At 42.6% G+C, this 121,755-nt stretch overlaps 5 protein-coding genes across 7 annotated transcripts; 3 read left to right on the forward strand and 2 right to left on the reverse strand.

The window, feature by feature from the left end:
- Nucleotides 1-870: 870 nt before the first annotated feature.
- Nucleotides 871-19,685, reverse strand: hmgcs1 (3-hydroxy-3-methylglutaryl-CoA synthase 1 (soluble)). 2 transcript variants are annotated; one of them, XM_083793431.1, is made up of 10 exons: nucleotides 19,581-19,685; nucleotides 16,246-16,698; nucleotides 15,602-15,727; nucleotides 13,207-13,371; nucleotides 12,933-13,101; nucleotides 11,077-11,247; nucleotides 10,300-10,406; nucleotides 9,546-9,671; nucleotides 8,896-9,059; nucleotides 871-3,683 (listed from the first exon to the last, which is right to left on the reverse strand). In XM_083793431.1, exons 2-10 carry the CDS (start codon nucleotides 16,691-16,693, stop codon nucleotides 3,609-3,611), a joined length of 1,551 nt encoding a protein of 516 aa, XP_083649557.1. In that variant the 5' UTR covers nucleotides 16,694-16,698; nucleotides 19,581-19,685; the 3' UTR covers nucleotides 871-3,608. The 2 variants fall into 2 exon arrangements, with proteins under 2 accessions (XP_083649557.1, XP_083649556.1); XM_083793430.1 differs by lacking the exon at nucleotides 19,581-19,685 and adding an exon at nucleotides 18,708-18,820.
- A 3,693-nt stretch (nucleotides 19,686-23,378) lies between these two features.
- On the forward strand, nucleotides 23,379-26,528 carry LOC310879099 (ubiquitin-protein ligase E3C-like; the record flags this gene model as incomplete). The annotated part of the gene is made up of 1 exon (XM_083793528.1): nucleotides 23,379-26,528. The coding sequence occupies one exon, from the start codon at nucleotides 23,379-23,381 to the stop codon at nucleotides 26,526-26,528; it is 3,150 nt and encodes a 1,049-aa protein (XP_083649654.1).
- Nucleotides 26,529-34,745: 8,217 nt separating this feature from the next.
- On the forward strand, nucleotides 34,746-84,026 carry map3k1 (mitogen-activated protein kinase kinase kinase 1, E3 ubiquitin protein ligase). The gene is made up of 24 exons (XM_083794251.1): nucleotides 34,746-35,312; nucleotides 55,871-56,003; nucleotides 57,893-58,096; nucleotides 60,256-60,456; nucleotides 61,523-61,639; nucleotides 62,431-62,582; nucleotides 63,025-63,146; nucleotides 64,047-64,128; nucleotides 64,783-64,984; nucleotides 66,441-66,743; nucleotides 67,381-67,502; nucleotides 68,450-68,541; nucleotides 69,939-70,134; nucleotides 70,786-71,042; nucleotides 71,464-71,738; nucleotides 72,203-72,521; nucleotides 72,989-73,143; nucleotides 73,892-74,116; nucleotides 75,294-75,446; nucleotides 75,852-76,014; nucleotides 76,239-76,370; nucleotides 78,011-78,153; nucleotides 78,290-78,421; nucleotides 79,113-84,026. The coding sequence occupies exons 1-24, from the start codon at nucleotides 34,759-34,761 to the stop codon at nucleotides 79,260-79,262; spliced, it is 4,584 nt and encodes a 1,527-aa protein (XP_083650377.1). The 5' UTR covers nucleotides 34,746-34,758; the 3' UTR covers nucleotides 79,263-84,026.
- Nucleotides 84,027-85,551: 1,525 nt separating this feature from the next.
- On the forward strand, nucleotides 85,552-107,030 carry il6st (interleukin 6 cytokine family signal transduce). 2 transcript variants are annotated; one of them, XM_083793924.1, is made up of 16 exons: nucleotides 85,552-85,699; nucleotides 86,006-86,089; nucleotides 87,341-87,628; nucleotides 88,294-88,444; nucleotides 90,962-91,122; nucleotides 92,012-92,166; nucleotides 92,306-92,471; nucleotides 92,773-92,855; nucleotides 93,380-93,617; nucleotides 94,761-94,966; nucleotides 95,920-96,013; nucleotides 96,898-97,047; nucleotides 97,914-98,054; nucleotides 99,328-99,424; nucleotides 100,244-100,325; nucleotides 101,758-107,030. In XM_083793924.1, the coding sequence occupies exons 2-16, from the start codon at nucleotides 86,017-86,019 to the stop codon at nucleotides 102,421-102,423; spliced, it is 2,751 nt and encodes a 916-aa protein (XP_083650050.1). In that variant the 5' UTR covers nucleotides 85,552-85,699; nucleotides 86,006-86,016; the 3' UTR covers nucleotides 102,424-107,030. The 2 variants fall into 2 exon arrangements, with proteins under 2 accessions (XP_083650050.1, XP_083650051.1); XM_083793925.1 differs by having other exon boundaries at nucleotides 90,965-91,122; nucleotides 94,761-94,955; nucleotides 95,906-96,013.
- A 10,646-nt stretch (nucleotides 107,031-117,676) lies between these two features.
- Nucleotides 117,677-120,062, reverse strand: purg (purine-rich element binding protein G). Its single transcript, XM_083794295.1, has 3 exons — nucleotides 119,837-120,062; nucleotides 119,031-119,316; nucleotides 117,677-118,617 (listed from the first exon to the last, which is right to left on the reverse strand). Exons 1-3 carry the CDS (start codon nucleotides 120,033-120,035, stop codon nucleotides 117,858-117,860), a joined length of 1,245 nt encoding a protein of 414 aa, XP_083650421.1. The 5' UTR covers nucleotides 120,036-120,062; the 3' UTR covers nucleotides 117,677-117,857.
- Nucleotides 120,063-121,755: the final 1,693 nt, after the last annotated feature.

Below are 121,755 nucleotides of genomic sequence, written 5' to 3' on the forward strand. Positions count from 1 at the left end.
AAAGTGGTACAGTCGGCTGGGGCATAAAGGCAACGACGGCCATGGCCTAAATTGATTTAAAATTAATAATTATAATAAGACAATTGCATGCAGTCCCCTGCCCACCCGAAATAGCATTTCCAAATTTCAATACTTTTAAATGTACTCCACACGCAAATATTGTACTTTTACTCCACTACAACTTTTATTTACTAGTTAGGCTACTTTGAGGCCTACACTCTCAGCTCACAATTTGAGCTTGTAGATCTGCTGTTTCCAAAAGATTTTGACAGATTTTTAAACTTGAAATGGGACCTCCTGTATAATAAGTATTTACTTTTGGTACTTTAGTTAAAGTAGCCATACATTCTGAATGATCCCAATACTTTTGTACTTTTACTCAAGTAGGCTACATTTAGAATTCTGGAATTTTACTTGCAACACTGAGTATTTACTTTCACTTAGTCTTAGAATTTACTTTTTCCACCACTGCTAAATGACCTGGTGACCTAAGCTCATAAGGTGACGAGTCATAAGGCTGTTGTCAGGTAATTACTGGGAAGTAGGAGGTTGTAGGAGAAAATGCTGATTTAAGAAAGCAGCTTTGTTGTGCACAAGGACACTTCGACACTAACCTAGGGGGAGCAAGGACACTTCGACACTAACCTAGGGGGAGCAAGGACACTTCGACACTAACCTAGGGGGAGCAAGGATACTTCGACACTAACCTAGGGAGCAAGGATCACAAGGACACTTTGACACTAACCTAAGGGGAGCAAGGATCGATCCGGGAACCTTCCGATTCCCAAGCCACCACTCTACCTCCTGAGCCACACAGATATATATAAACATGTTTTCACCATACCAAAGATTAACAACGCACCAGCCATAAACCATTGAAATGAAGATATTTATTTTGTAGTTCACCTCTCCATTACACCATCTACAGTATATACAGAATGTTTCTATAAGAGACACGTCATCATTCACCTACTGATTTATTGCTACAAAGTATAAATGTCCTTTGGGGGTTAGTTGTACTGTACAATATACCATCAAAAGCTGGTAAAAAATATCTGTTGAAATAAAGCCATCACATGTGGGTGTGACCTTATCATTAAAAGGCATAGCATGAATAAACTTGCCCTGTGTTTACAGCACAGTGTACACACACACACACACCATTTCCAGTGGTGTAAAGTAACTAAGTAGACATTACTTAAATACTGAATTATTTGTAGTTTACTTTACTTACACAGATCGAAATATTGTACTTTAATTCCACTGAATGTATTTGGAAACTTTAGTTACTTTATAGATTTGGATTAGAACTACAAAATATATACTAAACACTTCAGTACTATATATCTCGGCCATTTGCAACACATTGAGAGCTTGTAGTTCTGCTATTTTCAAAAGATTTTCATACATTTGAAAACTTTAAATGGGACATTCTGCACAATGAGTACTTTTACTTTTGGTACTTTAAGTACATTTTGAAGTCTATACTTTTGTACTTTTACTCAAGCAAATGATGAATCCCAGACATTTACTTGTAACAGAGCATGTCTATATTGCAGTATTGATACTTTGATACTTATGTAAATTTAGTACTTCTTCCACCACTGGTCATTTCCTCCTGCACCAGCAGTTCAACAGCCACTAGAGCAGTGTAGTGGTGTTTACCTGCAGTACACACATCGCCCTCTCGCTAGATTTTGGTGTTTTCGCTGGTTGTTTGGTGGCCCCAAAAATGTAGCCAAACCTACCAAAACATACAGTGAAAATGCCCCCAAAACAGTGGTGTGTTTCTGCCGGTCAACACCACCACACTACTCCAGTCCAGTGGTTGATAATGTCTGGCGTAGAGGGAAATTATTGGTTAAAAAAAAAAGAAATGTATGTACCATGTATGGTTAGGTAAACACAGGGCAAAGTCACACATACTATGTCATTGAACAGAAACACGTCTGTATGAATAACTGCTTTATATTCTGTACATGTCTGCACATGAATAAAAGCTATATATATTCTGTACATGTCCGCACATGAATAAATGCTATATATTCTGTACATCACAGCTACCATACACGTAAAACCCACTACTCCCTCCAAGCCCTTTAAACAGTAATAAGGCCCTGATGAACTCCTTAAATCACTATGCTTTTTTTTTGCACCTTTGCAAGCAACATGACATAATTTACGATGAAGCAGGATTGCATACAGGTACATTAGGCAATGGTGGACGATTACAAAGTACATTTAACTTTCAAATAGGGATGTCCCGATACACTTTTTTCGTTCCCGATAATATATATATATATTGTTGATTATCTTGTGTTGACTCCTCACTAATATGGTGCACTTGCAGTTTTCAAAAGCAAACTCCACATGCCCCAACATGTTATTTATCTGCCATATTAGTACCTTGTCCACCACTGACGTTAAGTAACATTCAATAGCCGTTTAGCTTGAACTAAACTAAAAAAAACAGAAGCTATTCTTGTTAATGTTTGTTCAGAGGAGAATTCTAGCCTGGTATATGCATTTATATGGATATAGACATCATTCCAGAATCATGGTATTAGTTTTAATTGTCTTAAATTAAAACTGAGGTATTGTGCACACGGATGGCTTTTACAGTGACGAGGCTAGCTGCTAGCATGTGTACATGATCATTTTGATCATTTAAAACATTACCATACCTGATACACTTTTTTCCCCCACAACTTGAAAGTACATTTCCCATTACGAGAGGGAGGGGAAATGTAATGTTGGGAAAAAAGAGTGCCAAGACATAAAAAAAAAAAAAAAGATTAAGTTTTGAGTCGATAAAGAAAAAGCAATATCGTTGCTTATTAAAGAAAAGAAAACACATTCCTCTCCAAAGCGGGATCAACGTTTTTTTTCTTCTTTTACTTTCAATTGTTTTTATCCCACGATTTTGCAACCCATTTTCTTCACCCAGTGTCAATTATCTAATGTAATCCTGGGTGTTACACTTCCTCTGCCAACCTGGGGGGCAGCGGACTGACCTCATGCTTCCTTTTTCTTCTTTTAACAGTGTAGAAATGTCTACACTAATCTAGTTCAATTGACGCTCTGGGTTTTTGCCACGTAAATATATTACCAAATGATACAAATGATAAGAATAAAACTGTAAAGCGCTGGTTCTCAACCTTTAGTCTTGATCAGGGCCCAAATAGAACATCTGGAAAGTTCCCATGGCACACAGGCATTTTCAGAGCATGTCCGTTTTTTACATTATTTTATATAAGTATTATATTATCAATAAAATCATAGCGTTTTGGGGGGGGGCTCCAATTGCAATATCTTCACGGCCCATCGTGCCACGGCCAACAGGTTGAGAACCACGGCTCTGAATACAGTTTCCAAAATAAAATGACGAGCGGATGAACGGTGCCATTTATGCAGATTGATCAAAGCGGACAGACAGACATTCTGCAGCCATGGAGTTGTAAACATAATCTGAGGGGGAGGTAGGGGCTCCCCCTGGTGGTAGCCTTGAGGAACAGCCAACGCTAAATGTCCCGTTTGTTAATTTTCCCCCAGACAGACAGACACTCTCGCTAACCTCACGGAGGTTTTTCTTTTTAAGCGTTTGTTTTTTAGTGGTCGCCGTTGGTGATGGCATCCGTGGAGCCAGGCATGCGGGGCATCTTCTTAGCGGGACTGGGCATGTGCTGGAGAGGAAAGGAGAGAGAAGACATTAGCAACTCGGGCTGTCACCATTACACATTTAAGTTGTCGATTAACCATCACACAAATTAACGATTTAACTGGTGGCGTTGAACATATGAATGAAGAATTTGTTTGACTGATATATATAGATAGATAGATAGATAGATAGATAGATAGATAAAATCACAGGGCAGATATGACAGACTGAAATCTACAAAGAAATGACTGACATTCATTATTTTTACTTACAAAACATTGAGGAAATTGGAAGATCTACAAGCTTACAGCGTTGTAGATCTGCAATTTCAGCTTTTTTTAATGTATGAAAAGTTTTCAACATGGTAAACTCTGTGCCCATAGTCAAATTGTTTCTATGTATTTTTGTTTGCAAAGATGTACTTTATTATTTTCTACCAATCCACTGGTCTATGAGATTTTGCTATTTATCCTCTGAACTATATGCTACAAGAAGCCAGTGAGATGCATGTGTTGCTATGGCAACAATCAATGATTGGGAAGCCCCACCCAAGGCTCACCTAGCCTGATTGAGTGATGGGCATTGGGCAATCAGAATGTTTGGGCCACCTGGAGAGTTTGACTCAGTCCGGTGAAAAGAGTGAGACAGACAGTCTACTGAGGTCACATTCCCACCTAATACTTCGGTAGACTCATGCGTATGGGTGGAGAATTTGGGATTCTTGCATATTTAATTTGCTGCGGTTTGCCTTCACACTGTTATCCGCAGCAATTGGAAACGCAGCAGGGGGGACCTTTATCAATGTGTTCCATTCATAAACTAGCCTACACAGTGAAATCTACGGTGATAAAATTATACTCATAACGTGCATGTGTCGTGCCGTCTGGGACTGGACCCCCCCCCCCCCCCCCCTCTCTCGCTCTCTCTCTCACTATACCAGCCTCACACTGTTCTTTTGGGCATGGAGGCACAGCGCTGAGCACACTGATATAACAGAGTAAACAGACAGCAGCGCAAAATGTTTACACGTTTATTGAGATTTAAGTTCCTACTCCCCACTAGTCCCCACACAGTGACAGCACAGTGACGCACAGACAGACAGAATATTCTGTAGGCTATAATTGTGAACGCAGTGATTGCGAACGCAGTGATTGCGAACGCAATAAGCACTAACTATGAGACCCTGCAGATCATGTCTGTGTGTGTGTCTGTCCCGCTGTTACACCACCCGCCCGCCACCAGAGGGCGCAGCTGTATCACACAAAACACACACACGCACGCACGCACGCACTCACACACACACACACACACAACTTAACTTAAAAAACGTAACTTAAAAAAAAACTTTAAAAACACTTAACTTCAAAAAACTTAACTTAAAAATAAAATCTTAAAAAAACACAAAAAGAGAACTTTAAAAAGAAAACCTTAAAAAAGTATGTAATTTATTCTAATTGTTGTTATTGCCATTTACGAGCTGCGTTCGCTTCCCGCGTTTGCGCGTCTTACTTGTACTATTACACTGCACTGCAGTGTTTATGTGTTTTCTTAAGCAATTGATTAATGTACTTGTAACCCAGGTGAAAATAGCCAAGTCAATAAAATAAGGATTGCAAATGGACTTATAAATGGACTTAGGATATAAACCAGGTTAACATAAAGTAACCAAACTTCTACTGAAGAGCTTTAAATAATGAAAACTAAATAGGATTTGTCTAAAACTATTTTACTATACAGAGTACAATGTAGGGGTTTATATTTATTCTGTATTCACATTAATCTACTTGTGTAGTTTGAGAGCCCTGTAAGGTGCTCTGAACAAGCCAATGAACCAATTGACCAATCAGGTCTCTCAATTAATAGACTGCACTTTGGATAATCACCAGCCCAGGTGATGTGGCTCAGCTAATTACATGCTGCAGAGCACAGAATGTTCTGGAGAGAACAGGAGAGAGAAGCCTGTTGAGCAGACAGTTTGACAAACAGAGGAAAGACAAGATTTGATTAATGTGAACAGATTGTTTTCATTTAAAGAGAGTTTTGATTGATCCAGTCTCTTTTTGAGAGAAGAGTGCTGATCCTTTTTAGAAGTTTGATCCTGGAACCTGTTAATTGTGTGAACTTTGTGAACACTGACTTGGTGAGTTGAACTGTAGCCTACTGTGTTTGTGACTGCAGCAGCAGCAGCCATGTTACACTCTGCCTAACTTTCATGGTAACAGTTTTGATTTAATTGTATATCCAGCTAATTGTAAATGTACTGTTAGTAGTTGAACTAAGATGAAGACAATGTTTTATTTTTGTTTTCTAAACTGTGATCCTAATTTGTGATTATATGACCTGTTTTATAAACAGGTCAGGTCTTTTGCTTTGATTGGATTGATTCGAGTGATATTGGCATATCACTCTGGCGAGCTACCCAAGATTCCCCGGATCAAGATCCTCAACACAGCTGTCCCCTTAAACAGATAAGAGATTGAGTTTTTGGTAGTGTGGGGTTCTACTCGAGTCAAAATAAAAACCAACAGAGAAGGGGGGAAGTCCCGCCTCGTTGTCTGGGCAGCCAATGGCCAGCTGGGCCCAAACGGATCTAGAAAGATGGCGACTTACAGTGCAGGAATAACAGGCTTCATTTTATGTCCATGCTAGACCCCGGGAACTCTTTGTCCATATCTTTTACAGCAGGCGCGTCACGTTCCTATAACGGCGGTGGGTGCCAAAAAAATAATAATAAAAAAAAGCCCAAACTGGTACACCCGATAGGCTACTATTTAATATTTCCCTTATTTTTTATACATTTTCTTATCACGTCTATGGTATGAAAACAATGCTAAGGAGTTGCTTCAATGAAATATAATTGCTTTAAGCTGAAAACGATATGTTTAATGATGTTTTTTAGCGTTGTTACATTTATCATGCATGCCAATTAATCCGACATGCGCAGCAATTGTAACACTGGAACAGCGTCCACGTTCGGTTTAATAACTCCCGACCTGTTTTATAAAAAAAATAACTTGAAGTGGTTTATGGTAGCTGACATGTGTAGGTCCGTTGCCTGAAAATATTACATGTGTAGATAAACGGATCTCTGAGTAAAAAAATGAAACGTGCAAAGTGTTACATCGTTGGCGGCTCTCCCCTACTTTATTTACAATTTGCTAATGAACACAGTGTTTCAGTTCACAACGAACACATTAAATTGTTTCAGTATTTTGTTTCAACATTTCAGCATGATCAATGATAAACAGCTAGCAGTCGCTTTCTGGCGGTCGCTTATTGACGTACCATTTAATGTACGTGATCCAGGTAAATGTCTCTTTCCAGTAGGGTTGATATTTTCGGGCATATTTTGCGGCTTTTGCTCGGCGGCTGGCTATTAGCTGCTCTTAAAAGAGCCGTTGTGTTGGCGCTGAAGATAGTGCTGTCAGCCTCGGCAGCTACTTGTAGAGTCGGTGTTCATCATCGTAGATTCGTAGTCAAATGGAAATGCATCCTGTACTGTAATGTATGTATGCGACATACTCTCTACCTGGCAGCAGAACAAAAGCCACCTTATTAGCATTTGAATGCCCATGGGCGGCGACCCAACACCTCTCTGGCCCACGCCCGACGCTGCACAAGCTGGTATGTGACTACGTGACATTTTCATTCAGGACAGTCACTATACAGTGGGTGCATATTCTGCTATTAAAACAGAATGCCAGTGGGTGCAGCTGCGCTTCTGCACCCCCGGAGTTGACGCGGCTGTTTTACAGTCTATGGGTAGAACTCAACACCATTACCACTGCAGCACACAGTGAAACCCTCAGTGTGCTAGCCATTTGTAGTGTACTTCCACTGCATACACATTGCACACACCTACCATACCTGGATGGACATACAGTGAACTTTACAGTCACAATACACTGAACATATTTACACTCAGACGGACTCTCAGTGAACTCTTCAGAACTCTCACACATTTCTACTCATTATCACTGCCCCTCACAGTAGGAAGTGCATTGGACTATATTACCTTAAAGGAGATTTATGGCTATTATTACTTTTATGTGAATTGGAATGTGAATGTGATTATTTGATGTTGTATGTGTTCCAGTGATTAAGTGAAATTGATTATGCTTTTACTTTGAATACTTTAAAGGTGAAACAAGAAGGTAATTTGATAAATAACAAAGTATTTTGATTTCATAAAAATACATTTAATTGGTTAAAAACTAATACTTACCGTGAACCTAAAAGAGGAATAATACCTTAAAAACAACTTAACTTAGTTAATACCTTAAATAGATCTAAACCCTGAAAATAGAGACTAAAATAGCATAAAATGTATTTACCTGCTTTTTCCTGTGGTATCATAGGATTAATATAGGAGGTACTTATCTGGTCTCTCACAACTGTCTAAGTACAGTTGTTTTGTTTTGTTTATTTTGTATGAGAATTATCATTGTTGTGTATCTGCCATTCTATTTTTATTTTGTGTCAATACAAGCCATCGGGCTATTACTAAACTTTATCCATTGTCTGTGGTCTAAAGTATTCTCCTTGCTTACTGCTCTTCCGAACCTAGTAACTAGTCCTATACCCTGATAATAACTAAGGGGTTACATACTCGTCCTCATTTCGATCAGGGCTTCAGTCTCCTCATTCGACCACGTCTATCCACGGTAACGGGACATCTTTGCGCTGCGTAAAATATGCCTTCTCCAACTGTGTTCAGCTCCTCACCCGCCACATTGTTTGCTTCATTTCCTTTATTTACTGCAGATTGCATTCACACCTGCACCGAATCGTAATCAAGTGCGATTGGAAGCGAAGCGAAACCCCCATTTTTGCTCGGAGTATAATGCGGTTCTTTGATACGCATTACGATTCGAATGAGCCTTCACACCTGCCAAACGAAGTGCACTTTCTGAAAATGCGCAGCAGGATTTGTTTTAATCGCAGCAAAGCTCTCTGGTATGAATGTGACCTGAGAAGCAAGAGGATTTATCCCAAGTTATTAAATTTGGATCTTTTTGGATATCTACCTTTGGATAAGAACAACCTTATTTCCATTGTGGCGTACCTTTCCTGGATATTGGATTTCTAAAGGACCAGACTTTGCTGAGGAGTTTAAGGGAGGTCAGAGGAGACTGGCCACACTCGGTGCATACTGTACATATGCATTATAGCACTGTTGCGCCATAGACCTGTCCTAGAGGATGGTAACAATCTTAGAGAAAAACGTGTGACCGTACCTCGGTGGTCGTGTTAGAGTTGAGCAGCGCTGCTTCTTCGGGGTGTCCGTTCTCCTTGTCGTGAGAGCGCCGGGCGTACGTCCTGCGGTGCTGCTCGTCGATGCGCGTCAGGTACCATGTCCCTGGGAAGAGCTCGTCCACTGGGCTCTGTGGTACGTAGCTGGCTGCAGACAGGAGAGAACATAAAACCTTTAAAACCTGTGCTGTACCTGTCCTGCAGACAGGAGAGAACATAGAACCTTTAACTCGACAAGACCAAAGAGCTCGAAACCAAAGGTTTCGAGCTCCATCCCTATACCGTACCCAGGTGGTAGGTCACTTCTAACTAGTGGTGTGAGTATCAGAACCATACCTAAACAGGTGGTGGGTCTCCTAACTAGTGCAATGGTTCTCAGGTTTTTTAGTTTTATAGTTTTTATACTATAAAACTGGTCATACATTGGCCAAATTGTCAATAAGAAATAGGCAATAATGAGTACCTAGGACCCCCAGTTGGGGAGTACTCAGAACCCCAGTTCAAATATGATTATGTTGGGGAGTACTCAGAACCCCAGTTCAAATATGATTATGTTGGGGGGCCACGGCCTGAAAGTGCTGAGAACCACGGAACTAGTGGTGTGAGTGTGAGCGTCATGGCAACAGCACCGTACCCAGGTGATGGGTCTCCTCTCGTAACTTCATGTTCTCAGCGAACATGGCCGGAGACACCTTCCTCCGTGAGTCCAGGCGATCTTTCAGGTCGCTGAGGCTGGCCACCAGCTTGTCCAACTCAGAGCCTGCACATGAAAATACATGCAATAAGCCATCACATTTTACAGAAAGCTTTACACATTAAGACCTGAGGCCGATTTTACAAATGTCTCCTAAATCCTAACAGATTTCTGAAAAACGTTATGTAGCTATATCAAAATGATGTATTTGGCCGCAGACCTCCCATCTCAAAATATTTTGTTCCAATATTTTTGCACCCAGAAGCAAAGGTTTGAGTTAAAAATGTTAAAGAGATAGCTCAATTACAGAGCCTAAATGACCTGCTCTGTAACAGAGTTTACAAATGGAATCAAATGAGTGAGGGTCCATTTGTATACTCAAGGAGTTATGGGGGTCCTTGAAAACCACTAGTACGAGGTGGACTTGTGCCATAATAAATCAGTCATACTGTACATATTCTGAAGAAAACCTGAAGACTGACATTCAGTTATACAGTAATTGTGTCTTATGATCAAAATATGATCATAATGGTGTCTTCTAAAAACCAAATCTAAAATGAGTCCACGGAAGAGGCCAAGTCTTGCCACAGACACATATTGTCCGTGTATGGAATGGACATATTGATGACCCCTACACCGGGGTTGAGTTGGGTCGTTTTGGGTACAAGAATGTCATTTGTGGTGGTGAACTCACCAGGCGTGCAGTCCTGCGTCACGGTGACAGAGTAGAGCGTAGCGGCGAAACCAGAACCATAGGAGAACAGACCGATTCTCTGACCCGACAACTGCTGCAGGGTGTGTCTGGTGGGAACAACGCAAGACAGGATATAGTCACGCTTCAACAACTCTATTGTCTATCTATTTTTAAACTGTGTTGTTTTAAACAGAACCAATTGCAACATCGTTTTGTATCGGTGATGCAACTGTGAATGACACATTTGAACTTGAAAGGGTTCTGTAAGTGTAAGGGTCCATTTGGTTATATTTGTGTAATGTAAACAACAGAGCCTATTAATGGACAAATGGTTGTGATTTATTGTTTGCCATTTGATTGATTGATTAACATGACTTGTCTTCCCAGACATATCACAACCATTCGCCAATTTCCAAGTTAAGCCTCAGTTGTCCAACGTGCCACAAGTTAAACCTAGGTCACATTCACACCTGTAGTTCATTGTTCGGTCTGTACTGCAAGCTCAAACTCCTTACTTTAATGCGATATTTTGCAAATGTACGATGGAATCCAATCGCCTCCACTCTCTCGCTAGATACCATGTACACTGCAGTGCTTTTGGAGGTAGTAGTACCTCATCTTAAGATAACTAATGACCGAAAATAGCCGATCTACAAGCTCACAACACGATGCGCTGCAATTTTCTGTGCGCAGCATGCTTTCGCAAAAGACATTCTGGCTTCTATGGAATCCAAATGACTGAAATCAGTCTAGTACAGAGGAGGTAGTAGTACGTACTGTGCTAGTACAGAGGCGAGGCATCCGTACACAGATGGTGTGTACATGTTTCCGTTCTGATTGGAGACCAGCAGGGAGAGTTTGGTCTTCTGCTCAAACAGCTCAGCGCTGGCCTTCATGAACGCCTTCTCCACTTCACGGTCGAAGTACGTCTCCTCGGGCTTCACCTCCCTGAGGGACGAACACACACACACACACACATTATTTTTAACAGCTTACATACACTGTTCATAAGTAGTATATCATGCACAGCATACATCCTCTGCTATGCTCATGCACCTTTTAATATATCTTCTCAGGCACCATGTAAACTACATATGCTATCTGTATGCATTTTTTTGGTTAACCTGTTGGTATACTGTGTATTTTCTCCTGCTCTTATTCCACTTCCATCTTCTAACAAAAACTACAAAAAAGAGTGTATGAAAAAAAAAAATCACTTTGTTACCCCTGTAAATCTGTGATGTGACAATAAAAGCTTATTCTGATTCTGCAGTACCCTCATCTCACCACAGGGTGTCTCCTTTGTCCTATTTATGTAGTCAATGATGCATAATTGTCTCCACCAGGCCAAAGGCAAGGGAAGAGAGTATGTTTTGCACTCCGTCCGTTTGTCCGTCCGTTACCAGCTAATCTCCGGCATCGTTGGTCCGATAATAATATCTGGGACATATGCTTTTCATAACACTCAAAGACGCTTTACATGTGTGGGGGCCAGGGGGGGGGGAACAATTAAAGGATAACTTTATTAGAAAAAACAATTAAGAGTAAAACCAATAAAAAACATGGCAGGTAACAAGTTATGACTTGGTTCCATACAGAGTATCACATAGTAGTTTGTTCTGTGGCTGTCAAAATGCCAGTGAGTGTGACTAATGTTGAACGCCCATAGGACAAGCCAGGAAAGTGCTTGGCGGCTTAAAGGGCCTTTCAAACGTGAAGCGATATAACGCGCCTATAGTTGATTTCCAATGAGACCTGCGTTTTTGCGAGAAGTCGCGGTGCGACAACGCAAGCGTATTTATGCGAGCGCGGTCCCGTGAAGTTGTTGCACGCATGCTCGTTTCTTGCACACGCCCGCGACTCACCAGACCTGGATTCTGTTTATCTATCGGTTGCGTTGTCACGCCCCTCTTGAGCAGACCTGTCTTGATCCAGGCAACGTGTGCGTTCCTCGCTTCCCATTTGAAAGGCCCTAAATGCATCTTGGGCAGCGTCCGTGGCATAATGCATATCAAATGAGGAGTCGTTGACATTACAAAACTACATCGTTTGTTTTTTCTCATATTGTCAAATCATAGTGTCTGTACAAAACACATGTATTGCAAAATAAGTTTATTCTAAATGCCTATTCATACTCAATTTTTAGGTGACCACCAACATGACGTCACTCCGCGGTGGTAAGAAAGTCACCTTAAAGTCACCTTAAAATCAGATATTGTCCGTTACTCCAAGGTTATCTGTACTTACTTGTATATTACATAATGGAGAGAATACAATATGACATGGACAAATCAAGCAAGGTTTATGATATCTGGCAGCCAACTTTAGATCATCTTGCTCAAATGTAATTTGGTAGTTAGTTGTACATGCCTTACACTTTCCACATACTCTTTATCTAGCAGTGTAACTCATTGTAATGGCCATTGTTTTGACAGTGTGGGGTCCGTACGCTTTTCTGACCCGCCAATAGTCCGACATGCGGGAAACGACCGGATTAAGGTTGGCGAACATGTGCTGCTCCGTGCTTGTGGTTATGGTTTGAGCACCCAGCAGTGTAACTCATTGTAATGGCCATAATTGTTTTGAAACAATGCCCCGTTTCACGACACTATATACAGTATACTGTACAGTACCTGAAGGCCTCCAGGCCAGCGAAGGGGCCCGTCTGAGTGTCGGGGTCGGGGTGTCCCAGGAAGTCGTTGAGCATGAGGCGGGCCAGAGACTTCTGCACCAGCTTACAGTATGGAGAGTGGAACACCACGAAGCCAAAGTCCTCCAGGCTGAAGCGTCTGTCTAGGCCCTCTGAAAACAAACCAACATTAAACTCACTTTGCCAATCGATTTGCCACTCAACTTCACGCATGCGCATAACCTATACTATGCTATGTAGTGGGTGTTGTGTTTCACCTTGTTGCCACTGCGCGTGGATCTTCTTGCGGTACACAGAGTAGCAGCGGTCCAAGGCACTGAGGTAGCATTCGATGGACAGCTTTCCGTCCACCACCGGGTACTCTGACAGCATGTCTGGTTTGTAGAAGTCGTAGGCGTGCTTCATGTGTGTCGCCCGTAGGCCTGCGGAAAAAACGGGGTGCATACTTAGTTTAGACTAGTCATTGGTTAGACATGGGTTAAGGTTAGGTTTAGGTGTGCTGCCCCGGGGGAGGTTAGGTTTAGGGTGAGGGTTTGAGATAGGTTGTAGTTGTAGGACTAATGACTGGTCTAACCAATGACTAGTCTAAACTAGGGTTTAATGCCGGGATCCCGGGATTACGGGCCTCCCGGTTATAGGGCACGCAAATTCCCGACCGGAAATTTCTTCGGGACCCGTCATCCCGGAGGTTGTTGTTTTTTCTTGTTAGAAATTACACTAAAGGAGTTTTCACACAGTGCGCGTTCTTTCCCCTGATCTATGAGTGCTCAAATGTCCAATCTGAACCCTCCCATCATTTTCAAACATGTTTGATGATATTTATATATGGAATTATGGATCACATTCAACTTGGGCTGTAACGGGGGAGCCAGCAGGACCCAACGTAGGTCTAAATGTTGGCGGCACGGGCGGTATTTAAATACCTTGGGGGCGGGCACGGGCGGTCAAGATAAAATCAGCAGGACTCCGCGAATCCTGCATCCTCCCGCAATTAACCAGATACAGAGCTTACACTTTAGCAAAATATGAATGTCTGAGGAGAACGTATAATTTCCTGTCTGCGCTGGACAAGCACCGAGTCACTCTCTCCAGAACTGTGTTGGACATCATCAGGCACACTCACAAAGCTGCTGCACCTGTCAATCATTAGTAGCCTAATCAGTCTCTGTGAGAAGTGTGTTTTACCGACGGAGCGAGGAGTTTCCTTTCCCCGTGATAGACAATGTCACTTCTTAACCCCTTTTTGCTTTTGCCTGCATGTGTGCGTCACTCAGCAATAATGTGAAACGGAACACAAACAAAGATGAGTATAGGCTACAATTTGTTTTATAGTAACCACCAGCATGCAGCACGTCTCTCTCTCTCACACTCATAATAATCAGTGTGCTGTGCTGCGCACTGGCCGTGCTGGCTATTTTAACACCCAATCAGACTTTTCATAAAGTACAAAACGGGATGATCACATTCTCTGCAGCGGAGAAGGGGACCCTGCACCACTGCTCAAAGGTTGAAAGACCTATAGCTAATGTGAAAGAAAGACATGAGGTCGTTTATTTCCCCCCCCCGTGCTTCGACAGTCACATTAGTGCAAACTCCTTAAGTGTCACATTTTCTGAATAGCTACAGTAAACAACAGTAGTGTGGTCTGTGGTGCATGGACAAGGGCTGCATCTATCGCGTTCTTAGCGATAATTCAGTTACTCTAATAATCAAAACGCACATTTTTTATTATATATAAAAAACTCAAGCTTTATTTTATGCTTCGTCGCACAGCAGTGTCGTGCGACGAGTTAAGATAGATGATCTACAAGCTCAACACCATTTAGCTTTTGGCTGGGTTTCCCAAACGCATATGGTGTAAGACTTGTAGTATGTATGTATGTATATATATATATATATATATATATATATATATATATATAATCATTTTTTTTAAGAGTAAAGAGAGCCTACTGTCAGCTGTCCAAATATTAGTAAATTATATTTCAGAATGGTAGACCTGAGGCCTACCATACCAGACCTGAGGCCTACCATTGCGTGGCACATCTATGCACAAAATGTCTATGTTCACAGGCTTCTGTGTGCGGCCTATGAGGGCATCTGAGCATGTGTGACACTACAAGTCTTACACCATATGCGTTTGGGAAACCCAGCCATTGTAATTGCTATTGCTATGTTGAAAGCTTTTTGCCTATTAGATTATCAATCGATTGTTATACAATTATCAATAATATTTTGATAAATTGCTTAAATCAATTAGTTTGATTAACTTATTGAATACAATGGACCACAAGCTTTGGACTGTACTACTATCCTTGTCTGGAACAACACATCCTGAAATCAGAGTAAGGAAGCTGCATTTCCGTTCACAAAAATATTTTAAAATATCTTTATTTATTTATTTTTTCTGCTAAGCATCAAGCTATCTATATATGCTTAGATGATTTCGATTTACATTAGGATAAATTTGAGCGACTGTAAAGACAAAACGGAAGTGGCGAGGAGGGTGCACTTCCGCTTTATATTTTACTCATGATAGAGCTTCCGTTCTCCAGACTGAAAAATTGCGAGGCAACAGTCTGGCCACGCAAGACTAATAAAGTATTAAATCAATCAATTTGTTGCACCCCTAGTGTGGAGTCGTGGACTGACCTCGGTCGAAGATGAGAGGAGCGTCGGGTCCCACCAGCATGGCCACCGCTCCGGCGCCCCCTGTAGGCCGGGCGCCTCCTGTGGCGTAGACGGCGATGTCCCCTGCTACCACCAGAGCATAGCGGCCTAGACCCGCACAACATGGAGAGGACACAATATCTTTAGTTCTACCACCAGAGCATAGCGGCCTAGACCCGCACAACATAGAGAGGACACAATATCTTTAGTTCTACCACCAGAGCATAGCGGCCTAGACCCGCACAACATAGAGAGGACACAATATCTTTAGTTCTACCACCAGAGCATAGCGGCCTAGACCCGCACAACATAGAGAGGACACAATATCTTTAGTTCTACCACCAGAGCATAGCGGCCTAGACCCGCACAACATAGAGAGGACACAATATCTTTAGTTCTACCACCAGAGCATAGCGGCCTAGACCCGCACAACATAGAGAGGACACAATATCTTTCTTTTAGCATTTACATAACACCTTGCAAATTCCCTCTTTTCTCACTGACAATGTTCTGACAATTTACTGACAATCCACTGTCTTGCCAACGGCATGACGTGTGAAGTTCTCAAATGGCACATCTGTACTTTGTAAAAAAAATAGCAAGAAGCATCCGTCTTTAATTCTCACCGTCCCAGGAGCTGGACTCCACCCAGTTAACGGCGTTGAAGAGCGCGGCGGTGCCGCCATAGCAGGCGTTGGTGGTGTCGATGCCCTCCACGTCCGTGTTGCCACACTCCTCGAACAGCTGCATGAGCACCGTCTTCACTGACTTGGACTTGTCCACGATGGTCTCCGTCCCCACCTCCAGGCGGCCCACGCTGTCATACGGCAGCCGCCGGCGCTCCATCAGCCGCTGTACCGCCGTGAGGCAGAGCGAGTTGATGTCCTCGCGGTCGCCGCAGAAGCCCATGCGTGCCTGGCCAAGGCCCACCGTGTACTTTCCCGCCGAGGCGCCGTCGAACGTCTCCAGCTCCGCCTGGTCCACGTACTGCGAGGGGAAGTACAACTCCATGGCCAGGATGCCCACATCCTTGGGCCACGTGTTCGCCAGGCTGGCAGGCAGCGATCCAGGCATTCTGTCTGTAGTGCAGGGGGGAGAAAGAACAGGAATTCAAAATGTACAAAGGTATTGATATAAAAATGTACTCATTATGCAGAATGTCCCATTTCACATGTATAAAATGAATATAATAGCAGATCTACAAGCTCACAATGTGTTGTATTACGACACATTGTGAGCTTGTAGCTCGGCTATTTTCAAATGGCCAAAATGATATAGGGCTGAAATTGTTACTGTATGTTTCGTAATAATAATCAAAATCTAACCAAAAGCCGTCAAATAATTGTAGTGGAGTATAAGATGTAATATTCGCCTCTAAGATGTAAATCAAAATACCTCAAAAGTATACTCAAGTACAAGTTTACTTGAGTAATTGTACTTAGTTCACTTTACACCGCTAGTGGGGAAAAAGAAGTGGGGTTTAAATATGGCCCTGGGTCGATGAGTTCAAATCAATATCACTGAAATCAATATCTCTGCTGTAAATATTCCTAGAACCTGCATGTGCCTCTAGAACCTTGATATACATATCCCAAGTGTCACAGAGCTCAAACTACTACTAAATGTGTTAAACGCGAGGCCTCATGTATGCATTTATTTAGCCATATGTCATATGTACGTCTGATCGGGTCATCCTGACGAAGCCATGACGTATCGACCATATCCTTATCTGGAGATACGCATCATCTACACCTAAATATGGTGTATGTATGATGACCAATCTGTCTGAGTCTGTTCATCATGACGCCGTCTAGAATGCGTCGGACCGTGACGCCTGTCCCTAAGGCGTCAGCATACAAATTATACCTTTACAGTGTTTATTTAGGCATATACTGTAAGCATTGATTGAGTTGCACTTTGCACTACTAGACACTCTAGTCCTAGGAGACATTGGCTTATTGGCCTGTATTTATAATCGTCTAACTTGTAGATTTGGACAGTTTTTTTTATTGTACGTATATGTAATTGTGTTGTTTTTTTCCTATGGACCCATTTTCAAATATTCTATGTGGTAAACTAAACACTGGTTGGTCGATTAATTTGACCTTGTTTTCGTAGACCTGGCCGATTGTTTCTCTCGCGAAATCTGGCAACACTTCATCACATACACACCCTGTTAGTGTGCAGTGCACTCAGACTGAGGCAAAGCACAGTTTTGGTTGTAAGAACAACAATACAACAACATTGTAATGATTTAGACTTTTAGAGCAGTGATTGTGGTTCCCAAACCTTTCAGCTCAAGACACTTTGTTGTCTCCCCATTTGTGAGGACTCAGAGGTAGAGGAAAAATTATTTTGAATACATTTAAAACCAACACACCAATCTCTGGTCCAGCTAATGCTCTGGACCAGAGCTATATGGGGCCCCTGGCACAAATGTTCAGATAGGGGTGGTCCACGGGGGAGAGGGGGTCCTACTCACTGTGGCGTTTTAGACAGTGGGTTGGACTCAGGACAGGCCAGGGTGACACCACCATCAGAGCTAGTGAGATAACAGCTGAGCGAGTAGGTCAAAGGTCACCCTGATCCTGTGGCTCAAGGCTACGAACCTTTCACCTAGTTCCTGTTACGCGAGTCTGACAGACAGTCAGACAGACACCACACCGAGGCTTCTAATCATTAACATCCATTCAGTATCACAACAAGACATTGTCCAAAAACAGTGATTAATCAATGACATAACAAAATAACTCATGATCATCATGACACACATGCAAGTGGATTAGCTTCCACTCCAGGCTAGCGTTAGCCTGTTTGTAAACATCGCGGGTAAGTAGGCTAAACAACAAACGTTCAGATTCATTGATCAAGCCAGCGAGCCTGATCAACAACAGTATTTCAATATTGATCACCGGAACCTTTCTACTGGACCCGTTCCTGCGGTTCGATCGTCCAAATAATACGACTGTGCGGACAGTGCGACGACTCACATTATCCAAGTATAACACCGCAGGAACGGGCACCCGGCGACCTAGCGACCTGACGGCTCTAAACGGCCACATGTGGATCGGGCCCGGGGGACACAGACCTGGCCGATGAGACTCTGATCGGAACCGGTTATTGGTTAATCGATGTTATTGATGATGATCGACGCTCTCCTCCAGTCCATTCAGCAACCTTACTTCACTGACTCAGCCTGCCGGTGTCACATAAAAATGCGTCCCCCCAACAACACTAGCGAACTACTTTTGCTATTATGTAGTATGTGATATTATCTGCTTGAATTGGCTTCTACTCGAGCAAATAAAAACAGCATAATAACAGTAGTGGAGCACTAAAAGCTCACGAATGTTATATTTTATAAAAAATAAGTAATAAAATATTGTATTAAAGCATATCATAATAAAATAATATGCTGCGACAACAAGGTTTTTTTGTTATTTCTCTGACCACAAACACAACGTGGTTCCGCTCGGACAAAACACCGGCCGATCGACTAGCTTCCGCCTTGACATCCTATTCAAGTCAACACAACTTTTGAAGCATCCTCATCATCATTATTGACTCGACAAACTCTTCAGATGGTGAACTGTAACTAGAAATAAAAATAGAAAATGTATAGAAACGATCATACTCCGTAAAACGTACGAGATCATCGCTTTTTATTATTATTAATAATACTCATATTCGCTGCAGATCCCATTCGAATCAGCATGATTAACTTAAGGAATAATAGCCCAGTTTTTAAATGTTTCTATAATTATAAGCTATAACTGTACTACTGTAGCCCAAGTAAATTATTTCATCTCTGAAGGGGTACAAACGGAAGGGAACCAATGGACTCGCAAGCAATAAGGGTCCATTTGGTTCACACATTGAAGGATTTCACAAGTTGCAACTGCCTACAAATAAATAAACAGATAAATAAGTAAATAAATAACATGTAAATGAATTCACTCACCTTAAAAAGTTGAATGGTATCCTAATAATAATAAAATAAAACAAACGTGTATGTTGTGTAGTGTTGTGATGATCCAGTTAAAACCTTTTAACGGGTATAATCTGTCGCTCAGTCTAAATCTATTTATAAGGACCTTAGTGGCCCGTGGTTCGGCCCCGCCCCGTCCCGCTCCTCCGTCCAATCAGCGTATCCCGTCGCCAGTGGCGTAAAGTAACTTAGTACATTTACTCAAGTACTTAATATAGAGAAAAAAGTTTTAACTTTTATACTAGACTAACTATAAGGATTTCCACATTTCGGTACTTTTACTTCTACACAGAGACAAATATTGTACATTTACTCCACTACAATTATTTGAAAACTTTAGCTAGCCTACTTTTATTTGTAGATTTGGATTATTATTATTATAAAACATTACCCACTTCAGCCCAGCCATTTGAAATTGAAATAACTACAAGCACACAATGCTTTGTGATGAACACATTGAGCTTAATTGTATCTGCCATTTTCAAAAGACATACATCAAAGATATACATTTTGAACTTGTGAAACGGGACATACCGGCGGTATCTGCACAATGACTCAATGAGTTGGGTACTTTCTACGTTTGTAGAACATTTTGATAACACGTTTGTACTTTTAGTTAAGTACATTTTGAATTCCAGAATATTTTTAGTTTACATTGCGGTATTGATAATTTTACTTAAGTATAACATGATGTGAGTACTTTTTTCACCACTGTCCACTCGTCGCCACCTCCTTCAAGATCAAAACACCCATGACCCGCCCCCCGCCCCTTCTCTTCTCGCTCGCTCTCTCTCTTTCGTCCAATCGGCGTCGCGGACAGAAGAGGCCATGCGCCGTGGAGCGGCCCGGCCCGGCCAATGGGGAGAGGCCGACGGCATATGGTGAGAGAAGCTCCGCCAATCGGAACGCCGCTGTGATTTCCTGTCCTGGCGAGGTGTGGGCCGAGCGGCTCACAATGAGGAAGATGATGATGGACCTGAGGCGTCGCCATGGCGACCGAGGGGGGATGTGGAGGGGGCTCCTGTTGCTTCAAGGTTGCACTCAGTCTCACTGTCGACTCATACAATTACAGACTGTATGAGACATGTCAGGTTATGGTATAAGTTACTATACACATTGTGTATGCATATCTTCTTTTTGTTTTACACTAAAATAAAAGGCCTTTATATAACATTTTATTTGATTCAAAGTACATGTTTCCCGACGTAATTCTAACCGCCACCCCTCACCCTTTGTCTTTGAATTTGAACATTTGTTTGCAATCTTCAAGATTGTGTGTGTGTGTGTGTGTGTGTGTGTGTGTGTGTGTGTGTGTGTGTGTGTGTGTGTGTGTGTGTGTGTGTGTGTGTGTGTGTGTGTGTGTGTGTGTGTGTGTGTGTGTGTGTGTAGATCCGTTTACAACCTTGTTCAATTCATCATAACATGTATATATACACTTCAATATAGCGAAAAACAGGAAATCATCATCATAAAGGAGGTAAAAAGGGAAAAGAATACATACAGTGAGGGGAAAAGGGGTTGGGGTGGAAAAAGGGGTACTCTAATAGAAAATAATTAGAGTTACTAATCCAATTAACTTTGAGTTATTAAATAACATATAGGACTGAAGTGGTATGTGAAATGTTTTGTACAACTAAAGTTTTCAAATAATTGCAGTGGAGTCAGAAAGTACAATATTTGCATCCGAGGCGTGGTGGTTTAATCAAATATTCAAAAATATTCTCTTTTTTCCCTCCAAGAGTTCTGGAAAATAGCCGCCGGTGTGTATAGTGTTTAAAGTGGTTTAGCTGAAAGACTAGTAATGATGCAATCTATATGAACACATTTGGCTGGAGACCCCTGGCCAAATGTACACTTGTTCTGAGGCACTATGTATCACTAACAGCTGGTTTGCACAAACAAAACATAAAATTAACCAAACAAACCTAAACAAATAACCAAATAATAGACAAAAACAAAGAGGCAAAGAGCTCCTCCCAATAAGGACAATATTAATAAACAATACTTATTACAATTCTGGGTTTATTACAATTGATGGTGGGATTCCCACCATCAATGCCTGCAAGATTACGGAACAGTCAGATTTTGCTCAGAACTTTACATTTACCAAAATATATGAAACTGTGGATATTGCATACCGTCAATGAGTCTCTTGCACCTAAGACCCAACACACCAGGCAACCACAAGTTCCACAACAAGCCAGCCCTGCAGCTACATTACTCTGATGGCTGCGTGGCTCCCTTTTATTCAGTCAGCAGGCAGGTGTCTCAGCAGTTCTGAATATGGGTGATGGGGTGTCACATGACTATGAAAGCTAAACTCACTACACCATGCAGCTAAGTCCTGCCCCATGCAGTAGATAACTATTTCCATAGACAACGTATTGTTAACTTCGGTTCCAACAGCCAAAAACCTTCATGTTGACAGTCACTCAGTCAGCTTTCATTCAACACACAGCGGTCACTCGATCCTGTATAGTTTATACTCTATAACATTTGACAAATTAGACCCTTCCTCACCCAGGAGTCAGCTCAGCTCCTTATCCAGACATCAGTCATATCAAAACTTCTATTGTAAATCTCCTTACTGGCCTACCAGCATGCACACTTAGCCTCTCCAATTAATCAAGAATGCTGCAGCTCGCTTGGTCTTCAACCAGCCAAAATTCTCACATGTCTCCCCCCTTCCCGACTCCCTACACAGAGTACAAAACTCTGATGCTGGCCTTCAAAGCAACCAAAGGTATGACACCCCCATATCCACACCCATATATGTCTGATCGGACCCTACAAACCCTCCTGCTCGCTCACATCAGCCAACGCAGGGGAGCTGGAAGAACATTCACTAAATCGGGGGGAGGGGCAGAACACCACCAGCAATCAGTAATCAAACACAAATGTTTGGTCAAACCACATGACTCCCATTAGAAAAGCTTTGTGGTGACCTAAAGAAATTACCAAACATTTGTTTGATTGCGTTTGATACGTGTGAATGAGGCCTCAGTCATCAGTGATGGAATGACGTCCGTGAGTGGAGGCTTGACGTTCCAGTGGGTTTATATGAAAAGTGTCTGAAATGTTGAATCAGGCTATACTTAAGAACTCACACAAAAGCTTGAGCAGACGTTAAAATGACCCCAGGAATGTCATACCCCTATAAAGCTCACCCCTATAAAGCTCTACTATAATTATAATAAACAATAATAATCAATCACTGCATGCAGTGGAAAATATATGGTTCAGTATGCCTATAGTTCTAGTTGAATCAGCTTGTATCTTACGTAGAATTATTTAAGGAATTTAGTTTTCATTTCACTGTCGTTTAGCTCTACTGTAGGCCTATATTGTGGTAGTAATCAAAGAGTGTTTGTTCAGTAACAGGCAAATCTCCCAGACTCTGAAAACCGCGAAACAAGGGTATTTATTAAATATATATATTATTATGGTTATTATTCTCACTGAATCAAATATTTTATGGTCATAAATCAATTGAAATCTCTATGGGAAAGATTAATGAGGTCTGGAACGATGATGGAACCAGAAATTGGCCACCACTGTCACGCCCCATTGTTTACAGTCTATGTTCAAGACGGCGTCATCAATGGACTCAGATAGGATGTCACATGCAGCCTTATTTAGACATAGATGTTGTGTATCTCTATATAAGGATGTGATTGATTTGGTGATTGATCGCACCTAAGAACACTACAGTGGACCCAAGCCTGATTCCATTGCGTTTAATAGCCGCCAGTCAATGGAAATATCTTAACAATGTTCAGCTTCGACGGAGATTGCAGAACGAGACCCTTTATATCACTTGGAGGAGTAAGTAGGGAAAAGGCGTCACTATTAAATCGAATTAAAAGTGGAGACGAAAGGAGAAGACTGAAGAATGCCATTATCATTCAGGCCTATGTACGTGGGCATCAGGACCGCAAGCGGCAGTATGCCATTCAGAGGAGTGCGTTCGACGAGCACGTCAGCCAGACACAGTCGAGGGGAGTGCAGCATGTCTTGGATGGTGGCGGTCTCGCTCCCCTAACAAGACAACTTGTATTTTTCTACAGACAGAGCGTGGACGCACATAGATTGATGTGGGTGTGTCAGAATCTGGTGAAACACAACGGTCAGTTTGTGCAACTCTTGGCTGGTCCAGAGAGGGATACCTGTGTCTTTCAGATCAAGAGGGTTCTGGGATTCTGCTGCAGACTTCTACAGAACCCTGAGGATGAGAGTAATGTGGCCATTTCCATGCTGGAGACCTTTTCTTCAGAGCGAACCTACCTTCCAGTCCTTCGAGACGCCGAGTGCGTGGCGTCGTTAATCGAGCAGGTTTTGTACTCTGTGGTGGAGAAAGATGGCTACTACATGTCACTGTACGTTCTGGTGAACCATAGGCTGCCTCCCAGTCTGGAGTACAGTGCCGCTACCTCTGTGCCCATGGCAAGCACGTTGCTGGACCACATCCTCAAACCCCTGCGCTTCACCTACTCCTCCTGCACAACAGGGGGCGCAAGGCGCTTTGTGTTTTCCTCCTTCACCAAGGAGTTCCTCTCTGCCCGGTTCACAGAGCAGATCTTTCACTTCCTCATCCCCGCACTGTCGGATGTGTGTATCTCTTTCCCAGTAGAGACATTCCTGGGCTCCCTGCAGTCCTCGGTAGTGCATAGCCAGGCCCCGTGGCTGCTTTACTTTGTTCTCTCAGCAGGGGAGAACCGCCTAGGCTCCCTGTCAGAGGAGGGGCTCCTGCTGTACCTGCGGGCCCTGTGGACCCTCCTCCCCTTGCTGCCAGTGTCAGGGAGAAGATGCACGCCTGAGGTCAGCAGCGACTCTGAGGATGAAGATGACGGCAGCTTCCATCCTCTGTCCGGGCAGGACGATGACAGTATTTCTGTCCAGCTGATCGCAAAGAAGTGCATCGAGAAGCTTTACACCAAGGAGCAGACCGACGCCCTGCTCAGCCTAGTGTGGAGGGACTCGGCCAGTGAGGATGTCTTCGCCACAATGGCGTCCATCTGTAACACCCTCATAGTGCAGCACTGCCTCACGTTGCCCAAAGTCAGACTTCTGTACAGCTTAGCCTTCAACGCTCGTTTCCTGAGGCACCTGTGGCACTCGATAACGTCCATGACGACGGAAATTAATCTTGGTCCAACGTGCAGTAGTGACCCGGTGTCACTGCTGCACGCAATCTCGAGAGGTTCTCTCATGTCCCTGGAGGACTCCGACCGCATCATTCCCACATTCTATCTCTTCAGCTCCCTGTTCAGCTACTCGCTCATCGCCGTGCACGACATTGAGTTATTCGGCCACAAAACGGAAGGCCAGAGCCAATCATCCATGATGCCCTTCACTCTATCCGAGCTCGTCACTATGTCCGGCTGTCTGAGAGACGTCTGTCTAGGCATCATCAAGATGACCTACCCTGCTCAGAAACACGTTCGGGCTGAACAAAAACGCTGGGCCTGGCTCTTCAAGGTCATTGCTAACTTTATCAAGATGGTAAAGGCTTGTGACATCAGACAACCCTTCTGCCCCTCAGGTCACTGGCTCTCTAATGAAGTCAACATCAGTGCAGATAAGGTCATCCAGCGGGATGTCTCCTCTGCTGGAGATGAATCGAGACCATGGACGATAGGAAACATTGGGCCACTTCGGTCAAAGCTTGATGTTGTTGGGTTGGAGGCCCCACAGTTGTCTGTGTCTGAGGAGAGAGACCAGGCTATCCTCACAGAGCTCCCTTTTGTGGTTGCCTTTGACGAGCGAGTCAAGATCTTCAAGAGGTTGATCGATGTGGAAAAACCAGACCATGGCGGATGGATAGGATCCAGGGACTTCATCGACGTCACCATCAGGCGAAACTACATCTATGAAGATGCCTACGACAAGCTTTCTCCAGAAAACGAGGCTGACCTGAAGAAGAAGATTCGAGTGCATCTCCTGAACGCCCACGGTCTGGAAGAGCCAGGGATTGACGGCAGCGGGTTTCGGAGGGAGTTCCTCAGTGAGCTGCTCAAGTCGGGCTTCAACCCCAACCGTGGCCTCTTCAAGACCACCAACGAGGGCCTGCTCTACCCCAACCCTGCTGCAAAGATGTTATTTGGAGACTCCTATACAAGACACTACTACTTCCTGGGCAGGATGCTGGGAAAGGCGTTGTACGAGAGCATGCTGGTGGAGCTGCCATTCGCCGGTTTCTTCCTGTCCAAACTGTCGGATGCCAGCGTTGATGTGGGCATCCACCATCTCGCCTCGTTGGACCCGGAGATGTACCGCAATCTGCTCTTCCTCAAGAGCTTCGAGGACATGGAAGAGCTGGGCCTCAACTTCACCGTGGACAACAACTACCTGGGAGAAACCCAGGTGGTGGAGTTGAAACCAGGAGGGAAGAACATCCCCGTGTCCACAGCCAACCGCATAGAATACATCCACCTGGTGGCCGACTACAGGATGAACAAGGAGATCAGGCCCCATTGTCTGGCCTTCAGACGGGGTCTGGCCAACGTGGTCAGCCTGGAGTGGCTGCGCATGTTTGACCAGCAGGAGATCCAGGTGCTAATTTCTGGAGTTAATGTGCCTATCTCCCTTTCGGACCTCAAGCAATTCACAAACTATTCAGGGGGCTACTCGGCCACTCATCCAGTCATCCGGATTTTCTGGGAGGTTGTGGAAGCCTTTACGGACGACGAGAAGCGCAAGCTGCTACGGTTCGTGACCAGCTGCTCCAGAGCTCCGCTGCTGGGCTTCAATGAGCTGTACCCGGCCTTCTGCATCCACAACGGAGGTCGGGACCCCAATCGCTTGCCCACGTCCAGCACCTGCATGAACCTGCTCAAGCTTCCAGAGTTCTGCGACCAGCAGCTGATGAGAAAAAAACTGCTGTACGCCATCGAATTCTCTTCCGGGTTTGAGCTCAGCTGAGGACACAGAGGACTCTAGCTCTGTCATCGCAACTGAGGACTCGAGGTGACAGAGTTACGATTAAGAGTTAAAGAAGAGAAGTGAATGAAAGGCCTCATTTCCCTTTCCCATTATATTTTTTACATCTTGTGATGTTTGAGGCGTGCTAGCCCCTCCTATGCACAGCTTTGTGTGTACTTAGTTTGTACCACTAAATGTGATGATTTGATTGCCTGAGCACTGGATGTGACGTATGATGATACGAGCTCCCGTCAATTTCACACGAGCGTGATTTTTGAGGGGCGCTAGCCCCTCCTATTCAGCTTTTAGTGAATATAGGAAACAAACAATAAATTCACATTGACAATGAATGGGGAATTTTAAATATAGTGTCTCAGAAAATCGGCTTTGTGTCTATTTTTGTCCAACACACATTACATTCCCATTGACAATTACTAGAGAGTTTTACGTCATAGTGTCTGAGCAAAAAGGCATAGTGTCTATTTTATGTCATGAAGACGGGTGTGATTTTTTTAAATATGTTTCACACTTTTGTGAATTCATAATCTCAGATCCACTGTCCCGCTGACCATGCACCTCCAATAAGTCTTACCTGAGTTCTATAAAACTCCACATGAGCAGACTCGGATAGATCAGAGGCCACATACCATATTTAGGGCGTACAGACGTTGTGAATCTCCATATAAGGATATGATTTATTTGTTAGTTAGGAAGGCATCTACCATCGGTGCTAAGAACACTTCAGCGGCTCTAAACCAGCTAAAGCTATACCAAGCTTGATTTGAGTAATCAATTTTTTGGGAATGATGATAATAACTATAGAAATGCACTCTGTCGAGGTGCCAACTTGCACCTTGCACACAAGTAGGCCGTACTGCTACTAACTAATGTCTATTACAACTGCAACCACACAAAACCTTTACACAGAATATTTATCTAGAAGTCGGTCGATGGGGCACGGTGGCACAGTTGGTAGTGCTGTCGCCTCACAGCTAGAAGGTCCTGGGTTTGATTCCCGCTGGGGACACTGTGGGCACTGGCGGCGTGTTCCCTCCTCCGCGTCATCAGTGCCCATACCCGAGGCGGGGGTTGGCGATAGGGCCTTTCTGTGTGGAGTTTGCATGTTCTCCCTGTGTCCCCTAGGGTAGATACCCTCACAAAAACATGCCGTAATCCTGGTCTCTAAAACTACCTCCCCCTGGCCAGCCGGGGCGCCTGATGGAGGGGAAAGGAACTGGTCAGAATAACGTGTCCCTTCCACGCGCTACGTCCGGCTGGGGAAATTCCCCTCTTTCAGGTGAAAAGAAGCAGCTTGGACTCCTCATGCATAGAAGGAGGCATGAGGTCAGTCCGCTGCCCCCCAGGTTGGCAGAGGAAGTGTAGCGCCCAGGATTACATTAGATAATTGGCACTGGGTGAAAAGAAAACTGGGTTACAAAATCGTGGGATAAAAATGTAAAGAAGGAAGAAGTCGGGCGATGACTATAGTCTGCTCTCCTACTGGAACCACACTAATAATAACAGTCCACAAGTTTAAACAAAGAAATATCACACACATGCATGTCTTTTTCATTCAAATGAATTGGGGGAGGAAATGAACAAGAAAATAATTCAAGGGCATATTCCTGGAAATGAGATATGACTATTGACTAAGGTTCTTTATTGTCGTCACAAATGAGTCCAAACATTCGTGGAACGAGTGATCAACATTTATGCTCGGAATGTATGAGATAGGCCTATTTAACCTTTAAACTGCTTAAAAATAAAATTCCTTTAGGAATGTGTTATTGTCAGGGTTGTTGTCATCATGTGAAGTGGTTAGTCATGGCACAAGTCACAAGCCCACCAAATTGTAGTCCAGTTGATCTCCACATCAATATTGACAGAGAAGTGTTTTTTCTGGGTATAGGCCTACAGTATATAGTGTTTGTAGACTACCTGCCATGCGGTCGCCAGAGAAGAAATGCCGCAGTGGTGGACAAAGTATATACAGCACCTTTCCAAAACATTAGAATATCATGGAAAAGTTGGTTTATTTCCATACTTCCATTCAAAAACTTTCATAGATTATCGATTCAGTGCACACAACATAAATTAAACAAACAATTTTGGCTTCCATGCAGCTCATAAAACCCACTAAAACTGAATTTCAAAAAATTAGAATACTGTGAATTTACTCCTCAGTTTTTGCAGAGCATGAATGTTTTAAATCTGAATGCCATATTAAGAAATTAGGATCATATCAAATCAATCAAAATATCAACAGAAATGTCACTCTCCAATACTTTGGCAATCCCTTTGCCTTCATCACTGCCTCGATACGCCGTGGCATTGAGGCAATCAGCCTGTGGCATTGCCCGGAAGTTATAGAAGCCCAGGTTGCTGCACTGAGATTCATAACTAACTCACCTTTCAGAACACATCATTGTTCGTTGTACGCTGCAGTTGGTTGGTTCTCTCTGACTTCGCGCAGGCTGCATCATTGGTATATTCTCATTTATAAAGCCATTTTTGGTGGTTTGCCCCCTTACATCTCCTCCAAATTTAATTTGGTAAAAAATGGTCTAAACCTCAGATCAAATGCCTGGCTACCGTGTGTATAGTAGCCTACCAGCCTTTAAATCTGAGGGGGGTAAAAAGTGTCTTACTTTCTTTGGCCCCTGGTCATGGAACGACCTGCAAGCCAGATTAAAATTGGCCTCGAAAGTTCTTGTACCCGGTTATTTGTTAGTGTATTATTTTGGAGTATTGTTGTACATATTCTATAGGCTTCTGGAGGTAGCCTACTGTTCATGGATTTATTATTTGGTTGTTGTAAAACTTGACATGTACAATGTAGCGTTTGAAAGTGTAATTATGTATTCTGCCGCTTGGCCAGTTCCCACTTGAAAAAGAGACACAGTCTGAATGTGTTTTTACTGGTTAAATAAAGGTTAAATACAAATAAAATAAAAAAGGTTGCTTGCTATCAGCTCTTCTTTGTTTTTGGGTCTGGTGCCCCTCATTTTCCTCTTGACAATACCCATAGATTCTCAATGGGGTTTAGGTCTGGCAAGTTGGCGGGCCAGTCAAGCACTGTGATGGCATGCCATGGGCATCAAACCAGGCTGTGGTGCTTCTGGCGGTATGGGCAGGGGCCAGGTCCTGCTGGAAGATGAAATCTGCATCTCCATACAGATCCTCAGAAGAAGAAATCAAGGTCCAAGGGTTTGGAGGAAGACGGTGAGGCACAGAATCCAAGCTGCTTGAGGTTCAGTGTGAAAATATATGTCAGTCATGATTTGGGGTGCAATGTCCAGTGCAGGTGACACCACATTAAAATAAAAAAACATATTTTGATTGTCCACAAATATAAAGTTCTTCCTTCTTTTTAAATATGTTCTTGCACATTGTTATAATGATCATTATATATATCCCCCTGCAGTCAGAGTTCATAGTTTTAATGAATGAATGTTATGCATTGTGAGCTGGCATAGATCTGCTATTTTCAAAAGTAATCTTGGAAAAAAATAATTACATTTTTGGATTAGCCGTCCTTAGTTGGGCAAATGCATTCATCTGGGGATCCTTGACATGGGAAAAAACAAATCAAACAGTGCTTTTAACTAATAACATTAGACTGCGCGGTCTGACCACCTCATAAACGCAAAAAGCACTGTTTGATTTTACACTTGAGCGGCTCTGGGAGGCTGCTGGAGTGTTGCCATGTCTGTTTATATAAGCGGCTTCTTTTTCTGTAAAGTTGCTTGTAAATATTGGTAGTTGACTAGTTGTACTAGTTGTGGTTGCTTTTCTTGTTTCTAAAGTGGTTATTTGGGCTTTTCTCCTAATGTTGTTTAAACCAGTGATCCTCACACAGCACATTCCCATGTCAAGGATCCCCAGATGAATGCATTTGCCCAACTAAGGACGGCTAATCCAATTTTTTTTTTCTTTTTTCCAAGATTACTTTTGAAAATAGCAGATCTATACCAGCTCACAATGCATCACATTCATTCATTAAAACTATGAACTCTGACTGCAGGGGGATATATATAATGATCATTATAACAATGTGCAAGAACATATTTAAAAAGAAGGAAAAACTTTATATTTGTGGACAATCAAAATATGTTTTTTTATTTTAATGTGGTGTCATTTAAATTAATCTGGATATGGCAGACTCACTATCAAGAAAATAAAAGAAAATAAAAACATGGCACTTCATTTAAAATAGGTTACAGACCCCTGTTATATGCGCTTATTTTTATAGACCTATTTACTTGTTTCTATGAGACATGGCAACAGCCTCTTTTTGCGTCTTTTTTTTGTAAAATGTTGAGATTAGAAACGGCCATAATTCTTTCATTTCTCAACCTTAAAGGTATATTCAGTGATTTCACTTAATTCAAATATCACTTATTTATTTGTTTTGTTGTGATAATCCTCTCTACTATAGAGTGTGCTGACCATATAAGGAGTTCCACCCTGTCCCCAGTTAACCCCTGGGGGTCAAAAAACCTTAGGTTTCGTTTTTGACTCTCTATCCTGATTGGACGAAAGGCTGGGTCCCACAGCCAAAAACGAAACCTAAGGTTTTTTGAGTGAAATCACTGAATATACCTTTAAAAATAAATAAAAACATCTCCATAATCCTTGGGAAGTTTGCTTTCATGCTGTATCACACCCGATTCAAGTCTTCTTCAATAAAATGCTACGAGCGAAGACCATATAGCCTACCATCGGGGCCACAGGCACAGCATTAAGCAGCAGCATTCAACTCATTCCTTCATCATGACTTGAATGAAATAAAATATAATAAACGTTATTTTACTGGTGTTTTTCAATAGAAACAAATTATTTTGAGGCATAAAGGTGACAGCATGCAGTGCAATAGGAATAATTAACCCAAATGTGATAAAGTCATGTCATGTCTTCTATGGTGCCAGCCTGAAGAAATGTAATACCACGATCCCCAAAGTGCGCATTCCATATGTGACATCAGCTGACTGGTAAAGAGAATAGTACGGACAAAAAACACACCCATGACTAATTCAAGGCCGTTTTGCGCAATCCACAGGGTGTCGAAAGCGCTTCTTAATCTTAACATGCCCAAAATTGCAATATGACATTCAACACGCCCCCAGCTCATAAAACTGTAATATATATGTCATATTATATGAATTGCTTAATGGAGCCCTAAGTGTGTGTATGTGTGTGTGTGTGTGTGTGTGTGTCACAGTGTGTGTGTGTGTGTGTGTGTGTGTGTGTGTGTGTGTGTGTGTGTGTGTGTGTGTGTGTGTGTGTGTGTGTGTGTGCGCGCGTGCGTGTGTGTGCGTGCGTGTGTGCATCAGTCCTGTGTTTTTGACAGTCTGTCTGTCTAATTCTTTCATAGACTACTAAATATAGCCATCTACAGGCGACATGGCGTAACTGCAGCGTTTATGGTGGACTAAAGTAGTATTCTTTGGTAGATTATAATACTAGTGAATGTTTTTATTTTATTTATATGGCACCTTTCAACACATGGTTTCGAAGTGCTGCACATGCTAGCACTGGTTAAAAAAAGACAACAAATCAAGTGGAGTGGGGCCTCCGGGGACTGAAAACTGACAGCTGAGTCTACCACCTTGCCTTTAACTAGAAGGTATGTGTATTATTTGCTCCAGCACCATTTAGATGAGTTTCCCCCTCAGCCCTCAACACTAAAAATCGAGGATTAGCTGAGTTGTGCTTGAATCAATCAATCAATCAATCAATCAATCAATCAATCAATCAATCAATCAATCAATCAATCAATCAATCAATCAATCAATCAATCAATCAATCAATCAACCAATCAGCTCTAATTAACAAAGGCCCAGCCTCTGCACGTGCCTTCTGGCAAGACAGATATTACTATATGTGGTCGGAGTCAATTAAATTCAATTCAAAGGAACTTCATTGGCATGAGAAAACATATGTTTACATTGCCAAAGCAAAAGTGGAACAAAAACAATCAAACAAACAATAAAATAAAGGTGTAAACAGAGCTGTTACATTAACACTTTGAGTAATATTGGAGAGTCTCTCTCCAGGACAGGTCGAGGGTGAGGTAGAGTAGTGAACCAATCATTTCTGACCTCCATATACAATGTTATGTAGGCCTACATTCAGGCTCAGCAGTTGCATGGTAACACGTACCCGTGCACCTCAAATATGGATTGTCCAAATGGACTGAGGGTGAACTCTTCAGGCTTTTCGAAAGAGAGATATGGTCCCTAGCTCTGGACTGGTCCATAGCTCTAATGCCTTCGAGCTATGGACTATGAGCTAGAATCTAGCTGCTAGTCTGTGCTAGATGGTCCCCATTCTCCCCAAATACTTTTCAATGTCGTCAGAGGAGGGACAAATTATCTACCATGGGGGTGAAATTATGACAGGCAGTTTCTGCTGTCAAAAATCACTTTGTGTTTGAAATAGACACATAATGTGTGATTTTGGGGCCCTAAGGATGAATACAAAATTAATAAACATCCTATGTCCAATCTACTGTCCAATCTTTTGATAGGGATGGGGATGAAATTATGACAGGCAGTTTCTGCTGTCAAAATAAGACTCCCCAATAAAAAAAACACAAATACAAAATCAATATCAACATCTTAACCCTATAACACTAAACATGGGTGATTTTCACCCGGACCATTATAGTACCTTCATGATGCTCAGTGACATCATAGAAGGAAGGTTTGTTTCCCTGCCCACATCCCTGGTTTTTCCTACAGGCAGGTGTTCGGGTGAATTTCACCCGTGTTTACTGTTTAGTGATAGTGTGAACTGTGGCTCTGGAACTGTGATAGAGAAAAATAAAATACACCCACAATGGACTTCTTTTCTTCACTGGACCATTCTCACATGTCTTAATGGGTGGACCAAAGGAGAAGTTCACAACTTAATTTATCCTTTTTTAAGGAATATTTAAAAAATAATATGCACGTTTTTCACCGTTTTCGCCCCCCCCATGCCATCTATTTTTTAGTACCTCAAGATGCCATGTAGTGCTGTACTGCAATATATTTTGATGAGAAATATTTGTTATGGAATATTTTATATTGGGTAAAATATACCTGTGTTTAGTGATGGTGTAACAAAATATCAACATCTTAATACTGTCCAATAGGCCTACTTAAATAGGGAGGGTGAAATTATGACAGTAACTTTGCTGCTGTCAAAAGATGACTCCCCATGGCTTCCAGATTCTCCAAAAGCCCCAATAGAGTAGGTTTTGTACCACAAGGCTCAAACCCCCTGGAACCCTGCAGAGGCCCACTGGGGGTCCCCATGACATCACAGTTAGAACCACTACACCCTGAATCTCATATGAAGCATTGTTATCTTACTTTGTAGAGTCAGATTATTATCACAAAAGCCCTATTTAAGCCTACTAAAGGATTCTGAGCTAATATATAATATATAAGATATTTGTGTCTCTGGCTTTGAGTTTGAATTTAAAATGAAAACAAATAGTGCTTTGACTTTCTATTCAAATCAGCCACCCTTTTACCAGCTGCAGGAACACATTACTAGTAATGATGACTATCCAATTAGCTTATATGATGATTACATATATTATATGATGGTACTGTCGTTGGTGTCAAAATATGTACCACCAACGCTTTTGTACTCTTAGCTAGTACTCGGTACATGGTATAAGTTGTACAACTAAGTTACAAGTCAACTCACACATTCTATAGGTATAAAATGATTAAATCACTGCATTGAACCTTTAAAGCACATCTGACGTTAATATGTAAACATCCGGTCCTTTGGGCATCCCAGGAGCCCCCCCTCTCTCTAGTCTAATGAGTCTCTTGTTCAAATTCTCTCTCTCTCTTCATCTCTCTCTCTCTCTCTCTCTCCTCCCACTCTCTCTCTCAGCCCCCCTCTCCCCTCCCACTATCTCTCTCTCTCTCTCTCTCTCTCCCTCCCAGCTCCCTCCCAGCCATAGACTGTAAGCTCCCCTCCCAGCCCATGAGCCATTGAGCCCCCTCTCTCTCCACTCTCTCGCTCTCTCCTCCCACTTTCTTCTCTCTCTCTCTCTCTCTCTCTCTCTCTCTCTCTCTCTCTCTCTCTCTCTCTCTGTTGAGCCCATGAGCCCCCTCTCTCTCCACTCTCTCGCTCTCTCCTCCCACTTTCTCTCTCTCTCTCTCTCGCTCCCCCCCATACACACATACACATAGATCTAAATGGTAGCTCTACTCCAGGACAGAAAATGGCGACGGCGAGGAGCCGCAGCTCGTTGTCGCGGAACCGGGACCGAACAACTCACCACCAACAACAAAAACAACCACAACAACAACAACCACCACCACCACAGGACCCACAATTAATAGTATCAACAACAACAGCAGCAGCAACGATCGACCCGGTTCTGGACAGTAGCAGCAGCGGTTCTTCTCAGGGATCATCGGGCCACAACTTTAACGGGAACTTTGGCGCAACAAGTTGGCCCGGCGGTGGCGGTGAACTGGACCATCCGCCGCCGGATCTGCTGCACTTCGGCGGGGCTGCTGGTCTCGGAGGAGGTGGACTCGGTACCGGAGGAGTTGTGGACCTCCAGAACAACAACAACAACAACACGCACGGATCAGGAGGACTAGGAGGAGGTGGCGGTGGTGAGCACGCGGGCCAGGAGGATCAGTTATCGGGGAGAAGTTGTGCTGTTGGTGGCTCTGATCATGATCACCACCATGGTTCTGGTTCTGGTGTCGGCGGTTCGGTGATCCCTGCGGCCGCACTGAGCGCCCCGCCGCCACAACAACACAGGTATTTATTATACATATCCATCCAACACAAAACGCTTTTAGTAAACTTTATTTCTTTTACTTAAGTTCAAAGGATATGATTCTGAACAATGTTTTGCTATTTCTTCCCCCGAAATTACGAGTCTCTGACTTCACATGATCTGAATCTGATCTGAGGAGTGCAAATGAAACCAATTTGGACTGTTGGATCCAGTTGGTTCCATCAAGGTTCCAAATGGACGCTTTTGCACACTCAGATCTGTTATAGGGTCAAATTTAAACCCTTTTGGGTCCGTTTGGGAGTATACAGGAACTTATTGTAATAAAAGCCACTTCCCCCTTTTCCAGGTGGCCATTTTTGATCATATTATCATTGTAGCAGGAAAAAAGTAAAAAAAAGTGGTGGAAAGTAATGAGGTACATTTACTCAGGTACTGTATAGTTGTCCATATTTTGTAGCCTAGGCTAAAGTATGCTGCCTACTTTAATGCATAATTATTATGCTTCTTCTGCATCTTTCAAACAGGCAAAAAGTGTTTTACTCCACTACAGTTGACAGGTTTAGTTACTTTGCAGTTAAGACTATTAATAATCACAAATATTTTGAAAATAGCACATCTCCCTACAAGCTCACAACATGGATCATCTATTTTTGAATATGTTAAATATGGGTTGAGTGGTGATAATTATAGTCCAATAACATGATGGGTCATTCTGCATGACTACTTTTACTTTTGGCACTTTTAAGTATATTTTTATGCTAATACTTTTGTAATTTGTAATACAGGACTTTTACTTAAGTTATTGATGCTTTGACTTAAGACCATTACACCACAACAGAGAAGTTTTTCATGTAAAGGACCCCCAAATTGCCACACATTAGCCTGCGGACCGGACCCCCTTTGAAAAATATATTCCAGAAACCCCTGCTAGAGAATATTCTTTTTTTACAGCTTTTCATTTTCAGTCAGTGATTCTCAACCATTTTAATATCAAGGTGAAAGACCCCTACTTTGATACTTTGATGCATTAGATCACAGACCCCCATTTGATAACATTTTGTTCTCTGTAACCCACAATCTACACTGTAGTATCATCAGAACGGGTCCATTTGGTCCCATTTGTACACTCAGTGTGTACAAATTAGTTACAGACCTGCAAGGGTCAATTTGTTTCAACTATCGATCATTTTGCCGGGGACCCCTGGAACCCCCTGAAGGATCCTTGGGAGTCCCATATCTCATTTTGAGACCCACCGAACTATGCTTTGTGCATATTTGTGTTGGGTGTTGGACCTCCATACGAGAAAATTTGTGCTTAAACACGACCAAATTATTACAAATGTTTCACATTTCTTTCAACGTTTTTCTATTTATTTTTCAAAATCACACCCGTGTGAAATGAGGGGCACTATTATATTAAAGTCTAACTCATGTTGATTAGGTGATGTAATGGTGATGTAAAACAAACAGTGCCAACACAAACATTAAACGCCATTTACAATGAAGAGACAATATGATGTAAACGACACATTATGACGTACATTTTCCCTTCATTGTCAATGCGTTTACTAAACAAACTTTGAACTAAAGACCAACATTAAACCTGTGTATAGGTAAAAATGGACAGGCTGATGCTATGTGCTGTGAGCTTGTAGATCTATGTTTTTTGAATAACCCCTATGTATAAAGCAGGGTTCGTTTGGTTAAAATGATTTTTAACCAATCTTGCTAGGGGCCCCCTTGAACCACCTCAAGGACCCCTGGATTACAATGTTGTTGAAATGTTAATGTTCAAGATGTTTGTGTTAATGTTAACAAATGTTAATGTTGTTGAAATGGTCAAGGTTGAAACCTTGACCACTTTCACTCTTATCTGAATCTCATATCTCAAGCACTCTGTTAATCAATAATTTGACAGCTTCTGCTAGTAGTTACTAGTTTGTAGAACTAGATTATCACAAAACATACATTCATTAACCACCAAAAGAAAACCACCAAGAAAAGGACCGGTTCCAGTAGGTCTAATTTGATGCCAATACCTCTGTACTCTTTACTCAACATTTTGAACACAGATAGATTTACTTAAGTATACCAATCGGAGAGTACTTCTTCCCCCACTGCCAGTAGTAACCGCCATCGAAGGACTCCGGATTTCCTACACACAACCCCCCCCCCCAGGGTAGTTCTGTTGTTTTGAAGATAGTGTTACAGGAAATGAACGCTCACACACTGAAACATCTTTGCTTTGCAAGAATGGTTCAATCACTAAATCCACATCCAGGGCTATCACAATGACGTTTTACCTGACGATTCATTGTTGTACAAATTATTAATTAATGATTGTCAGAACATTATCAGAACATACATGTGTAACATTTTTATTATGTTTTGCCTTTTAAGCTTCTTAAACAGAAATTGGACAACCAGGGCAGATATAACAAATAACATTTAATCTGAAAGCCCCCGTCTTCTATTTCCCCCCAAAACCAGGAGGTATAATTTTCCACTATCTCGCACTACTTCTTCTGATCTGTCTTTAGAAGCGTTAATATTCCCAAAACAAAATGCTTGATTAAGTCAGAAATGAGGACAGAACATTGCCGTTCTGATCAAAACCGTGGAGAGCAACATAGATTTAGAGATAATAGACCGTTTTTTCGGAAGTGAATGGCTCCGCGGAGTGTGCGCATGCACGAAACATGTCTGAGAGCATTGCACAGACCTAAAGATGTCTCCACACGTCATGGGCCTTCTACGGGTGTAATTATAAGGACGCGTTAGGACGTCTTTGGCAGAACTTGCCTATCTACAAGGTCGCAATGTGACGTGTTGGGAGTTTGTAGATCTATCTCTGCTATTATGGGAAAATGCAAAGAAAATGTAAGATTAAAAAAAAATAAAAAATGATGACAAAATAATATTAGTAATTGCGATTGGTTATTGTGTCATTATTTCCTGCCTAACTGTAACTAGGGCTGGGCAACCCATTGACTGCCATCGGCATGATTCCTAATGTCGATAAATCCTAATGTCGATTTCTGCCGTTGACGTGATTAGGTTTTTTTTTATTGATTCAGAATGGTCGCTAATATCTACAGTACAAGATGGCCCCATTTTCAACCGTGTCTTCATTACCATTGGTCATTTAATCATTATAAAATGACACCATGTGTCTACTCGCTCTGTGTTGCCATTGGTGGACAGTTCAGGAACCTACCTACCTACCAGGACCAATTACAGTATATGAAGATAGGTTGAAAATAGGTGAAGTGGTCCTTTAGCAGATATGACTTGCCCAGCCCGAGCAGGTAAAATAAATAAGTGTAGCTCAGTTTTTTGTACCACATTTTGTGCAGTCTGTCTTCTCTTGGGCGCCAGGTCTGCCTGTGGCGGCCTTCTCGATAACGATAACTATACACATTGCTTAGTTTCTTTTGGATCAGAGTCAGACAGTGCTCAGGTATTCTGCCACTGTGAATTCTCTGTTTAGGCCTAAATGGCATTCACATTTTCTGTGGTTTTGGGTTGACTTCTCATACCTCCAAAAATCCCAGACCCTCAGGCCGGGCCGACGGTGGGTTGTGGCATTCTTTCATGAGAACAGACAAGTGTGTGACTGTGTGTCTTGTGTTCTTGTGTCTGCCTGTTTTGAGTTCCACACTCCTAGCTTCACTATAGCAACAAGGCTCATCCTTATCTCACATGTATCCGCCTGGTGGTTCTGAAACTCGGGGCAGCACGCTCCCGGGGAACTGTGAGAATAATATCTAATGGGAATCACATTTAGTTCTCACGCACAACACTGGTTTGATTTGGGGAGAATAGTGCAGCTAAATGCTTGGCAGGACTTGGAACAGCAACGAATGAGCCGGCATCAACGTATTCCACTCCATGATGGAAGGGTGAACGTCCCTGATGATACTCTCAGCCATACAGTATTAGCCACACATCATCTGTATTTCCTAGAGGGAAGCTTGCAACCTCCGCGGTGGAGGGCAGGCACTTTTCCCACTGTGCCACCTGAGCGCCCAGTCTTTTTGATGTTGAGATCACGGTTATTCTCCTTGCACCATTGTGTCATTGTTCCAACGAACCTCTGCCCTGTAGTAGGCTGTCTAGGCTGTCTCATCTATGATCTTTGTTGTTGTCGATCAGGCCCATCACCGTTGTGTCATCAGCATACTTGATGATGGTTGAAGCTGGGTGTGGCCATACAATCATGTGTAGGGGTGTAACGATACATTTTAACAGTAGGTACGCATCACGATACATGGTTGACAATATGATACATATGATATTGGTGATTCATGACGATACGATTCAATGATGTAAAATTAAACGGTAACTATTTAGCAATTCAAATTAAATCTGTGTGAAACGTGTGGATAGTGCAGGGTTTTTAAGCGATATGGATATAAATAAGTAAACACAGTGATTCTTTGGCAAATACATGGACATAGTATTTGAACACAAATATTCCTTGACATGAACAGTGAGAATACACACATATCAATAGACCAAGTGAAGCGATATTGAATGGAAAAGTAATGAAACCCCTCTTTTTTTCCCTTCTTAAAATTGCTAGATACAACGCACTTAGTATCGATACAATGGATTATTTCAATTGCAAAAATGTAGATTTTCTAAATCCAATAACGATTATTTGTTGCTGTTTTACATATCAATCAAATACTTGATTGTTGAAATTAAAATGGATGTATCGATGCAGTTACTGTATCGTTAACACCCCTAGTCGTGTGTGTGTAGTACAGGGGATAGAGGAGAGGACTCCTCTCACAGCCCTGAGGGGCTCCTGTGTTGAAGATCAGAGGGTCTGGTGGAACCACCACCTGGCAGGGAGTGGCAGGGAGGTTCACTATCCAGCTGTTCAACATGCGCAGCTGGATGTCTGTAGTACAAACAGGCGTTGTGAGCTTGTAGGTCGGCTATTTTTTGCCGAGGTTCAGTGTTGTCGTTCTTTATTGTTCCTTGTGTCAGTGGTCCCTGGCACAAAATCTCTTCAGATGGGGGTGCCATGGCCATACAATGCACGTTAATCTGGGGGTGCTTGACGACGTGAAACATTTTGAGAACCACTGGCTTCATCGTTGATCCCAAAAACAACCTTCCAGATGGAATATGACTAGTTTTGTTGTGATGGAGTTTTGGAGTGTGGGACGGACTGTGTGGTTGTAATAATAAGCTGGTCATGTGAGAGGCAGTGCAGCGATGCAGAAAGGAGATAGGATCACACAGCTCTGCTCCGGGGCAGCAGCAGTGAAACCCACTGGTTGGGTGTAGGCAGTGAGGCACTAGGGTTGGGATCCCTCTGGATTTGAACGATTAACGGCTCCTTAACGATTTCCCCTTAGCGGTCCCATTCTTTAATGGTTCCCTTGAACACAAATTCAATCATACATGCAGTATAGAGGGTATGCGTGTGACATCGTCATCATATCCGGAAGTAATGCGGAAACGCCTACTGAGTGGCTAAAAAAACTTTCTGGCCTTGACAGCCCATACATCCCAACAGAAAAGTCCTATTTGATTGCTTTAAACCAGGGGTTCTCAACCTGTGGGTTGCGACCCCTTGGGGGTCGCCAAATTATTTTGGGGGGTCCCCAAATTATTAACCCCCCCCCCTTTTTTTCTCCACCTGAATGGCTGGAAAATGGAAATGAAGAGTTTACATAGTACATGCATAAACTTGACTTAATGATTATCTGGGTTCAGTATTCATTTATGATATATTTTCTCTATTATTAAGGTTATTTTTGCAGTCCGTTTGTATTGGGGGTGGGAGGGGGGCGGGGGTCGCGAGACGTGGCCAAAGCATTTCCGGGGGTCCCCAGCCAAAAACGATGAGAACCCTTGCTTTAAATGACATTAAACAACATTAAACTCACTTTGCAATTCGATTTTCCATCCTCTTTATGCATGCGCATACGCTCTATTGCATGCATATTGTTGTATCGTTTCTCAAAGTGAGGTCTAGGGACCCTCTGGGTTATTTGAGGGGGTTCCAAATGTACCCTGTCCCTTTACAGGTCTGTAAATCTGAGAGTGTACAAATGGAACCAAATGGATTCTTAACAGGTCCATTTGTACACTCTAATGCTGCGTTCACGCAGCTACAGATGTCGGCTGTAGCTTTGTATAATAATAATAATAATATCGCTTGCTTCCATTGGAAATTAATGGTAGCCTGTATCTTTGTAGCTGCCTGTTTGAACGCAGCATTAGACTCATTGTCATCCTTGATATTAAAAGGTTTGAGAACCTCTGGTATTGTAATTGTACTAGAAGTGGGTCCTCGCGTCTAGCGCTACAAATCTGTGGGATCTGAGTGAGATACACACACACACACACACATTTCGATTTCTTTATTTGAATCCAGAAATTACAATTCATTTTACAAGGAAACAAATATAACGGGGTTGACAGTTCATGTTCACTTATGGATACACATACACACTACCTATAACAGCCGAAACAGAACAGTATTTGCCAAATACTATTTGGCAAGTTGTTTGGCTTTGCTTTTTGTCATGCCAGCTATTCTTAGGCCACTCATGGTCAGTTTATGCACATGGCCCAGGCTTCCGAATATCAGTATGGTAAATCTACAGCGATACCCCAGGTTTGTTATACTTCCAAGTAATGGTTGATACTTAGAATGTTTATCTTGGAATGCCTGGTCCATGTACAAATCAAAGACACAGCCCACCTCCAGAATCAGGACCTCCTTGTGACTGGTGTCAACAAAGGCAACATCAGGTGTATTCGGGATGTTAGCAAAGACACCGCATGCTAAACCAATCTGGTAACACTCTTGAACACACACACACACACACACACACACACACACACACACACACACACACACACACACACACACACACACACACACACACACACACACACACACTGTCACACACACACTTTGCCCACTGGGTGTGTGTTCCATGCTGGGCAGGTTGTGTTGTTGTTCTGTCTTGTTGTTGTGTCTCTGTGAATGTCGTGTGTATATTCTCGGGCCATCCCATCACGGAAAGTGAAACCACAGAGCTGGGTTGAAAAAGCACAGGTAAGGTCGGTGACGTATCGTGGCCGCGGAGTGCAGGCGGCGCTTCCGCAAGCTTGGAAGGCGTCACGGTCTATGACTTGCCGAACTGAACTGCACACGGAATGTTCACTCACACCTTGTTACCGGCTCAAATGATATACCAACAGTGTGATAAACCGGTTCCGGAAACTGTTCCAAATGTGATGCAACCGATTCCGGTTCCTCCGGATCCCGACCCTATGCACGAGATCTCTAACTGAAGGATGCCGTCTGTCAATTTGTCAATATTGAGAATTGGAGATGACCTCCAGCTCTTCAGTAAACAGAAAATTATTTCAGGTCGGGATACCAATCTCATCCAATCAGGAGACAGAGCTCATACTTGCAGAATACAGCTTAAACAAGTGAAATTGAAAGTGACGAAACAAAGAAATGAGCAGACAGTCACCAAATTGGAACTGGAAATGTTACTGTATCCATTATCCAACTATCTAGTCTACAATGCCTAATCTACCCAATGTCTATTTTGGTTGCATCAAATAACCAACTATTATTCACTAGTATTTCACTGTGTATGCTGTTCTTATTCTCTGACCTTTTGGGTGTCAAAGGGACCCTGGGGACTTGGCTTTGTGTCCCCACTGAGTAACGGGTGTGTGTGTGTGTGTGTGTGTGTGTGTGTGTGTGTGTGTGTGTGTGTGTGTGTGTGTGTGTCTGGGTTAGCACTGTGCGGGACTTCTTCCCGAGAGTCCTCCCCCCCCCCCCCCCCTCCACCACAGACACCGGCTTGCTTTAAAAGCCCCCGGGAGGGGAGGGGAGGGGAGGGGAGTGGAGGTTTAGCAGCTCGGAGGCCGTCCAGAACAAAAGCGTCCCCCGGATATTTCAGGGCCTGTTTTAGGCGTGAGCGGCCCGGCCCCTCAGCCAGCCCCCCTGTCTGTTTGGTTAGCAGGCAGGACGGGGCCGGGCGCTGAGATTACATGTGTAAAGTCAACACGCACACGCAGGGGGGCCAGATTACCTAGTCAAAACAACCTTCTCTCTCTCTCTCTCTCTCTCTCTCTCTCTCTCTCTCATTGCTGTCTTGAGCCATGACACTACGCTCACGTGAGACTTTCAAGGTGCTGCCTGCAAGTGATCTGTTTTGGGTTAAAACAACAAGTTGTGGAAGTTATGTTTTTGGCTTAAAAATACGTTGTATTGTTAAAAAGTTAAAGCTGTATATTTGTGATAAACCATTGCTATATTAATATAGAGTTGTTTGTTGAGTAACAGAGGAGGTCTCCCCATCTCTATAGTTATTGAACACATTTTCTGTTTTATTTACAATCTATGCATAATATACTACACATATGGAGATAGTAGATAGTCTCGCGTGGCCAGACTGTTGCTTCTCGCAATTTTCGAATGCTTCCGTCATAGCCTACAGTCTGGAGCACGGAAGCTCTGCTCATGAGTAAAATATAATGTGGAAGTGAAGCCTCCTCCCCACTTCCGTTTCATCTTTACAGTCACGCACATTTAGCTTAATACTAAACGAAATCATCTAAGCATATATAGTTTGCTGCTTAGCAGAAACAAAATAATTAAAAAAAAGCTCTAAAGATAATCTAAAATATTTTTTTGTGAACGGAAATGACAAACATTACTAGGTTTACTAGGTTTTCGGGAGCTGTAGTTCCAAACACTCCAACCTTCTGATCGCAACTTGAACAACTGCTGAGCATATGATGAGTGCACTTTAGTTTGTACATTATGCTCATGTCATGTTATGGCTGTTTCAACATTGGTCCCCAGGCCTAATTGATTTGATTGACAGGGCAATGAGCATCATTATGTACAGTAAGCCTGGGTAATTGATAAGGGGCATTTATTTTAACCAGTGCCAGAGCCACAGTGCTCAATCACAGTGCCAGTGATTGAGAACATGCCATGAGAGAACTGAGAATATGTTGGTATGTGCACATTTATTGGAACAGTAAATATACTAAAATGACATTCAATTCAGACAATGTGTCCTTTATGCCTGCGTACTGTACAACCTTTAACTTTCAAGGTGCATCAGCCGGTTTCATTGAATTGTTTGGAGCAGACGAAACACCACTTACATGCAGGATTTAAACATATGTGTCACAACTTGGATAGAACACATTGAAGCTGGAAAGCTTAAAACACCTGAGCTTAAAATAATCGGTCTTTTGCTGATCTGATTTGCTTACTTTATTTTTAGTCGTTTGTTTTTGACCATTCACATTCTTTTAAATAGGGACTCATATCAGATATCGCTGTAACTTGATCGTTCTCCTCAAATGACCCACATCAGGGGTGAACCAACAACAACACTAATATTTGAGGTGCGTGTGTGTGCATGTGCGTGCGTTTCAGCCCAAGCATGTTTATTATTCATTTATTATCTGCACCAGGCCGGAATGCCTGGGAGGCTGGGAGATTGTTTTCACCTGTGTCTGTTTGTCCGAACGTGAATTTATTTTCTTAAATTTATAGTAGCCAATTTTTTAACCCCCTTCTCTCCCCAATGTAGTCGTTATATGCTAATTGATTCCTCCCGGTTGCACCACAATGGATTTGAACCCACAACCTCTGTGGTGGTGGGCTGCGATTTTTAGCGCTGTGCCACCCGGCGAGCAGCGTGAACCATTCTTAAAAAAAGTTAGAGAACCACTGGCATTGTCTCCACAAGCCACAACCCACAAACGGGTCCCGTTTGTTGGTAGCTATGTTTAATCATAAGCTACTACGGTAACTAAATTCCATTCCTTTTATTTTTGGCCAGGATATCAATAATTATATATGACTACCGTAAAGCTAATATTAAGATGTCTAAGTTTGTATTTCATGGCAGTGTTGGAAATCATTTAAATAGAAAAGATGTGTTGTACTACTATTTTAGTCTACATTATTTAAATAGAAAGGCTCATCGGTAGCAGTCCAAGGTTAGCAGAACTCTGATCTCTCAAGGTAGATTCTGCTTATAAAATAAATAAATAAAGATAAATAAAATAAAACTACTACTAGATAAAGTGCCCCTCGTGGCCAGGTCAGGTTGTGGCCTCCTGGTGGCGCTATAATAAGCCAATGTGAAAAGGGTGCCATTTCTTTTTATGCATTGGATGGATGGCAATTTGAGGCATTTTGTTCCAAAAATGTGTTTTGCAAAAATCCACCTGTTGCTGGCGCTATAACAGGCCAATGTGAAAACGGTGGGATATATTCCTCAGCCTAGTAGGAAAGTCTGTGAAAGATTTCACGTAAATTGCACGCTGCGTTCATGATTTGAGGCTTTTTGTTCAAAACAGGCCAATCCTACAAACTTTGAAAGCCAATTTTAGCCAATTAGGATGGAATATGAAATATTGCATAGATCCGTCTTGAACACATACTGTGTGCGATTTGTGGGATTTTTGGACAGAATCAGAATCAAAAAATGTTGGACTCCTGGTGGCGCTATAACAGGCCGTTCTGGAAAATCGACCGGGTTAAAAAGACAAAAAAATCGACGTCGGGCCTAAATGGGTTAACAATAATGATACAATTCAAGAGTGTACATAAATTGTGTCCTATGTGGCAATGATGCGAGTCCATATTTTCTGTGGCATTTTAAAGACTTAAAGGGTAAGACCAGGTTTGAGTTGTTTTCTTACCTTATTATGGACAAACTAGTCCATTCCATGAGTTATTTCGCTCCGTTATGATGTTTATTAGCAATTTAAGAAATAAAAATAGTTGTTCATGGACTTCCATTGTAAAGGGGAAACGGTTCTCAAAGTCACTCTTTTAGCACATAAACCAACGCAACAAAAGCTGATTCTGACAGTTCATGACATCAGGAAAACTCATGCTATTTTTTTATATTTTGATATCGCAATAATTGTATTAATCACAATTATTTTGACCACAATATTTACAACGTTAAAATGTCATATCGAAATAGTGACGCTAGGCTATAGTTAGAGCACAGTTTTTAGCTGTCCGTCCATCCATAATATATTCCATGTCTGTTTAGAGTACCAACAGGTGACAAAGGGGCACTGTTGAACTTCACACTGTGCACAGGTGCATGATGGGAAGCTGGGTTTTTAGTGTAACACCAGTAGTTTTTAGTGCAACACCAGCACAGTGCAGTACAGACTACGGTGTAGCACATGCACAGGTGCATGATGAGAGGCAGTACAGTACAGACTACATAGACCGACAGCCTATAGAGCGTCGCAGTCCCTCCCCCTTTCAGAACGACGAGTGGCCCAGGAAATAAAATGCAATGCATTTCTCCCATAGGATTTTCTTTAAGTATTTATTTAAAGACGGTTACGCCGCAGAACAAAGCCAACTCGGATCGTGACAAATCATGACAATGAACACAATGTTTTGGGCTGATCAAATAATTTATAAGAAGAAAAACAAAACAAATAGTGTTGTCTCCTGCCTTTATTTTCTTCTTTCTTTCATGCCCCCTTTCATGACGACACCAGGCCCAGGAACTAATTTCCAATGCATTTTTCCCATAGACATTTCAAAACTTATTTATTTAAAGACCTTATAAGCATCGTACAACTCTTGTCGTGACAAATCATGACAACAAACACAATATTTTGGACCAAACAAATAATTACAAAGAAGAAAAACAACAAGTGTTGTAACCTGCCGTTTTTTTCTACTTTCTAAATCTTTGTTTGGCCCAAAACATTGTGTTTATTGTCATGATTTGTCACGACAAGAGTTGGCTTTGTGGCCCAGGCCGTAGCGTAACGGTCTGGGCACCGGACTGGTAATCCAGTCGCAGTGTGCCGCGGGTTCGACTCCCGGACCCGACACGGCCTTTACTGCATGTCATCCCCCCATCTCTCTCCCGTTTCCTGTCAGCCTACTGTCTGTCCCTTCAAAAAATCAATAAAAGGCGTAAGCCGCAAAAAAATATCTTAAAAAAAAAAAAAAAAGAGTTGGCTTTGTACGTGGCGTAAACGTCTTTAAAGAAATAATTTTTGAAAAGTCTGAGGAAAATGAACGGCGATTTCTTTTCCGGGTCTCTCGAGGGGGCGGAACTGCGGCGCTCTATAGTCCGACAGCCTATAGTATAGTCCAACAACCAATAGTCTGACAGCCAATAATCCGACAGCCAATAGTCCGACAGCCAATAGTCAGACAGCCAATAGTCAGACAACCAACACTCCCACTATTCCAATAGTCTGACAGCCAATAGTCAGACAACCAACACTCCCACTATTCCAATAGTCTGACAACCAATAGTCCAACACCCCAACAGCACCACTCAGTTCAGACGGACCGACGGGTCAGATTTTTTGCTAGCTCATAACTTTCACTCTCATTTGAAACACAATTATTGCCCTTTTTACTCCACTACAATTCTAGGAAGGGACTCTCTGTACCCAGACTTAAAAAACGTATTATGAACTAACCACTTTAGCCTACCTGCCTGCCTGCCTGTCTGCCTCTCCTCACAGCAAGAGGCAAGTGTGTGTGAGGGGGGGGGGGATCATATTCGACCGTAACCTAAGTCCCAGGCCTCGCCGTTTTACCCCATGGGAAAGGGTGTGGACCCCTCTGTTCCGACTTGTGTTCTGTGTGTGTGTGTGTGTGTGTGACGCAGTTTCGGCTTACGTGCAACAGGTTTTGAAATAGACTCTTCCTTGGGCCCTGCCAGGCCTCCCATAACCCACCTGTGTGCTGCTGTCGTCTCTTACACAATGTGTCCTTTGTTGCCAGCTCATAGTTGTGTGGGATCGCTGTTATTTGAGAGGCGCGGGGGCCAGTCGATTCAGGTAGAGGGAAGATGGCTCCCATTGTTGCCTTCTCGCTTGCTCGTTACCGACTCCTCGGTAGTCGGGGGGGCTGAATCAGCGACGTTGTCCCCATTGGTTCTGGCAAAACCTCTTTAATTTAATCGAATGGCAAGATCTGATTCAGGGCAATTGTCGATTGCCTTCTTGGCGATCATTTTATCGCTAGCTTTTTTAAATGCATTGAATAATCAAGAAGTGTGTTGTTCTTCCTTTTATATCAACAAATATACTGTGGAAAACCTTTGAGTATTTTTTTATAGTAAATTGATTAGTCTGATCAATCACTTCACTTAATCCCTATTTTCTACTGACAAACGGTGAAAGTAGATCTGCTGCAGTATTTTTACTATTTTGTAAAGAAAACAATAATAATGAAAAAAATCCCAAAATGTCTTACTAATCCATTAAATCGATTAGTTCAGTTAACAGTTTGCAACACTCATCTTTGCGTGCTTCTTACAGGATGGGTGCGACGAGGAGCCGTAGGAGAGAATGGATATTCATATATTCATGCACACGCACAACACGCGGCATTCCCCCGACTTTGTCACTAGTTGAAACTAGTTCAGACTAGTGACTGGTTCACGGTGACATCATCCCAAAGTGCAAAGTCTAGCTGCAAGCTCTCGTAACATCTTTATTATATACGTCACTGTCCAGTGGAAACCGAAAACTGTTACTTCTCATGAAATGGGATTCCAAAACGTCAAGAAGTAGTGGAAATGGCAGCTCACAATGCATCGCGTTGAGCGCTTGTTAATCTGCCATTTTCGTTGACTTGATTTATAGGGAAAGGGAAAGAACATCAAAAGGTTATATATGGAGGTACAAGGTTTCTGTACTGCCCCTCGACAGCACCGATATGAATGACGGGGAGATGGACAGCTGTAGGTTTGGTATATGAAAGGTAGATAGATGGACGGCTGTACGTATGGCTGCTTGTGCTACAACTACTAATACTGCTCAGAAACACGACTGCTGCTTAGGAATCGGGAGGTTTCCTGGTTCGATTCCTTCCTGGGTTAGTCTTAAAGTGTCCTTGGCTTGAGCAAGACACCATAACCCCTCCCGAGTTTGATGCCGATGGCCTTTGATGGTTTCTGTGTGTGTGTGTGTGTGTGTGTGGGTATGTGATTGGGTGAATGTAATGCACATTATTATGCACTTGTTTGGATAAAGGCACTATATGCACCATTTACTATTATTTTAACCACCACTTTTTGAAGTTTATTTTCCGGGGAAAATTTAAAGCATCCCCCCCCGCATATAGAGATAGAGACACAGGGAATGCAAAGAGATATAGTAGGCGAATAACATTCAGCTAATGGAGTCAGGGCACTGTGCCCAGGTGGTACGCACCCTAACCACTGGGCTATCAGGTTGCCCCGACCCAGGCAACCACTTAGTGCACCTTAGCAACCACCTGATGGCACCCTAGCAACCGCCTTCCAACAACCAACGGGTCTGGGGCGTCATTTCCCCCTGGTGTTCACAGTTAACCTCAAATGCACTTCTCTTATGCATATTTTCACCAACTATGAACTTTTTTTTGCAGAACAATCCTTCTACTTGTGACACATGATGGATTAGGAATGTGTTTTCTTCAGTGGTGTAAAGTAACTAGTTAATTAGATAAGTAGAATCTTGAGGTATTTGTACTTTACTAGAGTATTTCCAATTTCCAATACTTTTTCTTCTGCTCCACTACATCTCAGAGGCAAATATTGTACTTTTTCTCCACTACATTTATTTGAAAACTTTAGTTAGGCCTACTAGTTACTTTGATTATTATTACAAAACATACATTAACCACTTCAGCCCTATATACATTTCGGCAATTTGAAAATAACAGATCTACAAGCTTGCAATGCATTTTGAGCTTGTAGATCTGCTATTTTAGAAATAAATCGTGCACACTGCCTCTTCAGTCAGGTACTGTATGTGGTTGCCTCAGGATCAGTGTTTCCTGATGAAGGTCAGTGCAACCGAAACATATTTCCATTAAGTCGACAGTGTGCAGGATTGATGTTTTCCTGTCTCGTGCGTTGACTGCCTTCTCCTACGCACCTGTCCTTTTGAAGTAGGTGGACAGAAGGACCTTTTCAACTTAGCCCTCCAGGCTTAAACCATCAAGGAGTTTTCAGGCGAGGGAGAGAGAGACACGTTTTTCTTCTTTCTGTTTGTCTACACATGATATTTTCTTTTAATATGTTGGATTCATGGAATTTTGCCGATCTACAAGCCCTCAACATGTCACATTGAGCTTGTAGATCTTGCAGAGCTTGTATACAAAATGAACCAAAAATGGGACACAATGCCTCCCTGCTTGGCCCTTGGCATCAAGGGTTGGATTGGGGGGTTAGTTCCTACTTCCTCCTCCACAATTTCTGCTCGTGCTCCGCTGTGGCTCACTGCTCGAAGAGATTGAGTTTGAATCTTTATTTCGGTAATTTAAAGCAATGACCAAAATAAAGAGATGGGTAAAGAGCTGGGTCAAATGCGGAGAATGAAGGTCCGACCGACCGGAACGTTGCTTCAATAAAATCCTGTAAGTGAAGACAGTATTCTGGAACCTGAGCACGTGTATGTGTACACATCACCAGATAGCACAAACACTCGTCTTCTTCATAAATGTCCGTTTAATAAAGAATAAAAGTGTGAAACTGTAAATACAGAAAAAAGAAGCATATCAAAAACCTATCTGACAAACATGAAATGCATGAAATGTACTAATACAGCAATGCAAATACACAGATTAATTTATCTGGCAACAATAAACTGCAAACTTTTTACTCTAACAAAGGCACAATCAATAAACTTGCATTAATTGTCTCTTAAGCATGATGAAATAAACTTGCATGAAATGTGTCTTTAGAAAGTTAAACATACACAAAACACCAACATTCCAAAGTACTCACAAACAAAGCCTCTGTGAGGTCCAAACACAGTCAGTGTGAGTGTAGAATGAAGGAGAGAAGAGCAATCCCTTTTCCCTCTCTAAACAGAGGAGGAGTGGTTTACAATCCCTTGATTAACACTAAAGGTGCAGCTAATGCACTCTTGATTGACCTGACCTGAGGCCATGACATCAAAGGCAGAATTAAGGTTACTCTTGATTGACCTGAGGTCATGATGACCACTAATGATCAAAGACACAGAAAATAAAGTTACATTCCCTCGTCAGCCTGTAGAAGGCCCTACTACATGGCAAATAAAAGCATGTAACATAACACTCCCCGCCTGGGATTGAATGCAATACCACTATGAAAGACAAAACAATCACATACACAGTCTATGTAATCTTAAGGAGACAAGAGCATCACAATCTCAGTGATGGGGCGGAGGAAAGTCTTGGGCTTCCTGAACTGCTCAGGTCCCAGTTTAAGCCTAGACTGTGCTGAACCGGAGGAGGCTCTTTGTCTGCATGGCTGAATTCCTCTTCTCTATGTAGAGCAGCTCGCCTGAGGCCATAGGTCGCTACGGCCGGAGATGTGCCGTTTCCAAATGCGTGGACACGCATCCGGTATTTGACGACTTCATCCATGGGGTTGTTGTTCTTGAACCATAAGAATCGGAGGCAGTTCCTATGATCTTCCCTCACGATTAAGCTATGGAACATCTGTTCAATGTCCGCAGTAACAGCAATCTGTTCACGTCTAAAGCGCATCAGAACTCCCAGCAAACTGTTGTTCAGATCGGGTCCGGTCAGCAACACATCATTGAGAGACAGATGTTTTGCGCTGGAGTCAAACACGACTCGGATCCGACCTTGTTTGTGGGGGTGATACACTCCGAATGAAGGGAGGTGCCAGCACTCTTCTCCCTCTGCCAAGGGTGGAGCCAGCTCTGCATGTTCTAGGTCGAAGATCCGTTGCATGAAGCTGACGAAGTGTTGCTTCGTCTCAGCCTTCCTTTCAAGGGTACGACAAAGAGAGTTAAAACGACCCAGAGCTTGCTCTCTGTTATTAGGCAGACGTGGTCTTGATGTGCGGAAGGGGAGTGGGGCGACCCAGCTGTTTCCTTCATCGATGAACGTCTCCCTATCCATTAGCGCGATAAACTGCTTGTCCTTGATAGAAGGAGCAACCTTGTCCTCTGTACGTTGGAAGATATTACTTCCTAAGGAGTCATCTTCACTACATGGAGCAGGAACATGAGTGAGCTGTGAGCTTTGCAGGTCATGGGGACTGTGTGACGTCTGAGTGTTCACAGTGAGCAACTCTTTCACAGTGAGACGGTTTGTGCAGGGCGTGAAGTAGGAGTGATGTCCGTTCTCGAGAATTTGAGTACGGAACACACTTACATCCTTGGGTTTGTGAGCTGTGCCTAGACAGGCTTCTCCAATGATGACCCAGCCAAGATCCAAATGTTGGGCATATGGCGCGTTATTAGGTCCATTGCGTTGGTCTCTCACCTTGTGGACCTGTAGGACGTCACGTCCAAGCAGGAGTAAGATCTGAGCCTCTGGGTCAAGTGGTGGAATGTGCTTTGCAATGGACTGGAGGTGAGTGTGATGCTTTGCTATGTCTATAGTAGGAATCTCTGACCTGTCTTCAGGGATGTAATTGCACTCTATGAGAGTGGGGAGATTGATGCTGAGACTTCCATCCAAAGGTTGTGCGACGAAGCTCGTGGCTCTCCTTCCAGACATCTCGGTGATACCGGCACACGTCCGAAGTGTGTAGAGAGCATCTGTGCCCTTGAGGTCAAAGAGGTCAAAGAACTCCGATCTGGCGAGAGACCGGTTGCTCTGGTCGTCGAGAATAGCATAGAGTCTCACCGACCTTTCTGGTTGTCCATTGGGATGCACTGTAATGAGGCATATTTTAGAGCAAGAGCGTGGGGTGTTGTTTTCTCCACAGACTTCTGTACACTTGGAGTTAACAGTAGGAGAAGGCTCATCCTTCTCCTCCCCGCCATACTCTGACTCAGGGGTCTGGCCGTTCCATGGAGCTGGTCCAGGGTGAAGAGCTGTTATATGCTTGTCACTGCCGCACTCTTTGCATTGGACAGCGAATTTACAGTCTTTGGCGACGTGCTTGCTTGTCGAACAACATCTGAAACATATGCCAGCTTCTTTGAGAAACGCCTTGCGTTCTTCGATGGACTTGGATCTGAAGCCTCTACAGTATTTGAGGGGGTGAGGCATTTTATGGATCGGGCATTGCTTATTGACATCCGGTCTAGCACTGGGAGTCTCTGTAGTGTCGGATTCAGACGAAGAAGAGACCTCAGTCTTGTGCGAGCTGACTAGGTTTCTGGTGCTACTCATCTTCGCTGTGTTGTCTGGCTTCACAGATGTAGCAGCTGAAGAAAAGAGAGTGAAACTTGGGTCGTTACGGATGTAGGCCTCTCTGGAAACGAAGTCTGCAAAGAAGGTGAAAGGTGGAAATTGCACATGATAGTGTAGCTTGTAATCACTCCCTTTTGAGATCCATTTTTCCTGAAGGTGGAAAGGCAACTTCTCCACAATGGGATTCAAGCCTCTAGCGGTGTCCAGGTACGTCAGGCCAGGTAGGTTGTCAATGTACCCTGCTGAAGCTATCTCCTGTAGCAGGTCACCAAGCTCTCTAAGCTTCTGGGGATCCTTATTATTGATCTTTGGAAAACTCTCCACTCTGTCTAAGAAGGCCTTCTCGACCATCTCTGGTGACCCGTAACACTCATGAAGACGAGACCATGCCTTTCTCAGGCCAAGGACTGGGTCGTTGACGTGGACAGCTCGAATCCTCTTGACGTGTGCTGACGACTGTGGGCCTAACCACTTAGTTAGCAGATCGAGCTCTTCGCTGCTAGTAAGTCCTGTACCGTGAAGGGAGTTCAAGAAGCTTGACTTCCACGCCCTGTAATCTTCAGGACTGTCATCAAACTTGGTGAGGCTGGAGCTCAGCAGTTCACGTCGAGCAAGGAATTTAGCGATGTCACCAAACCCTGTATGGTCGCCAGAGTGAGTATGAGTAGCTTGTTCGTTGTGAGTGTAATAGAGTGGCGTCGCTTGCTGGCTAGGTGAGCTTTGTGGTCGAGTGCTGTTGAACCGACTGTGGGGGAAGTCTGCAGTAGCACTGTGGAACACAGGATTATATTGCTGAGTGGCACTGTCGAACACAACTGAATTGTGCTGCTGAGGGGCACTGTTCAATAGAGCGGAGCTGTGTTGCTGAGTGGCACTGTTGGATGCAGCGGAGCTGTGTTGTTGAGTGGCACTGTTGAATGCAGCGGAGCTGTGTTGTTGAGTGGCACTGTTGAATGCAGCGGAGCTGTGTTGTTGAGAGGCACTGTTGAATGCAACAGAGCTGTGTTGCTGAGGGGTGCCGCTGAACACAGCATTTTGTTGCTGAGGTGCACTGAACAAAGCAGGGTTTTGTTGCTGAGGCGGAAGATGCACATGATCACGTTTATTCTCTGAAAATACTTTATGTTGTGTGGATGCTTTAGAATGACATTCAATGTACTCACTGGTGCGTTCTTGTGCGGATTGAGAAGGAAGTGCAGAGATTATTCTGGAGCCTCTGGAGCGTCTGGAAGATCTCTCCAATTCCTCAAGAGCTTCAGCCTCCGCTTCTGCTGCTGCAATGTCTTTGTTTAGGTTCAGGCTATTAAGATCAGCATCTATCCGAGCCTTTTCCAATAAGAGTTTGTTTGCTTGCTCAACATAAGCTGTGCGGGCACGTGCGGCCAACACTTTAGCCCTTGCTTTAGCTGCTGCCACAGTGGCTGAAGATCTGCTCGAGCGTGAGCTTGACTTGCTGGCTTCTGACCTTGTAACAAGCGTCTCGTTTGCTCCAGGAGCAATGTGCTGTTCCTCTGTGCGTGGAGTAGCATCCATCTTGTAGCTTGGGTTGAGCTGGAGGCACTAATGCAGAGTAGTTATCTTGATAGCGAGGATGACTGGCGTGTAGATCCCGCTGAGATGCTGTTTTTTCACTATTCTGGAACCTGAGCACGTGTATGTGTACACATCACCAGATAGCACAAACACTCGTCTTCTTCATAAATGTCCGTTTAATAAAGAATAAAAGTGTGAAACTGTAAATACAGAAAAAAGAAGCATATCAAAAACCTATCTGACAAACATGAAATGTACTAATACAGCAATGCAAATACACAGATTAATTTATCTGGCAACAATAAACTGCAAACTTTTTACTCTAACAAAGGCACAATCAATAAACTTGCATTAATTGTCTCTTAAGCATGATGAAATAAACTTGCATGAAATGTGTCTTTAGAAAGTTAAACATACACAAAACACCAACATTCCAAAGTACTCACAAACAAAGCCTCTGTGAGGTCCAAACACAGTCAGTGTGAGTGTAGAATGAAGGAGAGAAGAGCAATCCCTTTTCCCTCTCTAAACAGAGGAGGAGTGGTTTACAATCCCTTGATTAACACTAAAGGTGCAGCTAATGCACTCTTGATTGACCTGACCTGAGGCCATGACATCAAAGGCAGAATTAAGGTTACTCTTGATTGACCTGAGGTCATGATGACCACTAATGATCAAAGACACAGAAAATAAAGTTACATTCCCTCGTCAGCCTGTAGAAGGCCCTACTACATGGCAAATAAAAGCATGTAACATAACAGACAGTGTGCGGAATTCCAGTCTTTTCCTACTCTAATGCGGGGGGAACATTTATATTTGTATGTGACAAATAGTAGGATTTTAACCTTTTAACTCTACCCCGCCCCACAGAGACAGCCTGCGGGGTCTGCAGAAGATGGAGGAGCGTCCGGAGGACCGCATGATCCGCGAGAAGTTGAAGGCCACGTGTATGCCCACCTGGAAGCACGAGTGGTTGGAGAGACGCAACCGCAGAGGGCCTGTGGTGAGTTGTAGCAGGACATTAACCATACCTGAACACATTTATACAACCGCAGAGGGCCTGTGGTGAGTTGTAGCAGGACATTAACCATACCTGAACACATTTATACAACCGCAGAGGGCCTGTGGCAAATAGTAGCAGAACATTAACCATACCTGAACACATTTATACAACCGCAGAGGGCCTGTGGCGAATAGTAGCAGGACATTAACCATACCTGAACACATTTATACAACCGCAGAGGGCCTGTGGCGAATAGTAGCAGGACATTAACCATACCTGAACACATTTATACATGAACAATGTATTGAGCACGGCATTAAATGGCCACTTCTCCCCTTTTTCAACCAGATCTTATTTTTATGATGTTTAGGACACAATTAGGACACGCAACACAATGCAACATGTTTGTTTAGATATTTAAAAATTTGGCATGAAAATGTGGTCTCACTTCCTTTCTGGACTCACCTCCGCAGCCATAGATAGACATTTAAATAAATCGACGCCTCATTGGCCGCTGTAGTTCGTTGCATCGGCCTATAAGCAAACAATGCGTTGAGGACTTGACTCATTGTGAGCTTGTAGATCGTCTATATTTGTGTACGGTGCCGTCATTCAACTGAGTTATGCATAAAAAATTGCATATTTGTGTGATTGTCTGTCATGCACCCTATAGCCTCGCACGAAACTCAGAGATTTAGGTTTTATTATTTTTTATTATTTCTGGTCCTACTTCTGCATACTGTACATGTACACATGTAAAATATCCTCAAATCATGGGTGTTAACCTGTCAAATCAGTCCACTTGTGTCAAATCAGTCCACTTGTGTTCTGAATTAGTCTCTATTGTTCAACAAGTGGTTTAATCCTGTATGCCTGAATTTCACCTTAATTTCCAACAAGAGTAATACCGGTTTTTACTTACTTGCACCACTATACTCATTGAGTAATACTCAATACGATGATATTCAGGCACCGACGGGATTAAAACGTTACTTTATTAGATAGATTCATACATGCCTTTACGTTTATTTACCGGGGGAAATCAGTCACCCAGAGGCAGCACAGCAGTAAGGTTACAGCTTGCCTTACAGGAAGTGTATGAAAATAAAAAGTACTGTTTTATACAGTACTTTTAACAAATGCAATAATAATAACACCGAGCAACGGTAAAGGAGAGTTAATCAATACAGAATATTTCAGCGTTCTGATTTGACAGGTAACATCCATGGCTTGAATATTGATATATTTGTTATTTCAAATGTGTATAGTAGAACCATTAAATATCAAGTGTCCAGTGAGTGGATATAAGGAGTGGAGTCAGTCCTGGACGAATTGGAGGTACTGCTCTTTTTGAAGCTGGAAAGTCATCAGGGAGAGTTAAGAATTTAGAATGTTAACAAAAGACACCTGTGTCTAAAGACTACATGGGCAGGAAAGGGTCAGAGACCATGCTGAAATCAGATGGGGGAGCGGCAGGTGGTTTATTAAGGTCACTCTGACCTCTGGGCTTATTTTATCATTTTGTTTGAGAGGCAGCAGGCTAAAGTGAGGCCTTCATGAAATGTCTGACCTGGTCAGAATCTATACAAAAAAAAACGAATGCTGAATCCTGTAGAAAAGTAACGTTTTCGGACATATATACTACTTGAGTATTTCATCGGACTGCAACGATATGAAAGTAATGCCTACTAAACATCAAGTTGACAAATGTCCTTTTCTAATGTGTTTAGGTTTAATGTCCTTTTCTCAGGTGTTTAAGTTAAATGTCCTTTTCTAATGTGTTTAGGTTTAATGTCCTTTTCTCAGGTGTTTAAGTTAAATGTCCTTTTCTAATGTGTTTAGGTTTAATGTCCTTTTCTCAGGTGTTAAGTTAAATGTCCCTTTCTCAGGTGGTTAAGCCCCATCAGCCAGTGGCGAGTGAAGCACCTCCCCAGGGGGGTGAAGGGGGATCGGACGCGGCACGGCCAGGCGCTGCGGCCCTAAACCGTGGCCGCCGCAGTCCCTCGCCGGGAGGACCCCCGTCTAACTCTGGCAAAGCCGGCGGGAAGCCCGAGTCGCCTGGCGTTCGCAGGAGGAGGGCGTCTCCAGTGCCGGTGAGTTTCCTTACCATTGGCTCGTCGTCATAAAAAGGAAGGTCGGAATCAATAAAATCCTAATATTTTAAGGGTCCAGTATTTCTCCTCTAAATAAAGCTTTCATGCAATCCAAATTAATGATGCATTTACCACATGAACTATAGCATCCTCACTAGCGGCGAACATTCCACAAAAATAGCCGATATAAAAGCTCACAACGTGTCGCTGTGCAATGCGTTGTGAGCTTGTAAATCTGCTATATTTAAAGGAGGTCCAGTGGCCATTTAAACCTTATGGGCACCTCAACGCTAAATTGGACCATTCCTATAGGGGGTTACAAATGGACGCTTAGAAGTCTGTAACTCTTAGAGTGTACAAATGGAACCAAATGGACCCCTCTGCCTGTCAGCATGCGGGGGCTCCCGGCCAGGTTCTAACTAGATTTTCAGGTTGTATTGTGTTGTAAAGGTAAAGCTCCTTGATGAACATGAATGACCTCTTTCTGCTATTATAGAACTTCTGGGTCACTCAGGTCTCTGTGTCTGTCCTCTGGGCTCCTAGTCCTCTGCATAAACACTGTTTCCCAAACGGTGGGTCGGGACACGTCACACGGGACCCATATGTGGGTCGGGACACGGGAGGTCGCGGACCAATTTTTATTAATCTCATCTTATCTTTTTTGTTTCTTACATTTAGTTTTTTATGAGCATTATTTCAGTGAAAAAAAGGAACAAATTGGAGACAATTTTAAATTAATTCAAATAAAATTGAAGGAATTCCATAAATTAGAAAAACAAATGCAAAAGCATTGAAAATAGCTGATCTACATGTCCGCATTGCGCCATGTTAGGAGCTTGTACATATTTGCTATCTTCACTGTTTTGGGTTCTGCCAGGGAGACATAAAATGTCTCTTTGGGGTCTCAGGCTAAAAGGTTTGGGAACCAGTGCTTTAAAAAGCTCAAAAACAAAGACCACCCACGGCCCCTCCCCCACCTCTGTTGACCCTTTAAAATGTTCTTTTCTCCTAATGTTTGCACGGTTTGTACGACACTTTGCTCTCACTGCAACAGTGAAGAATTACTCAAATTAGTTTTTTTTTACTTGAGTAAATGGAGAACTTGCCCTAGCCTCGACGACCTTGCAGCCTTATGAAAAGGCTAACATGTAATTTGAATAGCATGTTATGTAGACCGATGCCAGGCCATTGTTGACCTGGAATCCAAAGTACACAATAGGGCTTAATGTATGTTTTGTAATAATCTAAATCTGCAAAGCAACTTGCAACTAAAGTTTTAAACTAATTGTAGTGGAGTCAAGAATACAATATATTTGCCTCTGAGATGTAGTGGAGTAGAAGTATATTAAAGTATCTCACAATTGTACTCAAGTACAGTATGTACTTGGTTACTTTGCACCACTGGAATGCTCTTCATGAATAGAGTTGTCTTGACTCGTGGAGCCAGTCAATACAGTGCAGTGTGCTTTTAGTGAGACTGTAAATCACTGCATTAAATTAAAATATTTGCCTTTCCTTGAGATACCTCAAAACAATGGACCTCAAACATTTTCATGTCAATGACCCCCAATTGAATTATGTATTTGGCTTTTGGCCGCCGACCCACATCTGAAAATATTTCTGCCAGAGACTCCCTTAAAATAGCTGATGCCTATAGGGTTTAATGTGGTTACATTTAACACATTTCTGCTGGGAATTCCCTGAGAACCAGTGGTTTGAACCAGTGGTTTACAGTTATAGTTTAAGTTAGGGTTCCCACACAACCCTGTTCTGCCTCATTTCCAGGCCTGTAACAATCATCGGTTGCAATAATCAATGCGCCAAGACTGACTCGAGCAAAGGTGTCAGGTGACATAAAGAACAGATCTACCAACGTATCACGATTCAACGTGTTGTTAGCTTGTAGATCTTTTATTTAATGTACCGTATATATATTCAATCATTTTCAAAAGCATTTGATTAATTACAAACATTTTCAAGAAAATTATATGACCATGGGAACCCTCCAAGTCAGGGTATTGCAAAGCCTAGTTTTGTTTTCATTCCAGTTAATTAAGAAGTTGTCAATTCTAGTTTAGCTTATTTCGTTTAGTTTTAGTGTACTATCATAACCCTGATCGGCTGTCATTAATAATTTTTTGTTTGTTTGTTTGTTTTAGTTTCAGAGCGGGCGTGTGACGCCACCAAGGAGAGCGCCCTCTCCTGACGGCTTCTCTCCCTACAGCCCCGAGGAGACGAACCGGCGAGTGCACAAGGTGATGAGGGCCCGCCTCTACCTGCTGCAACAGATCGGTCCCAACTCCTTCCTGATTGGAGGAGACAGCCCCGACAACAAGTACCGCGTCTTCATTGGACCGCAGGTTAGTTGACCCGCCAGTTCCTAGCACGCTCTCTAGAGCACTGTTTCCCAAATGGAGGATACGAAGAACCCATGTTTGGGTCACAGACAACATTTTGATGGGTCGCAGCTTGTAGATCTGCTATTTTCACTTGTTTGGGTCCCAGGCAAACATCTGATTTCTCTTTTTGATCTTGAGCTAAAAGGTTTGGGAACCAATCAAGGACAACTTTTGAGAACCAAATGCTTAGAGTGTTCACAATGAAATAGCAGATCCCCGGCATGCCGGGTTGTCTACCCAGGAAGGCAGTCATAGCCAATCGGAATGGAATCTGCAATGTGTGACTGACACATCTCGATCACATGACTCCAGAGTTAATTAGTTTCAGAGATAATAGCTACAGAAGACTGGAGCTCTATGGGGTGCTGGAGGTGACGAAGGCGTTGCCTAGCCACCGGGTCAGTGTTGAATGTTGATTTTCAGTTTGACAGTTTCATATAGAAAGTATATTCCGATGTCTGCTTCAGTCAGTAGAAGACAACGGTTGGATTTTAAATTACAGCATATTCCGTCAGAAGCAATTAATGTGTTAACTTTTTTTGCCTGTTTGTATTAGTTGTGCAATGAGTTCCATCCTATTACAGAACCACTGCTGTAGATATTCTAGATAATAGAAGATTTGTTCTTGGTTTAAGTGTTACCAGATCACCTGAACTGGCTTGTCTAGTCATATGGCCATGTTCCGTTCATCTCTTATGAATCCTGCCTGGTCAAAGAAATACTGTTTTTTTTTCGTCAATTAAAACATTTCTGAAAAAGGTGAGCATACGTGGTGGGTGTTATCTATTCTCAGCAGTAAGCCATGATAGATTTCTGTGTGCATTTCTACAATATGTATCCGCTTGGAGCACCGGAGAGCTAATCCGGCAGCTTTTTTTTTTAGCTGTATTACATTTTTGTATGTCTTTACTCGTAGCGGATGACCAAATGATTGGGCAGTATTAAATCAAGGTGTGACGAGACTAAAGCTTGAGTTAATGCTTTCTGAGTTTTTGATGTCATAAATGGCCGTCTCTGCTCTGTGTAGACGTGTAGCTGTGGTCGGGGGGCGTTCTGTATCCATGTCCTGTTCGTCATGCTGAGGGTCTTCCAGCTGGAGCCCTCGGACCCCCTGCTGTGGAGGAAGACGCTCAAGAACTTTGAGGTAAGCGTTATGCAGGGATATAATGCTACTGGTTTCATGTGGACACACATTTCTTAAGATGAAAATTACTGTGACATTTGGGGGGTGTTGATATCATTATATTTGTATGTCTTTTCGGGGAAGTTGACCAAGTTGTGGAAACCTTTTGCTTTACATTTTCCAATGCTTTATATTTCTACACCACTCAGTCTCATCAGGCAAACAATGTGCTTTTTTAATCCACTATCTACATTATTTGAAAGTAGCCAATCTACAAGCTCACTGTGAGCTTCTATAGCCGCTATTTTCATAAAATGGAAACGACACACACACACATACGGTGCTCGAGTGGCACAGTGGTTAGTACCTACTACCTGCCCACCACCACAGAGTCTGGGGGTTCAAATTCGGGGGAGGGGAGTTGGGTGGGAGCGGTGATATTATATTTGTCACTACATGTATTCCTACGGGGTGGGAGTGGCCGCTGTCAGCAGGGAGGAGTAGGACAAAGGCCCTGCGTCCTTCCGGTGGGGACTCCTCACTGGCAGGTGAGACAACAGCAGTGACAACACAGATGCGTGTGGGACTCGGGAGGAATAAAAAATTGGCATAATAACGACAAAATTGGGGAGAAAATGGGGTGAAAAAGAAAAGGAAACATTTTTAATAGAACTTATGAAATGGGACATTTTACGTACTTTTACTGCTGTATTCACTGTATTTATTTGATGCCAGTACTTTTCTAAAAAAAATTGTAAGAACTTGAGTAAAATAAATCTGAATACCTGTTGCTCCGCTGTGCTGCTGTCCAGGTGGAGAGCTTGTTCCAGAAGTACCACAGTCGGCGGAGCTCCCGCATCAAGGCTCCGTCCCGCAACACCATCCAGAAGTTTGTGTCCCGCATGTCCAACCCACACGCTGCCGCCGGGCCCTCCAGCACGGCTGTCAACAGCAACGAGAACAGGTGTGATGCACACGCACACACTGAACATGTGTGCTACTCTTGGTCCAATATCATTTATGTGGTCGGGAATTGCCAGGTGCTTGACGATTGGAATCCGATTCAGACAGGGCTATGATTCAGTCATGAATCTGATTACCGGTGCATCGCGATGTCTCTCGCTTCCAATGCATGATTCATCTCCCCCTTTCTGTGTGACTAATGAACAAAGTGCTTTCTAATGATCCATAATTAAAACGGATACATTTCCATTACTTCCATTATATTTTATTACACTACAAACAAACAAAAACATTAAAGTATGAGATCACAACAAGCTGTCTCAAGACACTTGCATTGTAGAGACACAAAACATGTACATTTGGAATATGGAGCTGCAAGAATTTCTTCCTGACATTGGACTGTGTGTGTGTGTGTGTGTGTGTGTGTGTGTGTGTGTGTGCAGTCTGAAGGATGAGGAGGAGCAGATGTGTCCCATCTGTCTGCTGGACATGCTGGACGAGGAGAGCCTGACCGTGTGCGAGGAGGGCTGCCGCAACAAGCTGCACCACCACTGCATGTCCATCTGTGAGTAATACCACCTTAAACCACTGCATGTCCATCTGAGTAATACCACCTTAAACCACTGCATGTCCATCTGAGTAATACCACCTTAAACAAGCGGAACCCCACTGCATGTCCATCTGTGAGTAGAAATACCACCTTAAACAAGCTGCACCACCACTGCATGTCCATCTGTGTGTAGCACCCAAGACAAAAGAATAAAAAGAATCTTCGGAAGCAGTTTAGCGTCTTATTGATTACAATGTAAGAGTGAATGTGAACACTTCTGAACCATTCTTTATCTCCATGGTCACTGAACTAAATATTGGACCCGATCACCACAAGCCACACAATATTCCCAGGATTTTCATACCAAAATCGCTTTTTTCAGAGAGACAAATCAGGCGAAAATCGACTGTTGTTATTAACCTTTCTTTGTCCAATGTCCAAGCACAAAGAACACACTCTCACGTGATCTAGCATCAATAAACATTGGACGTTTGAGAGCGCACACTCACACAGCGCCCATTTTGGAGACCATTGTGAATTAACCATATTTGGTGGCACTCAAAACACTTACACCCCTGCATCCATATTGTTGTGAAAAGCTTTTGCTGAAAATAGCACACAAGGTGCTGCACCGTGGTGAATTGTGAGGTTGTCGATCTGCTATATTCAGCAAAGACACCGAATGTTTAGAGCGAAACTAAAAAAGACGCAATTCAATTTGTTGTTTTTTGGTTTGTTTCAGTAACCCCTGCTCTGATCGCAATACATTTTGCTGTATCGTTTCCATTCAAATGTTCGTCTTCTCCTGTTGCTTGTACTGTTGTACAAGCAACAGGGCTTAACACGCATTAAGCCCCCTCAGGGCTTAATGCGTGTACTATTCATGAGTTCATGAGCCTGTCTTGTGTCCTTCAGGGGCGGAGGAGTGTCGCAGGAACAACGAAGCGCTGATCTGTCCCTTGTGTCGAACTACCTGGAAGTTCCACGACCTCTACAGGTAACAGGAGGCCAATTCGTGCTCGGAGCAACATGCCATGATGCAGAAGTTTGAATGACACATGAATGGCGTTAAGAAATATCCCCCAAAATTCCAACACGCCTTTTTTTTATTTCCAGAGAATGAAACTTGATTATATATAATGTATACGTAGTTAAAATGTGAGACTTTCTGGGCCAGTATGTAATAATACATTCATAGGCTAGGAAGAGAGATCCAGGAGAGTGGTTTGCTTTTTGTTAGAAGCAAGTTCACATTACTATAAAACCACTTAGTGAAGACAGTGCACATTCCAGTCTCAATAAACATTTTGCTCTATCTAGTCTAATGTCTTCTCCGGCTGGTTGTGTCTAAAGTAAACATTTGACCACTTCTGTAAATTCTTGCTCTGAAATCTAGTTTCAGTTTAATTTCCACACCTCGTTTTAGATTGTTTAACATTGAAAACCTTGTACAGATTACTGCAGAACATGCCCCCTATACTTTTTATTCTCTGGAGAGAAGTTGAGACCCACTCCACATTTTTCAAAAATCTTCGAGATTATTAAAAATGTAGCATTATGAGCATGTAATTAGATTTAAGTATAAATTTGTCCACAAATAGTCCCACTGGTTCAGTTCTTCCCCTGTCTTGTGTGTGTTTTGTGTGTGCAGCCGTGAGTCTCTGGGCTCATCGGAAGCGTCGGCGGGCCCCCTGGTCCCGGACCCCCAGCTGCAGACCTCGCTGTCCCTGTCCCAGAGCAGGACGTCCTCTCTGAGGACGTCGTTTCAGGACGAAGACGTCACCCTGCCACAGAGCAGCACCCAGCAGCACATCCCTCACACCTACAAGGAACTGGCAGAGCCCTGGATTAACGTGAGCAGAGAGAAATAGACAATAGACATCTATACTAGAGCCCTGCATCGGAAGCGGGAGCCCGTGGGACTCGACGCAAATGTTGCGGGTGGTATTTAAATAGCTGCGGGCGGGAACAGGCGGTCAAGATGAAACCAGCAGCAATCCACCCACAATTAACCAGATACAGAGCTTATAACATTTTAGCATATATGAATATGTCTGAGGAGAACGTAATATTCCCTACTGTGCTGGACATGTCGCACATGGAGTGTCTCTCTCTCTGCATTCTCTGCATTGCGTGGGCAGCAGCAGGGTGCTTGTTCTCACACCTATAATATATGTCCCGTCGGAAAATATAAACACTTTCCCCTCTATCTGTGAGCAACTACTCACAAATAAACAACCCCTCTCTCGTGCACGCCTGCTCAATCTCAGCAACTGTTTGGGTAAATGTAATGTTTTTCCATCTCAATGGAAATATTGTGCATTTAGCGGGACTAAACGGTAAAATTGCAGGATGGTGCGGGACTAAATGGGACTTCTTTTTTTTTGTGGGCGGGAGCGGCGGTCACTGCGGGCAGTCAAAAAATGAAATCATTGCGCGAGCGGGCGGGAGTGGTCAGAAATCCAACGGGAGTGGGCGGGGGTGGCATTAATAAAACACTGCCAGGCAGGGCTCTAATCTAGACAGAGGAATTAATACACTTTGTTAAACATCTAGTTCCTCCAGAGCATGTTAAACCTAGGTCAAGAAGAGTCGTGAAGAATCTTTTCCCATTCATTTTTTTCTATGCCAACTACGAGAAATCTGAGACTTTCCCTCTACACCAGTTATATGCCAACTACAAAAAATCTCTTGGAGATGAAGTGTTTTGCTGAAAATGTACTTGGCCCGGTTGCTAGGCAACGCCTTGCATACCCCCAGCACCAGTAAACTTGCATGCACGTACCATAGAGTCCCATTTAAAATAGGATTTTCCCTGTTTTCTCTGAAACTATGAGCGCTGTCCGCAAAAGAGTTATGAATCACTTAAACGTTTTTTTTTATTTTTTTTATCCAGCCTTTCTGTCAGGTACCTTACCTGTAAAAATAAGAACTTAAAGTATATTACATTGTGTCCCATTAACACAATCGATTGACTGATCATTAAATATTACCTTTTATAGCTTTGCAGATTATTTGGGGGCCCACTTGCAACAGCCGTATTGCAAAGTGAATCACTGCGTGAAGTGCAAATGGAAGTCTATAGAGGGTATGCGTGTGACATCATCATGGTCTGACACCTACTGTGTTGCAAAAAAGTACTTTCTGGCCTTGACAGACCATACATCCAAGGCCTATCTGATTGCATTAAGTAGCGTTAAACTCACTTTCACCACTCACTTTCTGCATGCACATACCCTCTATAGAACATGACCAACTGTCACTAACTAACTAAACGTGACTGATATAATGTGCTTCTCTCTTCCCCAGGTGTTTGGCGTGGAGCTGGTGGGCTGCCTGTTCTCCAGGAACTGGACGGTCCGTGAGATGGCGCTGCGCCGTCTCTCTCACGACGTCAGCGGTGCGCTGCTCCTGGCCAACGGCGAGCACTCTGGGTGCCCCGGGATGGGGGGAGGGGCGGGGGCCGGCAGTGGCGTGGTGGCGGGGGGTGGCGGCGGTGGCAGTGCGTCGCGGTGCAATAGCGCCAGTGGAGACGTGGTGGTGGAGTCGTGCTGCAGCATTCTCTCCATGGTATGCGCCGACCCCGTCTACAAAGTCTACGTGGCCGCCTTGGTGAGTATACCCCAAGACTAGGCATGTAACGGTATACCGTATTGCGGTATTACCACAGTATAAAAAGCCATGGTATTGATACCGTGAGATTTCTGAGCTCACAGAATGTATTTATTTATTATTTGATGCGCATATGGTGCGCACAAGTCGCGAGACACTCGTGATAAAATAAAACACTTCTTGTCCGAGCTGTAGCTGATTGACCAACGTTACCATAATCCTGATTCATATCTTCTGAATTCAAGATTTCAAATGAATTTCAAGAATGATAGGAAAAAGGGAGAGAGACAGGGAGTGACACACAGCAACGGTCGTCGGGCTCGGAAATCGAACCGGCGACTCGTTGTCAGACTGCGTTAGAACCTGTATGGTAATATGCGCCTTTCCACTAGGCCATTGGCTCCCCAAACAATTGATATGTGTGTGATACTTCTTTGCACTCTATTGTGAATTTGTGACTATTATTGACCCTGTCGTTTGTTGACAAACTACTCAAATGTAAGTCACGATATTGTAGTTGGAAATAATGTACTAATGCGAGCTGCAATGCCTCACAAATAATGTGAGTGTAAATGTTGTTGTTGATGTTTGTACAGTAGACTGTAACCTAATTGTGTACATGTGGTGTTTCCATTAGAAAACGCTGCGTGCCATGCTGGTGTACACGCCGTGCCATTCGGTGTCGGAGTGTTCTCGTCTGCAGCAGCTGCTGCAGCCTGTGGTGGAAACCATCCTGGTCAAGTGTGCCGACGCCAACAGGTGAGCAGGATGACATATTGACGACGTCGAGGAATGTGCATACGCCTTGGAATCGAGAGCAATGTGTACTAGCTGAATCACATTTAACACCCACAGATTGTTAATTTAACTCTGTGTAAAAATATTGGAAGGTGAATGTTTGCCAAATGCAGTGGTTGTAGCTAAAATGTGGAGTTCTGTGAGGAATCGTGATCATATTGACAACAATTGGTGGTGAATGAGGTCTGTTTTTAATATATACTGTAATGGTATAGAGAACCGAAGTCTGACATAACTTCCAGTAGAGCGAGGTCACTATCCCCCTGGGACACTTTTTCTATTGACAAAGATTACTCTAGGCCGATTTGTTTATTTTTGGAACACACAGTTCCAATGACGCAATCTAAGATCGGATTTCCAATAGAACAACTACTCCCCTGACCTGGGGGTACTGAGAATGACGTCAGGGCTTCGGTCCATACTGTAAAATGTACAGGTATCACTGTCACCCTTTTATGTGAATAAATAATAACTACATGTGGACTACATGTGGTTTCCTGAAAAGCAACGGTTTTGGACACACAAAGTTTCCACCCTTGGCTTCAGCGATGATATAATGACAATCCAGGGGTAACGGCAGTGGATCATCTGTTTTCATAATATTTGACAATAGAGGGTATGCGCATGCATAAAGTGAGTGGCAAAGTGAGGTCAACGCCGATTAACGTTGTTTTAATGCAATAAACAATTACGTTTGGATGTACTGTATGGGCTGTCAATCTGACAGGACTTTTTTGTTTGGATATAATGGGCTGTGAAGGCCAGAAAGTATTTTTTTGCCACTCAGTCATAACTTTGGGTATGATGATGATGTCACCCGCATACCCTCTATTCTATGTCTAATCATTCTGTTCTGACGCAGGTGCATGTGATAAATCAACAAAGAACGTTGTTTTTTGTTTTTCCAGCCGTACCAGCCAGCTGTCGGTGTCCACCCTGCTGGAGCTGTGTAAGGGTCAGCTGGGAGAGCTGGCGGTGGGCAGAGAGCTCCTCAAAGCAGGTAACTAACTCCTCTATAGATCTATAGGTAGGCAGCGAGCTGCTCAAAGCAGGTAACTAACTCCTCTATAGATCTATAGGTAGGCAGCGAGCTGCTCAAAGCAGGTACTGTAACACACATACAGTATGAAAACTCCTCTAGAATCAGTGGTTCCCCAAACTTTGTAGCTCGAGACCTAACTCTGTTATTTCTCAACCGTTTTGGACACGGGGCGGCTTGCCGGAACTGTCCCGGCCCGCTGGGCGCGTTCCTTGGGGTCTGGATGTTCCGGGGACCCCCGCACGGAGTTGCACCACTTACTTCACACGGTTTTTTAAAACCATATAGCATATTTTGTCCCACAAAACTATAAAGTTACATGTTTAGGCTATAAATGTATAGACTCGCTGGACATGCTTGACGATACTCTTGGGTAATGAAGTCAAAGGCGTTGGCTGCCAGGTTGTTTGTGTCCAAAGTGGCCCATGATACCCCACACTATATAGTGCTGCTTTAATAGTGGAAATAGCCGATCTGCAAGCTCACAACGCATCGCATCAGCTATAAATGAATACATCTTGAAAAAAAAACTAAACACAAGACACACATTTGGAATTTGCAACGCAAATCTTGTATGGGGTTAACTGGCACAAAATATTTCACATGGAGGTCCGCGGCCAAATATATGACATGACAAAAGGTTTAAGAACCACAGACACAGATCATGATAGAAGTTCAAATATTGTCCTCATCATCATATCATCATCATATTTCTCTTTTGCTTCTTCTGTACTCTGTGATGAAGGAATTACAAGTAATATGATTCTATTAATTCACTCAATGTATTGCCAAACACATTTGCCATATTTTCAGAAACACATTTAAGCATTTTTGTTGTTTTATTTACGTTACAGAAGCACACAATTTGAACTTGTCTGTGTTGTGTGTAGGCTCCATAGGTCTAGGACTCTGGGTGGTGTGTTTAACTTGTCATTGTTGTGTGTGTAGGCTCCATAGGTCTAGGACTCTGGGTGGTGTGTTTAACTTGTCATTGTTGTGTGTGTAGGCTCCATAGGTCTAGGACTCTGGGTGGTGTGTTTAACTTGTCATTGTTGTGTGTGTAGGCTCCATAGGTCTAGGACTCTGGGTGGTGTGTTTAACTTGTCATTGTTGTGTGTGTGTAGGCTCCATAGTTCTAGGACTCTGGGTGGTGTGTTTAACTTGTCATTGTTGTGTGTGTAGGCTCCATAGGTCTAGGACTCTGGGTGGTGTGTTTAACTTGTCATTGTTGTGTGTGTAGGCTCCATAGGTCTAGGACTCTGGGTGGTGTGTTTAACTTGTCATTGTTGTGTGTGTGTAGGCTCCATAGTTCTAGGACTCTGGGTGGTGTGTTTAACTTGTCATTGTTGTGTGTGTAGGCTCCATAGGTCTAGGTGGTGTGGACTACGTGCTGAGCTGTGTGCTGGGTCCCCAGCCCGAGGCCACCAACTGGCAGGCTCTGCTGGGACGTCTGTGCTTCATAGACAGACTGCTGCTGGAGGTCCCGCACGAGTTCTACCCCCACATCATCTCCGGAGGCCTGGACGGATACCACAACCAAGCCCCCGTGCAGAGGTGAGACCCCGTCAAATAATTGTCTGCATGTAGGAATGTTTATACGGTCATCTTAGATCTTCTAAAAGCTGGCGTAAGTGAGTACGTTCTTTTTTGACAAACAAGTTTTGGATACTGTAGCTCTATATTCTGGCAGTATTCATTGCTATAGATAGTGTTTGTTCAGCAACTGGAGGGAGTCGCCCCCCATATCTCCCCCCCCCCCAGCTCTTTATAGAGGGTTTGTGCATGACATCATCAAACCCGGAAGTTATGGGGGAACGCACAATACTTTCTGGCCTTGACAGCCCACATTCAAACAGAAAAGTCCAATATGATTACATTAAACAACGTTAAACAATGTTAAACTCACTTTGCCACTCGATTTGCCATTCACTTTATTCACTTTAAACACAAAATACATTTCCAGGTGGGACACTGGGACAGTGTTCTGATTCCTGCTCTTTTTTGTGTTTAATCACTTCCAATGTCAAATTTCTCTCCTAATTTCTCTCCTAATTGAACGAAACTGACAAAATATTTTGTCAATATCACGAGATTTTATTTTGCTTTATTCCATGTGCAGTGTTACATGTCGTTTACTCTTTCCTATGATCTTAAACATCCGTGAGGCCATTTCTGAACTCTGTTGCGATGACTCTCTCTCCCCAGGTACCAGAAGCTGCTGCGCCTGCTCGCCTTCGCCCTCCAGTCCATCGACAACTCCCACGCCATGGTGGGCAAGCTGTCACGCCGGGTGTTCCTGGGCGCGGCGCGCATGGTGGCGCGTGTGCCCTACGTCTTCATCAAGCTGCTGGATATGCTGAGCGGGCCCAGCTCCACCCACTACGCCCGCATGCGCCGTCGCCTACTCGCCATCGCTGAGGAGATGGACATCTTGGACGCCATCAGCCTGGGCGTGGAGCAAGGTTATTGTTTTGGTCTAATTGTCTTGACATGATATGTCTCAGTTTCAGTTTAGTTTTAATTAGTTGTTAAAGTGTGTTTGCCACTTTAGTGTAGTTCATTATTTTGTGAAAAGGCTTGGTTTAGTTTCAGTGTTAGTTTGAGGTCATTTTTGTATATGGAATAGTCAGGGGCAAGACTCCAGCTGATCTACAAGCCTTTGCAACGCGGTGTGTTGTGAGCATGTATTGTAAATCTGCTATTTTTGCTAGATTTTAAGACATTTTCTTTATGCCTTTAGTTGGTTTTAGTTTGTTTTGTAAACCCACAATACAGTCTCGGTCAGTTATTTATTGTTCTCATTTGTTTTGCTTAGTTTTTTTTCCAGTTAACTAAAATGCTTTTCCAATTCAACATTTTCGTTATTCCGTTTTAACTTTTTAGTCAACTATAACGGCCCTGGCACGGAAAGCGGCGAGGAACCCGCTCGTGGAGGCGGAGCCTACCCGGACCTATCGCCCGTCCTCGCCAAAAACAGCGCACCGGGCCGCAAGATGCCGCTGACCACGACCAAGAGCCAGCGTCTCAGCGGGAAGGGCGGTGGTGGAGGGGCGTGTCCGGAGGAGCTGATGGAGCAGCTGGCCGCCATAGCGGTCAGCGGAAATCACAACGTGGCCGGAGCTCCCTCTGGTGGCGACGGCTTCAAACCGCCTGTTCAGGTCAGTGGTGTACTGTTGATTTTTTCGGCAAATTTTGATTTTGTTTGTCATTTGAATAAAAATGTATTTTGTTTGAGTCACATTTTACTCATCTGAATTTTTTTTAGTCTACTTTTGTCGTTAAAAAAAATTGTCAGGCCTTGATGGTGTCGTAATGGCTGCGCTGGTTGCACTATGAAAATAGCATTGTGAGCTTGTAGATGGGCTTTTTCCCGTGTGCAACCAAACGTAATGACTTGAGAGTGAGTTTTTTCTCTTGTGACATGATGTAAAGATACAATTATTTCGGCTATCCAGCCTTTGTCAGAGTAGAGAGAAACTCACTCTCTCCACTGTGTGCGACCCAGTACCTTTATGAATGATGTGGATCTAAGAGGATAGTACACCAGAAAAGTCAGAGCTTGGTGGTAACAAGAAAAGTTACTTTTACTCTCTGTAATCTCTGTGCTTTTTCCCTGTTTCAGGTCCATAACCGTCATATGGATCAATCGCCCACTCTTCCCTCGCCCTCCAGTTTGTACCCGCCCGCGTTGTTCCCTGGCCTGGAGGGCCACGGGGCCATGGCTTCGAGCCAGGCCTTTATGTCCGGTAAGGCGGTGGCCCAAAACTGCCCCTCCAACCACTCCTGGGCGTCCTCCTCTCCCAGCATGCAGTGCGGCGCTCCACAGCAGAGGTCCAAGGACCACCTGGACACGCACAGCCAGGGCCGGCCTCTCCCCTCCATCCACAGACCAAAACCCTCCCACCCTGGCCCTCCCGCTCAAAAAGCCCCCTGCATCCCCGGTAAGGCCTGACACAGCTGTTACATAATTGCGTGATTGCATAGCTGTAGTCCAAAAGGTTTGTAGAAGAAGAAGGTGGCATACATACCCCTTTCCTGTCCAGATTCAGCGTTCCTTAGCTTACTTTGATTGGGTCAACAGTAGCGTTGTCAGAATTAAAACAATATTTTTAGAACTTTTAGAAACCTTGTGGACCAGTTATGCACAGAGACTATTATTGTTTCATTCTTGTGTGTGTGTGAATTCTGTTGACAAATGTTAGAAAATAGAGGAAATAGCAGATCTACTAGCTCACAGCACGCTCTGCTATTTATTTGTCATCTGTCCAGTGCAATTTTTGTATTTACAAATTAATGTAACTTTAATTCATGTTCCAATGTTAAAATCCAAAAAACTCAATCGAATCATGATTCACAATTATGTGTATGACAATGAGTGGTCAACTAACGCATTCCATGGTGGTGACAGGCCTAACTCCCGCCACGGCCTTCTTCAAAGGAGCATTGAAGCTGGACCTGCGAGGCGCGCTGCCCGCCGACGCTTCGGTGGAGCTCGACTCCGTCGAGGACCTGCTGGAGGCCTCCGTCATGCCGGTGGCGGGCGACCAACCTGTCACCTTCAAGGTCATTATTATTGTTTTGCATGAGAGGGTGAAGAGGAGAGTGCAGGCAGGGTGGAACGGATGGAGGGAAGTGTCACTCAGGGGTGATTTGTGACGGAAGGGAACCAGCCAGCAAGAGTTCGAGGGAAGATGTATAGGAAGGTAGTGAGACCAGCCATGCTGTACGACCTGGAAACACTGACAAAAAGACTGGAGCTGGAAGTGGCAGAATTGAGATTGCTATGATTCTTATTAGGAGTGATAAGGATTGACAGGATCAGAAATGTAGTAATTTCTGATCTCGTTCCTCTTTGTCACTCCTAATGAGAATCGCTGTGAGCTTAGAGAGGATCGGCCCAGGTTAGAAGGTTTGGGGGTAAACAAGAGAGTCGAGGTTGACATGATGTGCATAGGAGGGATGAGAGGTGCATTAGAACTGCCAGGCAAGAGGACAAGAGTTAAGCCAAATAGGAGGTTTATGTATGTCGTGAGAGTGACCGAGGAAGACGCAGAAAACCCAAAATATTGGAAGATTTCATGTTGACAATGACAAAAACTAAGGACATGTCCTCTAAGATTCTAGAAAGTTTAAGTTTTTTAAACACCCTATACAGTTTCAGTTATCATTTGTTTGTAAAGCTTAGCGCTAAAGCTAGCCCCTCCTATATACAGGTTTAATGTTTGTTTTTAGTTCAATGTTTGTTTTAAAAATGCCATTGACAATGATTGGTTAGTTTCAATGAACTCTAATCGTCCATATCTCCTTGCAGTCGGAGGTAGCGGTGCTGTGCCCGGAGCGGGCAGACGCGCCTGGCGGCGGGGACTCGTACAGCGAGGACGTGTCGACCAATCAGAAGTGCCTGGAGAAGATCCAGGCGGAGGAGGAGGAGGCCCTGGCTGCCGTCATGGCCATGTCAGAGTCCCAGGACGCATTACCTATAATCCCACAGCTGCAGGTGGAGAAGGACCAGGACATCATCATCCTGCAGGCCGACGTGAGTACCGCACCATAAGACCATGAACATGAACTCTTTGGCCCCTTTTCCCGCCTAATGTCGAACCAGAGTGTTTCCACTGGAAATGAATTGGTTCAGAACCCTAAAAGTTGGTTCGCAGCTGGAACAAAAAAAAATCTGCTGTTTCCGTGAAACCACCAATGTTCTAGATAGTTCTTTTGGTGGAAAAGGGGCCTTTGTGTCTCCATAGGAAACTGCTGTCGGTCATCACATTATTAGCTTAGGAATGCAACAAAAACTAAACTATCCATGAATTCAAGTCTCCATGGGGTGAGTAATTGATAGAAAATAAGTAATTTTTGGGGTGAACTATCCCTTTAAAGACCAATTACTGTACAGCTGGGTTCCCCCAATAGGCAGCCATAACAAAAAACATATATGTTTTTAATGGCTAATGAAAGTTACAGGTATGGTGTGTGCGATATGAAGTGTGAGAATACCATAATGACAGTAATCCTTAAATATATTCAAGCGCTTTTGGCACTCAGAGTGTACAAATGGAGTGTACAAATGGAGTGTACAAATGGAACCAAATGGACCATAACAGGTCCATAAATAAATAAAAGTTATAATAAATTGAGGTCCCAGATATAAATGGCATTAATTGGTGTTCAGTAGCCTATGCATGTCAAACTGGGCATCCTTCAAATTAAAATTATGAGAATCAGAGCCCTGCCATATCTTTTCAAATGGGGTCTTGCCCTGAAAATGAATTCATTTTACACTCAAGAGTTAAGGATCCATATTCCATAAGGGTCCATTTGGTTACCAACTCTCCATCATTTAGCTGGGGACCACCTGGAACCCCCTCAAGGACCACTGGTGGTCCCCGGACCACTGGTTGAGAACCACTGTTCTACATCTATCTAAGCTTAATTAATGAGAAAAATAAAAAACCCGCACAGACTCGGCCCCCATCCTGGTACCCTAGTCAAAATGACTAAATTGACTGAGGAAAATGAATTGGGGACCCTGCTGTACAGTATATGAAGACAGTTTGAAAATGGCTCCTATAATAAATGTGTCAAAAACTAAGTTACTCATACATAGTTGCAGACAGTCTACATATATGTCCATGAGAGAGCACTGTAACGACCCAAACGTGGGTCAGTCTAATGATCTAATGCTATGAATGTATTGATGTGAACGGTTGCAGACTCCAGAGACCCTGCCGGGCCACACGGCAGCCAAGCAGCCCTACAAGGAGGGTGCAGAGTGGCTGAAGGGTCAGCAGATCGGCCTGGGGGCTTTCTCCTCATGCTACCAGGCCCAGGATGTGGGAACCGGCACGCTCATGGCTGTCAAACAGGTCAGTTTATGGTCAGAAATAGTTTCAGATTTTAACCCATTCTGACCTGAGATCAGATTAAAAAAATGTCTTCTACATCCTGACAGTTTTCTGAAAAAGCTATGTTGCTATGTCAGTCGTTCTTCGATTTAAAAAAAAGCTTGTAGCGCAACACTCGGTGGCGTGCTATGAGCTTGTAGATCTGCTATTTTTCAATAGCTAAAGCACAACATAATGCTAACACCAAAAGGGTTAAAGTGATTGTAAACACTCTGAGAATAACGTAATAATATTTGGTAAAAAAAATGAATAATACTATATTCATTATTTTTCATTCACTTATTTTAATGAATAACATGTTATTTTAACCAATGTTTATTGTAGATGATAGTAAAACATGTTTATTTTCGTGGCGTCGTCTACCAGGTGACGTACGTTCGGAACACGTCGTCGGAGCAGGAGGAGGTGGTGGAGGCACTGAGGGAGGAGATCCGCATGATGAGTCACCTCTACCACGCCAACGTCATCCGCATGCTAGGAGCCACCTGCGAGAAGAACAACTACAACCTGTTTGTGGAGTGGATGGCCGGTGAGACCCGAGGACCACGTTTGAACCACTTTAACCGTTATTTTGAACTTTAGCTGTTGAAAAATAGCAGATCTAGTGTTGCCGATCGAGTGTTGCCGATTGAAAACGGCATGCCTTGCTGAAAAACACTGCGGAAAAGTAACACTGGAGATGAATCCATTTCCGTGAAAAATGTGGTTCATGTGTCTCATGTTCTGAACAAGTATGTTGCTTTCTAACCGCAGGCGGCAGTGTGTCTCATCTTCTGAACAAGTATGGGGCCTTCAAAGAGAACGTGATTGTCAACTACTCTGAGCAGCTACTGCGCGGCCTGGCCTACCTGCACGAGAACCAGGTCATCCACCGAGACATCAAAGGTACGGAATTATGTCCAGGAACATGCTTTACTGTACGTACAGTACGCTGAATTATGTCCAGGAACATGCTTTACTGTACGTACAGTACGCTGAATTATGTCCAGGAACATGATTTACTGTACGTACAGTACGCTGAATTATGTCCAGGAACATGCTTTACTGTACGTACAGTACGCTGAATTATGTCCAGGAACATGATTTACTGTACGTACAGTACGCTGAATTATGTCCAGGAACATGATTTACTGTACGTACAGTACGCTGAATTATGTCCAGGAACATGATTTACTGTACGTACAGTACGCTGAATTATGTCCAGGAACATGCTTTACTGTACGTACAGTACACTGAATTATGACCAGGAACATGCTTTACTGTACGTACAGTACGCTGAATTATGTCCAGGAACATGATTTACTGTATGTACAGTACGCTGAATTATGTCCAGGAACATGATTTACTGTACGTACAGTACGCTGAATTATGTCCAGGAACATGCTTTACTGTTGAACCTGGAATAAATTAATGTTTCAAAGACTCTGACCTCTAATGGCATTCCTAAGTAGGGGTGGAGCTTATTAATGTTTTATTGATAATGAGCAACCATATTGATCCTGCTTATACCGGGCTTGTAGAAAAACGTGAGACGACACATTTTGAACAGAACTGGTACTTTTTTTTATTGGTCAGATCTGTGAGTCTAAAATCTCAAATTAAATGAAGATTTTTGCATATCATTAAAACAACCATTCATTAATGTGCAATAAGTGTCAAATGGCTTCATATTATGAATAATACTGTAATAATTTCAATAAAATCTCTTCTGCTCTTTATAAACAAAAATCACACCCATGTGAAGTGAGGGGTGCTCTTATCCTCGTACATCATCATCATTTGCTCAGACACATTATGACGTAATTCTCCATTCATTGTCAATGGGAATTTAATGTAAGACGAAAATCTACACTAATAGCTGAATATAGGAGGGGCTCTCTCACATCACCCTTGTGTGAAGTGAGAGGCACTCTTATCATCATACATCATCATACATTCCGTGCTCATCCAATCAAATCATCACAAATGTCATTCGGCCAATCACTTTTGGCGTCTTCACTTCCTATGTCCAGCTTTTAGTGGTGTATGTTCACAAACTTTGTCCTACACAAACATTAAACTCCCATTGACAATGAATGGACAATTTTACGTGATGTATGATGATAAGAGCGTCCCTCACGTCACACAGGTGTGATTTCTATCCTCAATATGTACTTTGCTCAGCCAATCAAATCATCGCTATGGGGTGATCAACCAATAACATCATCGTGTTTGTGTTCACACACATAGACAAAACAAAGCTGTGCATAGGAGGGGCTAGCGCTCCTCAAAAATGCATATTTATCCAAAAAATATCCTTACATTTGTGTACATTTTAACTCATCCAGTGCCACAGGTGGATACCAGTTTTGGCCCTCGTTGCCACCGAAGTCCATTATAAATAAAAGAGAGAATTTGTAATAAAATTGTGCATGTAATGTGAATATCATCAGAACACCAGATTAGAGGAATTTTCGAAATTTGGATAAAGTAAAAACATGCGACATCAACGGGACTTGACTAACACTCCTCCACCCTCTTCCTAGGTGCCAACCTGCTCATCGACAGCACAGGCCAGAGGCTCAGAATCGCTGACTTTGGAGCGGCATCGAGGCTGGCATCCAAAGGCACGGGGGCGGGCGAGTTTCAAGGCCAGCTGCTGGGAACCATCGCCTTCATGGCTCCTGAGGTACGACAGTGAAAGATCTTTTTGAACCTGGCCGGCAGTCTTTGTGCACTTCCCATTTAAAAAAATACTTTACCACCTTTATCACCTTGACGAAACATTTCTGGCTTTGTCTGTCTGTGTGTGTGTGTGTGTGTAGGTTCTGAGGGGACAGCAGTATGGTCGCAGCTGTGACGTGTGGAGCGTGGGCTGTGCCATCATCGAGATGTCCTGTGCCAAGCCGCCCTGGAACGCAGAGAAGCACTCCAACCACCTGGCCCTCATATTCAAGGTAAAACGTCCATCACACACTCCTCCACGTACGGACCCTCAGTCTGATATGTGTTAGAGACCACAGACCCATATTTGATAACGTTTTTATTTGGGGGACACCAATCTACACTGTAAGATCCTCAGGTTTAATTTAAAGCAACTTACCGTGCCTTGACATTGGTGAGATATTTCCAATGGTTGCTATGCTGATAAGAAATGGATAGAAAATAATTGTCTCCTCATTGACTTACATTGCACAATAAAGGTTTGAGGCGGGGCCACAAACCTTTATTATTTTATTTGTTTTTACTGAGGATAAGGTTCGAAATAAGTTTAGATTCTGGCGTCGTTTTACTGAGACTAAAACTAGGCATAGTTCAGTGAGGTTAGATTTAACCGTTTAGGCGCAGTTTACTGAGGTTACGTTTAGGAATACCAGGCAGAGACCGAGCGTTCTACCGTTCCGCTGGCCGTATGGCCCGAGGCGACTGTGTTTTTGAGGCGAGCGTTCTGGTATTCTAGCCTGCAGCACGTGTGTCATCACACGTTAACTCGGAGAACAAGCACTTTGGTCTGTAACCGTAAGAGTCAATTTGGTTCCGAACTATCAGTCATTTGCTGTAACTAAAGACCCCCTGGGTCTTTGAGAAGCGGTGCTTTAGAGAGAGTTAAGAGTGGCTTCTAAAAAAAACATTTTTTTATCCTTGCAGATTGCGAGCGCCACGGCGGCGCCCTCCATCCCCCCCCAGCTGTCTCCGGGTCTGAAAGACGTGACTCTGCGCTGTCTGGAGCTGCAGCCGGCCGACCGGCCCACCTCCCGGGACCTGCTCAAACACCCCGCCTTCAGGCTGGGGCGGTAACCCCGCACTGACCTCCACATAGCCGCGCTTCTCCACCTTTTCAATTTCAAGCTTTCCAACCCCCAGTTTAATATGCAATACGCCACGGAACCCCCCCCCCCCCCCCCCCCCCATTTGATACCACGTTTTTATGTCTGGGACCCCAATCTACACTGTAACGATGCTTTTTCACTCAGCGTAAATTAAACCAAATGGAGCCTTACCGTAAGGGTCCATTTGGTTCCATTTGTGCAATCTCAGAGTCACCAACACATAACTCCTCAAGGACCCCTGGGTGTCCCTGGACCCCACTTACTTTGTGAACCACTGCATCTGTCCGACATCATTTCCTCAAAATACTACTGTCTTCCTTCTTCGCTCTTGCCCCAGGACGGACCTCCGCCTTCGTCCCACCTCGAGGGTCCGTATTGGGTCAAGAAACGCCAAACCCCCTTCCCTCTCGAAGTTTAAAGATATTGCAAGTGATTTTTCTTTTTTTTATATAAGTGTTAAATGGCTCTATACTATGATAGTAAGAGAGGTCTCCCCGTCTCTCCAGCTCTGTAAAACACAAAATGCATTTTCAGATCGGGCATACCAATTCCATCAGGAGAGAGAAAACCCATTTCGTTTTTGTCGAATCACTTCCAAATTTATGAGTTCTCTCCGGATTGGATGAAATTGGTATCCTGTATGTATTTTTCTGTTTACTAAAGAACTGGAGAGATGGGGGAGACACTAGCAATGATTACTATTACGATATAGGCATATAAATTAACACTTATATCAATTAAAATATATCACTTTCACCTTTAGTGTGGAAAGTCCAAAACGGTGCCTTCTTAACGGTCAACACGTCGATAATCTGTGTTGCTTTTCACTGCGTCTTTGCAAGCAGGAGAAAAAGCTGTGAAACGTGGGGACCCATTTCAAGCCGATGTTAGAAATAGGTGCGTGTTATCTCTTATGTTCTCAGTATGTCATTTTTTTGTTTTATGTTTTGTTTTTGTGTACAAAATGTAATCAAACTGTCGTTTTTATCGGTCAAGCTTTCAATTTGTTTTGTCGTGCAAATTTCGTTTTCCACGAGAGGTGCATTCTTATGATGTGACTGTGCATTTTACTGTCAGGGCCATAAACACATTTTTGGTCGATGAATCATTTGAAATCATTTAAAAGTATTTCAGGGAATTGCGATTATATCTAACAAAAAAAACGGTTGATCGTTGCTAGTTCAGCTAGCAAGTAACACTGAATGTGAATGCTTACGATGCTGTTATTTTTTCAGATGTTTATTATTGCTTCTTACTTTTTTTTAGAAAAGAGATGAATTTGTGTATTAACTTATGATTTTATATGATTCTATCTATCTATCTATATCTCCATTTGTCGTCTTTCTAAGCTACCCTTAGACTGACGTGGTTATGGAAATTATTTCATCTACAAAAAGTGATATTGCAACAACTGTAGGTCTATTAGCATTGCTGTTAAAGGACCACAATTTACCACAGAACTGCCTTTTTAAGGGGAGGATCGTGTGTGTGTGTGTGTGTGTGTGTGTGTGTGTGTGTGTGTGTGCCTACACACTCATATAGACCAACAATGGATAATGTGCATACACTGTACACGTTTAGTTCTCAAACTGTCTGTAAGTTCACAAAACTGTCGTTCACATTTCTCAATCGTTATGAAGCTTTTCAAACAAAATGAAAATCATCTATTTTTCTGTATGACAAAATCTAACGATTTACAGTGTTTTTTTATTTGGTGGAGGGATTGTTTATTTTGAACTCGCAGGAGGTGATCGATATTTGTAATGGACTCATCTCTTGTTAAATTGAATTATAAGTTATGTTACATGTACGAAATATAACTCCTTAACTGTTTGCTCTTAAATCTCTAAAATATAGCAGCACGGTAGAGATGCCAAATATAGATTTGCAATTTAATCATTTTTAAAGTGGGGAAATATTGTTTTGGAAGTTTTAATTGAAACACTGTTCGCCCAATCACGCGAAAACAATTAAATAATTTCAAAATGAGCTAGATTAAGGTTTGATAATAAGATGTAAATATATGTTACGTTTGGTAGCTACCGTAATATTATTGTACTTCAGCATATTTTTATACTCTAAGTTTTTTTTTTCTCTCTCTCTCCATAAAGTACCTTTTGTGTTTATTTTTTTGTTATATTTTTGGGTTATCTTTTCTAATCTTAATTTCTTCTCAATGTCTTTTTAAGAGCTTTAAAATTATGCACTCTTGTTTGTTTTTTTATATACTGGAAGAAATCTATAAAATCATGGAAGCTAATCAGTATTATTGTCTTGTATATGTCTATAATCATTAACCATTCTCATTTTTATATACACATCTTGCACAGTAAAATCCTCTATTTTAATTTCAGAGTGTGCAAACTCACATTCATACACTCTTGAGTTAAATTATCACAGTGGATTTTACTGTATACCCATCAAATTCCTGGGCGATACTTTAAAGGAAGATTTAGTCTACCTGGGATTTTGTGAGCATCAGACAGTTTTTAAGTTGTTTGATTCGATATTTAGAGATTTGATATTCATGTTATAAGATACTAACCCTCTCCTGTCCGATATAACCCATTATAACTTCAAACTCCGTTCTAACGATGTTGGATTCATTGAATTCACGTATGTCCCTGCTTCTAATTCAATTACTTTTTTACATTTATTTTTATTTTGTTTAATTTTCAAAAAATATATATAAAAAATAATTTATATAATTAATAAAACATGCCCCTCACACATTGTAAAGACATTATTCACCAGAAGCAGGGTGTGTTTTCAATGAGTAACATAATGGAAGTTGAAGTTACAATAATATATAAGATAGTAGAGGGTCTGATCATGAATTATGAATATATTACACATTTTTAATCGAGCAACATAAACTGTCTGTGGTGCAAACAAGCCTGAGTAGATGAGAGTTAAAATGGCCCAGAAAGTGTTTTAAAAGTGAAACACTCCCTTCTAAATCATCGCCCATGGGTTTCCTTGTCGTAGATCACCCTTTTTGTTTTTATTTTATGCTATAAATGTGATGCTAATGGTCATTGTTTTGTGTTTGATCTCAGCTGTAGGCTACTGAAAGGAAAGTCGTGCGGAAACTGTTTCTTGTGTAACTTTTTTTAGTGGTACATATTTTGTATTCATCGTCAACGTCTACTGCTGTTATTGCTGTCTGTACTACCTCACATGTCTTATACTGTACTGTCTTTTACCAAAGTGTCTCTCTCTATAGCCAAATTCCAATACCCCCCAAAACATATCGGCCACTCACTCAATCACACTCGCTCACTCCAGCATGGCGGTGATATGTGACCTTTTTGTAGACTTCACATAATTTACAGCTGGTTCAGTTTGCACCTCTGAGTTCACCATCTCTCTGGGGACGTGATAAGCATTGTGTGTAGGCCGGTTTTGGTATAGTATGCACTATGCTCCCTCCAGGAACTTGGGGGTGGAGAGGGGGGGGGGACATGCTGTCCAAGGTTTGGAGCGCCAGCAGTAGTATTAGGTTTAGGATGAGATTGAGAAACTGCCGTATCCATATCAGACTTAATTGGCTGCTGCAATTCATTTGGGCGACCTGTACCACATGGAAGCACAGATAGCAAATTATTTTCCTCTTCAGTGCAGGTATTTAAATAAGTGACCTACCGGTAAATGCCACTAGGTTGAACTTTGTACATAAACAAACCACAATGATTTGCGATTAAATACGTGGCCTAAATACCGCTAGGTTGAACTCTGCAAATAAACAAACCGCAATGATTAGGGTGACCTCTACACATTATTGACACATTATTTCGGACGGAGTGACCGAGTGTGAGAGAGCAAGTGGCTGAGATTTTGGGGTATTGGAATTCAGCTTCTCTCTCTCTCTCTGTGTGGTGGACATCAAAGTGCACTTACTTGAGTGCTGTGAATGAAGTACATCTTTTAACCTGGAAAACATACAAAAACAACATTGTCCTCAGCAGATTTGGTCTTTGCCTCGCTCTGTTGCGATTGGATTTTCCTGCCCCCGAAGTTGTGGGGCACCAATCAGGGTCCGGTATGGGGCGGGTTTGTCACTAGAGGCATTTTTTGAATACGCCCCCTTTGGAAATGCAGGTTCCACACAGATTCCAGATATATATATATAATATCTATGCAGTGATATTCGTCTTGCCATGTAAGGTTACATATTTTTGACCACCTGTACTTTACTTGAGCACATTTCAAAGACAAACATTGTACTTTTGACTCCACTACATTTATAGGAAGGGATATTTTTCTTTTTTTTTAATTTACATCATGAATTAACCACTTAAGCCCCATTTCAGATATAGTGAAAATAGCAAATCTACAAGCTCACAACGCGTCGTATCACAGCATGTTGTTGAGCTTGGGGATCTGCTTTCACTGAACGTTCCTGGAAAATCTGACAACTTTATTTGACCAGGAGTAGCGATACTTTGACTCAAGTACTGGGGTTGAATACTTTGTCCACCCCCTCTCTCTCTCTCGCACTCTATCCATTAAGTGCTTATTAAAAATATAAAAATATAAAAAAATCCAGGGCTCAAGGGCGCCTCCTGTTGGCAACCTTGCAAAAATAAACTCATGAAAATCTCAACACGAATGGAAACTGCCTGATGCTGTATACTGTAAACGTGAAATACTTTCTTAATATACTCTATTCAAAGCCTTTTATGACATGGAAATTTTATATGGTGTTTGTCTTTATAGTAAATAAACAAAAATATTGGGACAATCTCTTTGCGTTTCATATTATTGTCCATGTGCTAATGTTGAACTGCTTCCTTTTCAGGTCGAATACTTCTGAATATTAATAAGTGAATCGGTAAATGTTGGATCTTTAAATGTTGTTCTTTAACTTAACATTTGGCACATGTCTCCAAATGTCAAGTAAATATAACATAGTTATAACAATGTTTTATTTATGTATTTATTACTATAGTAATTACCCTCATTGTGTGCCTGCCTGCCCGTCTGTCTGTCTGTCTGCCTGCCTGTCTGCCTGCCTGCCTGCCTGCCTCATAGAGTATATATATATACTCTAAGGCCTGCCTGCCTGTCTGTCTGTCTGTCTGTCTGTCTGCCTGCCTGCCTGCCTGCCTCATAGAGTATTATATACTCTAAGGCCTGTCTGTCTGTCTGTCTGTCTGTCTGTCTGTCTGCATATGGTTCACATATAAGTGAGACTTTCTCTTGTGATTTGTGTGCAGTGCAGGTCTTTGCCCTGTCAGGCCCTGGCCAATGGAATTTGAACATTTGCATTTTCTTGACTTAAATCAATACATCGATGCACTGTCATTGCGTAGTAAAAAATAAAAAAAGAAGCACAAACATCTTCGGTCAGACGGTCACAGTCAGGCAACAACATGTTTTGGGTGAGGGTGCCAGCAGGTGTGGAAAGCTGCAATTTGTTTTGTACAGGTGTGGGAAAGTACTCAAATGTTTTACTTAAGTAAAAGTATAGTAATACCTGTAGAAATACTGTTACATTACATGGCCTATCTGCAAGCACTGTAGATATGCTATATTTTGACCTGCAGATCCCCGGACCCCACCTTGAGAACCATTGTTTTATAGTTTAATTATAATTAAACAGATTTTCTGGAGGTTGACCCCAAGGTTAAAAGTACATTTAAAGTTACTGAATACTTATACAGTTGTAATTATAATGTACACTTGTATTGTATTTTATGTATTTGTATTTATGTGCTGCTAAAAAAAAAAAAAAAAAAAAAAGTTTTAGTGGTGGAGTAAAACGTACAATATTTTGGTGGAAAATGCAAATACAGACACATTTGAATACAGAAGACTTTGTTAAATACAGACAACTTTTACACATAAAGTAAAAAAACAAAAAATACGTCTTCAAATGTCCTTTACTTGAGTAAAATGAAAGTGCTTGGCCATGGCTACTTTCCAAAGTGGGCGGTACCGTGCTACTGTCTGGGTTACTGTACACACGACCAAGAGGGGAGGGAGGTGGCGGGGACTTACGGGAAAACAGTCGCTGGCGGCCGCCTTGATTGGACGGGCGGTCTCTCGAGTGACAGCCGCTCGGAGCCAATCACCGTGGCGACATGGCGGATGCGTGTCCGCCCGAGCAGATCTACAAAACAAGTGCTGTCTGGGGACGCCGGTCTGTCGTCCCATCCTCGTGATATATAGATCGGCTGTTGATTTTTTCCAACGTTGACCGGAACACGGCGCGAGCGGACTGGAAGAAGGAGGAGACTTGTTTTTTTTAGAATAGAGGCTGCGTTTCACGTCAGAATGTGAACATTATGTTATTATAAACACTGTTTATAAGCACTTTATAGCACATGGACGCCTAATAGTCCGAACGATATTCAACAAGGAACTCGTCAATTCGAGGACACGGATCTATCGGTCGATCGGGTAACGTTAAAAGTGTGACTTATCGATTAGTTTGACGTGATGATCACTACTGTGTGTGTGAGTGAGCCTTAGAGGTGTGAGCTAATTCAGCTAAAGGATGCTAACACTACCAGCTAACATGGATGTTCTTTGGGCCCCTGCATTATTTATTTACTTTTGTTTATGAATTTATTTATGAATTAATTAATGTACTACTGTTAGTAGTTGTCTAAAATCAGTTTTTGTTTGATTTGTATTCATTTATGAACACATCTCAAGTTAGTTTACCGGATAGTTTGATTGACATACAGATGTGTGTATGTTTAGGAGACATCATCATGGGTCCAGGTGGTTTCATTCAGGTTGTGGTCTGGTCGTGTCTGCTGCTCTGCTCCAGTGTTCTCTCCAATAGTAAGTGTGTGTGTGTGTGTGTGTGTGTGTGTGTGTGTGTGTGTGTGTGTGTGTGTGTGTGTGTGTGTGTGCTTTTTGCTTTGGCAATGTAAACAATGTCAATGTATGTTTTCTCATGCCAATAAAGCCAATTGAAGTGTGTTTGCGTTTATGTGTGTCTGTATGAGGTGTGTTGGTGTCACAGGATGTAGTGTCACCCTGCTTATGAAATGGTCACGAGTACTACACTGTCAGGACACACATTTATTCAACAACAGTCAGGAAGTTGTAGAACATTCCATTCCATGGGCCACCAAATAAAGTCTGTTCTTGGTAACGGGAGGGCTGTAGTTCAATTCACTGATGGATGGAAACTGTTCAAAAATGAAAAGAATCACACCCGTGTGAACTGAGTGGTGCAACTCCCCCCACCTCTCTCTCTCTCTCTCTCTCTCTCTCTCTCTCTCTCTCATTAGCAGGCAACAGTGCAGCACTATCCCTCTCTCTGTTTCTGGCACAACAGCGCCCCTACTGGTACTCATAGTCATATACTGGTGCTCAATAACGAACACATGAACACATAGGTGAACACGGACATTGCTGTTCCTTGGAGCGGTTGCACCACTCAAAAAACACTAACCTGTGTTCCAATGAATCCAATGCTGTTATTACCTACCGGTATTTTAGACATGTATCTAGACTAAGATTACCCTATATATCTGTTTGTCTAAGACCTATTTCTTCACTTTAGTTTTTAGTTTAATTTTAAATAATTCCCTGTGTTGTTATTCTTCATGCTTGTTCATAATATATTCTTAATATATTTGTCTTTCTTTTTAACCTGTGCCCCTCCTTATTGTATGCCTGTATGAGCTGTGGGACCATCTGAATTTCGCCTCGGGGATCAATAAAGTATCTATCTATGTCCTCACTGTTTTGCCCGATTCACTGCCTTTTTGCTATCATTTTAATGTTTTATGCTTTTCCTTTTTTTCTTTATTGCTCTGTAAAGCCCTAACCACACCAGAGGGTCGCCATGCAACACCTTGCAACATGCAACTACTTGCAAGTTGCAACCATTATTCCCAATGGCAGTTGCAAGGAGTTGCATTGGTGTGGTTTGGGCCTAAAGCACATTGAGCTGCATTTCATGTCATGAAAGGTGCTATTCAAAATAATAAAGTTTATTATTATTATGATCCACAAAAAGCTGACAATCAACTTACTTATAATAGTACTTAATGTCCTTCTCTCTACCACTCCTCCGCTCAGCCAATCAGAAGGTGATCATCGCACCCCAGTCCCCGAAGGTGGAGATCGGGAGGAACTTCACGGCCACTTGCGTGCTCACGGGCACCGGTGACGCCAGTGCGGATGACCTGTACTGGGAGTTCAACAAGACGACCCCGCTGCCCCGCCAGATGTACACCAGGGTCAACGACTCGGCTGTCAGCGTCACGTTCACAGTAGGCGCAGACACTCCCGCCTGGCTGTTCTGCAAGTGCAACGTCAAGACGCAGATCAACAAGCTGATGCACGGCATCACCCTGACCAAGGGCTGTAAGTTCTGTTGTTCCCTTTGATGCACGGCATCACCCTGACCAAGGGCTGTAAGTTCTGTTGTTCCCTTTGATGCATGGCATCACCCCGGCCTGACCAAGGGCTGTAAGTTCTGTTGTTCCCTTTGATGCATGGCATCACCCTGACCAAGGGCTGTAAGTTCTGTTGTTCCCTTTGATGCATGGCATCACCCCGGCCTGACCAAGGGCTATAAGTTGTTCCCTTTCACACGAACGAAAATGTCTTTAAGCTGTGGGAGGTAGAAGTACAGTAACTAGAAATGTCGAAACCAATGTTTTAGAGCCAATAACAACTTGTAACGGAATAATCACAGAGCAAGGTTTTTTTAGATGTATTTTCAAATCCACTTGCTTTGTTTTTTTAACAATCAAATTGATCAAATCAAGGATGATTGGTGAAGTGAAACATCTAACATGTAGCCTACTTGTACTTTTTGTGGTAAAAGCGCTCAAACTTTCTTCTGTCCTGCCTTGTTCTCCTCTTTTCTTTCCTTTCTGTGTTTTCTTGGAAAAATGACACAATGGGAACTATGCACAAAAACAAATTTCACCCACTTTTATTTCTTGTAAAACTGTGATGTGACAATAAAGCTGACAATAAATTCTGATTCTAACATACTGTGTTTTTCCCCGTCATCCATCCAGATCCTCCAGAGACTCCGTCAGGTCTGTCCTGCATTGCCTCTCAGGACGGCGACCTGATCTCCCCCATCGTTTTCTGTACATGGGAGCCTGGAAAACGTGGCACCGGAGAACTGCCCACCTACTACACACTATTCGCTGCCCTTGGAACGTTGTGAGTTTAAACCCTTTCAGTCCCCCACTGCTGTTCATCCAGAAGCGCGGCGGCGAAAAAAACAACAACTTGCGATTGTAATTGGCCCTGTCAAATGTTTTATCCGCGCTATGTGCCTGTGTTCTTCACATAATAATAAGAAAAGAAGAAGACTTATTTGATCCTGTGGGGGAAGTGGCTCTATGCACAGCAGCCATATTGGAAAGAAACTGGGCCTCCTTTTGCATGTCTTTATCAGTGGAAGTAATCTAATGAATGTTTGTTCCTCACAGTGATAGTAATGTAATGACTGTTCCTCACAGTGATAGTAATGTAATGACTGTTCCTCACAGTGATAGTAATGTAATGACTGCTCCTCACAGTGATAGTAATGTAATGACTGTTCCTCACAGTGATAGTAATGTAATGACTGTTCCTCACAGTGATAGTAATGTAATGACTGTTCCTCACAGTGATAGTAATGTAATGACTGTTCCTCACAGTGATAGCAGTGATGTTTTTGGCAGGCATTTTTTAGATTTAGTCAGTCTTAGTCTTTTGGAAAAATGCTTAATTAGTCTTAGTCAGTCTTAGTCATTTGGAAAAATGCTTAATTAGTCTTAGTCAGTCTTAGTCATTTCTATCCTTGATAGTTTTAGTCGACGGAAACTCCAAAGGGTTTTAGTCAGTTTTAGTCATTTTAGTAAAAGGTTTTAGTCCAGTTTGTCAAAATATTAAATAAAATGTCTATAGCGTACAGGTATTAATTAGAGCTGGGACTCGATTAAAACAATTAATCTAATGAATCAGAGGCTTTGTAGTTGATCTCGATTAATCACATTTTAATCGCATATCATTATTTGACCCAAGAACTGTGAGAGAGCCATTTTTTTAATGGATTTTGGTATACTAGTGAATCAATGAATAGTGAATACATAAGTTTAAGCAATAAAACATTGTTTTTGTAGTAATAATATCTCAAAATTAATAATTTATATACAGCTTTTCTGAGTACCCAAAAATGCTTTACAAGGGGGACATGAATCAAAAACAACTTTATTAAAGGAAAAACACTAAGTAAATAAAAATAAATAGCTGGGGAAAGTAATATTGAAGGTTTGGATGGTGGGGGCATGTCTCTGAGAGTTTTGGGGAATGCATCCTACAGGGTTTGGGGGGGGGGCTTCAATTGGTGCAGCAAATATGTGACATGACCATAAGAAAACACCTCTGTGTTTCTTCCGTGGACATACAGTAACAGCCATAGCAGATTTTACATTTTATTTGGCCATAACCGTTTAGTTAGAAACCATGTCATCTGGTCGGTACTTGAACTGCTACTGGGAGTTGGAATAACATTAGCTCTGATCCATAGTGTTAGAAGGAGGAAAGTAGGCTTTCACATCTTTTTTATGTAAAAAACGAGGGGCTGCACAGCTTCCGCGGGTGTGAGTGAGGGGAAAGGATCAAACTAAGTACCATAGAACTCCTGAGTCCTAACTACACTATCGACCAGAGCTACTGTTGTTGATTGACGTTAGCTTCCAGGCTAGGCTCGGAGCAACATGTTTCACATTGAGCCGACACTGGAGGCTTGACGAGGTGCGGTGATATGTGAATTCTTTATTAATAATTGCACACAACTGTGCTGTAATCCACGCTATCATCGGATAGCCTCTTAAATCCTATTTCCAATCCACGGGGACAAGCAAAGTGATCTCAGCGGTGCCGGCTTCGCCCAGTCTGGTGGTGGTCTGAAGAGGAGCACACGGAGTCGAAATGGGACTGTGTGTGTGTGTGTGTGTGTGTGTGTGTGTGTGTGTGTGTGTGTGTGTGTGTGTGTGTGCATGCATGCAGATGGGCGTGACCAACTAGGAAAGGAGACTGGAGAGGAGGATAGCGGCGAGAGCAGTGACATTATTGGCGGAACATTTTCATGCATTTAAAACTTTGTTCGTCAATCCACTAACATTTTCGTGTAGCCTCGTCTTGTCAACAATAACACACACACGTCTCGTCATCGTCATCAAACAGAGCTACGGTATTTAGCTCGTCAGCGTCAGTCTTGTCCCGAAATATTTTAGGGTCGTTCGTTTTAGTCCGTCTTAGTCCTGGAAAAAGGGGCGTTGACGTCGTCATTTACGTTATCGTCAGTCCTGACGAAAACAACACTGAGTGATAGTAATGTAATGACTGTTCCTCACAGTGATAGTAATGTAATGACTGTTCCTCACAGTGATAGTAATGTAATGACTGTTCCTCACAGTGATAGTAATGTAATGACTGTTCCTCACAGTGATAGTAATGTAATGACTGCTCCTCACAGTGATAGTAATGTAATGACTGTTCCTCACAGTGATAGTAATGTAATGACTGTTCCTCACAGTGATAGTAATGTAATGACTGTTCCTCACAGTGATAGTAATGTAATGACTGTTCCTCACAGTGATAGTAATGTAATGACTGTTCCTCACAGTGATAGTAATGTAATGACTGTTCCTCACAGTGATAGTAATGTAATGATTGTTTGTTCCTCGGCAGTGATGGAGCCGAGGCCAGTCTTGCCCGGCCGAACAGCGGTCAGATCTCCTTTGAGTTGTTCCCTCATTTCACCGGGGTGGACATCTGGGTGGAGGCCACCAACGCTCTGGGGAAAGCCGTCTCGGAACACCTGGCTGTGGAGGATGCCAATCGCTTCGGTGAGTCGACCGTACAGTATGTCTCATCCAGCTTCTGTCCCCTCGCACCCCAAAAAAACGGAAATGCTAAATGATCTGAGAGTGTACAAATGGATTCAAATGGACCCTTACGGGTCTGTAACTCTGAGGCCAGGGTCCACCTAAAGAACATTGTCTGGTTCTAGAACTGTTTCCGTTCTAGATTATTGGAACTGCTTTCACAGAACCGGTGGCCATTTTTTGGTTCCAGTTCCGAACCAACATTTAGGGTTCTGAATCAATTCATTTTCAGTGGAATCACTCTGACCTTGTTCAATATTAGGCAGGGGAAAAAGAATGGAACTGGTTCAACCCAGGTGGAAAAGGGGCCTCAGAGTGTACAAATTGAACCAAACGGACCCTTACTGGTCTGTAACCGGAGTGTACCAATAGATTCAAATTAATTTCTACACTCTCAGAGTTAAAGTATATTATGACACTTTGTTAGATATTTGGGTGCAGTTACCATGGCGAGGCAGGGGAGACGCTCCTATACGAGCAGTGTCATATCATACGGGTCTTTCGGATGGGGTCTATTATACCTGGCTTTATTTAGAATCTGATCCTATTTTAATCGGCGCCGTTTCGGAACGGGTTCAATTTGATGGACCTGTGCTACCTTCTGAGTTGTAGTGTGAACTCTGCCATCTACTGATTCTGGCTCCTTGTTTATGCCGGATACTATCACTTTCTTTCTGAGGCCAAGTTTACAATAATAATTGAATACATTAAATATAAATAAATACGTCATACAAGGACTTTAGTCCTCTTCGCACCGTGACGGGTACGAAAGGGTTTCGGACTTTAACTTGACGACGGGGTTGATTCATTCAGTCTGTCTCTCTCTTAACACGCACCTGTTTTCTTGTAGTGAAAACGAATCCTCCGTCACACGTGATGCTGATCTCGGAGAAGGTTTTCCCCCAGTCTCTTCTGATGACCTGGACAACACCGATCAAAAAGCAATATGTGGAGCTGACGCATCAGATCCGATACCGCCCCGCGGGCTCCGCTCACTGGACTGAGGTGAGTGCGGCATCACACACGCTTATGAAAGTAAGTTAAAGGTTGAGAACCACTGGTCTAGAGGTCATGTCATGGTGGAGTGAGTGTGGAAATATAGTGGGCCTCTCCATTGTCAAAGTTGCCCACCCCTGATCTTCAGGTTCCTCTGGAAGAGACGGCCACCAAGGACAAACAGTCGTTCAGGCTGCAGAACCTCAGACCCGCCACCAGCTACGTGTGTCAGGTCAGATGTAAACACCACTTGGAGGGCTACGGATACTGGAGCGACTGGAGCGCCAATAGTACCTCCACAACACCAGAGGACAGTGAGTAGCATTTGGGTATTCATGGTTGGTATTGTTGCAGTGATTTTAAAATAGTTTAAGGTTTTTTTAAAGCCGATTTGAAAGCTCCCAAGAGTCCCAATGTATTGCATTGCAACGTGAGCTTGTAGATCTGCAATGTTTGAAGATGTTGTATGAAGCCTAAAACTAAGGACAGGTTTTTCTAAAACGCAAATACAGTTTCAGTTACCGATTGTTTTTCGAAAAGCCTTGGTTTTTTAATGTTTATTTTAGTTAACAAAAACAATGGTTAATTCAAATGTTTTTTTTTCCGCCTGTCCAGAACCTAGAAGCCCACCAGATGTATGGAGGGTCATTTCTCCTGGGGATTCTGCAAACAAAAGGAGAGTTCAAGTCATTTCTAAGGTAAATCAATCAGTCTAGCTAATAAGTGGGACATATGTTTATGCCTGTTTTTCCACACACTTCTTATTTAAAATACTTCCTATATTTATCCTGTTAGCCGTCGTTAAAGGATAATTACGGTTCCGATTATATCCAATAAAATTACATAACTCCATTCAGAGTGCACTGCTGCTCCAACTGGGTCATACGCTAAATCGCTAATTTTGATCAATCTAAAAAAATAAAAGTTCCCTACACATCTATCTTTCATAATGACCAGATACGATGCATGGTGTTTTGTCCCAAAGGAGCTTCTGTAAAAAGGCGAACGAGCGAGCATGCTCTGAGCTACGGTTCGTTCTAGATGGATTTTTCCCCCCAGCCTCTAGCACTGATTGTTGGATATAATTACATCAGATTGCGGTAAGAAAAAGCGCTGGTCTGGAAGTCTCCTTTAATCTGACCCGTGCACTCGCCTGGCGCCCTGGGCCTCGTTCCTTCCCGTTGGTTTAATTCCATGCATATTATCTTTTGTCTTGGGTTAGGATCCTGTGTTGTCCAACGGGAAAATCAGAAGCTTTGACGTAAGGGTCCACGGCGTGGAGTGGGAGAGCGTGGCGGTCAACCGCACAGATTGGGACCGCGGCTCCGCTCGGAGGGAAATCACCGTCCTCGAGAACCTGGAGCTGCTCGACAGTCAGTCGGCTTACATCGAAGTGATCGCCCGCAACGGCGCGGGGAAGTCTCCCAAAGCAACCATGCTAATCACCAGACAGGCACAGAGTAGGTGTTCTCGTGTGTCAAAATTACTGTGACAGTTACTGTAGATCATTGTTTCTCAAACGTTTTCATGTCAAGGTCCCCAAATTGACATTTATCAGCCTGCGGACCCCCATTTGTACACCTCTAGCAATGTTTTTCAACCGTTTTTATTTCAAGGACCCCCAGTTTGACATGCATTAGGCTACGGACGCCCATTTAACGGCATTTCTATCTCTGGGACCCAGAGATAAAAACCTATGTTAATTTAACTCTGAGAGTCTACAAACAAATGGGTTCAGAAATATGAATAACCCCTAGTTTGACATGTCACATACTACTTAAAGGATAATTCAAATTGTTGCATTATATAGATTTTCAATGGTACCCCAACGTTAAACCCCTGAATTGACCATGATCCAAAATTTATAATAATCAATTTTGAATATGTTATTTGGATGACCCTATAAGGATCATAAAAAACCTTGAACGATTACTATTGCAATTTATTTTGGGTCACGCCCCTTTTTAGATTAGATTGACTGGCCCTGTAAGCCCCATAACCTCATATCAGTTTTAACCGGCCACGTAAATCAGTTTCCCTATGCCAGGGGTACTCAACTGGCGGACCGTGGTCCGGACCATCTCTTTGCGGACCACCAAAAAAACAAACAAAAAAAAACGTTTTTTTTTTTTTTAAGTTAATAATATAAATAACATCAGATGGTACATTTCTCATGTGAAATTGCTGCAAAGGCCCCCAAAATGTCCCCCATGCGCGCGCGCAGTGTGGCCTGCCAGGGCGTATAACTCCCGGCCTGATTTGGAGTTCCACTCCGGGCCTGCACTCTGCACCCCATTATTGGTTGGGTGGAAGGGGATCTGATTTGTATAAGCTTGGCTTGACCATACTAAACGGGCATAGAGCCCCGCTCTCCGATGGACGCCGTGCATGGGACCGGACCTTGGTCTTATTCAAAAAATAATTGTGGACCTTCATCATTTCTAGTTGAGGACCCCTGCCCTATGCTTTCACTTTGGTGGCAGTAATTTCACTTCCGTGTTTCCTAATCGCAGCCAGTAGGTTCTAGGCGAGCCTGCTCGCGATTATCGGTTGATAACATTTGAAGCGGGTGAATTAACAGTGGTTTGTGTGTGTGTTTACAGAGCTGCCTGCGGTGGGCGCGCTGACGTGTCGGGGTAACGGTGGCACCCTGCGGGTGGAGTGGCAAACCCCCACCCTGCCCCCGGACCCTCCCCGCTACGATGTAACCCACTACTTGGTAGAGTGGGTGGCGGTCAGCGGAGGACAGCTGGACTGGCAGAGAGAGCTGGGGAACGCCACCGGAACCAACATCAGAGGTGATAATAATGTATATCATTATGGTGGCAAAACTTTGACTCAAATTCAAATATAGCATCTCTCCAATCTCACGACGTGTCCGTGTCGCATTGACATGTTTTGAGCTTGCAGATCTGCTATTTTTGCTATTTGTCTTGACGAATAGGTAGTGCATCTTGTATTCAAATTGGCTCAAGGGAGGAACGGCTGGCAGACCACATCATCACGCTCATCTCATGCTAACCTTAATGTGTCGTCAATGTCATGGTATACACTGATTAAATCATCAATCTCCATATGGGATATATGGGATATATAAACATTACAAGTTACAACAGTATGTACATACAGTTTAGACATACTGTAACGTGCATAAGGTTAGACATAAGGTCACGTCGGTAGGTCCACAAAGCGGCTTATGTACATGAGATAAAGTGCAAACAGAGTGTCAACATAGTCAGGTTCAACCACATACCTTTTTATGTATTGTTTTTTAGGTAGGGTAAGTGATTTTCTTTGGTTAAAATAAGTGTTAGAAAGCTCTATATTGTGATAGTACTACAGAGTGTTTGTTCAGTAACAGGAGTCTCGATGTCTCCAGCTTTTTATGAAACAGAAAATGCATTTTTAGGTCGGGATACCGATTTTATCCAATCAGTCAGGATATAGATTAAACAAGTGGAATTGTAAGTGATGACACAAAGAAATGAGCAGACACAATTGGAACTTGAACACTGATAAATGGCTACTCTGGCTACTGGAATTTTGTCACCTACCAGAAAAGGTATTTTCTGTTTATTAAAGAGCTGGAGAGACAAGGAGACCCCTGTTAACACTATAGCATTGATTACGATCAGAATGGTGATTTAACTATAACGTTTAACAAAAAAATATCACTAACCCTACTTTAAAATCAGCCCTGCTGAAATGGTTAACATGGCAGTAACCTTGTTCTTCATGTGTCCATCAGGTGAAGATCTGGAGAAGTTCAAGCGCTACAACATTTCCGTGTATCCTCTGTACAACTCTGGACGGGTGGGAGCGGCCAGGACGGAGGCTGCCTATCTGGAGCAAGGAGGTGACTGAGGACTGTTCATTAGGCTCAGAACTGGTTTGATTTAGTCAGCAAAGTTCGATTTCGTCATAGTCTTTTGGAAAAAAATAAATAAAAAATTAGTGTTTCTCATTTTAGTTGACTAAATATCATACGACTTTAGTCAACAAAATTACAGTTGATTTAGTAGACAAAACAATATTTTGATGGTCCTTGATGGTGTCGTAATGGCTGATTTTACCCTTTTTTGCATGCTGAGAATAGCAGATCTACAAGCTCACAATGCTCACAAAGATTTTAGATGTGCTATTTTCTGCTATATGCTGGGTGCGTGTTCTCTCCTCCGCCTTGTGTGGAGTTTACATGCAGAACATGTATTTTAGATTTCTTTGCCTTTTATTTGCCATTGTTCTCTGAGCCAGAACTGTGTGATTGCGAAGGCATTGGCATGGCATGTGACATGGCACACAGCTTGAAGGTGTACACAAAAGCGAATACGATAGAGATAGGAAGTATTATGTACAGGAAGTAATTTGGTAATGCAGGTGCGAGGGGGCTTAATTTTATTGATAAATTGGTGCGATTAGATTTTGTGTTGACATTGCATTGCCATTGGAGAGTTCAATGTGTGTTTACATGTTTCATTGCAGTGCCATTGGAGGGTTCAATGTGTGTTTACATGTTTCATTGCAGTGCCATTGGAGAGTTCAATGTGTGTTTACATGTTTCATTGCAGTGCCATTGGAGGGTTCAATGTGTGTTTACATGTTTCATTGCAGTGCCATTGGAGGGTTCAATGTGTGTTTACATGTTTCATTGCAGTGCCATTGGAGGGTTCAATGTGTGTTTACATGTTTCATTGCAGTGCCATTGGAGGGTTCAATGTGTGTTTACATGTTTCATTGCAGTGCCATTGGAGGGATCCTCGGTGAGGCTAAAGGGAAAGCCCGGGAGCACGGAGGCCGTGCTAGAGTGGAAGGCCATCCCTCAAGACAAATGCCGTGGTTTCATCACCAACTACACCGTCTTCTACTCCACTGGACACGGGGACGAGAAAGGTTTGTTTATAATCAAGATCAGTGACCCTGAACCTTTTGAATTTTAAGGACTCCCAGTTTGATATGCATTGAAAATAAAACTGAGCTCAACTTAGCTTGATTTAATTTTGTTGCACGATAGGCCACTACGCGCAGCTAATTAAATCATGGCCTTAACAGAACTGATCTATCCCACGGTTAATCATGACAGCAGTGACATCAACTCTTTAAAATGTGTACTTAACATATTAGTGTTCGCACCGCTGGCCCAACTTCAACCAGTGTTTAAATATTTTGTTTTCAGTTGGTAGGGCATTCTGAGTAAGATGACTGACCCAAAGTTGTGCTGCTACCTAGTGCTATAGCATGGGCACATTTCCTAATAATGATGACTCAAGACGGGGCACTTTCCCTTCTTGACATTCTAACTCCCTTTTCTGTGGAAGTTCCTGACCTCCCAGTAACACAGACGAGTCATCACTCGTCACAGCGCACCATCATTTAGTGCACTGTTTCACAACTAGTCTTCACTTTACTACATTACTAAATGCATAGTTCCAGGGAGTCTACAGTAAAATGTGTTGATATAAAGTAGCGTCACTGTGACGCACTGTGAGCTTGTACATCTGATATTTTTGAAAATATTGGGGACAATATTTTTGTAATTTCTTAAAACAAATCATCTCTTTTGGCCGTCCCTGGCACATTGTATTGTAATGTACCCTGTGTGTGTGTGTGTGTGTGTGTGTGTGTGTGTGTGTGTGTGTGTGTGTGTGTGTGTGTGTGTGTGTGTGTGTGTGTGTGTGTGTGTGTGTGTGTGTGTGTGTGTGTGTGTGTGTGTGTGTGTGTGTGTGTGTGTGTGTGTGTGTTCGTGCGTGCATGCGCAGAGCAAATGGTGTCGGCAGACACGTACACGTACAAGCTGACCTCGCTGTCGGGCAACACCAAATACATGGCGTGGATCATGGCCTCCACGGAGCGGGGCTCAATCAATGGCACCGAGCACTCCTTCAGCACTGTGAAATACGGTAAGTGGTTCAAAGCCGGTCTGAGGCTGGGACCTTAACCCCAAATATAATGAAACTTATACGAGGCTGGCACCTTAACCCCAAATATAATGAAACTTATACAAGGCTGGGACCTTAACCCCAAATATAATGAAACTTATACGAGGCTGGGACCTTAACCCCAAATATAATGAAACTTATACAAGGCTGGCACCTTAACCCCAAATATAATGAAACTTATACAAGGCTGGCACCTTAACCCCAAATATAATGAAACTTGTACGAGCCTCGGACCTTAACCCCAAATATAATGAAACTTATACGAGGCTGGGACCTTAACCCCAAATATAATGAAACTTATACGGTGAGTGGTTCTGAGCCGGTTCGAGGCTGGGACATTAACCCCAAATATAATGAAACTATTAGAAGTATTTTAGAATAAAAATTGAATTATAATAGATTTGGTTTCATAATCAACTAAACTGACGATTAGTCCATTAAGACCAGAGGCCGATTCTACAAATGCCTTCTAAATCTATCCACACTTTTCCTGGGCTGTGTGTGCTCCACTTCCTGTCGATTTCATTGGATTGGTCATCTGACCAGTTTCATTGGATTTCATTGGATAAAATCGACAGGAAGTGGAGCACACACAGCCCAGGAAAAGTGTGGATAGTTCTCACAATTTCAAGAATTTTCCATACAGTATATGTTCAAAAATAGCAGATGTACAAGCTCACAGCATGGCACAAAGTGATGTGCTGTGAGCTTGTAGGCTACATCTGCTATTTTTTTATAGCCAACGCAAAAATAGAAAATGACACAGATGCTTGACACTGGTATTTGGCAATAGTTGGGCGGCAGCCAGGGACTATTCTTAATTCTTGCCATGTCAAAGTTTATGAAGCGCTGATTTAGCTGACTGAGGCGTTTAATCACAACCTCCCCAGTTCAGTTCCGACTGGAGACATGTGTTGCATTTCCTCCCCTGTCTGCTCTCAGTTTCCTGCCATTGTTCAGTCTAACAGAACACAGAAGGACCTTAAACTCTTCCTAACATAGGAACTATGTGCACAACTAAAGTAGTGCACATGTTGTTTTTCTGTCAAAGTCGTTCTCAACCTGTGGTCTGTGAGGACAAGTGAGCCCCCAAATAATTGTCAAAACACTAAGATTTCAATGATAACTAGAAAGTGAGAGAAGGAGAAAAACACAATTTTCGTTAGGTTAGTTCAATTGATCCAAGCAGGAACATAATGGATTGATTGATGGATCATAAACGTGTTCCTTTCAGCTCCGGGGCAGATCGAAGGCATCGTGGTTGGAGTTTGTCTTGGCTTCCTGTTCTTCGTGGTTCTGACCATGCTGCTGTGCATCTACAAGAAGGAGACGTAAGTTTCATTATCACCTTTTTACACGTCTTTTGCGCTGGCTCTTGTGTTCTCTATGATGTGACATGACTCTTGTGTGCTCTATGAAGTGACATGACTCTTGTGTTCTCTATGATGTGACATGACTCTTGTGTGCTCTCCGTGAGGTGACATGACTCTAGTGTGCTCTCCGTGAGGTGACATGACTCTTGTGTTCTCTATGATGTGACATGACTCTTGTGTGCTCTATGATGTGACATGACTCTTGTGTTCTCTATGATGTGACATGACTCTTGTGTGCTCTCCGTGAGGTGACATGACTCTTGTGTTCTCTCCGTGAGGTGACATGACTCTTGTGTTCTCTATGATGTGACATGACTCTTGTGTTCTCTCCGTGAGGTGACATGACTCTTGTGTTCTCTCCGTGAGGTGACATGACTCTTGTGTGCTCTCCGTGAGGTGACATGACTCTTGTGTTCTCTCCGTGAGGTGACATGACTCTTGTGTTCTCTATGATGTGACATGACTCTTGTGTTCTCTCCGTGAGGTGACATGACTCTTGTGTTCTCTATGATGTGACATGACTCTTGTGTTCTCTATGATGTGACATGACTCTTGTGTTCTCTCTGTGAGGTGACATGACTCTTGTGTTCTCTCTGTAGTGTGACATGACTCTTGTGTTCTCTATGATGTGACATGACTCTTGTGTTCTCTCCGTGAGGTGACATGACTCTTGTGTTCTCTCCGTGAGGTAACATGACTCTTGTGTTCTCTCTGTGAGGTGACATGACTCTTGTGTTCTCTCTGTAGTGTGACATGACTCTTGTGTGTTCTCCACAGAATCAAAAAGAACTTCTGGCCTCAGATCCCCAACCCAGGAAGCAGCAGTATCGGCACTTGGTCTCCTGACTTCCCTTCCAAAGTAAGAGCTCCATCTTGTTGTATATTGCATCACCCACACCCATAGTCTCATGGCCAGACTGTTGCCTCTCGCAATTCAAATGCTTCCGTCATACAGTCTGGAAAACGGAAGCTCTTTCCATGAGTAAGTGATAAAGCGGATGTGACACATGCCCTCACTTGGTACAGCGGCAAAAACAAATCCTACTCAAAGCAAAACAGCGTGTCGAATGTTGAAGCTAAAATTGATAGTTTGTTTGCTTTGGTTTATTTCTTCTTTCATTAGTTTTATCCGTTTTAATTGATAATTTTCTGTGTTCATCTATCCGTGCACAAATAACATGAATCTCCCGCTCTATGCTCCTGTCCCGGTTGTGTTTCTAATGGCACTACAGTTCCGTGAGCACTGTGTCGTGACTCGTGATTATTCGAATATCTTTCCACTTCCAGTCTGAGCAGCAGAGGAGATTGTGAAATAGTTGTCTGGCTACACAAGACTACATCACCCAGAACACATTAAAGTTCTCAAGACTACATCACCCAGAACACATTAAAGTTCTCAAGACTACATCACCCAGAACACTCAAGTCGCCACGACTGATTTCACTCATTTGGATTCCATAGAAGCCAGCAGCATGTCTTCTATGGACGCATGTGGCGCAAATGTGCAATTAAAAATAAGAGCATTTGAAGTGGTCAAACTAGCAATATGTGCAGAAGCATCTTCCATAAAATCCTAATGGTCTGAGATATTTCACAAAAGCAAATGTTTAAGCCTCAATCGGGCAGTATGGACGGCAGCAGAAATATTACTAAATCACCATGTTGTTACATAATAGTGCTCATTGTTCAGGAAACGGCAAGTGTTTCACAAATCACACATTTCTGTTAGTGTTGGTCACAATTTTTCAGTTATGAGATTTTATTTAGCTTCACTACATTTATATTAACCACTTTTACCATAGCCTGATGGCCTTCCAACATTTTTTTTTTTTTAACTTTTTCCAAAATAGCAGATTCAGTATTTGATATTGGAAATAGAGTATTTGTTAAGTAACAGGGGTCTCCCTGAGATAGAAGTGAGAACTCGTGGCAGGATAGAAGATAAACGAAATTGGCAACCCACCTGAAAATGCTGTTTATAGTAAAGAGCTGGAGAGACCCCTGTTACTGAACACTACAGCAATGATCATAATATAGAGATTGTACTTAGAACATTGTTTCAACCATACAATATCACTTATGCTAAGTGGTTAATGGTTAGTGTAAAGGTACATTGAAATTGAAGTGATTATAAGACTACATCTAAAATCACATATTATGAGGAAGAGCGTGAAGTCGATCGGATCGGCGGTTCTCCAGAACCGGCCCCTCCTCCGTGCGGTTGTCCGACGCGGCAGTTCTTTTGAAACCCAGTCATTAATTTGACCGCTGACCCTCCCCAAACCCCGCAGGCCGACACGCCCAACGAGGACGCCCTGACAGACGTCAGCGTGGTCAAGGTGGACATGTGCGGTGACGGCCATTCGCCGTTTTTCGACGACGACAAGAACTGCCTGCCGCTGAAGAAGGACAAGTACCTGTCGGAGGAGCACAGCAGCGGCATCGGAGGCGACTCCTCCTGCACGTCCTCGCCGCGCCAGAGCGTGTCGGACAGTGACGAGGGCGTGGGCGAGTCTGCCGAGACCACAGCGAGCACGGTGCAGTACTCATCTGTGGTAGCCGCCTCCTCCGCCTCGTCCGCCACCACCAACGCTAGCTGCAACGGCTACAAGGGCCAGCACCCCAGCACCGCCTTTGCACGCTCCGAGTCCACGCAGCCCCTGCTGGACTCGGAGGAGAACCCCGACACGCCGGAGGCCACTTCCGGCGGACAGACGCAGCGGTTCCCGCCGCCGCGCAACCCGTGTTTCCTGCTGCGCGGCACTGACGGCGCGCATGGGGGGGGGGAGGACGAGGAGGAGGAGGAGCGAGGTGGGTCGCTATTGCTCAAGTTCTGCCCGCTGGAGGAGGCGTCGCCGCAGGCCACGCCCACGGAGGGCGTCGCCAGGGAGTTGGCGGAGACGCGGCAGGCGGCCTCCAGTTACACGCCGCAGCTGGGCGGTTACCGGCCGCAGTGACGGAACCAAGCTCTGTTCGTGATCGGTTGTTGTCACGCCGGTGCCATGCACCGGAATGAACCGATCTGTAAGCTCACAACGCGCCTTTCAGTGCCGCGTTATAGGTCGGCTGGTTCCGGTTCCAAGGCGCCACGGCACAGCGACGTATATAAAGCCCTTAAGGACGTCACGTTTTGCTTGTTAAATGGTCTGTGCCTCGAAAACGGTTTATTTCAGAGTTTCGGAAAAAATGGTGACGGAACCACCTTGTAGACATTTTCATCAGTGTTTTTGCAGAAAACTAAAGTCCGAAGTGCAGAACTAGACCCCCGAGGGTCTGTTTTTGTACTGTCTGACAGGACTGAACTAGGTGTTAAATGTGTAAAATGCTTTGATATTACATTATACTCTGAATATGACCCGAGTCATATACCATATTTGCCCAAATAGTAGCCGGGGCGTATATTTCAAAAATCAGACTTGGTTGGGACCACAGGCATTTAAAAGTACCAGGCAGTATTTGCTGCAGGCTTTTCGTTTCTTTTCGCACCGACCTGCACCAGACATTTAGTTTTTAGTGCAAAAAGTACCGCATACGGTAAACATAGGCATAGATCAACATGTATTAGTGCAACAATAATGTCTAATACCGTACTAAAAATACATCTAAGCTATAGTACCTTTTTCAATAAAGCAGCACAAAATAAAAGTGTTGCTCATAGGTGGAGTTTCACATTTGCCCTGGGGGGGGAGCGGGGACAAAACAAAAGTTTAACACAGTCCAACTTCTGCGCGTCTTATTAATACTGACAAACGCAAAGGGAATAGAAAAGACACAACAGTCACGTCACTACATCATGCCACAGGGCTGGACCGCTGGCCTAGTGGTTCGGGCACCTAGGCCCAATGTAGCCTGGCAGCTTGTCGCTGGTTTGAGTCCCAAGCCAGACGTTCTTTCCTGCGTGTCTGTCTCCTAATACCATTCAATATAGGCAGAAAAAAGCCCCACAAATATCTTTAAAAGTGTAGTCCCCCCCATGAACTCCGCCCATGGATATGCTATTTCCAGCGCGTGGCACCGTCATGCAACAAAGAATAAATTGGGCTTAAGAAAATGCTAATAATCGCCCCAGCGTTTTCTCGGACCAGCGTTTAATACGCTAAATGGGGTCAAACCATCAGCGGCTATTAGGTTCCCGGTCGCAATTTGCTGCTGGGCTACTATTTGGATAAATAAAATAATATATATATATATATATATATATATATATATATATAATTGTGTTTGTGGACATCACAGTAATAGCAAAAACATTGTTTGTTTTCGTCATTCTCAGTACGTTTATGTATATTATATTGCACTCGAATGTAATCCAATATAGATCTAGAAGCAGCACTTCTTGCCAACAACATTTCACTGCCACTGCGTTTGGTTTTTCAAGATCAAATGCATCAGGCTGGATTATTGTTATTTTTTTAAGTACATTAACCAATGCTAAGATCAGTTGGGAAGCGAAAAATTGTCTCAGATGGTTATAAGAATTATTTCAAGACATGATTTTGTTTGAATCATATGAATGGCGGGTCCATGATGCTACTATAGAGCACCGAAGTCTGACGTCAATATTGGTAGAGGGTGCTACAGATTCATGTACTTTTGTCATTGTAATCCCCATCCCCTCATATAAGAACTGTGTTTGAAAAATAAACAAATCATCCCGGCCGTTTCACTCGTATGCATATGAAGAATCAATCAATCAACACTAATGTTACTGCTGCCGAATTGGATACATTTTCTCTAGAATATGTCAGTCAGTCAAATATGACTGACTGTCGTAAACAATACAGAGACACCTCCCCGACAATATCGCCGAGACAGTTCCTTTATTTTTGGACCACACTAGTTCTTATATGAGACTATTTTAAGATGACCCCATGTTATTCTCCATAGAGAAAAAGGTCCATGAATCAGGGGATGAGCGAGTGACGTCAGGACTTTGGCGCTCGTCTATAGACTATGCACAACAGACATTGGCTAGCAATTTGGCCTCGACCTTACTTCCTTCACGGGTGTTACCGATGCTAATGAAGGCTCTGTTCCATTCTGGTGTTGCTATTGTGCATGTTGGCTCACTGGAAATGGCCGCTTGCGGGTCTGTAACTCTTATTATTTTAAGTTTTTAACTGTTCTTAATTTCTTATACTGTCATGTAAAACATATTGATATTACGTAATGTGATTTATTTCTGTGTGGACCGCAGGAAGAGTGGCTGCCGCTAAGGGAGTAGCTAATGGGGAGGTGACTGCTCATAAGGCAGACATCCCGTTAGTCAGACCTGCGTGGCCGGTTAAGACTCACCTTAAAAAACACCCGTAGGCAGGTCACTGGGTTACAACAAATCCGTGCTGCGGGTGGTCCTTGAGGCGGTTCCAGGTGGTCCCCAGCTAAATGATGGAGAGTTGAGAACAAAATGGTCCCTTATTAGATCTTTAACTCTTTGAGAGTAAATTGAAACCAAAATGATGGTGAAAGAAACCCTTTGGGTCTATTCGGTTTGGGGTCTGAGAGGCTAAATGTCATCAAATGGTGGTCCGTGGCTCAAATGCCAAATGAATACTGGGCCTTGAATTAAACCCATGAATTAAACAAACGATAAACAAACTCCTGAGAGTGTACACATGGAACCAAATACAGTTTTATTACTTGTACACACTCAGACTTAAGCTATAGGGGTCGTTGATATAATTAACACAGGTTAACACCTGTGAAGGAAGTAAGGAAGACGCCCTATTGGGACAGTAAAGACATCTGGGCGTGCTGAGGTGACCTCTGACAGTTCAGATACCGCTCGTCACAACTTCTCATTGACATCATTTTGGAGTTATAATAACGTACCCTTTCCGAACTAGTTTGGACGTCGGACAGGAGGAAGCTTGTCTATTCTGTTACATATATTACACGTTATGTGTAATTGCTGCTTGCGTGACTTTTTGTTTTGTTTCTGTTTGTAAAGAATTGTCCAGTTGTGAAGGCTGTTATCTTGGACGTGTGTCCGAGACGAGTGTGAGGTTTGTGATAGACGGATGGCAAATGGAGATTTTAACCACTTGAAACCTATCGTGACCTTATTCATGGGGCAAACAATTCTGCAAATAGCAGATCAAGATGCAAGTTCGAGCTTGTCGATCTGCTATTTTTTACTGAAGAGATTTGGCATAGAGGGAAAAATGGTCTGGGACTCCAGGCAGTGAAGTATAAGTGGTTGTGATGCATTGTGAACTTCTATGAGATTTGGTATAGACTCTATAGTCTATACCACATCTCATCTATACTAGAGGGAGAAAAACTATACAGCTTTTACGTTTTTTGTTTTTTGTAAGGGTCCTTCAATAAGACTGCATTTATCGGGCCTATGTAATGTTACATGACTGTAAAATGCAAACACATTACTGTATATGGCTTGTATCATTCTGTTACTGAAATTTTATCTATGAGCATATATTATCACATAGGAAACGGTATATTTTCACTTTGTGTTTCTTTTTTTATTATTATTATTTTGAAAGTTTCTGAACCTGTATTTGAGCATGGATGTAATTCACATTGTAAATAATTGTGCAATATTAGATTTAGACCAGTGGTTCTCAAACTTTTCAGGCCACAACCCCCCAAATTAATCACATTTCAACTGGGGTTCTTCTCAAGTTCTCACATAGGATCATGTGTTTCTATCTGGGGTTCTTCTCACATAGGATCATGTGTTTATCTGGGGTTCTTCTCACATAGGATCATGTGTTTCTATCTGCCTCTGTTTTCTGCATCTTCTTCTGTCACTCCAGCCACCTGCACGTCCTCTCATTAGGCATGTAACCATTCAGTCAACTTGCGATACGATTCCAATCACCATTTGTTTAAACATTTATTTTCCGGACAAATATATGACTAAAATATATTATTCTTTTAATTATTTCTCTTACACAAATCAACAATCAAAAAATCTTTCTCTTTTAATTTTCTACCTTTTCAATACAGTAGCAAGGAAATTACTGATACTGATACTTACTGTGATACTTTGCTACATTCCTATAACTCTCACCACGTCCATAAACCTGTTTGGTTTAACTTTTCTCACCTGTCAGCTCCATCTTCAGCATCCTCACCTCTCCTCTGCACATGCCCATGTGAGCGTGTAGATCGGCTATTTTCATAACGTTTCACCATTTCATTTTTTTTATAGTTTGTGTATTGTTACTTTTGACGCAGTAATGGTCTTTTTTATATTTATTTCATTTTAGAGGTATTAAAAAGGGCTTAAAAGTCCTTAAATTGGGGACCTCCCCCAAAACCATTTGGTCCCGACCCATAGTTTGAGAACCACTGCAATAGAGGTTGAGTTCTGGTAATGTGATAATGTATTGTTTCTAAATCGTTTTCATGAAACCAGATTGCTGGAGATATCCATTGTGCTCTCATGCAATCTATTCACACAACACTACCTTACGTTTAGGACGGGGGAACCTACTGTATGCCACATTGCCATCAGAAATTAAGTGCCCTTTTTCCCCATGCAAAATGTTTAACATCCGCCATGTTTAACATGAAATAAAGGCTTTACAATGTTTCTCAAGGCTCGCAAGCTTCTCTGATATCCGTTATAACTACAATCTGATTGATTTTGACAGCAAATTATTAGCAAATATTTTAGTGACTTGAAATGTTTTACTTTGAGTCGAGTTTTAGATGGCTAAATATAAGATTTTAGTAGACATCAGTTGATTTTGTCATCAAAATGTATTTTGGCAACTTGGTTGCATGCTGAGAATAGCTGATCTAAGCTCACAAAGTTGTGAGCTTGTAGATTTGCTATTATCAGAGTGCAACACCCGAGCTCAGCCAAACAAAATTACTTTTCTTTTAGGTCTACTGGATCTTTTCCCTAACATTTTAGTCTAGTTTTTTTTGTTGTCAGTAAATGTAGTCTTAGTTTTAGTGGTCATAGATTATTTAGTTTTCGTCAATTAAAAAAGGTAGTCAAGGAAAAACATTCGACATGGTATGACTACAGTATCTCTGACTTCCATAATTATCTTTCATCTCCATAATTAACTCTCATTCTGGTAGTGATCATTATATTGTGTAAAACACTGACCCAGTTTTGTATTGGGCTGGAATATACTTCATGTAAGAAAAGCATCCGAAATAACTTTACTTAAGGACGACTTCAGCCATTATCGACCTAGCTATTATCTTCATATAATTGGTCCTCACTAATGCTCGTAACATGGTACCATTTCTGTCTACTCGCTATCTGCTAGTTCTGACATTTTCCAAAAAATGGAACATATGGTCATATTTATCTACATATATGAAGATATAGCCTATGTATGGACCTGAATGTGGCATATATATGACACTATATAAGAGCCATATATGTTATAGATACTTATCTACATATATGCACACATATAACCTGAATATGACATTTGTTGCATATTATGTTCCATATATCTGCCATATACAGTATGAACATAGTATGTTCCTATTAGTCCTTTCCGTATACCCACTGTGGAGCTTTTTTTTCACACTACGTGTCTCGCAGACGCGTCACTGATCCAGGCAAGAACTCCTGCGTCCCTCGCTCCCCATCTGAAACGGCCTTAAGTCTTTCGAATAACACACCATTAATTTTAGTCTAGTGAATCTAGGTAGTCAACTAAAATATTTTGATATTTAGTCAACAGACTAGTCACTAGACTTTTAGTCATAGTCTTAGTCTTAGTCAACCAAATTAACACTGGGTCACATACATACGGGAAACAAGAGGCGACAGAATGGCAGACAATGACAGCAATACAAGATCCAGACATACAGACTGTAGACACTAGACAGACACACTTTTGAATAGCCTGCTCTATACAAACAGAAACGACTCCAAATCACTGCAAATCTTGTCAAACTTTTTAATTAACAAAACAAAAACAAAGTAAAAAAAACTAAAAACTGAACAATAATTAACACAATTGATAAACATTCATGTTTTTCCCCCAGCGTTTTGACAAGTTTTATACCCCTAAATGGCAAACCTGTTTCTACGACAATCACTTCAACGCTTTTAAGAGAAAAAAAACATAAACCTTCCGAAAGAATACATTTTACATCCCTTATCTTTGCTACATGAAAATATAAAACATAATAATGGTGTAAATCAGATTCCAATAAAAGAAAACTGTTTTTCTTTACATTGTCAATATATCTTTTCACAAATGTCCTATCACATAATAGAACTGGATTAATTAGGCCTTGATATTCGCTAACTTTGGCTAATCTATACTTCGGTCAAACGACACAGAAAAAAACTCACTCAAGTTGCGCCAAAAAATAGCCAATCCACAAGCCTTCACTGCATCATCACGTAACACATTGTAAGTTTGTATATCGGCTTCTTTCTTTTTTTTGCGCACAACAGTGTCATAAGAAGTATAAATGTGCCTTTAGGCTCTATGCGCATACGCCTTTTTGGAAATAGCTCTTCCTACTTCCGATGTTCCATGTTTCCATGTTATCGATGACGCGAATGAAGGCTCTGTTCCATTCAGGTCAAACATAGTCAGGCTGCCACTATTCAAGGACACTCAAAGTGTCCTTGATAGGGTTCCAAATGGCCCTGAAATTAAAATGTTTCAGAACCGCTGTACACTAAATGGAACATAATATCATCAGTAACACCTGTGAAGGAGGTTGGAAGAGGCCCGGAAGTAAGAAGAGTTATTTCCAAAATGGCGTATGTGCATAGAGCCTATTGGCTTAATTGCTTTCTAATTTCCGCGTGGGCTTGCCTATAGAGAACCATTTTTCATTCTCATAATGAACATGCAACCATTCCATGTGTTGCAGTTCCAAAGCTTTCTACTAACTAGACAGTGCAAACCACACTGAACACTGAATGGAATGACACTATTTATTTTCTAGTTTATTTTTTCCTTTTTTCCCCTCCTTTTTTGTAACAGTTACGCGTTACCAGTGGTGGACAGTCACGCTACATTACAAATTCAAACGCTATTTTGAAAATAGTGAAATATTAAAATAGCCGATCTATAACCTCATGATATGGCGAGATGTGACACGTTGTGAGCTTACAGATCTGCTCATTTCACTACCTTTGAAAAAAAAGGCTTAATTTTTTTGGGGGGGATAGCAAAATTGCAATAAAGCAATGCATTGATTTGAAGGAATTAGTATTAGTATTTTCTAAAGCATGTCTTTTTGAATACTTAAGTACTAGGTTTGTGTACTTTTGTCCACCACTGGTTTACGTGTTAACAATTTATGACTGGAAAATAACCCCCATGTATGACCACAATTGCAGCAAGACATCAATGAAGTTTATTTTTTTGAATATATATATATATATAATTTTATTTCTACTGTTTTAATTTCCCCCAGCATGCATTGAGCCCAGGTCCATAACTATAAGCACCTTCATAATGTTATAATAATAGCACCATTTTTTGTTGACATTTCGATAATATCGGGACCCTGCCACTCTAAACTGTTGGCATGCATGGACTCCAGATAAAAACCGTTTTCTTTTCTCGATAGGTGTCGTGTAACTTGTATGCCGTCGTATAACCTTTACAAACATTAACAAGGCAATTCATGAATACCGAGTATAAGTACAATACATGTAGAACATGAACTGATACAGTAGTAAACACACAATAATAAAGAAAGTGCTATAGGACACCAAAGCATTGCTTCGTCATTTGGGAGTCTCGTAATATTATATTAAAGACTACAGGAAAACACACCACGTGTTTACGTTACACACCTATATCTACACTTAAAACATGTTCCGTTTTGTTAGTTTTTCTGCTTTTTAAAAACTTTTTTTTATACAATCGAACAGTTTCCATGTAAAACAACGAGGCAAAGGAAAAGTAACAATAAAGCTTTTGTTGTAATATCCATAATGTTTATATGTTCATAATTGTTATTATTATGACTATACCGTACCTACACAACTATAGATGCAGCGAAACTCACTTCTATTTTTATTTAATGTCAGAGTTATTGTACTATACGTTAGCAGTTACTGATATTACCGCTCGTTCCAAATCCTTTCACTGTCAAATCCAGAGGGTTGACGTGACAACAAGTGCGTACAAATGTAAGGGACCTGTAATAAGGATCCATTTGGTTACATTAAAGGATAAATCAACACTGAGGATTTGAAATATTAACGCATGCTTAAACCATTCCATGTCGTAGAAAAAGGCTCATGGAAATCTTTCTTCAAATTTCCATTAGGTTTTTTGTTTTTCATTTTTCCTGGGGACAGTTTGACACTAAACCTTGTATTTTGCAACTTGTTTCATCTAAACAAAGGAAATAAAAATACATTTTTGAATTTGCAACAAAATTTAAAAATTCTACGATTTTCTTTTAAGGCTTACAGGTGGAAATGTTAGATCTAAGCAATAACAGTCCGTAACCCATTCATTCAAGCTGTTAATAAACTATCAATTTAGCGCCCTCTGTTGCCCTCACTTTGTACAGGACCGATCCACCTCTTTATAAAATGCTAAATATGTTATATATCGTGATTATTTTATAGTCTTGGATTTGGGGATGGGGGTGGGGCTGTAAAGTATCACTAATATCTAAAGCCGCATTTTTACGATATCGTTAAGGAACTAATGTCACTACTTTTTTTGGAAGCAATCATGCTGGCACTCCAATCAATACATATTAACTAATACCATAGCAACTCTACACAACTTTCACCATTATAGTTATACACTTCTCTAAAAATCAACGCTAAAATTATTTATTATAATTATTCGCTTATTCACTCATACATATAGGGAAGAATAAGGGGATGGGGGAGTTTAACAACTCATGTGCACATAATTATAAAGTGCTTTGATCGTTTTAAGAATGGCGTTTCATCGTTTCCTTAAAGGGAAACTTCACCCTTTTTGCAAAAACATATATGTTAATGACGTTTAGAAGATTTAGAACACTTTCCTGGGGGTCTTTATTTGTGTAATATGTGGTTTTAGATATTTTAGATTTTAGCAGTGAGCCCAGTGTCTCTGATGTCATCGACACTGGGCTCACTTACTGTACTTCCTGGACTACATGCTCTCTCAGTAAGGCCACTACTATCCAGTAGGAGGAGCAGTGCACCAAAGCATTATGGGAATTGTAGTCCAGGAAGGAAGTGAGCCCAGTGTCGATGACATCAGAGACACTGGGCTCACTGCTAAAATCTAAAATATCTGACTAAAACCACATATTACACACGAAGATCTCGAGGAAAGTGTTCTAAAAGGGTGAAGTGTCCCTTTAATTCTAAACTATTTTATTGTATTATTCTTTGTGCTCAAGGGTAAAATTACATGGTCCACTTCTATAAGCACTTTGCATTTTGCACAGTAAGACGAGTGTTAATTTATAAATGTGTAACCCTGAGAGAAAAATGTAACATTTTGTACACTAAGGGTTAGATTAACACTGAGAACTTTACTGTGTATTCACAAGTCTTATGTGACAGTACAGTAGCTCTAGTGAGCAGGAATGGAAATGCACATTACCCGCTACTTAAAGGGATAGTTCTGTTTATTTCTCTTTGCCAAGCTGATTTCCAGTTTGAGTAACCACTAAAGGTGGTCTGACTAGAACCTTGGGATGTGTGACATCAAATCCAAATATAAAAACAGAACTATTCCTTTAAACGGGAACTTCGCTCAAAGCTCATTTCCAGACTGCTCCTCTAATTGAAGAGGATATGCTTTGTAGTAGCAGGATTATCTGATCATTATCATCTCAAAGGAATCACAGTGGTAAATACATGTGCAACAACACCTAGCTTGAACAGCCATAGAACTATCTATCTATACCTTCTTATCCAAGTTCTGAATCGCCTTTACCATCTTAACTCAAGTTGGAGAATCACCTCTACCTTCCGAACCAAGTTCTAAACCATCTCTACCTTGGAATATTTTAATAAAGTGAATTGGATGCCCTATTGGGAGGTTTAATTTCATGGCTAGAATCTTCATTTGATTGTCATCATAAACAAAACAGAATGGGTCTTAAGGCTAATTTTCACTTCATCACGTGTCGAGTCGACACGTTTTGTTTTTGTTTTTTTGTCAAAAAATATGTATTTTGTGATGAGGTGATGAGGTATAATTTAACCCTCAGTGGTCCTTCAACATCAGAAGCAGCAGTTTATGTTTTTAAAGTGCTTGTTTGGGAGGGATACCGCTGTATGTATCTCTGTGTAATATTAGTTGAGGCAAGAGTTCAAGTTAAATTCCAAGGTTCATTTGTCATTAAGGCCTGTATCTAAAGCCAAATCCAATGGCCCTACACAGTAAACACTGTATACACAGTATCATCTATTTAATTTGAGTGTATAAATGGAACCAAATGGACCGGCAACACTCCAACTGTTGCTGTGCAACAGAGCATAAACTCTGATATGCTAATAGACAAACAAATCTAACATTTTGTATCAGGGTCAGTTCAGATAAAACATAATGATCACTATAAATGGCAAAACAAACACTTTTTTTCACCTATTGTTGAAATACTGATTGTTTTTGTTGGAATTGGAAATGAAATTACTCTCTAATTCACATCCATTCCAAAGAACATACCGCACCGGTAACCACAATGTATACATTGTTACACACCCACTAATCTTTAAGCTCAACCATGCATATGTTTTCTGGAGACAACGAGAAACTGGACAGTCAACACTAGAACTATTTGTAAACTAACGTTGTTTTTGTCTCCCCCAAACCATCAACCTATACCCTTGATATTATAATACAATAGCTCCGTCCTGACAAGGACATTTGTCTTTGAGAAATCTGCGCAGCAATCATTTGGTGTGTGTGTGTGCTTGTGTGTTTGGGCGTGTGTGTGCGTGTATGGGTGGTGTGTGTCAGTTATTACATTAACCACTTAAACCCTATATACATGGTTAACCCTATATGTCCCCCGGGCATCTGCAGACTGTTCACCCTAGTACACGGATGCTATGGTTCATCAATTGGACATTAAACGAGAGAACACTATAACGCTGTAGCATCCCTACTGTATTAATAGTCATTAATAGTCATTAGCCACATTTAGCGAAAAGGAGCAAACTGTTGCCGTGAAATCGCAGCTCTACAAGCGTTGCGATGGGTTGTGATCTTGTTGGTTGGTCATTTCCGCAATCGCACATACAAGGAAGTACAAAGGGTTTAAGTGAATTTAAGACTTGGACAACATTAAGTTTATAGCGCCCGTTGATGAAAAGAAGAAAAAAAAAGATTAAAAATGGAAACACATGGTATGTCCAACAAATACAGCACATTGGTAAATAGCACGAGGAACTATTTTAAAAGCCCTGTTTTAAGCACGATGTTGAGCCCTTTTCGACCTATAACATTTAATACCCTTCATCTGTTCCTGTGATGACAGAGGCCTTCGGAGCAACACAGGCGATAACGCCTACAATTGACCTTTGTCACAGCAGCCATTTTGTTATGAAAGAGTTGGTGGTGACATGCTGTGTGTTACTGTACTGACACATTATACGTTGCTCATCATTATATCCACTGTAAATTGATTGTGCATATTTATCCATATTAGGAAAATGCCTTGGTGAAAATGCCTAAATAACTTTGTCAAAAAATAGAACAGAAAATAGATCAGGTCAGATCAGGTCAGTCCGTAGCTCTCCCCAGGTTGGCAGAGGTAATGTAGCACCCAGGATTACATTAGTCAATTCATACTGGGTGAAAAAAATAGGTTACAAAAAATCGTGGGATAAAAATGTAGAAAAAAAAAAAAAAGATGGCAAACAGGTGATGGCTTGGACGGATTTAACCATGAGTCAAACGTTTTGGACATGTCGGGGGACCGGGGTACCCACAAAGCATGCTGACTTGGCGTGGGGGGGGGGGGTTGTGTCGTTTGACACAACGGGTGTGAGAATGTTTTGGATTAGTAGCATTGGTAACACCCTAACCTACCTTAAAGACTATTCCATGTCAAAAGGGCTGTAGTGAAATAGGTCTAAAGGCCTGCTCGCACTAGACTGTTTTAGCCTCTGTGGGCAACTTTTTGTAACAGATATCAATGTGAATGAAAGCATTTTGTTTGCTGCTCTTGTATCACAGGTCGCCTTGTATTTTATGCACTCAAAGCAGTAAAAGCACTGCATATTATAGCTGTTTTTCCCCTCTCTGTCCAATTGGCAGTGGTGGAAAAACATTTACTTAAGTACAATTTTGAGTTATTTGTAATTTCCAATTCTGCTGTAGGCCTACTACATCTCAGAGGAAAATACTGTACTTTTACTGCACTGCATTTTTCTTCTTTAGTTACTAGTTACTTTGTTATTACACATTACCCACTTCAGCCATACATTTCGACCATTTGAAAATAGCCGATCTACAAACTCACAATGCATTGTGAGCTTGTAGATCTGCAATTTCAAAATATTTGTATACATTTGAAAACTTGTGAATTGATGGAACCTGCATAATGAGTACTTTCTACTTTAAGCACATTTTAATACCAAAACTTTTGTACTTTTACGCAAGTACATTTTTAATTCTGGACTTTTACTTATTCATTGCAGTATTGATACTTTTACTTAAGTAAATAAAAAGTGAGTACTTTTCCCACCACTGCCAATTGGATGAATTAAGAGGCGGTGAAAAGACAAAGAGATTGCTCTAAAAGAAAGACAGCTCATGTCCTGTGTGATCAAAACAGAAAGAATCTGCAAGCTGCTCTGCTTCCAGGGCTTTTAGGCCAGTCAATCTAAGATAAAAAGGGGCATGACCCAAAAGAAATTGCAATAGTAATCGTTCAAGGTTTTTTTTTATGATCCTTAGGGTCATTCAAATAACATTTAAAATTGATTATTATATACATTTTGGATCATGGTAAATTCAGGGGTTGAACTTTGCGTACCATTGAAAACCTAAGGCAAAAATGTCACATTTGAATTATGCTTCAAGTATCATGTGACATATCAAACTAGGGGTTATTCATGATTCTGAATCCATTCTAAGCATTTGTTTTGCACGAAAAAACAATCCTTGGGCTAAATTCAATTGTGCCCAAATGTGATGACCTCATCACATTTGTGAAAACGGCTATGGCCGTTTCTAGCCCAAGGAGTGTTTTTCGTGCAAAACTAATGCTTGGAATGGATTCAGAATCATGCATAACACCTAATTTGACATGTCACATGCTACTTAAAGGATAATTCAAATTTGAAATTATTGCCTTATATAGGTTTTCACAACCCCAACGTTCAACCCCTGAATTTATAATTTTTGAATATGTTATTTGGATGACCCTATAAGGATCATAAAAAATCTTGAACGACTACTATTGCAATTTATTTTGGGTCAAATCTTAGATTGACTGGCCTATTTGACTGCATGAGAAAAGGTGTTGCGCACGGCGGCCTGCAAACAGTGTCCGATGTGATCGGCCCGTAGTTCAGTTGCTGAGGCTACACTGATGACTTACTTCTGTAAAACTGTGTTCCGCTGACCTACTGTACCTGCGAGTTACAATGCCACCTGCCCTACTGTACCTGCGAGTTACAATGCCACCTGCCATTGTCAAATGCAACAAAGGGATCGGTGACCAGATGCAAAATGATATGGCTTTTAAAGAACTTCAGCTAATTTGCGAACGTTTCTCTTTTCTTTTCTTTTTTAAACACAGACATTGTCCTATAGCACCACACGATTTAAAAAAAGATGCTAATAAGAACGAATGAAGTAGAATAAAGTGGAGTACTATGCTATCAAAACAGGGACTATACCACGCGGTACAGAGTGCATTGGAGACAAATGGAATTCCATTTGTCATGGAGGTATCAGCGCAGCCACTGTCTGTCTCAGTCTTTATAGGGACATTTTTAGAAATAGCTGCAATACGGTGGAGATCTCTGCGTTTCAAGTAAAGGTATCGTGTATCCTTTAAGACCAGCTGTTGTTAAGGCCATACTTAAGATAGCATTTCACATTAAAATACCTCTCCTGCGGCATTGAACATTACATGTGTTAATTTTTCAGATAATAACTACTTATAATGATGCATTTACAAGTTAGGGCCTACATCTTTACAGTTATATTTAGCCCGGTTTTAACAACGCTTCCTCATGAGGGGCAAATCCATACACGTGATTAACACTCAATTAATGATCATTAATCATTCATCATTAATTTCTGTCAATGAATGGTGAAGTCGTTGTCGAATGACTTAAGTTATTAATATCAATAATTAAGGGCCACACGTGGTGGGTTTGTTGATGAAGAGTTAATCATTAATTAAGCGTTAACTAAGCATTGATTTTGTGTAGGAAGTTTCCCCTCATGAGGAAGTGTTTCGGCTTGATTTATACTTAGTTGCGTATTGTGTTGCCCACTGAAAAACATAAGCTTGGAACACATTGGATCGGGTACTTTCAGTGTGCAACATCGGCGACGTGTGCAACTAAGTATAAATGAGCCGTTAGTCGCATGACGTGTAGCACACCGAAAATAGCTACTACAGAAGAGACTTCCGACGAGCAACACACGTCATACAACGGAGTCTAAATTCAGCATTACTTTGATTCACATATTTAATAGAATCGTGGCTAATACCAAATTAAGTGTAGAGTAACTTAAATAATGAAATATCGCTTGTCTTTTTCTTTATGGTAACAATAATGATTGGATTTACTGTCTTGGTAACCATTTGTATGATCACACACGTGTATGTGCTGTAGATAAAAAAGCATCCTCATACTCGTTCCTTCCCGTTTTGCCGCGCTTGCGCACACACAGCCTTGTTTGAGGATTCCTTTGGATTCCTCTTTAATCTTTTGACTTTCAAATGTTGGAAAGAGGAATCGTATCCCCAAACATACACATATTCATACCACTATCCCATAATAAGCATGATAATGTCATTGTGCAATATCAATACCAGTAGACACCAATTCATTGGTAGATTTCAGGCGTATTCCAAAACTTTAGAATGTTGTGGAAAAGTTTCATCTCTTTTTTCCGTAATGTAATTCAAAAACTAAATTATCTGTATAATCCATGTAAAATTCAAATATTTTGATACTGTCACAATCGTCAATATAAAAGTATTTCACGTTGTCTGTGATGAATGTATACTATATGAAAGTTTCACTTTTTGTATTACATTACGGGAAAAAATAACTTTGCCACGATATTCAATTTTTGTGGGTGGAATGTACCAGCATTAATGAATTAGGTTTCTAGTGGGAAAGTGCATGTTGACAATAGTCGTATACAGTACAGTCAATCAAACGTATTGATCACATCAGAACCAAGTGGACATGTCCCTCTCCCACGCTCCCAACCTTACCGCCGCTTAGCTTGGCACGTCTCAAACCCCGGCGGCTACATCAATCCTCGTGGTCCTCGCTGTCCCCGCCGCACAGGGCCACGTCTGTCCTCTTGTCCCCCTTGTGGCAGGAGGCGAAGATGCGGCGCATCTCTTCCTCGTAGCGCAGGAAGTTCTCGCCGAAGCGTGCCCAGGCCTTGAGCGGCACGGTGATGGTGTTGCGGTACGGCTGCCGCACCTCGCTGACCTTCAGGAAGACGCCGTAGCGGTTCGAGCCCACGTCGAAGTAGAAGCGCTTGTTGTCCACACGGAAGGACGCGGCGTCCGGCAGCTCCGGCTGCTGCTCGTCCTCCCCCTTTATGCCGACGACGCCGCGCTGGTCATCGTCGTCGTCGCCGTAGTCGTCGATGAGCTGCGACAGCGCGTCGCGGAACTCGATGAGGCCCTGCGCCGGCAGCACGATGGTCTGCTCGATGCCCTGCTGGCCGTAGTAGCCGATGGTCCCGTGGGCCTTGCTCACCGTCTGCCGGATGCGCAGGAAGCGCCCCCGCTGGTTCTCCTTGAGGTCCAGGTAGTACTTGCGGTTGTCGCGCTCGATCAGCTCGCTCTTCAGCACACGGTGAGGCGTGGTGCCGCCGGCCTGCGGCTGTTCCAGCTCGGATGCCACCGAACCGCTGGGCGATGCCGAGGACGTGGCACGGCGCTCGGCCTGCCGCCGCCGCCGGGGGTCGTCGCTGTTGTCGTCGTGTGGGGGTAGGGCGGACCCGCGGACCCCCGTCTGCTGACCGTTGCTCTGCACCGTGTCCGGCCGGTGGGTGGAGCTGTCACCATCAGGACATTTTGAGTTGACATGCAAATAATTGTGATTGATGATTTGATTGTGTTGTTGGCACTAAACAATGGAACATCTAAATAAGCTTTGTAAACTAAACAAATTGCACAGGGCAGACATGACAAATAACTTACGGTAAAGGACATCACTGACAATGACCAATGATCAAAACAGGCCATATAGGCCTATTTAATAGTTTTTAGACTTTAGCTATAGCTAAAATTGTTCATCTACAAAGCGACAACAACACATCACATTGCCATATACATTGTGAGCTTGTAGATCTGCGATTTGTCAACCGATTACTTCATACAAAGGTATGGAAACCATTCCGACAATTAAAACAAAATTATCTCAAAGATATGGAGGCGATTCTGTAAGTTATAATCGTTCAGGCCTTACCGGTGCTGCGTGGCTGTGGCGTTGCCTCCCCCGCGCAGTCCGATGCGGGCGTAGTAATCGATGAAGTCGCCCAGCGCGTAGCGCAGGTCGGGCGCCGTGCTCATAGACAGTGTCAGCTTGCTCTTGCGGACGTTGTCGTGCCTCCCGCGGCCGATCCACACCTCTGCGATCTTCAGGAAGCGTCCGCGCGCACTCTGCTTCACGTCCAGGTAGAAGCGCTTCTTCTGGACGTCCACGCGCTTGGAGGCTAGCTCCTGGATGTCTACGGCGCCACCACTGGCCAGGCCTGGCACGGCACGGTCAGGGGATTGAACTTAGGCGGTTAATGATGTCACATCGCAATCATTTCGCAATCATTTCGATTTAACTGTTTTTTTAACACTCGAAAAATCACATTTGTGACATTTTATGCTTCTTAAACAAAAAGTACACAGGACAAATTATAATTGCCTATGACAATTATTGACAAATATTATTTGCTTTATATATTTCAATAACATCATACTTTAAAAAAATATATATAGTGGAAATAGCCAAACAAATACGAATAGTGTTTTTTGAATTGAATATAAGAAAATCACATTACTTCATGAAATCAAATTACACAGGGCAAATATGTCAGTCAAACAACTCATGCTTTCAACATTTAAGAAAAATAGTGCAAATGAGCTTGCAGATCTACTATCTCCACCATTCTTTCGAACATGTTTGCACCTTGATCATCACCATGAGCATCAAAAAAATTATAATAATCCATTTATCTGAAATGATTGCGTTATGTAAGAATTGTGACAGGCCTTCCTTACCTCCACCACTCTGCTGCTGCTGCTGCAGCTGCGATGTGGCCGCTGTCTGGACGTAATGCTGGGGATACACCGCCGACCTGTGCGCCGCTGCACCGTCCGGGGCTGGCTGGAGCATCCTGCCCGGTCTGCCTCCTACTCCACCACCTCCTCCTCCACCTCCTCCACGCTCCATCCCTCGGGAACACGCATCAGACATCATGATGTCAATAAGAATAATAATTCCACCGCCGACGCTCCCCGCATGTCGTTTTTTGTAATTTCCACGCAAGAGGAGATGATGCGTGGAAGAACAAGACGAAGGAGAGAGAGAGAGAGAGAGAGAGAGACGGAGACGGAGAGAGAGAGAGAAGGCTGTTACCGCTGATAATATGGTCTCGGCCGGTGTGTGTCTACTCCACGAGCTCTCTACCTCGAATGACCCGAAATCGGCGCGTTCCAAAAATGAAAGGGGGGTGTGTGGGGGGAGGGTAGCAGCCGTGTCCAGTCCTGGTGGTGATTATCAGGTCAGACGCGACGCTTTTTCGGACGTCTTTTTGCATCTGCAAATTTAAAAAAGCGCGATGTCCTGTTTTCTTCTCTCTCTCTTTTTTTTACCCCGTCTTCATACTGATACTTCTGCGTCCTCCTGCTGTCTGTGCGTGTGCGTGCGTGCGTGTGCGTGTGTGTGTAAAGAGAGTCGTCCAATCCAGGCAAGGCAAGGGCGCCTGCTTCAGATAACTAGAGTGAACCCGTTGAACCCATTCTCCCCATCCATCCTCCCCCTTCCATCCCGTTTAAAGAGCCAACGCGCACGCAACGCGCGCGCACACACACACACCAACACACAGACAGACAGACAATTCAGCTGATTCTGAGCCTCATGGTTTCATTTCAAGGACCCATATGAAATACACCACGGACCCCCCATTTAATACCATTTTAGGACCCCAAAATATACAACATAAAATCCCCAGTGCCTAATTATCTCTGAGAGTGTACATATATACATACATACTGTACGCACGCAGGCACGCATGCACGCGCAAACTGGACAGTTCAGGCGTCTGAACTGTCCACAGCGGAGACAGAGTGAGTAGACAGGTTTCTGAACTGTCCACAGCCCTCCTATGAGACAGAGTGAGTAGACAGAAATGGTCCTGGCATCTTAAATGAGAGAGAAACGGTTACAATGGGTGAAGTGGTCCTTTATGTCTATTGGCTCTGTGCATAACTGCAAATCCCAAATGTACAGAAGGTGGCCTACCAGTTTCTTGTTCTGTTTCATCATCCCATAGCTTTGTTTCATTGGCTAGGCAGTAGGCCCACTGCAGTGGTTCTCAAAGTGGGGTTCAGGGACCGCCATGGGGTCATTCAGAGGGGTGCCTCACAAATGCACTGGACAAGGTCCAAATCTGGTTAAGTGCCATGCAATATCCTTCTGTTAAATGTAAAAAAAAAACAGTCTGCATGCTGTTCAGTAAGAGACCAGTGAAGATCGAACGGTCAAATGTGTTCTCAAAGGGAATAGAATTGGAACTATAGTTTCTCACTTCAAGTACGGTATCTCAGAGTCATTTTGGACGCAAACCTGCATGACTTTTAAGAAACACATACAAAAGTAACAATTTGTAACAACAAGTACAATTAACTTCAATTTGAAAAACAATTCGACCATATTTAACAACAGAAACTGCAAAGACATACCTGATCTTATGGAAACTGGCCATTTGCTGGGACAACAGTCATCAAACCTATAGAACAACTTTTCAAAAGAGCCATTAAGGTATTTGACAAAAAACCCAACTCATATCATCACTGTGCCATTTTGGGAAAATATTATCTTTTGAATTTTGAAAACTTTAGAAAGTTCAAGAGTGCCTGACTGCCTGTTTTATATGTAAATGTCTAAATGATTTAGCTCCTCCTCTGAAGGAATTGAT

Source organism: Protomyctophum parallelum (assembly GCF_964188405.1).
Source record: "Protomyctophum parallelum genome assembly, chromosome: 21".
NCBI classification, from domain to species: domain Eukaryota; kingdom Metazoa; phylum Chordata; class Actinopteri; order Myctophiformes; family Myctophidae; genus Protomyctophum; species Protomyctophum parallelum.

Excerpts from the sequence above, each read along its gene's own strand:
- hmgcs1 (XM_083793431.1), bottom strand. The coding sequence starts at position 16,693 with ATGCCTGGATCGCTGCCTGCCAGCCTGGCGAACACGTGGCCCAAGGAT. Across the intron at positions 13,102-13,206 it reads CCACGCGCAGTGGCAACAAG|AGGGCCTAGACAGACGCTTC; the intron begins GTGAAACACAAC and ends GTTTGTTTTCAG. Across the intron at positions 3,684-8,895 it reads ACTCTAACACGACCACCGAG|CACATGCCCAGTCCCGCTAA; the intron begins GTACGGTCACAC and ends TTTCCTCTCCAG.
- map3k1 (XM_083794251.1), top strand. The coding sequence starts at position 34,759 with ATGGCGACGGCGAGGAGCCGCAGCTCGTTGTCGCGGAACCGGGACCGA. Across the intron at positions 35,313-55,870 it reads CCGCCGCCACAACAACACAG|AGACAGCCTGCGGGGTCTGC; the intron begins GTATTTATTATA and ends CCCGCCCCACAG. Across the intron at positions 66,744-67,380 it reads AAGTCTACGTGGCCGCCTTG|AAAACGCTGCGTGCCATGCT; the intron begins GTGAGTATACCC and ends TGTTTCCATTAG.
- il6st (XM_083793924.1), top strand. The coding sequence starts at position 86,017 with ATGGGTCCAGGTGGTTTCATTCAGGTTGTGGTCTGGTCGTGTCTGCTG. Across the intron at positions 97,048-97,913 it reads TGGACACGGGGACGAGAAAG|AGCAAATGGTGTCGGCAGAC; the intron begins GTTTGTTTATAA and ends GTGCATGCGCAG. Across the intron at positions 99,425-100,243 it reads TGCATCTACAAGAAGGAGAC|AATCAAAAAGAACTTCTGGC; the intron begins GTAAGTTTCATT and ends TGTTCTCCACAG.
- purg (XM_083794295.1), bottom strand. The coding sequence starts at position 120,035 with ATGATGTCTGATGCGTGTTCCCGAGGGATGGAGCGTGGAGGAGGTGGA. Across the intron at positions 119,317-119,836 it reads GCAGCAGCAGAGTGGTGGAG|GCCTGGCCAGTGGTGGCGCC; the intron begins GTAAGGAAGGCC and ends GTGCCGTGCCAG. Across the intron at positions 118,618-119,030 it reads GCCACAGCCACGCAGCACCG|CTCCACCCACCGGCCGGACA; the intron begins GTAAGGCCTGAA and ends TGATGGTGACAG.